Source organism: Gasterosteus aculeatus, chromosome 1 (assembly GCF_964276395.1).
Source record: "Gasterosteus aculeatus chromosome 1, fGasAcu3.hap1.1, whole genome shotgun sequence".
In the NCBI taxonomy this organism is placed as follows: domain Eukaryota; kingdom Metazoa; phylum Chordata; class Actinopteri; order Perciformes; family Gasterosteidae; genus Gasterosteus; species Gasterosteus aculeatus.
In genome coordinates, this window is record NC_135688.1 from 8,124,315 (window position 1) to 8,244,653 (window position 120,339).

The window sequence follows — 120,339 nt, forward strand, 5'->3', positions numbered from 1 at the left end:
CTAACTAACTGAAAACAAAGGACTGTGAAAAGAAACGAGAAACTGTCATATGGCCATCAGTGAAAAGAAGCAGAGTCAACTAACACCTCAGAGAGGAGAGTCAGACGGGCTGTGCAGACACCAATCATAGCCTAAACATACATTAATTGGAACGACATTTTTTCTTCTTCTTTTTCTTTCGTAAATATTGCTCATTAATGAGCAAAAGGTTTTCTTTTTCCTTTATTCAAAAATAGAAGGAATAATGCTTATCATTCGCGTTGCCCTAATTAAAACCATCAAGCTCATTGGGGTTAGATTTGTGGCCTAAAAAGATACATGTGGAGAAGACTCAAAGTGTGTCAAATAAAAACGGGGCAATAAGGTCAGCCATGTCATACATGTTCATACTTGTCGTATCAAAACTTCAAAACAAAACCAGGCAAAAACAGCTCACATTTGTAGATGTTTTTACATTTTACGTCCTTCAAAAGTGCTTCACACCTTAATATTGCATGAATTTATATGAATCAAATCAGGTCGGCCATTCTCGACCTGAGTAGACAAGAGTCCTCAAAGGCATAGCACACCCGGGTGTAGCAGTGGTTTCTCCGGAGTGGTTTATGAGGAGGAGACGTAAAACACTCGCAAATGAGATCCGGCTACTCGTGCTGAGTTTACAACAGTCTCAGGGTGTTAATCGTGTGTCTTCGAGCACTCGTCTTTCTATTTTCTTTCCACTGAGACTACAGCAGGAGGAGACTTCACAATCTTCAAGAAGAAACCGTTGTTTTTTGTATTGCTATGACTGGAAATTGAAATCCAGTTTAGAAATAAATCATTTAGTCGAGAAGCAGTCGGACAAGTACATGGCACAAAGAGCACATTTTGAAGAAGTCATGCATGTTATTTGAGCTCAACCTCTGAGGAGAAACTTCAGCAGTTTTCAAAAACGACATTCTTTTTCGAGGCTTTTGTGTTGTACAGATTAGCTTTTCTGTTTGAATGTGTACATGTGTTAAAGCATCTGACTGTGTCACGAGGTTGTGGGAGTTTTCAAGGCTTCTCATTCAAGGCTACCAGTTTCAAATAAGAGAAGTTGGCCATTCTCATCAATCCAATCAGGCGTGAGTTCTATGGCCTCGGTTAATTTTCCAACCAATTAAAAAGAATAAGTACTATTCTGCAGATTGAAATATCCGTTCCATATTTCTCAGTAAGGACAGCGAAAGACCCTGACATGGTCTTTCGCTGATGGTGCTGTGGTGACGTTGGAGGAGGCATTTCCCTTTTTCCACTCCTTTTATGTGTTATTGTAAAAACATCTAAAGAGAAAAGGAAAGGGAAAGGAAATAGAGTTAACAGGTGGTGATGAAAGTAAAGGGGAAAGAGAAGACAGAACTGGTGGAATGGAGATCCGGGGAGCCGGATGGAGTTGTGTAGAGCAGAATGGGTATTAAAGAGGGGAAACAGCACTAGAGGAATAAGGGAATTGGTTGGTAGGAAGGAGATCGAGGGGTAAAGACGAGGGAAGGAGGGAAATGACAGGTGTGGATGAGAGGAGAGCAGGTTAGGAAGCCGGCATATTTAGGTAATTTTCACAGGAAGCATTATCAAATAGGATGCTGCAAAGCGCTACTGCTTAACTTAAACAGAGCTTTACATGGTAGCTGTATTGATTTTCCACCTAGAACGTCATAGGCAAAGGTTTAGTGACTGATGCATTGATCCAGTCAAGTGCATGAAGGCTTTATGTTGATGTTTCAGTCAGGAAAACATCTGTCATCAGTAGTAAATCGATGATCCAAGTCATTATGTCACTGAGCCTTAGTGACACGTCACCTTTTTTGTACCTTGCATCTTTTACATGTATTTTTTCATATTTAGATTCATGTTAAATTTAACATTGAATGTGAACTACACACCATTTATTTAAAGTTATATTTCTGTCTACCAATAATATCTCTTCTCTAAACAGATTATAACAGCTGTTACTAAGCATGACAGTGATTTACTCTCCTAATTATTTCATGCTGAGATAAATAAGGTATATTTAATATTTCCATAGCTAAATTAAAAATGTAAAAAAGTAGAATACTATTTAAATATAACAGATTGGTAATTGTTTCACTTTCACAGTTATTTTTTAAACCTTTACCATTTTTTGTACTAGTAGTTATTTTGGGTGCCTGCCAGTACATGGTACTAATATGAGTACTTTATAATTACAATTCCAACAATGAATTTCAAAAAACATCTTTCATTTAGAAATACATCCGGAGTTTTTACACAGACTGGTTTGCGGCAGCGTTGCTTGTAATTGACCTTTTAACTATGCTATCAGTCAGAAATATGAAAAATGCTGACCGAAAGTCACAGGTTCGTCCCCGGAAGGACGTCTGGTCCAGCTTAAAGGTCAGCCCACCGTGCACCTGAGCTATCGCTTACTACGTTCACTTGACACGTTGTCATGAAGTGGTTTGGATGTGTGAGCAGAGAATGAAGTGCTTCTCCCTGTGTGTGTGTTTGTGTGTGTGTGTGTGGGTGTGTTTCTATCCACATTGTCTGTGTCTCTTGTTGACTTAGCCCGGTTGGCCGTTGTGCACCCGCCCTTCAGTTCCCCCTCAGGTAAATACTGTTTGCACTGTTAGCACCATTAGCAGCAATCCGCCTGCTCAGCTCTCGCCATATTTAAAGCTGTGATTCATAGCTACTAGATATGCTGTGCATCTCAAATTGAGTACATTTTGGTCTTAATTTATTCATACGAATAAACTACAGGAACAATGAACACATTTCAAATTGGAAACTCAGTCTCATTCAACAAATGTGTGGAACATTTTCTTTACACAATTACTCATCGTCCTTTCAAATTACAGTGTCAATGTTTATCTCACCGGCTCTGAACATTGCTTTAGACTTACTGCCAAACAACATATGTTGATTATACAATTTATACACAGCAGTTACAGCTGGAAATATTTTTTTTTCCTTTCAAAAAAGAAGATTCAGTCTAGAACGAAGCGGTCCATTTTTGTTTGTTTATTAAAAAAATTCCACACACCATAAAAATTACATGTACAAAACTATAAGATTTCAAATCGCTGTATGTACACATACAAAATATAAAGCCCAAAAGAAGTGAAGGGAGCATGGAGGGAGGAAAGTGAAGACACATTTTTTGTATTTCTTCTGAGATGGGTCAAACGGTTATTTGCTCTTCTACCAACGTTAGTAATCAATCTTAGTAAGAAACCGTAACATTCAAGACAACCGTCATGACCCCGGGGGGATGGCGCAAGCTCAATTAAGTGCACACACACACACACCCCACACACACACAGAAACACACATATGGAAAAGCACATATCTAAGATGACACTTGTGTGCCACAAATCCCATTTACAATAACCGGCTTGAAGTGAGAGTCAAAGCATGGAAATTATGAGAGAGATGCCGGTATTATAGCACCTGTATCACTCTGATGGTTAACATGAAGGAATATCTGTCAGATACATGGAGAATTCTTTTCACCGAAAACATGAAGTGAGATTTGTCCTGATGTCTATCACGCTGTGTGCACGTTGACCCACTCCATAGTGATGTGAGAACGCTATAATGAAGATGTGCAGAGGGCAGTGCAGGCTACAACCATGATGTGTACAAGTTGGGGGAGTGTAGGGGGGCGGCAGTCATATACAGTCTTCCAACATTATTATTTATTCTTTAAAATAAAGTATTTTGATTTTCAAAGTTGAACTCCGTAAACGTATTAATGTCAACGTTGATGATTTGATGAAGATGAAGGCTGATCGGCTTAAATTTGGCTTACTGACACCCTGCTACTTGATTTTTTTTTAACCCCTCCATCTGTTTTCTTGTTCATTGGATTCCTGGCTCTGAAAAGGAAAGGAACAAAAGACAGCAAAATAAATTAGTATGCATATTGCTGTTGCCAACAGTCAGAAACATCTGAAATGCCGTGTTTTGTCATGACACATGCGATGATTTAATCTTTTAATGCACATTAACACCAACAATTTTCATGTTTTTGCTAACAAGTTGTTAGCTGTCAGCTGAAAAAGATGTTATTTAGAAGTGATGTGCCATTTGTCTGGATAACAATTGTGCTTTGTTTCTTCAAAATATGGCTACGAAGCTTTTCTTCTGACTCTTTTAACTGATGGATCAGACCAGGATTTAATAGTAGTAGTAGTAGCCAATTACGGTTCAATTTCCAAAGAGCTCCACCTCAAGTGGCAGATGGATGGCTGTGACAGGCGGCTAGCTGCTTTGAACTAGAAACATCTACATCCCACATTTTTTACGCTCGCTCTCTCTTCCCTCTACTCTCTTTATTTGAAAATTATAATGAAGATCAACGCAGTGATTGACCAACGTGATCTCCAAAACCTGTTCGTAAAAATGTATACGAAAATCTTGAACATACAAATTCGTAACAATACATATGAACTGGCGGTGGTTAACCACGTCCCTTGAGTGAACAACATGGCGGACCATGTCGGATTCTTGAGTGAACGTCTCTCTGCCATGTTGGATTTTTTTAGGGGGTCAGGGTTAGTATTCTATTCTTACAAGTTAACATTGATTTCTCGTTAAAAATGCAATCATAACACGTTTATTTTACATCGTTAGACTTCACAAAGTGTGTTTACGGGGTGCAGGTCTCCATTCACTCTGAATAGGGTGACGTCATCAGTTGCAGTCCGTATTTATTTCGTATGTATCACTACGAATTTGTATGTTCAAGATTTTCGTATACATTTTTACGAAAAGGTTTTGGAGATCAGGCTGGATCGACAGGCAACTTAAGGGCGGATTCCGGGATTCTCCTTCTCACTGTTTACTATACTGAACCCAACTGGGTTTGAAATCTAATGCAATCAAGTCTTTGACAAAGACGACGCTCATCTTGTTAAATATCTCGCACCGCACTTTCAAATGTACAAATAGCAGGGTCTCTGAAAGCATGGCATCCATGACTGAAGAAAAAATATTAAAGCTACATGAGATTGGCTGTCGATTTCCCTTGTTAGAGCAATTTACTGAAAAGCATTTTAAGTGACGACAGATTTATGGGACAACATGTGACGGAAAGCAATTGGCCAGCCCACCCATCTTCATGTTAAACTTGAACAAACCTCCCACTGATGGCCTCATTAGTAGTGTAAATGATTCTTGGGGGAACACTGGTGTTATTTTCACTTTGAGTGGTTGGCAGAAAGAATATGATTCAATGTTGATAATAATAACTGGACAAAACAAATCAGCCCTACTTGACCGACTAGCACTGACATTCCCGTTCACTGGGAGGCTAAGAATACCACTAAATGTTTGACCAATTGAATAAACCACTGCCCGTGGTGAGGATTTCTTTGGCATTTCAATTATTTTTTAGTAGTCTTGTGTTTAGTCATTGGTGCAAGCGGCACCATAGACAGAAAAACAAATCCTAGCTTGCAGGACAAATACCGATTAATCCCCTAAAAACGTATCTTGATTTTTAATACGTTTCCCCATGACATTATTTGCGTTACACTTTAAATCTGCCAGTAAGGTAATAGAGCAATACAGAACATCTTATGTTTATAACACATAGAGGACTGCAATGTCAAAATTCACAACTGTCAAATCTCACCATGAGCTTGTTCTCCTCCCAAAAACAAATAAACTACATGAGCTTTTTTGTTGTAAATCGGGCTATATAACAGCCATAAAGCTGTTCCACGGCTAAAACCTGCACAATATTTGAATCTAACAACAGTTGCATTCATCAATAGTCCATTTTTCTCTGCTGTCTGCAGAAGGAAATTGTTTTCCGCCAAGAGAGATAAATGGCAAAGTGCTAACTCAAAGTCCCTGTAGTCCATAGATGTGTGAATTTTATCAACACTTTTCACTACGTGTCAAGAATTATAATAGATGGAAAGCACATTGATACTATAATTGAATTATTAAAATGACAAACTGTCTAGTTTACATTAACATGGTTTATATTTTTGACATGTAAGGGTAGATGCTTTTTAAACTTTATTAATTCATATCATTCTGCCCCCAAAGGATTTTACTCTAAATGTACATAATGCACTGCAGCAATGCCTCTAACTGTACTAAAGTTTATATTACTACATATTCTAATAGTTTTAAGCATCTGCTTTAAATTACTCAACACACACACAACATTGACTTACATTAATTGCCTTAATAAGTCCCCTCACAATTACAACTACTGGCATAATCCTTGGTACACAGAGGTCTATTCTTCTTCCAAAGATCGAGTAAACTCATCCCTGTATATTTTTAGCTTTGAAATTGAAATTATGAAATGTATTTCGCTCTAGACTTTTATTGAATTCATAGATTGACCACAGTGCTTTTAAACTCTTGCTGACCTTCAAAAGCTGACGCCGAAACACTAAGAGCAAGATCTTTTTCAGAACCAGTCCCAGTGGTGCTCACATTTTAGTGCTGAACACTGCCCGGAAAGCCTTTTTTCAGAACATCAGAATATTTTAGTATTCACAGCTCTTCAGATGCTTTTTCTGGATGGCCAACTGGCAAAAATACATATTTTTTTAGTGTGACTGACACATGAATCCTTCCACTAAATAATTCAGGCACTCACTCGTTCCTGGCGAAGAATAAACACTTGCTTGGTAAGTTAATATTGTCCTCACAAACCTACGTGCATCATTACATGCAATGGCACCGGAACTTTCCACGGTCATTTCTTTTAACTCACAGAGTAGATGTTCATGTGTTGACATATGTATTTAGATGAGGGAATCATCTGCCCTGCTGATCTTTTCAATTTTAGAAGGGGATAAGGAGTCACACAATAAGCACTTATAAAAGTAAATATGCAGTGTGCGGATGTGTTATTTATTATTTATACTACTGTGTTTTCTTTCTGAGGAACCAAAGACACCTCACTGCAAAATACAGCTGCAGCTCAATATATACTTGAATAATCTTCCACACATCCCACTCGCTGTTCTCCATATGGTTTCCTCTCTCATCCTTTTCTACCTCTCCTTCTTAACTCTTGCACAATTGCATTCAAATGTCATATTCTCCTCTGAAATTGTAGGCACCCTCTTTCCCTTATTTTATTCTGCACCCGGTACAGTACCACACAATAAGCGGCATTGGCAGGATGCGATTTCAGCTGGAACATGTGAACATACCTGAAGCTCATGTTAATCTACTCTGAACAAGCATGTATATGCACATTTTGAATGGTCTCATACATCCCAGATCCTCTTATGTTTCTCTTCCTTGTAAAATCATTTTTTCCCTGCCCTATTGTTTCTCATTTCCTCCCTTTCCCTCACACACAGTACTTCTGAACCTGTCCCTGGTCGAACCATAGACTGCACCAAACATGGACACTGTCTCTGGGACAACACCCTCAGGTCTTTGCAGAGCAATTGTGAAGCTTGTGATGATCGGACTTGAGATCTTGGCAGTGACAACTCCGCTCAACTCCCAAATGATTGGGCAGGAGAGGTTGTTGGAGCAACGCAGGCCTGGGCGGTATTCGGGTTGAAACAGTGTTTGGAGGGGTTTTCGGTTTTGGAAGATCCGACGTAAGTTAGTTAGATCAGAAAACGATTGATTATTTATTGCAAAGTCTGTCAAGCCGCTGGTATTGCCTCTGGTGGCATCTCTGGCAGCCACAACAAGCTAACACACTAACGAGCTAACACGCTAACGAGCAAACAAGTTGTGAGCGAATTGGGCAGTGAGCGGCCCTTTTCAGGGTCAATGAATCAATGTGTTTACTTGAAAAACCGTCACATACCCTTCTAAATACCGTGATATGGATTTTTGGCCGTACCGCCCAGCTCTAAAGCTACGGCTGGTTTATTTGACACAGCCATGGAGACCATGGCAGCACTCACCTTTCACTTAAACCGGCTTCAACCTCAAATATGGCCGCTGCTTGAGGCCTCAACATAATTGACCTTTGGCTTATCAGAGGGGCAGGCTGCGCAAACCACCTTGGTGGATACAGCGGGATCCACCGTTGCGAGCCAAAGTGGTCAGGTGATGCTGCGAGGAAGGGGGGCAGTGTGGCAAAACGGAATCATGGGAATTTTCTAGTCTCCTTTTACACTGTTTTGCTTTACAAAAGCATTGTTCACCTTGCAATACTGTTGTCTGTGTCTCCTCTCTACATACAGTATCTACAGTATACAGTTTGACTCTTTCCTTGGCACCACAAAGGAAGCATTCACCAACCAAGCAAGATGGCGATGAGAAAATCGCTAAACTCAAGGCTTCAAAACTGCAGTCAACAAACCAATGGGCAAGGTCACGGTGTTTGCTTCCACGTCTACAGTCTAAAGGGCTGAATGTGTGATCTCCCATTTTCTTCTTTTGTATGCTTCTTACCCAAACAGCAGCACTGTCACGTGTAATGAGTGCATGATGTGTCAAAAGAACCCAGGGTCATTTTTTGATATATCCGAGTGTACGTGCGTGTGTGAGAGAAGTCAGATTGTCCTACATGAATGCAGTAATGTATGCATCGCCACATCTAGCTACGTCGCCACTACATCAGCTACCAGATGTGACATGCTGCTTTACTTGAAGCCATAGAAGAACAGCTTACACAGAGGGAGCACACAGCACATCACCTCTACAATACATTTGTAATAACAAATGCAGTGCTTCTGTCTCTCTGTGCCGTTTTAGCCTCCAATGAAATTCTGTGAATGGTTGCTGGGAGGGATTCATAGATGCCGCCGCAAACGACCACAGATGGTGGCTGTCGCATCGAATGAAAGAAACACCATATTGCGGTTCTGAGAAGATACAGTAGTGTAACAGAAAAGATGTGGACATTAAACAAGTCTGTACATTCTCCGTTAAGGAAATACCAGTTCTACCGTTGTGGAAAGGAAAGATGGAGGATAGTTATTACACCTTGCTTTTAGTTTGTGGATTTTTTTTTTGTGTTATCTCTCTCTGGTGTATGTGCGTGTGTAAGAAACAGGCAGGATGGCTCAAACAACAACCAGCATCAAGGGAGAGGGACATTGTTTGTTGTGCGCAAACATCTTCTGATGTCGGACATGTTTTCTCATACTGCTCATGCTGTCTTAAGAGGGGATGCCCATAGGTGACCACTTGTGTCTGTGTGCCAGGTCCGCAAAGGCTGACGGAGGGATTCAGTGATCGTATCACTGAACAAACAATGAACCGTGTTCCTGTCTCTTTCTTATATTCATGAAATTAACGCTGGAGATAGTTGTCCTTGCTGTCCCTCCAACACTGTGTAATCATAACCTATGGGGGAAAATGTTGTATGGCTGCCTTGTCAAAGGATAAAAAACACAAATCCTGTATTATCTGATTGCTTTATCTTGCCTTTTCAATATAAAATAGTGTATAGTATCCTTATGACAGACAAAGCATTATAGGCTACATACTCATCTCTCTTATTTGCCATTCGACTTATTTCTCAGGCCAAATAAATATTAGATTTACTTTATATTGAAAAATACTGAAAACCTGTTAAATATGTACTTAGTTATTTAGCACCAACAATGATCTTACACCTAAGTGCGGTTAGAGTAAATCATGGTCTGTTCATAATTAAGGGAAACACATCCATGCATGATGAGATGTATTAGTGAAACAACATGGCAAGGTTTGTTTCAAGTATAACTGGCACTATTGAACTATTGGTGCTGATTTTGTTTAAAAATACATTCAGTACGATTTTTACTAAGGAATATACTATTGACTACCAATAAATATCTATCTTCATCTGTGAAGAGTGAACAGTGACAACCTCTCCAGCCAAGAGACTATATATAAGTTCAGTTCTCCTGCACCCCCCGGGGCCCCCCCGTCCTTTGTACAAGTCAATTCCCTCAGGCTGTGGTGTTAACTTGTAACCATGTCCTCCCAGACAGCATATTACATCCTCCAACAATATTTGATCACTGCCTAAGGCAAGCAGGAAAAGAACAAGAGACGTCCGATTGAGAGGGTAAGAGAGGCGCATGAGATAACGAGGGACCCGGATGCATTTCCGGTGGCCGGTTGTGATTTTGTCTGTGGAGAGTTGTAACGAGGCCAATCGTTAGCCAGTGTGGCTTTCTAATTCTCTTGCTGACAGCAATTAGGCGGCACTTGTTAAAGCGTTGCCCTTATTAGGTTACAAAGCACTTAAAGCAGGAGGAAACAGTGCAAAGTGTAAATTTGGCTTAAACCATGTGGCAGGACCCCAAACTATTGGACACAAAGGTGACTGCCGGTGGGTCACTATTTTTCACACTAATTAGTGAGAGAACTCTCCATTTGGCTGCTTGCTCGCTGAGGTTAATGGGCTAATCAGCAGATCACTCACCTGCGTACGTGGGCCTGAAGAGATGTTAGAGGCTGTTAAAGGTCGACAAGGTCCTCTCCAGTCCCATCCATTGGAAAACAGACCAATTGATAACGGGCCTGTCTGGTCCACTTTAGTCCAGTTTAGTCTGCATCGCATCACTGCACAGTCTGAATCTTTTACCAGTCTGCAATTCCAGTTGAGGCTCCAGTTAATGTTTTACACTGTGCTTTTCAGACTTGTGATCGAGAGATAGCAGGGTCCAGTCGAGGTCGAGATCCAGATCCAGATCCAGATCCAGATCCAGCTCAGCTCAGTTCAGTTCAAATAAGCAGAATTGGCTCAGTCCATGTGGATGAATGGAGTGGTGCTACGTGCAGCCGGACATGTTGAGAGTCCATTATGTTCAGTTGAGAAAGAGTGAGCCATTATCATCCAAGTGGTTAACACATCTTTGTATCATAAGCCGAAGATTTTTTTGTGTAATGTTATCAGCTTTGTGTTTGGGCAGTCTGTCATATTGTAGATCCGGGGTTAAGTGTGATTATCTGTGTATTGAAATTGTGCTGTCTGTCTGTTAATGCTATCCACTCAAAGTCCTTATTTGGATGCCGCTCCACATGATGAGAAGTCCATTTATATTTTCTGCCAAACTATATTTTTTTACAAACCCACACATTTCTTCATGATTTATTTTTAAGTTACCTACCATTTTATCCTCTTCTGCTGTTGTACGTGTCAAAGCAGTAAATCCAGAATTTATTGTGTGCCGATCCATGAAAATGGTGATTTGAGGCGATCACACTAAAACTGGCCAATCGACAGCCAATGAAACACCGGCCTGGACACATCCAAGTCCGACATGACAACTAAGATTGGCAGTAATAGTTCACCAGACAGTATAGGTCTTTTACCCAATGATATTCATGGAAACAAAGTGATGTGCACGGTAAATGGGAAAGGATCTGTAGGGCTGTTTTTCTTCAGTTTTCCCCAGGTCGTCCCTGGTGGTGATGACGTATTCCACATCTGCCACTCAGAACAACAACGTCAGGGTTCTAAAGAACAGAAGAGTGAGGAAACAGAGAAAGTATAATATTAAAATGACTGCATTAGGCTAGTAGAATGACATTATTGTAAGTACTCAGCAGTTTTAAAAAGGACTATTTGGGTCAAGGGGGTAAAATAATTAATAAAAACATCAGGGGTGTAGAGTGGGACTTCAGGTCTTGACAAAAGGATAGAAAATGTAAGTTCTTGGAACAAAATATTTAAAATACAGGTCTGGAAGACACCGTTTGGAACCTGTGGGGTCAAGAATATGCCAATTCTAATCAACAAAGACCATGAATGATACAACTGAACTCAAGATGTCTTAGTGTGGCACAATTTAACTTTAAGTGACATTAACTTCTGTTGTTGTGCGTCCTGATTGAACTGCACTCATCCGACCCACTAGTCAGACTTAAACATTCTGTGAGGCTGCTGTTTCATTTGTTTCCATAACGTCTGCATTGATTTAAAAAAAGGCTCTAGTTCAAACTTGTGGTGGGTACACTTCAAAAAAACTGAAACTGCAAACTGAACGAAATGAAACAAATCTAAAATTGGAGGAAGGGACGGTTCAATTGATCCTGATTCGGAATTAAGGACATGACTAATAATTCAGAATAAATTTAACGCTGTTGTTGTTCTTTTTTAAATGAGATTACTGACATAATGTCCATTGACTTCCTACCAAAGCAAAATGGTTTACATTTGTCCCTTAGGACACTCTTCTTTCAACAAGTTAGAATCTTTGTGTTGTGTCTAGGCAAGATATACAACAAAGGCCTGTATAAATAACATCTGCTGCCAATTGGAAGCAGAGCAGTAAAATAGCTTGGAGATTAATGAAGCTGTACTTGTTGGGGCAGAATATCGCCACAGCTGTTATTTGTAATTTGTGTTTTTCTGAGGAGAGAGTTTCTGCTCCATATTTGTCAGGAGGAATATTTGTTAACTGCGCTTATATACAGACAGTGCTTATAGTGTCAGATTAAGAATGAAGCAGTCTTCTGTGTGCATCCATCACAACCACAACACATCAACACTGTTATCCTCCATCCTACTCCACTTCCCTCTCCTCTTCTCCTCCATCAGCCTATGCACCATAGAGATGGATATTAAAAATGTCCAAATTTGTTACCAGAGTAACAAACAAATTCTTAGACAGACTTATGTGTTGTTTATTGAAAACGGACAGGGGGAGAAGAGGTAAGTAACGATTCAAAATAAAGAAGAATTTGATAAAAGGGAGTTGCAAGGAGAATGGTATCAAAGAGAGGCATGAGGGACCAAGTATTAGAAATGAATACACTTGATGAATAAAGGTAAGATAAACGGGGAAATGCTAGATGAAGTCAGAAATACAGATATAATGAATAGAGATATAACTTTGATCAAGAGGAAAGAAGAGAACATTTCGAGGACACAAAGACAGAACAAAGGCTCAGTTCACCCACCAGGAAAGGAAGTCACCTCCTCTGATTTTATTTAGCCATGCAGGTTTGTTTTACAAATATCAAAATGTCCTGTACTGTATATATACCGTGTATATATATATACTGTATGTTGTTATATTACATACAAGAAAGGTTCGGATGGTTGTGACAGGGTGAGGGAAAAGGGAGAAACTAGTGGTAGATTTAGGAGGGGGGGGTGCAGGGAGTGCTCAAGTTTTAAATGCCAGTCATTACTCTTTGCTTGTAGTGTTGGCACGCCCTCTTTGTGAGGCCAAGAGACCCTCAGATCTTAAAGTCTCTTCTTTCGACACTATGAGGTCGCTTGTCGTCTGCTGCTGGAGGCGCCAGAAAGAGGGAGAGAGACGTTGAGAACCAGAGCCAGAAAAGGCCAAACGAGAGAGAGAGAGAGAGAGAGAGAGACAAAAAGACAGTGAGAATCAGAAAGAAACAGTGATTCAGATGCAGCACAACAGCAGACAAAATTGGGCACAGAAACAAAGCAAAAACATCAGGATAGTGAAATGGCCGGTTGAGAAGAAAGACCAGAGTGAGAGAGCTTGAGAAACACTGTGTGACGGGGTGAAAGAGAGAGAGCGGCATTATTAGGAGAGATGAATTCAGGGAGACAGATGGCAGTGAAAAATGAGGCCAGGCACACGGGATGACACTGGAAGGACTGGAGATGGATTAGAATGCACGGAGGATGGACAGGCTACAGGGTCATGGACGGGCCATGGGGAGAACACAGTCTTGCACTTTGCACAGAGTCACACACGTCCCTGTGTTGTCCTCGCCTCTTTCTCTATCTGGCCTTACCCCGTGGGAACATTTACACTGGCTCCAGGCGGTTAAACCTTGTCCCTAACACACAAATGCATGCACACACCGGAAGGGATTTGGTAGCCAGGCTCACCCCCCCCCCCCCCACACACACCCACACCCACACACACAACCACACACACTGTTTTCATGGCTGTGAGGACATTCTACTGACTTACACTTATGTTCATGTTAAGTAGGGCAAGCCTTCAGGAATGCAAGTCCTTTAAAACAAGCAATTTAAAATCGCATGTCGTTATGGCATTACACAAATACATACACACACCCCCCGCACCCAATCGCAGCGTGGTTGCTGGTTCTAAAAACTAATAGCACTTTGCCTGAAATAATCATAAAGTGATTCTTTGAAGCATATCATTACAGATCACTTTTATAGGCAAGGCAAGTCAAGGCTAATGTATTTGTATAGCACATTTTAACTACAGGGAAATTCAAAGTGCACAATGGGATATCACTCATAGGATATTTGTCAATCAGCATTCAGGATAAAGATGCCAATTCCACATGTAGCCGCGTGTCGCTCCAAGGAGAATCATTCACTGTTACTTTCTGTGCACTGTATTTCTTCATCAATGTATTTTTCTAACAAAGGGACAGACTCTGATTTTTCAAGCCTATGTAATGTAAGGGGCCGAGGGGCTGGTACAACTCTACTCTAAAGTGCGAGGGACGAAAAATCCTCAGTCTTTTGGTGCAAGAAAATTAATTTAATGGCTGCGCATAAAATACAGTATGTAGGCCACATGAAGTGAGCACCCCACAAGTTTGGGATTCGGTGAAAGTAGTAAAACAAAACAGTATTTTGGACTTATAAGACTTACGCCACTAATAATTTGTTTTTAAATTAAGTTAAAAAAAATTTAAATGCATCTTTGCAGAGTGAGAAATATTCATTTGTCTTCAGTTTTGTATTATTAGTTTAGAAAATAATTTCTACCACAAGTACATTAAATTATACAGTAAATAACAAAGAAATCATTATTATGATGTTATCATCTTGTCATGTATCCAGTTTTTAAAAACAGCAAAAAATATCCTAAAAACAAGTAAGCAAAATCCAAAAACAGGTCCAAAATCATGTATCCAGTTCCCTTGTGAATATGAACAAAACGCTCAAAGCAAAGAACCAAAAGGAGAACTATCACCCACAATGTGCCTATTTCCTTCATGTCGGGTAACATATCTGACAACCGTGGGCCTTTAATGGGGACTCGCTGTGTATCTGTCAGCTGCTCTGATCCTCAGGCGCTCTGACTCACTGCGGTTCTTTCCCTGATCAGATCAATGTTGCCTTTCCCTGCAATGCAGCATCCAGTGCAACACATCAGGACACAGCTACACCTCAAGGAGGCCCAACAGCCTCCTTACATACACATGAGCATTATCCCTCCTCGTGGGTTGCCCTCAAAGTGCCAGTGATCCTGGAATCAAAGACAGGAGAAAAAGAACACTAAAGGCCAGTGTCAAAATGAAAACTTTGCATTGCGTCGTTTGTGTGTCTTGTTAAAAGTCTGGGATGAACTTTGTGAACTCCTTTGAGTGACACACTTCAGTCAGTGAAGGTTGTTGTTAACACTGTTAATTAGGCCCATTGGGGAAATGGTAGAGTTTGCATATGTGGCGACGGCTCGTTGCCACAGCAAGGTGGGATCCACGCTAATTCCTTGATGTCAGTTTGCTAAATTCTATCCTGTAACAGCCCAAATGAGCAATCTGCGACAACAAACTGTTTTAGGAAAAACAACTCGCTTTATCGGGATGTGTAACCAGCAGACTGTAAGTGAAAAAACGTCTCTTGACACCATCAGAAACTACAATCGTATCAGCATTATAGACCACGATGTGCTCATTTAATGCTTCAACAATCCAACTAACTAAGAGCTCTATCAGAGTTCACAAAGGTGGAAACTTTCCCTGATCTTGGTCGCTAAGCCGGCGAGTAGATCTCTCGTCTCTCTGCCGCTCTCAGCGTGGACTCGATGTCACCTCATTTCAACCCATTCAGAGGGGCCAATTGAATGGACGCATCAGCCGCTGATAAAGAATTTCAACTCAGCTGTTTGAGCCACTCATGTGAAATGGTATCTCCATTTATTCAATCTAATGACACTCCCATTTCCTGAGTGGATTAGTGTTAAAGGGGAAGAGAAGTGAAGTGGGTTTAGCTCATGAAATCCACCAAAGGAGAACATTTTCAAGCTTTTGTGGATCATTATTATTATAACTCTAGCTTTATTGAGCATTTCAACCAATCTCTGTGATAATGTGCCACTTTAAAAGCTTGTATCAAGAGACTCGGGGCCTGATTACAAAATAAGATGTATCTGATAGCCTTTGCTGCCAAATAAACAAGTTATTTAAAAACGAGCATGCAGAATCGAGCATGTTAAGGAAACAAACTTTCTGCCAAACGAAGTCGACCTACGGGCAGGCATGAGGGCAAGACATCAAAGGCCAGTTAAGAATAGCCTGCAGCTGAAGTAGCACGAGTAGTTTTTAAGCTGGAAAATTAGAAAAATATAAAAAAGCTATTTTTGCTTTTATTTCTACTGCTTATTTTAGCATTCCTTAACGAAAGGAGAACACACTAGGGGGCAAAATCTGAACAATGAGTTTTTGCAGCGTTCCAAACATACACATACTTTAGTAAATGCTGCCAGAATGAGTGCCAGAAAAGCTCATAAAAGTTGCGTATTCCATTTATCAGGTTCCGCATGATTAAAAATAAATATTCACCCTTAGGAGTGCAAATAAGCCTAAAGCCTCAAAACATTTCAAATGCTTCCTCATGATGCCATTTTGTATGAAGGACAATTAGGGTCTGCATCGAACTTCAGGCATTCTTCAATAGCTTTTTCTTCGCAATGAAGTTACATTCTTTTTTCACCCTCAAGAGCTTCTAATGCAAACAAGGTGCTAAATGTATTACCTAAATTGTAGCACCTTCAGAGGGGACAAGTGGGGAAGAACGACTAATCGTAACACTGTTACCTGGGGTGCGATGGGTAATCCCACATTACCAAATCTACCCTCTCCTCTCCAAAACCACAAAGGCTTTTAAAACATGTTGCATGAGAAAAGTCCCAAAAGTGCAGTTTATTGCTCAAACAAAATAAACTCTTCTAAAAACGACTTAACAGTTTTGGATTATTCATCCTACTGATCCTGTAACGTACCCTCCATTGTCCAGAGACTATAAGCTTGGTAATGACAAAAGCAGAAAACTAAATTCAATGACCGTGGAGGAATGTTTCAGGTTAATTCTACTACACTTTATGGGGGAACATTTTTGTCCAATTAAAAAAAAATCAATAAACAATGAGCGATGTGTTAACAACCGTACAGATTTTACTATGACTTCAGATGCTACTCAAGCTGTACAAAAAATAAGTGCTCCCTCCTCCGCCTATTACTTTTTTTTTCTCCCAGTGAACCAGCATGGCATCTTCATTATCTCCTTCACACTCACTCAGTTTCTCTCTGTTCCACACACTGATATCATCTTACTCAATTTCACACCCCCAATTACGCATTGCCTATTTCTCATCTCTTTTTGTTGGACTGTATTTTTTTTTGGCTCTCCCTTCTTCCCAGTTCTTTCTTTAACAATTTCCTACTGTTAAGTCTTTCCACCCCTGTGAAATGCCTCTTTGCTCTACTGCTTTCCTCATCTACGTTTATCTCCCTGTCTGTCGCTCTATTACCTGCCAGTTCCTTGGGCGATGTGGGCTCTTTGGCGACAGATGGTGGTCTGCTCTTCATCTCAATGGCGACCCTGGAGGAGAAGCGCGCCCTGGTGGGAGAGAGCAACTCCTCATTGGCCAAGGAGTCAGTCCTTGTCATTACGCTGTATCCGCCGCTCGCCTCCTCCACCAATGCCACAGTGTCTCTCGTAGTGTTGCTAGGCGACGTGGCCCTTGACGGTGCAAGCGCTTGGTCCTCCTGACTGTCGGGCATTTTTGAGGCAGAGTGAGGGAAGACTTGGACCTGTCCGCCTCCTCCTTGCCCGTTGCTCTGTGGTCTTGGCGCTGTTGCCGCCATGGCTCCTTTTCCCTGGCCCGTCCCTTGTTGGCTGTAAACTTTGTATCGTATCATCAAGATGATAATAAAAACCAACACAGAGGCGACAATAATCCCTCCAATGATAATAATCATGGTGCCTCCCAGGAAGTGGCTGTGCAATGCCTGGCACTGGCTGAACTCTGTGTCCGTGGTGAACGACAGACAGCCCAAAGGACGAGTTGCTGTCAGTGAGGTGATGACATCATCAAACACGGCCAGGACACAGAGATCGTAGTTGCGTCCAGTGGCGAGATCCCGAACCAGGAAGTCATTGCTGCTGGATGGAATCATCCTGCCAAAAACAAAAGACACAGAGAAAACATGTCAAGCAAATTAAAAACTTTAAACAAAGCAATCCCGGATTTTTAAACTTCTGAGGAAAATCACACTTAGATAGAATGAAGCATTACTGGTTCTGGTGCAACGTATCATATCATTTTGGATCATGGCGAGCATCCATTAAGGATTGGATCACAAAATGAATTGGCAGATAAGAAAGAAGCAAATATAACTCATTGATCCCTGGAGACGTTTTTTTTTTTCCACCTTTACTATTCCACCGCTCTGAAGTCAGTCAACCGTCAAAAATCTAAGTTTGTTATATCGATCTATTGCGTTTTATCAATAAAACACAGAATTATGATTACGAATTATGATGTAAAAAAAAATAATGGACTTATTGATCCAAACAAATCTCGTCAAGAATTGCTGCTTTGAGCTTGTGTAACCACTTGTGTAACCATTTTTTTATTCATAAAAATAAAACTTTATTTTACAGTGTGATGAATAACATCAAACTGTGTAATTCATCCCCAGTTCACATGCCTTCCAATCAATGTGGGTCGGTGGTCCGTTACACTGCTAATTACCAGGTGTATAATATATCAGTTCTTGATCTACCATAGATTAGACAAAGGATTGTAACGCAAGTTACCTGCTTCACAAATGTATCAACATACAGCTATATATAAATATACACTTTTTTGGTTTATATATGTGTCTGTGTGTGTGGGTCCTGGAGTTTACTGCAGCTAAAATGTTAAAGTTAATGTTTGAGGTTAGCAAAGACCTCAAACAAGGGTTTGTTGCGTCACTCCTCACAGGCTTCTAAATTGTGTTAAAATCAAAGAGAAGGTGTAAAGGTTGGTTTCGCATGTACATTTGGGACTTTTCTGTTATATCTTGTGACAACGACATTGCACGGAGAAGCTGCTTTCATAGAAGCCAGAAGGACTACATACTGGCATCAGAAAGACTACATAGATGCCCATAACAAACCTGCTCCATCCAACTTCATTCACCAACACACTTTACCACCAAACAAGCAACGCAGGGTAATCCCTCCTCGCCGAAAATAACTCATGATTACATCTGCCTGTATTGCTCCCTTGTATTCTGGTGTGTGCTATTGTATGAAAGCTGCAGCAGTGACACATGAACTATCATCATATATCTCGTAGAACAACAGCCACCTCATCATTCTTATTTCCCCACGGAGTTAGGATTCATAAGCCTGCCACCTGAGGAACACTGGTACGGATCCAGCCCACACAGCCACGGAGATCATCGGGCTCTGATTAAACACAATCCAGATTCTTACCGTTGTCAACTTCTATCCTGGTTTTTTCTTCCAGGCATGTTACTTTCCAGGGGGACATTCAAGGGAGCACAGTCTCCCCAGTAAATGAGAGTTTTAAAGTCTCTTCTCCTCTCTACTTTCTTTTGGGTTCTTCAGTATAACTACTTTACTTGTCAAGTACCCATTTGACGTGGCTACAATTCATCTAAATCATTTGTCTCTTCTGCCCGTGTCCATCCCTCCCCTATTGCAGTATTTCCACCACTGCATGGAGACGGACAGGTTTCCAATATAGTCTGAGTGAAATGGAGCTGCTGGGGGGGGGCTAGTATGTGTGTGTTTGTAAACTGGCCTAGCCTCAGCTAATAGATGCTTTGAACACCCACCAGGAAGTGTATCCCAGCAGATAGCTCCATGTCTTTCTGTGCAGGAGTGTGAAGGACTGTGAAGTCTGGTCCCTGTAAGCAATTCAAAAGGGGTTTCGGAAATACTGCATTCATAGAAAACAGCGCTTCTGTCCAAGTTATTAAACTTGCAGACTGGGGAAACCAACTAAATCATAGCTTATCAGGCGGAGAACCGTCAGGGAGATGAGTAGAAGACCTGGGCGTACGCCTGCCTGTGTTCAACTTCCTTTTATGAATCCACTCGTTACACACACAGATCAGACTCACCCTGCCCTCTGCACACCAAGATTCAAACATATACAGGCCATGTAAAATACCTCGTGAAAGTTTATACTTAGAAATGGGTCAGCTGATTAATAATTATTTTGTTAATTACAGCCACAACCGATTGTAATCAGAAATCAAGGTGCTCGTCGGTGAGGTGGTGCGTAAACATCCACACCTCTTAATTCTTCCATTCCCATAGTCCTCGCCGGCCAGTGCATCCAGCGTGCAACATTATGTATCAGTGTCAAAGCTGTATTTATATTCTTTTAGCAATCAGACTGATTGCTTCCACAGTGGTATCATCCACACTACGATATCATTTATTTATTCATTTAAGACTTGTTATTGTGAACCTTTCCTGCTAATTAGGAGGAGATGGAGTGTAGTGATTGTTACCAGGTCAGTGGCTTTATTCCCTGACTTTTATAATTCACATTATGGATATTTGAAGGCAATGAAGGGGCAGTGAGGTGCCTGGAGAAGACAGCGTGTGTTTGTGACAGTCACCCCCTGTGTATCAGTATCAAATATACCATGAATTATTAAATAAATCTATGTTCACTGCAGCTATTGCACTTGGTAATAATCTAATTTATAGATTAATGCAGATGTTTGATTTGGAGCTCCATTTTAGAATTCCTTAATGCAATTTGATTGTAAACTTTCAACCAATGATAATTGTAAACTTTCAACCAATGATCAGAGCTGAATATTGAGCGAAATCCTATTTGATATTTGAGTTGGTGAACACTATTCACAATTGAAAGGTGCTTATGGAAAATAGTAGAAATAACAATGCTGGTTTGAATTTTTATAATGTAATGAAGTGAATCTAAAAGTAACTGTGCTGTGAAGTCAAATTAAATGGAGATAAATCATTAAACCAACACGCACATTTATTTTTCTTTTATTATAATTTAGGGTTTGTCAAAGGTCCATTAAGTGGTCTGCAATCTTTAAATACCCAACATCCATGTTATCAGTGAAGCATCTCGGATCAATATTCTCATAACCAAAAATGGTAAACCTGAATCATTGAACCCTTTCACGCTACCTAGATGATCTTTGCACACCATCAGTGTTTCCTGCAAGCGCAATCACGACTGTCACGATGGTGGAAATCGGCCTGGAAAATCCCTGCGTGCGTCCCCTCATCTTGTAAGTGCTTTGTTCTTGTAGGAATCAAACCAGGAAACCTGCGATGCCCTGAGGCTTTGTTAAGACGCGACTGCAGATAAACCGAGAAGTGCGTGGGTGTGATGAGGTGGGGGGAATGTAATACCACCACCACCTGCCTCGTTTAGCTCGATGGATTAAATGTTTTGGACAGAACATGATACTTTAAATCCGACTCTAACGTTTGTGTGCATGCCGTTCTTAACAGATATTTTGCTTGGAGCAATGAAAGATTCAATGTATTGTCAAAGGAAAGAGTTTTTGTTGAAACAGGACAATAAACATTGAGGATGCTTTTCTCATTCGCCCACCTACACTGTTACCAGAATTATATCCAGGAAAATCAACATATAGTATATGTCGATTTTTTCACTGGTCAACATCTGTTTTTGATTTGTAGATGCAAAGTCATATAAATGTGAAGTTTGAAGCAAGAGTTCCAACCAGGGCTGTAGTGGTGGTTTACAGACCTCTGGGATTTGAGAAAAGGCGTTTACGCGCCTTTTATTCTTCCGTTGGGATAATCCGAAATAGATTTGGTGTCATTTTTAAAACACCTAAGGCTACGTTTCATATTGTTGAACATATAAACGCTGCATTCTGATCATTTTCATCTGCGCTGTTGGGTCTGTGACCCTCCAATCAGCGCTTTGCGGCTGCAGCGGCTCCACCAATTAGGATGTAAACACACACACACGTTGTGGATCAGTCCGCCTCTTCGGAATAGATTCATTAGTTACGTTAACTTTTGGAGCTTTCTCTTAATGGTTAAGGAGCAGGGGAAGTGTTAACATGCAGGATGGCTTTTTTCATATTACACGGCTCGGCCTGTTTCCGGAGGCCTTCCCTTTTTTTTAAGTTTCTAATAGAGGTCCTATCTTTTGTCTCCCCCTCCACCCCCTCCATTTTTTTTAGGCCTACACAGTCGCAACGCTTTGTGTTGCGTTGCATCGCGTCGAGGTCTGATCACAAAATTCATAGTTTGCCCACCTCTAATTTTACCACTACAGGCACTGGTTCCAACCAATAAATAATTAAATGAGTTTTGGGTCTTTTGCAAGTGTGTCGTGTCTTAAGAAGAAAAAGAGAAAGAGATGAGGACTGCTGAGCAAAGGAAAACGGTTCAGTCAGCCCATTTGACACCGCAATCATGCTGGATGATTTATTCAGTTAATGGGTTCAACCATGGAGACTCGCACACACAGAGGGAGTTGAATCAGTTTCCCTTTCCTTTACAATTCAGATTCAAAGACACAAAGGTCTACCGAGCTAAACTAAAACAAATGTTGTACAAATCTGCTGCTCTCTCTTACCAACACTCAAATAGATCAAGTTTCAAGTGACAGTACATGATTGTGCGCCTGCACACATCTAAAAGACTGCAAGACTCATTCCGACCTACTATTCCTAACTGAAATCTGACTCTTTGAATTGAAGATTGGTACACCTCGTGTGATTGTGTTCCGTGTACACATGCTGACTACACTGCTGACAAAAACCTGATAATTTTTTTAAATTCTTTAACAAGGCTGTTAACACATGATCCTGAGCCGCATGACAAAAGCTTTGCATTAGGATGAACGATTGTTTTTCTTACCGTGAGGGCAATCACACCGAACCGTGGGGCGCTGTAGCTGTGGACATAACACAGCACTCCGATTTTACAGCTGCTGCAAATTATTTAAACTTGAGCTCCAGTAACTGCCGACGTTTTGTAACAATATGTCTGATCAGACAATGCTGACCGATATGCAAAGACACCGCGATCAAGTTTACAGCTATAAATCTGCTCCGTGCGATTAATGGATGCCAAAACATAACAAACTTGAGTAAGAGAACATCTCAACGGGTGACAAAACAGTGCTGGCATGGACTAAACAAGTAACGCAACAAATTAAAATGTCTTTTAATAATGGAAATATGTGTTATAGATTGCACACAAGCAAGCGGAAACACCTCTATTTACAGGGGGATCTACAGGGGGAAAAAGCAACAGTCCTTAGAACAATTGTAGGAGTTTAATGAAATGAACCTCATCCAAGAATGCTCCAGTATTCTTGTCCTGACATACTCTTAATTAATTATCTACCACGCCTGATTTGCGCTTCAAACACATAATTATATTGTCATCTTCTCAATGTCAATATCAATATCTAAATTAGCAAGATTATCCCACACAATTACTGAAAGATCACTGACATTTACCTAATTCCACATCCTCTCAGCAGTTTACCCTTTGAATTATGGTTCTAACGATGCCTCTTCATGCAAATTGCACCCAAATATCAACTATTACAATGTCAACCGCCAGTGAGATTGCGATAATGACATTACACAGTAAACGGATGGAAATGGGGAACAGGGCATCTTCCTCCTGTGCTGTGACAGAAAGCAATCTGTCACAGCACATCTGTCATCCTTTATACTGAATAGATCCAGTAATATTTCCATCTCTGCACAATTGTCTGTGATTAAAAAAAAAACATTTTGTTCCTGTATGATCCGTCACATTTTCTCATGTATCTTAACAGCCAAACAGAAAAATACAGCACGCACTTACATACTCTCGATTACTAGTTTTTCATCTGTGCTTCCAACACCACTGCAAACAAAGAGGAGAGATTACTGTAGATCGCTGTCAATTCCCTGGTTATTCCTCGCCTGTTAAACTAACTATTAGATGATTGCAATGGAAGGCAATGAGAGGCAAAGTGAATGTACAGACCTCTCCATGACCAATATAGGCATACATAGGTAAGTAGATAGATACCATTTCAACTATCAGCTATTGTTACAGCTAGCTTCTAAAATAGGTCTAAATTTGTATTCTTTTATCTAAATCCAAAAGTAATTAAATCTACTAGACAGTTGATATTGACGAATACATTTAACTGCAGTACCTTAAACATATAGACTTGCATACCAAGTATCATTGTATCCATGTATGTGCTTAACCATGCAGGCTTTGTCTGCAGTTACCGCACAACTGCAACTGCTGTTGGAAATCACCTGTATATATTTACCTCACGCCCAAGGTTTGGATTTTTGAAACTAATGCGTACATAAAAATGTTGCTGATGTGACTGTGTTTTTTTCAAACATGTTGTTCTTTTTAAACATAAGTATCTAAGTATATACAATTTATTTCAACCCGGCATTTAACTCTAGAATTTTATAGGGATGAAATAAAATTGTGTCCCTCCGAGGTTGATGAAGGCCTTGGTGTCCGCGGCCAAATGCCTTTTAATAGATGCTAATAGACCCGCTGTTCTTCGCACAGCACTAGCTCCGTCTCAGGCGGGAACAGTGGAAGTTTGGTTAGAGGCGCTTGTAACAACCGCAGACGGGCGGGAGGCCTGCTGAGACCTGTCCGCGCCCGTGTGCTCGTGAGTGAGTGTGCGGCTGACGTTTCCGTGGCCGCTGCGGACACGTAAACCCACGCGCACATCCCTGACAGCGCCTGAGCTGATATTTTAGTGCTGTCTGCACTCAACTTCAAGTTGACTGACGGGAGAGCGCTTTGTTTCTAGATACTGTCCATCAATCAGCCCTCGGGCACTCAAAATGCACACACATATCGGCACACACACACACATATCAGCACCTGCGCGCGCATGAAATGTCACAAAGTCACATCCGGGAGCCCTGGGATCCGACTGTTGATCTAAGCAAAACGTCACGTGAATATTTATTATAATGTGCCCCGGCTGTTATAAATAATGTAATATGCCAATTATTCCTTCAGTGCAGGCGGCACAGAGTGGGAGAGGGCAAAGGGTTGACAGCAAAGTCCCAGCAGCATGCACGGCCTGTCCCTCCAGCCAGACACACTGCAAGAAATGACACAAGACGTGTCACTGAACTGGACATGGAGGGAAGGATGGATGGATGTGGGCACTAACGTTGAACTTCAATCACAAAAACAGGATTTTCTAAAAAAAAAGCACAGGCGTCTGACACTGCAGATTTCGAAATACAGTATCATTGCAATCATGAACATTTAACAAAATCCTTTTTAGAGCCATGTTTTGCAGTAGCCATTAGGTATTCTCAGGACACAGGGGACAAAATGTGCTGTAACAAGCTGTAATTATGAAAAATAAGTGGCACATAATTAACCATTCTGTGTTGACTTCCCCTCTGGGACCTCGAGAGCTGAGGTCCTGGTCTCTTCGTGCCCTCCTAAGAGGTGAGCTGTCGCCCTTCATCTTCCCCTGGAGAACTGAGTCAGTATTTTTAAGGTTCCCCTGAGGTCTGCTAGATTTCCATTTTAACAGCGTTTTCTATTATTGTTGTAATTATTATCACAGCCACTCTCTCTCTTTCCATACAACCTTCATAGAATCTTTCCTTCCTCCATCATCATCTTCAGTCTAACTGTTTTTCCAATTTTAAGCCTGAATTTCCTGATGAAGCACATTCTCAGATGGATCAGCTTTCTAGAGCTGTGAGAACACTAAGAACATTTGCATTTAAATCATGTTTCTTTATGTTGCATATGTAACTCTTTTTAATCCGCCACAACAACAGGCACAACACATTAAATAACAACAGTGACAGTTAGATGGGCTGCTGTCTCCTTTCCTTTCACAGATGTTTTTAGAATACCACTGCTTATTTTTTCAGTGTTATCGTCAAAACGTGCTTTTTTTTTAACACTTAACTCATTACAAACTACTTTCCACTCAGTTAGTCATTTGAGACATTTAATTTCTCAGTTGCAGGTGAAAATATTTATTCTCCTAAAACTAGATTTGTGATTTTTTTATCTTAATTATCAGCAAATGAAAAACACACACTAATTACTGCAACAATAAATGAAGCATAGATGAAGTTTGGAAATCTATGTCTGATATTTCCAGATACAGTAGGTGTCACCAGGACCACAACTTCCCATGATGACACTTGCAAGGAGAAAAGCACACAAGCATCGATGCCACCTCATGAGAAATGAAAGTCGTTAGAGACTTTCTTCAGTAGTGGTGATACTGTGGTTCATAGTGTGCAATGTTACCCCTTTACCTGGGTCATTTCATCATTACTCATCGTCCATCATCTGCGTGTGGCACCTCCTCCCTCCTCAAACACTGCTCTGTCCGTTTTTAACTATTCTCCATAATACTGCCTCTGCTGTGCCTCACTTCCTCTTATAAGAATCTTTTGGCGGGTTGGCAAGTTTTACAGGTGCGCTCCCGAAAGGTAAAGTGCTGACCTCAAGGATTAATTCTTGATTTTGTCCTTTTTTTTGTGCATGGTCACAGGGTAACTGCCAAACAAAACAACTCAATTTCAGTACAGTGTAGTTATAACGGAAGTGGTTGCACTAATGAGTGTGAACTCCAGCAGTCCCGAGGACGGAACCCATAGATCGCAAGCCAATATAAAGCTGGATCAATGATGAAGAGCAGAGAGCAAAATTATAAATCCATGCAGCAGAATATGCTTGACTATTTATTTTGCACTCCACATGCCATTTTTAAACCCACTTAGTGTTTCCTTCATGTTTATTGGAGAGGATTATTATTGATTAAGTCCGGGTTGATGGAAAGTAGTTCAATATTATTCATCCTCCTTCGCAAATGATTTTGTGCCGAGTGGGGACTTGGCATTATACAATGAGTTTTGGAAATAAATCCAACATACTCTGGCTTGCAGGGCGGCACGGCGGTGTGGCGGTTAGCACCGTTGCCTCACACCGGAGAGACACCTCGGTGTGATTCTGCCCAGTGTTTTTTTTCCCGTGTGGAGTTTGCATGTTCTCCCCGTGTCTGCATGGGTACAGTCCAAAGGCGTGCTCTGGGAATCAGGTTCATGTGTGTGGATGTGATTGTGAATGGTTGTGTGTCTCTGTATCAGCCCCGTGATCGGCTGGCGAACAATCCAAGGCGTACCCCGTCTCTCGCCCCATGTTGGCTGGGATTGAAACCAGCCCCTCGCATCGGTTTATGGAAGAAAAACATTTCTGAGAATTGCGGTAAGGTAAGGTAATAAATCAAACTTCTTTTTGACCTTCACACATGGTCACACAGTTCTAAAAGTGTTGAGGTGGCACATGCTGAATGTAAAACTAGCAGGACATCTTTCTTTCAACAGGCATACTCCATCAACCAGGCACGGAGACAGGCCACTGCAAACAGCTGCATCACAGCTGGGATCATGCAGATGTAGTTATGCTCATTGAAGTGAGATACCAAAGAACAATCTATCTCTCTTAATACTTTTGATAAAACGCCATGGAAACTGCGGACCTCTCCACTACACGAGCCAAAATTACATTTGTTCACACATGACTGCAGTAGAGGGCTTAAAGAAAACAGAAAGGGTCAGTTTCTTGATTACATACTCTTTGAAAATAGCTACAAAAATCCTGGCTGCTAATCATGCTTATTTGTTCCCTCTTTTGATTCATGGGTGCATTATGGATTCAACACAAGCAGCCGGAAACCATAATAGGATGATTTCTGATTCTGCTCGCTAACGAACGAGTTGAAGGGACTGCAGCATGCCGGGGGCTTCGACGACGTGGCATCGCAGACTATGTGGAGAGACATTTGGTATTTGTTTCGCAAAGGAACACGGATAAAGAGTGGAATCTCAGTTGAAGTCTGGGAGTGTCCAGTTGTATGACATTATGATGGCATTTCTGTTCACAAACGACATACTCCCTTTGCTTAACACACTGTGTGCAGCAGAGCACTTTCGCTCTCAGACAGTATCAGCTCTTTTCCACAGAAAAGGGTCAACTGCCAGTTAGATAAAGTGGCTGCATAAATTCGGCGCTAACAGTAAACCCGCGGCGGCAGAGAGTGCGGCCGCGATGCATAAATCTTTATTTACCGATCAGTTTGAGTTGTGACCTTCACCTTCGCCCGAGAGCGTTGGGTAGTGACCAAAGGAAGGGGACTATGGATTGAAGTACGCGTGACACAGTCAGAAGCCACGCCGAATTGAAGCTCCCGCTCCTCTGCACTTATTAGGGCCAGTTGTTTGGCACCAGGTAGGGATGCCGACTCCCCATGTGTGTCCCTTTCTTTAATGTATACAACCACGGTTGATTTAGACGACAGCTGAGGGGCGGCTGGTTAGGCTTTCTGAATGGGTTTCCACCCGGCATCACAGCTCACACGGAAGAAAACTTACAGAAGAAAAAAATACATTTACAATGACCAGTGAGAATAATTTCTCTACAAAAAAAAGCGATGCCAAGGAAAGCTGATTAGTTATTATTTTCCATTGTGCTGCGCTGCTGGATGGTACAAACGATTTTGGTTGATGCTTCCAGTTAAATCTATCAGAGCTAAGATGCTACACATGTGAGCAGTGTATGAGCAGTGCTTCCTTTTCATACAATACCAATGTGAACATTTCTGCCAAAACTAGCTTTCCTTTCTGTCTCTTGATAACAAAAACGCATCATACCACTAATACAGAAGATTACTGTTTTTATTTCACGGGAAAGATCAGAGTGGCCTTATTTTACTGCTGAGAAAATTGCAGGTAGAACACCAAAATAATTATACACAAAATAATAGGTACTCGATAATAACAGTAAATGACTTAATAATAAAACAGTTCAGAGACAGTTGTATCTTCCCCTCTTCCCTTTGCACATAGGTAGGCCTGGAGTAAGTTTTAAATAACGTATGATTGCAACATGGAAATGACATCCCTTTGTGGTGACATCTTGCTGCTCAATATGGAACAGACCTTAGGGGGCAGGTTGCTGGTGGCATGCGCGATGCAAGATGAATGAGGCAGGAAAGGTAAGCGGTTGCGTAAGTGCGCACTGGAACTGTCTTTCTTGTGGCAGGCGGAGTTGGCTGACGTGCATTTCACAAGCCCGGTGGAAGCACAGGCGCAGGGACGGGTTTGCGAGCGGCACTTCTGAGTGCTGCTTGTAAGTAGGTCAGTTATATTTCGTGCCGCTCGCCACCTGAAGTTACATTAAATCTCCAAACGCCCGCGACGCGCTCTAACACACGACTGCGATGCACAAAGGTGCTATCGTGGCGTTTTCTGCCGAAACGAAGCTCATCTTCACTACAAAGACGGACCTGGAAGATAAAATGAATCAACATTTGTACCTGTTAGACATACGATTTAACACTAAGGGAAGCTTGAACTTTACTCTGATTGAGAAGAATGCAGAAGGTACCCTGAGTAAGATGAAGTCATCGGTTATCCTCAGTATTAAATACAGGCAGAGACCTAACATTCAGCTTAAACACTTCGTAGATTTTCAAACCGCAGCCCTTTGATGGTGTCAGCCCGGGTGGAAGATAGGAAGCAGGCGCAGGGTTCTCAGGTAGGAAAGGAGATCTTTATTTATGCAGCGAAGGTCCTCCAGACAGAGTCTAAAGCGGGCTATGAAATTATCCTAGGTCACACTTCTTCCGATAAAATAAACCAGGAAGAAGTGTGGCTATAAAACTATCAAAAAACAAAATCACTCCGCTCTAGGAGGAAAACAAAAGGCTTTTAAATTTATCAAAGTAACCAACGCACTCTATTGACGGAGGCAACGTCTCAAAACAAAATCACTCCTTATAGGAGGAAAAACAAAGAACTATGAAAGATTAATGTTGCATCTAACCTAGGAATACAAAACTTAAGCAAAACCAAAAAACAACCTGCGTGGAGGTGAAGGCACTGGGCCGACCGAAGATCCTGAATAACAACAAAAAGGAACCTGTGACGTGGCAGAACGAGGTAGAACACATGGGTAATGACGACACACTGGCACAGGACAAAGGGAGACGCAGACTATTAATACACATGGAGGGGAATGGGGAACAGGTGGACACAATCAGGAATCAGGGAAGACAATCAGACTGGTGACACATGAGGAAGGGTAAGTGACCTGAAACGAGAGGAGTTATTATTTCAAAATAAAACCGTAAATGACAAGACAAAATGCCCCACAGAGTAAAACAACAGACAATTTCACCGCGGTGTGACAGATGGCAGATATTCTATATGTGATATTAAGTAATCCGTTACAATAATAGAGAAATAAAGGATTTACTTAGGGCTTAACCCAGTGATTGAATAGAAACAATATCCTTTAATAGAAAACAAAAGTAATTTACTGAGTTAATTCGCCGGAATGATCTTCGGAATTATGTTATGACACAAGACATGTAAGTAAAACTCCATGTGGATGGACTGCGATTAAATACTGCTTTTCTTTGTTCATAATATAAGATTTACTTCCGGTAAACAATTATATGTGTTTTGAGACCTATTTCATCCATCTGTTGCCTTGTGGTTTTAATCCAGACTGCTTTCCTGTGCAGGTTCACCCTACATTGTGTCTTTTAAACGACCCAATATGCTCCTCTATAGCTGTTGCATTCTACAAATATTTTATTGATCTTTGTAGGGAAATTGCCTCTCCACATACATAAAGAGATCAGAGTTCATTGACAGCTTTTATCTTGGCAGAAAGTGTCAGTATCCATGCTGCTGCCAGAGAGAAGGACATTTAAATAGAAGCTGACAGAACCGTTTTATTTATTTTTATTTTTACCCAATATTGTATCTTCTACTAAGTTTGATTTGTATTACATTAATGAATAACATGTAATAACAAGATTAGAGATAAATAATACAAAATGGACACAAAATGAACAGAAAAGTTTAAGTCAGTGAATTACACTATTCAATTTTATACATTTTTTTCACCTCTGGTGTGACCTGCATTATCTTTTTCTCAATATGCAAATCAAAATTGATGGGACGGTGCTACATGACCTATCTGAGCCAATGACGAGTTTGGAAGGATCCATAATCGTTTTAAAGGTGAAATTGAATGAGACCACATCCCCAAAGGAAAATTAAAAGTACTTGAATTACCTGAGGATTAAATTACACTCCCCGTTTCTCCATGTCCATCTACAATTGACCCATTTATTTATCAAATTATTTGAATATCTTTCTCATTAGTTTTTTGTTCATGTTTATTTTTTTTATATCCATCTGATATGTGACTGTTGTGTCACATATCAGGATTCAAATCAGAAGTACATGTAATATATTATTAAAGATTATGATGCCCAGTAAAAAGAGAAGCAAAAGCTTAACACCAGCCACCTCAGCGTGGCGGCTGGGACTTTAATAAAATAGTTCTAGAGCTCTAGATAACACTGTTCAAACACACCCAAACTGCTTTTCAGATACAATGACTCAGTAAATGCAGCATATCAAGTTATAATGCTTTCTCTAATAACAGGATGTAGCATTTTTCTAAAATTGTCACCGTGAAGCAACACAATGAGCCATTCTGAGGACGTCTTCAACAAAGTTAAATGCCCATAAAACTGTTGAAGCTGCCGTTGTTTCATAAGACGTGTTTTTTATGTTCTGGGGAAGTTATTGACCCCATAACTCTAATCTCTGTCTTTTCCTCTCTCCCTCTGCGCCGCCTCCCATTCCAACAGGAAGAGATAATCTGGGCAGAGATTATTGTGAGATTAGTTATGTCTACTCTATGTTGTGTGTGTGTGTACTCTTTATGGCTGGATTATTGCAGGGGACGGACTGAAGAAGAGCGGAGGGAGAGGTGGGGCGTATGTGGAGTCAAACACAGATATGTGGTCAGCCTGAAAGAGACGGAAGGAAATATACTGACAGGACGGAAGGAAAGCGGCAATATGTGATGCTCATTGACCAAATATCAATTTTCTATAGAAAGCACAATCCATACAGAACATATGTTGCATATTTTCCAAAGATTTCTATTTCACTGTAACAAGAATCAGTGTAGAGTGCTGAGCCAATGTCAGGAGCCCAATATAAAGCCCCTTGTAAGTAGTGAAGGCCAAGCAGTAGAAATTTGAGAGGAACTTTAAATGCTATCCGAACAAATATAGACCTCATTGAGCCAAAAAAGTCAGGGACAAATCCACATTAAATGCAGTTTCTTTCAGCAAAGCGAGATTTAGTATCGGGGAAAGAAAAAGTCGGATCCATGATACTTCAGAGATGAAGCATCTCTATCTCTGAGATGCAGGTTTGGCTTGAATTATCAAGGTGCTTGGTTGAAAAGAAGTCAATTTTTAAGTAATCGCCTTCACCAAAAATCTTTGGAAAACTCTGAACGAGATGAATTCCAACGAAAATCTTTTGTTCTCATTTCCAACTCGCATATTAGTCAAACGTTGTGTTTGTGTATCTTTGAGTGTTGTGCAGGCCGGTGCGTGTGAGTTTCTCTACACTGCAAATTCCACATTGTCTGAAAGGGCAGAGAAGAGGGCCCCGAGTGTCTGGCCTGGAGTGAATGCAATATAGTAAATCCTAAGTAAATCCTTTATTTCTCTTCAGACTGCTGAAGTGTAGCGAAATAAAAATGTAGGTGTCGTTGACACCTCCGTAAAATGCTCCCCTGGCCATGAGGATAGACAGCCACATGAGAGTTAAATAAAGAGAAAATACAATATGTTTTTAGAGGCAGAACAGAATTTTAGGGTTACTGGAAAATGTCCCACTTTCAGAAAATCCAAAACATGTGATTGACACTGCAAAGCAATTCATCAGGCGTATATTACATTTTTCATTTTTAGGGCAATGCATATGTGATCAGCATTTGTTCATGAATTGCTAATTGTTGCTCTGTGAATGAGCATTGATAATACGTGATGAAGTACACACTTGAGCAGTGTAGCATTGGGCCATATGTACACATACAAACCCGTAAAGTGGAAGGAGAAACGCATACACACACACACACACACACACACACACAGTGACATAACCAAGCAGGGGGAAATGTCACTCTCTTTGTCAGGCAGAAGAGCCTGACAGAATCAATTAGCAGGCAGGGGGAATAGAGAATACTGGATTCAATTAAACTGACAGCTTCCCCCAAAGGCGCACCGCTCACTGGGCCATTATTCAACCAATCTGTGAGGTTGTGTCGGCGAAAAAGAGAGAGAACGAGGGAAAGGAAGACTGAGATGAAGCGTGTGTGTTGGTGAGAGTGTGTCTTTGTGTGAGTTTATCTCGAGAATGAACTCGTTTCTATCCATCTGACCCGAGGTCAGGTTGCTCTGTTAGGGATTTAGACCCACGCAGACACTGTCAAAACTTCACCCCTCCTTCAGCCGTCCCCAGCAAGCCTCGCAGAGTCCTTTGTCACCGAGCTGCTCTGGCATCAATGGAGTGGATCCATAGGCCACACAAGTAAGAAAACAGCTTTCCAAAGCTGGTCTCCGAGAGACCTTGTTTTGTCCTCAGTCTTAATTAAAGCCACATGTAGAGCGACAAGGAGGGCTGTTTGTTAAGGTCTGAGAGCAGCATTTACAGAACTATAGTAACGGAGCCTAGGGGCACCCAACCTAGGAGGAAGAATATATAACATCTCAAAATCAATAAAGTGAAGGCATCTGCCAACATACTTAATGTGTACATAAAAATAAGGCATAATAGTTTAGTCTAGGTGGGTGTATGTGGAGGTTGCACTTTAATTCTGGTGTTATTATTGTACCCTGAACACTTTGTTCTATCAGTAATGTGGGGCGCCTTGGCAAGTATGCTATTTTGTTATTTTACAGTAATGCTAAAGTGTTGTCGTTGCTGTTTATGCAGGTTTTTGTCCGTCAATTTCCGTAAGCACTGAATTTATTTCTGACAAGACACTGGAGTAAATTATCAGCAGTCCGAACAGACCTGTAGGGGATTATAGAGTGCGGTTCGGCTTATCGGTCACTCTACCTGCAGTGAATAATGAACAGAGCCTTTACTGTTATCTGTCCTCATCTCTGTCCTTGGATAAACACAGGAAAATAATTTATAAAACGTCTTGGTACACTGAATGAACTCTTTTTTACTATTTTATCAATTTATGAGTGACTAATATTATGTTGACTGCAGTAAAACAAAACATTGTTTAAAATCATTTCAGCTTGAATGAACAAAAACCATTTGAAAGCAAATAACACCCACTGCTGTAAACACAGGACACAGTAATATGCAATAAATAAACCTGAAAATATGTTTACGAAATGTAATACAATTATTATTAATTGGAAAAAAAAACTTTTTAGAGTTGATATACATTACGATTCAATTAATTCCAAAACAAAGAAGGAACAACCGTATTATTCATTTATTTTTGGGAGGGGTCTTACGATGTCACTATATTCTCAAAGGGGGCCCTGGCAGAAAAAGTTTGGAAACCGCTGCTCTGACAAATGCTGAAAGAGACAAAAGATATATATTTAGTAAAATCATAACCTGGGCTATAATATGCAAAAGCAATTCAAGTTTACTTAGAGGATGGGAACAGATGATGTTCTTCTTGAAAAGATTGCATAAACACAGCAATGAGACGCACGGCAATTCAGCACTTCTCAATAGCTCTGTCCATGGTGCTGAAGAGGGTGATGAATATCATTTATTTATGGTGTTTTATCCAACTTTTCACTAAAATATAGAAACTGGATACAATTAATCGATATCATGAATTGTTATGAGAACCATGTTCTTAAAATATTGCCCACGAGAAACCAATTTTCTACAAAACACTGCAACATCTTGCTGAAAATTAGTGTTTTGCTAAACACTATGATCCCTGTTGTCATAGTATCTTTTTCTCTTTGATTTAATCAAATTTTCTCAGTAGAGACTTCGAATCGCAAAAGCTACAGCCAGTAAATAAGATTGATCTAGAGAAATACATTAAAAGCTGTCCCTCTACGCTCCCCTTTGATCCTCCAGTGAGTCACCAGTTACAATAGAAATACTGTTTAACCTTTTGGTGGACCGTCATGTTCTTTAGATTAGAAATTGGATGTAGTGGTATTCATTTTTTCACTGATTATGTACGTTTGTACTGCGAGGTGCTCATAACCAGTTCCTGTGAGGGCCTAAAATGTGCTTGGCAATCATAGGTCAAACACAGTCAGTAAAATGCTAAATTTAAGAACTAAATCACAGACAGTTCTATTAATCATTACATTGGAATTGTTTAAGAAAGAAAGACAGGTATGGTTGAATGCAGAGCACTTATGTCCAGTAATGTATTGAAATATATGTGAAACAGGTGCTACCTCCATATGGCAAGATATTTTGTGACCTTCTTTCCACGCAGGTTAATTTCGAAACAAAGTAAACTTTCTGGCACATTGAGCCATTTCTCCGGCCACATTTTATGCTTCTTTTGGCTCGAAGTGATAAAAATGCTAGTCCGGAGGAGCTTTATATTTATATTGTATCATCCTGTGTTTTATCCGCAGTCATACAGGAAAAAGGAAACAATACGAGTGATTCCCATCCAAAGGATGTAAAACACCACCGATGTAACATGTATATTGCATCCACAGTTATTGCCACAATTTGAACCGGCATTGAGGCAATCTTTATTTTTTTCATCTAAGTTGCTCTACCTCTATCCCTGCCTCTCTCTGCATGTCCAATTCCCTTTGCAGGCACTTTTTTCCTCACTGTCAGAGGCAGAAGTAGAATGCGTTTCTATTTTTGTGACCTTGAAATGCAAAGGATTGAAGAACAGAAGAAGACTTGCATGGAAATAAGTCAGCCCGCTGCAAGGTGGAAGTATTTTTTTTTGTGAAGAAATACAAGGACCATGTCTCTCATCTTATATAATTTAGGGATTTTTCTTGCTGCCATGAAAGGCGTGCATGCTAGAAATGTGTAACAGCGATACATTAATGCTGAATAATGTGAATAAACATGAGTGATAACAGTAATCTAAATAAAATAATCAACTAAGCTCTGTATACTCATGACAGTAACAACAGGGTATTGGTATTCACTGTGAATATATATCTGCATGTCTCCCTCAACCAGTTCACAGTTAAACCCGCTAAACCAAGTCCTACCAAGTCCCCTTCTCCTCCTGTTTGTCAGAGACAGAGAGAGAAATAAACAAAAGGGTGCAAAAGAGAGAAACAAACACAAAGGCAGCGAGAGAGAGAGAGAGAGAGAGAGAGGGGATTAAATTAATTTTAAGTGCAGTGTTGACAGTGGAAAACGTACAGAATGTAGCACATATATTATAGATTCGATACAGAAAGGAAGAGAAGGAATGAGGGAAATAGAAGAGAAGGCGTTTAGATGGGGAAATGAGTAACATAAATGTAGAAGACAGAGAGAGAGGGAAAAGAAAATGAAATATTATGGAATGAACGCTGTTGACACTAGGGAGCTTGTATTCAGTTCAGCTAGCGGATTAAAGCCTAATTTTACATCCATCTAAGTGGGCCATAGGGAAAGAGAGAGGGGCCGAGGCCGATACTTCTTAATGGCTTAAGAGTCTTGTAAGGCCTGGGATAGACTTTGAGTTCAATGACAAGTTGTACTTGTTAGACACTGAAGGTTTTAGGGGCTCAAGAAAAACAGGTTTTCAGTTTAATGCTGCCAAGCAGAACATCCAAGCCGGCTAAATCCTTCAGGTGTAATGAGATGCTGGTGCTTAATAAAAACCAAATGATTATTCATTTTTATCATGTTTTGCTTTCTCGCTTTAATTGAATGCAAAATGCTGAACTGAAGGCCACTGAAAATACACACACTCTATTTAGACCTTCATACTGTAAAGTTAATTTAATGTTAATGTTTAATGTTTTTTTTTTGTATATATTGGTATACATGAGCTAGCATTTATATTCTACAGATGGTGGGACAGTCACTCAAATTAGGAGCTTTTCAGTATCTGTATATAGTTTTGTTTTTGCAAACTTTCTATAGAAACCTGGGAAATTAGGTTCTTATTTGAGTAATCCATCCCTGCTTGTATCTGTAATGCAAAAAAACGACTCAATCACGTTATATAACACTAACTGGTCATTTAGTGTTAGTTATTTGCAGGGGTCAGGAGCTCATTTCCTTCTTGGCCTGTATATTTATGATATTTAAAAAAAGGTAGTATCAATGCTGCAAATCAAGTGCATAGAGAGACTAGACAAGGAGTTAAAGAGAAGAAACTAAGAGCATGGAGTGTAAATGAAAAGAGAGAAAATGGTAAAAAAAATGTGCTCCCTTGCGCTGAGGAGCGCTGGCTTGGTTACATGTAACACCCTCACACTACTACATATTAAACCAAACCATCGAGCTCTCTGTACCCACATGGCAAGAACCACACACGCTCACCTGCCTTCACATAATTAATACATATTTCACTCGACATGCACTCGGATACATAAAAGAGGCACTCCTGCATTCATGTCGCCGAACCATGAGGTAGATCAGCATCATTAGGCTGAAAAAACGGTCAGTCCGAGTCCAAGTGTGTGTGCAGCCCAAGCTGACGTAGACATGAATAAACACACATTCACGAATGCAGATAATGAGCAGAGGGATTTCTGTCAGGAGGTAGTTGGTCATGATTATTGTCTCCTGCAGAATGTCTGTATTTTAAGATCTTACGACTACTGGTGTGCGATTAATCTTTAAGCGCAGGTCGCTACTGTAGCTCTGTGCTAACAAGAAACAGACATAAGGCAGTGATGAGAGCGGAGGTAGACAGAATTAAAGACAAAATAAAAGAGTGAAGCAAATGAAGGAGGAAGAACAAAAGGACCGCCATGAAGGTAGATGGGAGAAAGCTTCAGAACTTAATGATAGATGCGACTCTTGAACGTCTCACACAAACGCATTCACTACGCGTCGCAGCGGAGCGTAGCGCACTCAAATGGGCTGATTAAAAGAGGCCGCTGCTGAGGCATCGGCCTATTGGAAGTGACTGGACGGTGTTTTCAACAATTAACAGTGATTGTTCAGTGCCCACGTGGAGCCATTACCTCAGGACGGCGGACATCCATGCGATGCTCAGACTGGAATAAACACAATCAAAATGTACTTGCTGCTGACATTAAGATTTCCCGACCTTTAAGCGCTCCATGCCCACTTTCCTCAGCAGCAATTTGCAAAGATCTACATTATAGCAGAGAGGCCACAAATGACAAGAGGCCTCTTATTTATCAACCGCTGTGAAGCCCATTGAGGTCGTAAAATACAGGTGATGCCCTGAAGAGGTAACTTATTTGAATAAAATAAAGTTTAATGTACAATCAAAGTCTTAACCAATTAAGACACGTGTTACTGTGTTTAATGAACGACCCCGGCGCCAACACAGCCATGTCTTTTTTTTTCTTCACCATACTGAGACACAGCGGTGGCAATATTGAACGAGTTGATACCTGAATAAGGGCACCGATTGAAACAACACTGTGGGCCATGTTTTCCAAACAGACCCCGATTTCCAATTGATTTTGAGTCTTTATTAAGTCGTCAGACCAAATATCTGTTCAACTATTGGTCTCCTCCTCTCCCAGTGTGCTACTGCATTTGAATGGATCCAGAACAAATCCACCTTTGTGCCGCCCCACCAAGGAAAGAAGAAGGTGGTTTCACACGTTACATTTTGGTTAGAATCAAATCAAAAAGTCTGCATTTTTTTGAGTACACAATAGTGTGTGTGGTAGGATCTTATGGGCACCAGTCATGCACTTTGAGCTAAATGCTAACGATAGCATGCTAATATGCTCGTGAAGTACAGCTTGGGATGATGAGAGGGAAAAAAAACAATATTGTAACCTTGTACAAATGCAGCAGGCCTTGATATATTTGCTAATGAACTCAACTGCCAGTATGTAGCTAATTGCATGTAGTTTTATTTGGTCAATCTCTGACTGAATAATTGGAAATAAAAGATGAACATCCTTTTTTTCCCCCCATCTTCATTATCCGTGGCTGGCTTTTCCGTAATTGAGACAGCAAGCTCTGATCGCGACTCGCTATTACACTCTCTCAGAAATCAAAGGAACACAATACAAACATAGTTCCAGGCCCAAAAGAGTTGTGCGAGCACCAGGCTGCCCAGTGTGTCTGGGCATCTTTCCAAACTCAGCAAGCCAGTTCTGTGATGCTGGTCACCACAAGTGCATCTCTGCCCCTTTGTTTACAAACACACAGAAGGCTTCTCAAACCCAAATTGATTTTTACATTACGGACTCTATGAAGACGTGAACACTTTTTATATATTATAACACTAATAATATATTTTATTTGTATAACGCTTAGTACCCAAAGACACTTATTAAAATAAGCAAATATGAAAAAGAATGCTTTCGATTATTTCTACCTGGCAGCAATCTGTCCAGTCCAATATAACTGAATGTATGTGTGTGTATGTGCAGAGCCTGTCCCGTGTTACTGTGAGCTGTTCCACCTGCACCTCTCAGTCTCAAGGAATAGAATCGGTGTCTGGGGGTCGAGGAGGATGCTGATTCAGTTTTTTCTCGGATGCGGTATCTCAAAGCTGTTTCTCTCTGTAGAGTTAATCTACACAGCAGGTCCTCCTAATGAGGCATCGTTTCCTCTTCCATCCGCCGACCTTATCTCCTTTGCTCCTTCATTTCATCTCTCTTTTATCTTCCCTTCTCCTTCCACCCTTTGTCCCGTCCCGACCCCCGGTCCCCATGCTCTCCCCCCTTTTTTTTTATCTCAATCTTTGCCCTTCCACAGTCCTTCAATGTTTTTTTCCTTTTTTCTGTTTTGTCACTCTTCTCCTCTCCTCACCTCCTCACCTTCTCCTCTTTTCTCTTTCATCCGTCCTTACGTCTGACCTGTAATTCCTGCCATTTACATAAAGGCTCTCTCCACGTAATTTCGCCATGCTCATATTTACCGTATTTGCCTTGCATCTCAATAAAATGAGAGTTAATAAACAAAAGAGAGGTGAAAATAACTTCTTTGAAGTGAGACCGGATCAGAGCATCAGGCGAATGCCTCGAACATGTTTATGCAAACGGGGATCAAAGGACACCGCACTTGAAGCTATATTTGTCTGCTTGATGTCCTTTGGAATGAAAAGAGTTGCCGCTCTGGGAAATACAGCCCATGAATGACATGTACGTGGCAGGACGACGTCGTGAGCAAGACTATGAATATTCTTGGTTATCAGCATTGCATGAATGGAAAAGTTAAACAAAAGCAAAATGGAAATGCAACCCGAGTTGATGAGATTTGTCTGGTCTTTACGTCTGAAAACTCCCATGTGGGTTGCAAAGCTATTATAATAAACATGTTTTATGGAAGGATTACATTTGTAATGCAATGAATAACATAACAGCATATTTAACAAATTAACACGGTTATGATTTATATTTATGGCCATGGACGATCCAAAACTTCTCATGATTAGTTGAAAATAAAATATGAAGCACAACAACACAATTACTCGGTGCAGTTGCTCTTAATTACTTTTACACAATGACATATGAGCTTATATCATTCACATATGAATACAGGTGCCTAATATTTTTGTGTAGGTTTGTATCAAAGACGTGTTGCAGAATTTTCTAAGAATAGACACATTTTAGTATATAGCCTCCTCTTCAATTTATCAATTTACTACACCAACCTCCAATTTACTACACCAACCTCCATCTCCATCCACAGGTTTAGGCAGATGCTTTACTACCTATTTGGTGTTTTGTGACACTGCAGAGTAATTATTCAGCAATACTAATAAATTATTCACATAATGGTTGCTACAGCTTGTGGTTAGTTAAATACTTATAGTCCGAAACCACATAGGTGAATTAAATACTGGGAATATAATACAAGAGAAGATGGCAATATTATTTAAAGTAATTCATTGTGTAAAAATGTTTTTCTTCCAAGTGTTTTGATAATAAAATAAAATATTTTTGGAAACCTTTTTAAAAACTGAGTGGAGGCATTTGTCTGTATATTTATAGAATGAATGGTTGATTAGAAGGTAGAAATGAATAATATAAGACACCTGAGAAAGGAGTAAGAGCACACAGGGTATGAATAATGGAGTGATCAAGTAAGAACAGAAAGAAAGAGGGAAAAGGAGGAGAGACAATCCCAGTTGTATGTTTCAAGTCTATAATAAATAAGATATAAAAAACATTTTTTAGGCAACGCCTCACAAATGGCACACCCATGATAGAAAGGGAAAATATGTCTACTTTGTCTTTCTGGAAAATGTTTCCTGTCAGGATAAAGGGGAACACTTGTGGGTGTGTTCTGATGTGTAAATATCAGTATATATGTATGTATATATAAGAAATAAATGAAGGTGGCACACAGAAAAAAACAAAAAAAATCCAGAGTCGTCTGAAAGAAAATCACTTCCAGGTATCCATCCCTATAAAACATGGAGACGGTATTTGTGGAAGGTTTTACTTTGATAAAGTGATGCAGTCAACATATCTAGAGAGGCTTTAGTTCAGGCCTCCCGTCATGTGGTGAAATATCGATCTTTGTTAGCAGTCAGGCTGTTGCCTATTTGCATGTTCTCGTCAAAACGAGTAGACGAGAAATGACGCTCATCTAATGTACAAACAGCTTTGATATCCTTGTAGCTCAAGCTGTTTCAGAGATATGTGGCATTATGTTATGGTATTTTTTAGAACTATCGGGTTTGATCCACCACGGTCTTTTTACTAACAGGTTAGAAGAAATAAATCGTGATTGAATATTACAGTATTCTTGGGCAAGCGGATAGAAACTCAATCATTAATAAATCATTTATTTACTCATATTTCAATGAGTGTTTCGAGATGCAATCTATCCACCGTCTCTCGGCTCTTATCCCTACTTAACATCTAAATCCCCTTTTTCCTCCTTTCCCCTCATCCTCTCATGTTTCCCTTTGCTTTGCTCCTCCCCCCTCTTGCCGCGGTCTCCTTTAACCCACTGTGTTCCTCTCTTTGCTGTGTCCTTCAATCATTTCCTCCCCTCACTCCTTCTCTCATTGTCTTTTTTTTTAATCAAGCCTTTTCACCCATGAAGAGCTGAAGGCTGTGTGTGCCGGGGCTTGAGAGGAATGTGAGTATTGGACCAATGATTAGGAGAAAACAACCTAGGGAGTAGGTGGGAGGAGGTGGGAGGAGGGTGGAGGAGAGGGGGTGCAGAAGATAATTAAACATTGATTTGGGACTATGATGAGAACGGCAACAAGCCGCCAAACAAGGGGATTATAGGTCAGGCAGCCGACAGCGTTCTGCTGAGCTCTGCAAGTCACCGACACAGAAGAGAAAAGGGAGGCCGAGTTCGGAAGCAATAAGTGAAGAACAAGCAGGGCACGGTTACACCTCCAAGAATAGAAAGAGGGGGAAGAATGGAAATAAGAACAAGATGAATGCAGGAAAGCAAAGGGACATAAAATGAGAGCAGCAGAATTGGGGAAGGACTGAAACAAATTTTGAATAAGGCAGCACGAAAACAGGGGTAGAGCACAATGACTTATAGGAAAGTGATATAGAATGGAGGGTGGAAAAATGAAAGGAAAAGGGCGCATAACAAATTAGAAAATAATTAGAAGATAGAGCGAATAAAAACTTAAGAGAAGCATTAATGAAGAAAGAGAACAAGAATAGATGACTTAATAGATATTAAAAAAGGTCTTCAGTCTCTGAATTTAACCTCTCTGATCTGACTCATTGCTTCTACTCCTCAATGCAGGAGGTACCTGTGATGCATTTGTGTGCATGTTTGTGCACGTGCATGTTTGCCTTTGCTGGAAATAATTTGTCATTAGGTCATTAGTTCATATGACGGACAGCAAACTGGCTCCCTATTGCCACCATTAGTGTTGTGTACACGAGCGTGCATGATTGTGTGTGTGTGTGTGTGTGTGTGTGTGTGTGTGTGTGCGTGTGTGTGTGCGTGTGTGTGTGCTGCATGATTGGTCAGATATAAAAATGAACCATCGGAAGTTTAAACCTACTGTGTCAAGGGAAACTAGAATTAAATATATGGCTGAAAGCCATGTGTTTTATGAGCCATGTGATGTATTATTTCTCTCTTCAAGGCCAAACACATGTATGCAGGGCTCACTCATTACATGTCATTTAGTGTGTAACCAAGCTAATTCCTTATTCATATCACCCAATTTACCACAGAGGGTTTGTATTCTTGTTTTTTTTAACCTGCATTTAAAATAATTACAGATACAGTACAATATGGCCAATATTAGTAAAGGGGGTCCTTACTGAACTGCGTAAGCATCAATGGAGAGCCGTTGTTTCAAATGAAGCGTCCATGTCATTGTCTTTTTCACACCGCAACGCGGGAAGACCTTCATTCTCACACACCAACACAACCGTGCTGTGACTTTGTTTTACTGAACAGAGAGTTCGAAATTGTGACTGTGTAACTGGCTTTCTTTCACTTTAAACAGAATTGAGCTTTTTAAGACGCGGTAAAACAACCTCTGATATACACGCCTGTCCCGCCCGCCTCTTGTGCAAGCCCCTAAACAACAGCCTTGTTGAACAGTTAAAAGCTTCCCAAGAGTTTTGAGCACTGAAGGACAATCTAATATCACATTATCGCTAAATATGTGAAATGGTAACTTTTTAGCAACCATATATTTCATTTGGGGCAATGAAGTATAACCATCACACCGTATTTATATGAAACCTCTTATAGGACAGATGGATGCACATCACAGAAGACCATGCTTGCTTGTGATTTAAATAGTGTACTTGTGAAAATATACATGAGTAGGCTGCATGCACCCACCATCTCAAACACACACACACACACACACACTCTCTCTCGTTTCCCCATCCTGCCCGTCACCTCAGTTCACATCACCAGCTTCAATGCTATTAACCTCCAAACACCCTTTAACCACTCGCCAACCCACACATACACACTTCAGTTAAAACTACTTGTGCTGTGACATCAGTTTAGTCACATTTCAGTTTAATAATCCTTGACAATTGACTATTAATACCATAATAAGTGCTCAAAATGGATTTCAGCCATCTATACTTCATCTATTCATTCAGAAGGGAACGGATAGTATCCTCGGCCATTTTAAAATAGACAATGATCATCTGTTAACCATTTTTTCCCCTGGGAGTGGGAAGAAATTCTTCAATTAATGCATTAACAGGTCTGATCAGTGAGTCTAACAAATGATGAGAAATGAGTGTTTTGAACCAGAGAAAAGTTGAATTTGCTTTTGCTAACGTGACATAATGTGCACAGGAGCACGTATGTAATACTAGTGATGAGAGTGTTACTATAGCATGTTTCCAGTCATCTTGACTCTTGACTGGGGAGATTTGATGCGTCTGACCTTTTATCCAAAGAACTACAAGCAACGGACAATGCATAAAATTAGGAGAGACAGTTAACAGGCAGCGTTCTGCCATCTGCGTGGGTTTTTGTGGGTGTGTATTTGTTTCCTTTGATTGAAACACAATGACATCTCTCTGCTCGTGCGTGGTGAAGAAAAACCAAACATTCACACGCTCAGAAATTGTATCCCACATACACTCGAGGAGGTGCTCACTTACAAGTCATACGAATGGACAATGGGGCGTGAATCTTTGAGAGAAATCCAATACGTGGTGTGAAAAGAAAGTTCTAAGATTGTAAGATTGTTTAACTTGTTTTAATGCAAATAAACATGTCTAACCGCTTCACTTTTCAACCGTTCCTGTTGCACACATTCAAGAGTCATAAGAAGGTAGTCACACCTCTGACTGAAATTTAAGAATCAATTCAAAAGTAGTGCATTGCTCACTTAAGTTTTGTTTTTGGTTTTGACGGATTGTCCTTAAGTGACAGCAACTTGGAATTGTTACACAATAGCATTGGGTTTAAAGATATAATGCATGGAACTTGTTATTTGAGTTGTCCTGTAAGTAACAGAAACATTTAGTTGCACCTTCTTTGGTCTCTTATAAGCATCACCATGGTTACAGGCATCACTCATAGCAATGGCAAGGCAGCTGCGGGGGATTGACTCCATTTCGGTGTGCTCATCTCATTCTCTCTTGTGAAATATGTAAAGCACGTATAAAGACTCACTCCGGATGCAATGCACACCACTTATTGACTAAATGTCAACACCTAGCATTGCATCACCTCACATCGTTCTCACAGGAACGCCTGCATCACATTGCAATGAAAAGTGTAATTTTAAGCAGATAAAGCTCTGAATTGGCTGCTGGGCCATATAGTGCAAGCCGAGTGAATGCCAGGACTATTTGGTTAGATAATGTGCAATCCCTGGTGAGGCCTGCGGTGGAATCTAGGCCATTGATCCTTTTTGACCTCTCGTTTGTCCCAAAAGCTCTAAAGCAGCATGAATCTACACACACACACACAGACACACACATTTTCAAATGCCAGTGGGTTGAACTGCAACCTGTTGTTCTTAACAAGTTTAAAGGCATCAAATTGAGAAGACGTCATTAATTCATTTCATTCATCCAGATATTGACATTTTAAAGGTAAAAATGGAATCATCCAGAGGAACAAAAAGTAGAACATTACCTGTAGAGAGTAGAAATCACAAAAATATTGGTTGGTTAGGGAAATTTTAAAGTAATACAAAATATGATGTTCTTCCTGTCACTTTTACTATTTCTATATTTAAAAAAGGGCACTGGGAACTTTTGTTGAGTCTCCTTCTAGATCTCTTTTTGTCATCTATGAATAATCCCAATCAAATAAACACAGAAAACGGCAACAAAAAAAATTGTTAAAGTTGAACAACAAAATGATTTTAGGAGTCATCCCTGCAGAGCACCAACCAATATGTTTGAACAATACAATGTTAAAATCCATTCATTATTGCCTTGTTAATGTTTTATTCTTTACATAGTTGCGTTGAGGGAACAAATTTGACATGAAGGTCACTGTGCGCAGATCCAGTCTCACTTCAAATAACACACAAAGAAGGACCCTCGCAGTGAGAGGCGTCAGAACAAGAGACAGTTAGAGAAGCCTCCTACAGAGGTCTGTTGCCATCGATGGCACTAAAAGTGTGTTTTCAGACACATAAACACACATCACACAAGAACACATTTGCACACTTGAAAAGGCATTGACCGTATTAGTCAGGGGGTGTTGAAGAGCATGTCTCAGACACAAGGTTATATTATACACTGCCGATCAATACACTGCCGACCAAGTCGGAACACTCCTATGTGCACGCAGACCCGCGCATACACTCTGTGCTGTAATGGCATTGATCGTAAGTGGTCAGGGGGTTTGCAGACTGCGTCAAAGAGTCATTTTTATCCTCTGAGCCTCTCTGAAAGTCTGGACTAGTGGTGGTATTTTTTTAAACAAAAATGCTAATTATACTGCCTTTGTGGAAGGAGAATGTTTCTTATTGGCCAACATATACTCATGTTGGGATAAATCTATATAAATATATCCCTGTACATGAGTTACTCTTCTACAGAGAGAAGGGAGACAGGTTGCCCATAGACAGATACTGTGCCAACTAGGCAAGGTTGCAAAGATATAGAGACAGGAGAGTCATCGCGACACTGGGGATGGCAAAAGCTTTAAGACGAGATAGTGTAGAGACACTAGCTGTGGGACAACGGTCTTGTGTGTGTGTATGAACAGGAGGGTCAGCCGACCAGACTGAGCCATCACCACACCCGATAGAAGGGGGCAGGTGAAGGACAAGGAGAATAACAGGAGGCGAGTTACGCAGTTATGATTGAAGGGGAGGGCTTCACTGAAAGAAATGTATAAACTAATGCGTTGCATCATCACCTCGTGGGTGTCTTTCCGGAAAGAGCTCGGTTTATTTGAGTGTTGTTGCTTCAATAAATCTCCGGATCCAGATCTCCAGTGTGTTCTATGGGTGTGTGTTACTGAGTCCCTGGTCTGTGAGGATGTGTGGGTCCTCATCTCGAGGCAGATAAAGATAGATAGATAGATACTTTATTGATCCCTCAAGAAGGAAATTTTGGAAAGTCAGTTAGAGAATTATTAGAAAAAAGTTAAAATACACTGATCCACAACACCTTGGATAGTTGGAAAGTTAAATAGAGAAGATACTGAAGGAAATGTATAGAGAACGAGATGTAGAATTTTTTATGCAATGGGTCTAAAAACTGGATAATTACTAAAAATCTATTCTGATTTCATCGAGATACTATGTTACAAAGACAGATGATGTTAAAAAAGAACAATATTATGTAACACGCTGGAGGTCATAGTCTCTTGTGGCACAAAACAGTCTTATTATAAGGAAAAAACACACTTAGATGTTTCCATCCATTTGAATAGGCAACATTGGTGAAACATCAGAACGTGCAACACTAAAGATGCTGTTTTTATATAACGGAGAAAAGCTCAATACATTAGTGAAGCGCCGATATATTGTTTTCCTGCTCCCTCCGCCACACCAGCCTCTTTTCTCTCCATGTCTCTGCGGCTGACCCCTCTTAATGGACATTGAACAAAGAAAAGACAGAAGAGAGAGACTCTAAACACCCACGGACACACTCAGGGCTGTTTTTTTTTTTTACTCTAAGCCGGCCCGGTGCAATGATCATACATGACGGTATCACACTCATGATTCATTGATGTTCTTATGCGTGGTTTGGTTAATATGGCTCCGACACTGATGTTGATAGATGTTTAAGAATAAACTACAGCGTAGCTTAAGCCTGTGTTATCTGTACCTTATTGTATATTTATCTGTTAAGAGATCTCATTTTTCATTTAACAGTGGCTGGGTTACCCTGCACTGAATTTGTAGAATTTCTGATAAGATCTCGTCAAAGCTGTAATTCTTAGGATTTGAGTCCTGATTGATTTGGCGGTACTTTTGGTCACCATGTCAGCAGCGCGTGCGGTTTGATACCGCAGGCCGTGTTTGCACTACCACGACCGCATGTTGTAGGGAGGGTGACTGTCTCCAGAAACAGGTTCTTTTAATAAACAAATGAAATATTCTCATGTTATTTATCTCACGCAACGGCATGTCATGTCTCTACGCACAATTCTCCACTGCTCTCTCTACCGCGCACGGTGAAGTTCCGCCCTGATGCAGACACGTGCACAGACACGCGCGTGGGCACACAGGTGAGCACACTCACACTAGCGGACAGAGAGCGTCGGGAAAAAAACGTCGGTGTCCATCCGGTCTTCCCCCCTTTTTGTCCATTACTCGACTAATCAGTTGTTTTGGTCAGCACCACCAAGAGTTAAGCAAACATGTTGTTTCTGTGTTGTTCTTACAGTTACAGATCCATCGATTCTTCTCAAAAGCGTTGTTTGGTAAATTATGTGGTTGACGAAACCCTTAAAAAATTGTAGATTTCCAGCGAAATCACATCTTGTTTTGGAAGGCAATGTGAATGGAGCGATCCTTTAACCCTGACACAGCACTCCGCCACCGCCAAGAAAAATCACAAAGAGAGCATTATTCTGTGTAAACGAATGGCCGCTGAACGGTTATTGCAGGAAGGATTTCTGTTGTCTAATTTTTTTATTTCAGCAAAGTTTTTCATATGAAATATATTAACATAATGATACGTGGCAATATGTGAAAGTTAAATAACGCTGTATATAAGGACACATAGAGACACATATATATTGTCTCATTGTATGTGTGTATGACTGTAAATGTAAAGAGTTACAATATTATATACTGCATACCAATTAGAGTTGTGCTTTGTCTTGTTTTTTGATCCGTGGGCCTCAGATGCGGTTCCCTTTAAGGTCTGACTTATGCAGTTAAATAATTATTGTAAACATCCAGACAACGCAATAATGTGAGGCCGATGTGATTAACAGATACCACACAAAGACATATACCCGCCAACATTGACCTGTAATGAGGGTTATTCGTACCCACGGGGCTGCAGTGCCGACTAACTGCATCCATCCTTTAACGTGGAGGCGCAGATGGGAGTTTGCTATGCAGGGAGTGCGTAGACATGCTAAGAATTGTAAGAGGCGGCTTGTCTCCCACAGTTAACTTAGCTGTCGGAATATATATACAAGTGTCCTCCAGCTTGGAAATAATATGATGATCACTTCTCAAAAGTCCCCTCGAGAGACATTCTTGCTGTTGATAAAGAGTAAAAAGGCCAAGCAGAGCTAAATTGGTTGTCAGATAATCCTGCGGGGCAGTGAAGACGTTTTTTTGTTTACTTCTGTAGTCACAGAAGACGGAGTGATGGTTCTTCATTTGACAATATTATTTGCACCTTTTGAAACAATGACTGCTCCATGATAGTATTAACCTGTTAAACACCAGCCTTGTGGAGGAGGCTGGGAGAAGACTCGTCAAATAACTGCCTTAAGGAATTCACTAATCACAAAGTTATCTTTGATGTCACGTGTCATATTAAACAGCAGGACCTGGGCTACCAGTTGATGTAAGACATTTTTACATGCTCCAAACACAACTCAATCAATTACCACTAGATGTCAACTTTTCTATAGCGCTCCCTAGTCATCCCACTCTGGCTGTAACTTTACGACACATCATGCTGTAAAGACTCAACATCAACAAGTATGTATTGTATGTATGTATATGTAAATACGTAAGTATTTGTAATTCAAATAGACCTTGTGGTTGCATAGTTATACTCTTTTAAATATACTTTTTTCTGCAAATTTGGAGCAGAGGCCTAAAAAATGGGCGGGTTAGCAACCTGTCACTCATAACCAGATGCTATGACAACTCCAAAACATATGAAAACTCCTGAGAACCCAAAATAAAGATTTGTCTGCTTTAGCATTAAGTGAGGTCTAATTTTAAAGATAACATATTGTGTGTCTTCTATCACACCACTATCGAGAAGCGTTTAAATACTTTTTTGATCCATTGAAATTGGATGTGTGTTCCTTCTAATCCTTTTTGGACAAGGTAAACCTTCCCTGACAATAGGATCAGCTCAAATTCCCCTTCCTTCCTAATTGAAACTTTTACATATTACCAAATACTGTAGCCTTTTGGTAGTCACCAGTTTGAGGGGTACCAGTCAGCATCTGACCAAAGTAAGGAATGTAACAACATATGTAGAAAATATCATATTACTTGAGCGACAATATGTATTGGAGAAATTAATCTTGAAGCAAGAAGATCAGCACATCAACACGGCACTGAAGCAAGTCGATGGACGAGCCACAATCACATTTGGCCTTGGCCCAGCAGACCCAGTGGTGGCTCTGTTCCTCTACAGATGTCTTTTCAGATGTCTTATCATTTCAGCTCATTAAACGCATATGACTGGATGACTGGCTAAGCTCCACTTGTATCATCTATCAGCCGCTCTCGTCCTCATAGCAGCGGCTGATGCCTCCTTATTAAAGCACACGCAGCTGCGACTAATACAAACAGGCACAGAAATGCTTTTTACTATTACTCCTCAGAGTCCATAGCAGTCATGAGGACAGCAGATGGAAACTCATTGACAGACGGGTCATAAAGTGAAAGTGTGGAGAAACAGACCTGTACACCAGTGTGTCATCCCCTGAGCTGTTGTACTGGACCTGGAACATCCTGACTCCAGTCGAAGAAGTCTGACTGCTCCATCTAATGAGGGCAGAGTTCCCTGTCAATTCCACCAACGAGACCCTCCGGTCGGCCGCTCTGGACTCGTTGTTAGGCAGCGACACCTTGGAAGAGGTCAGGATGTCGGAAGGGGCGGGTTCAGAGGCTGGGTCTCGGCTGCGGCTTGTGCTGTTCGCCAAATGGGGCATCGCCGTGACAACTAGCTCCACCCTCCCGGTTGATTCACCTGCTGCGTTGGAGGCAATGCAGGTGAAGTTACCTGAATCCTTCAGGGATGTTACATTGATCTCCAGGCTTCCATTAGGGAAAACCAAAGTTCTGAAACAGATTAAGAGTTTTTATGAAGTGACATATAGTGCGTACATTTAAAAAACAGAGAAGTTTAAGTTTACTTTTACGGAACAAGACATCTAAAGAAGCAAAAACTAATATCAATTTGAAAAAGTGCCTACAAAGGATATAACGTTCAAACGTTTATTGCTAATGTTTTATAGGCATAGCTATGAGAAGAAAGCCAAGGTGTGACAGCTACCTCCTAATCCTCATTCATAGTATAACTAACGCCAAGGGTAACATCATGTGAGACAACACTGTCTGACTTTTTAACTTGAATACACACCGTGCTGAAGTTTACCAGTAAAAGGGGGATTATTCAAATCACTGCTTTTCTTGCACCTGTCAATCGGGTTGTCTGGTTTTAGAGGTTTTGAGTCACATGACCTAAATTAACACCAGTTTTTTCCTTTAAATTAGAAAATGTACAATCAAAAATGGGGAAAAGACATTCATTGTAAATGATACAAGAATATAACATAATCTTAATACCTTGAGCCATTAGATATAAGTCGCCCCTCAGGGCTGATCCAGTGGACTTCGGGCTCGGGGTCTCCGTTGGCCTTGCACTTCAGGCTCGCAGGCTGGCCTTCCATGGCCACCGTATGAGGTGACTTACGGGTCAGAACTGGTGGATCACAAATAAACTCCTAACGGGCAAAAAGGGATAAGGAATAAAGATGTCATTATTTAAATGTTACGGTTTCAAGGTTATGCAATATTTACGTAAAGAGCTTAAAATTACCTCCTCAGGGATTGTCCAGAAGTACTTGGCACTGAGCTCGGAGGGAGAGGCACATGTCTCGAGGTCGTCCTCTCTGGTCAGTCTTCTCAACCACAGAAGCTCACAGTTACAGTGAAGTGGGTTCCCACCAAAGCTCAACACCAGGGAGGTGAGGGGCGAGCCTTTGGACTTGGCGTACACTGGGATTCTGAGGAACAACGGGTCTGGCGGGATTTTCTTCAGCTTGTTGGACGTCATGTCGAGCCTGTTAATGGATGGGGCGAGGAGAAAGATGAGGGATGGATTAAGGGAGAATGGAACAGTATATCATCTGTTCATCAAGTTGATCATTAAACCGGCTTTACATTTTCTTTTCTGACAAAATGTCATCATCTCTCAATATACCTGGCCAACTTGTGCAGGTTGGTGAATACGCCTTGGGGAACATTTTCTATCAGATTATGATCCATATTTAAGGTATTGACGTTGGTCAGGCGTCCGATCGTGTCCCAAGGCGCCTGGGCAAGGTTGTTGTAGCTGAGGTCCAGATCCTCCAGTGTGGTTAGGAAGTCATCAAAGGCATGTGGAGATATGGAGTGGAGCTGGTTGTTGGCAAGGATCAAGTGACGGAGGTTGGTCAGGCCATTAAAATGGTCATCCTGGTGAAAGTGTTGAGAGAATAACAATAATATAATGATACCGTTGTTTTATTTTCATTTCTGTCGTTGCAGCTCGATGGTTCAATGTATGTATTACCCACCAACCTATAATTGTCTGTTGATCACTCAATAATATATGTGAATATACAATCACATTTGCCATCATTAAACTAATCTACGAGCCTCACCTTTATCACAGTTAATCTATTAGAATCTAGATGGAGTGATCTCAGCCGCCGCAGGTCACAGAAGGCTGAAGGGAGAATCTGACTGATGGTGTTTCTGGAAAGGGTCAGATGCAGCAGGCTGGTCATGTTGGCAAAGTCCTTTCTTCGGACAGCTGCAATTGAGCAGAAGGAACAAAAAGAGGTGCTCCATCAACCTCCTAAGTGGCAGATATATGCATCAAATGGGCTGTAACGTAATTAATAACGTGTGATTGATGCAGAAAGATAACTAAATAGATTCTAAATAATCTTCAGATGTTTATAAAATATGTCTCTGAGATGGATAGGAAAAAAAAGTATAAATCAAAGCATTGAAATTGAAAGAGGCTGTTACTTTACATACTTTTCTGGTGAACTTGCTACCATAATCCTTTTTGGCCACGTGCAAACCATGTTGTTTTATATTTAGAAAAGCCGATCCATGGCTAATAAGTCTCTCGGAGTCTAGACCCTGAGGATGTTCAAACCCTTTAAAATGTACTTTTTGCCAATGTACCCTAAGAAGCTCATTTCCCAAAATGGAATATTAAATATTAAATTTAGCACAGAATAGTGCTTCATGAAGAATGTAACATGAATCAATATATTTGTGTATTATTGTTAGTGGTGCATCAAATTATCTTACTGGAACGTGTGCATTTTGTTTTAGTGATGGGAAATAGTTTATTTTAAATTGGGTCTGGGTAGATTAGCTAGCTGCTTTGGGATGGAGCAAAAGGGAGACCAGACTAGAATAAAAAGATAAAGCAACCCTTTGGTTCTTAAAAATAAATATATTTCAAACTATCAGCGATAGCCCTTTGATCATGAATAAGTATTGCTTGACTGAACAACAGCAAAAAAAAGTTTCAAAGTATCAGTAGTCGTTTCCCAACTCGGAGAAGCTTCGACTGCTCAATATTCCAGCATGTCCCCTCTTCAGGAAATCATTGTAGATGATTGTTGATGAGGAAGAACTGTCTGGACCGTACAAAATGCCTCAATTCACGGCCTTGATTCAAGTTTAAGAAGTGTAAGACAAGACAGGCTGGCAGGCATCTTACCTGTAATGAAGTTTTCTTGGAGCCGAAGCTCCACGGTGCGCCGCTCAATGGTCCCGGGGACAAACAGCAAGCCCGTCTTGGAGCAGAGAATGGCGAGCGATGGAGAAAGGCTCTGGCACATGCAGCGTTTCGGACACGGCTGTCCTCTGCATGCCGCTGCCAGCAACAGCAAAGAGAACCACAACTGTTCCATTATCCTGCACAGGGAACCGGGCAACTGGAAGACAGGAGGAAAAAGAGCAATGACTTTGAGTGGGTCCAAATGGACCATTAAAAACCTAGTTAAAGATACATTGTTAAAGATAGTAGATTCAAGAATATACATGCAAATGGACAAAATGTTGCCATTGGAATTGCTATTATGGATCAAATTCTAGCTGTCAGTTCAACACAAGGCAGGAAAAATGTGAAACCACTTTCACTTTTAACACAGCAGACGGGACTCAAAACCCATGCTGGGATATGTGTGTGTACCAGTAGACAGAAGCATATTAGCAAGCTCAGTTTGACTCCCAGGCTAATCAATAGCATTGGACTTGTACTTAGCTGGTGTAAAAAACGACACCTTCATTCTGATTCTCCTATGGTATTAGCATCACAATATAAGCAAATAACCAGAGTTGCGATGGTTGATGTTTGTCACCAATAAAGCAAATCTGTCAAATATAAACAAACAATAAGCTAAAAATGAATCCGCTATCAATTCATACCAGATGTTCTCCATCCTTTCACAGTGTGAAACATAAAGCAGTTTCCTTCGTGCACCACATGAATCACCTGTTGTTTCCTCAATCCATTCCCCCTCTTTTTACTTGTATCACTCCATCATCCTTATTGTCTCCTTCTCTAAATACATCACGTTATGAAAAACGTATTAAATCATTTGCTTGCAATTCCCCCTTATATGACATTTATGTCCCTTGACCCTCCTTCACGCTGTGTGATAATCCCGAGCAGTCCCTCATTCTCTGTAATTGATGCATTTTCTTTCTTTCATATCAGACATGCGTCTTTCTTCCATCATCCTCCTAGCTGCCTCTTTTCCCTCCTTCTCTTAAGAAGGTTCCCTCTTCTCTTGTGATCATCTTTCCTGCAGGCTTCCTCTTCAATCTTTGTCGGGATCCCTCTACTGCCCCCCCCCCAGCCACCATCATCCTTTTATTGCAGTCTCACTACATTTTGTGATAGCTTTATTGTAATGTATCTGTGTTTATGCACACATTCCTTAGTTTGTTCACCCACTCATCTCATGGCGTGCATGTGCACAGCTTAACTCAACAGCATTTGCTGATTGTCAGTGAATAGATATGTGCCTTGAATAAGCTCTCACTCACTTGTTACCCAGAAAAAAAAATCCTACCAATTCTAAAATGTTGCCCTCCAAATTTCTAAGATTTTACAATTGTTTCTGCATTATTTCTGTTTGTAGTTGGAGGTAAACGACAAACAGCATACAGCAGAATTTTGCAATAATTACACAGAGGAGCTCTCCCTTGATAGTCATTTTCAACCAATGGCTCTGTAAGCTATCAAAACATCGGGGATGTCTCCAGCAGTAACACATGTTTTTTCATTGTAGTTTTTACAAAGTGAGGCACAAACACACTGGCGGCCTCTTTGTTTTGTTTGACACTATGATCTGCGCTTTGCACTTCGCCAATCAGCTCTTCCCAGGCAGAGGATTTTTCAACGTGTTTACGGCTGATATTTTACCAGACTGGGATGCTGTTTGTGTTGAAAATGCTGGGATTTTAATGTATTGGTCATTGATGACGGTCGCTTTTGGTTGTGCAAATGTTGTAAGAGATACACAAAGCACTTCATGCACAGCTATAGGTTAGTTAAGTTGAGGGCCAGACTAAAACTCAAAGAAAAAAAGGAGTTACCCAGCGCTGAAGAAGCCTGGGGCCCCCACATGCAGCCTGGCCCCGGTGGGGGGGGCTCATGGACGGGATATCGAAGCGTAGTCGGGCGGAGGATGGTTTATAGTTCAGGGAGCTGCTGGGTCTAGTTAGTTGGTGACATTTTCTTGGGATAAGGTGTCTGCTTTACCCTTTTGTACTTTTTCCCTCCACCATTTTTGTTGAACCTTGCCAGTCTTTGCTTTGCAATATTCAAACTGTGACTTCTACATCCGTCTCCCGAGTCATGCACTTGAGCTCTCCAGTTGCTATACTTCTCATTACTCTACTACACTATACTGTCAATCTTTTTTGGGGACTTACATTTGATGGTGGGATCTGTCACCACCAACATGTGGCTTTATTGGTATTTTTAGCACCGTCACATTACGAAAAATAATTACTTTTGCACAAGTAGGATTTTCAGACCGAACGGTGGCAAGCCCATAGGGCTGTTATTGCTTTTTTAACCAGCAGCATAAATCAAATGTGGTGGCCACAAACAAAGATGTAGTGCAGTGATTGGTCATCTATTACCTGTACTATTACCTGCTGTATCACCATCATCATCACCATCATCATCCATGATTCTGTGCCCCATCATTCATTAAAGTATAATTGGTAATAACCTACTGATGTGGTCTTTGCACTCACTACCCATAAATAATCCACATCTGAGTGCGTGTGCTTTAGTGTGTTATATATTTGTGCAGACTATGTGTGGCCATTTTCGTTTGTATGTGTGTGTGTGTGTGTGTGTGTACGTGTGTGCATCTGGCCCCTCGCTCATTCTGTGTCCAGAGTATAATACAGCTCACAAAGCAGATGGATCACCCTGTCAGCTTTCTCGCAAAACCGCCGCAGAGTGACTTCTGTGTGTAATGCACTGTGTCTGTAAAAGAGCATTAAAGCTGTTCATGTGCGCTTTTCCATACAGTTTTTTCCTGTCTTTTCTTTAACTATGCTCATGCAGCTGAGTTCATGTCTGCATGTGTGTGTACATGTCTGTGCGGTATGCGTGGCTGGACGCGTGAGTGTGCTTTTAAGGGCCCGCTTTCTTTTGCACATTAGTACTTGCTCATGTGTCCATGTTTGTGTGCACATGAGAATAGACGTGTGTGCTCCATCCATCAAACGTTTTGAGTCAGTGAGTGGATCCTTGTGCGTGCTCATCTGTACTCATGAGTAGAAAGCTGTGCATTGTGCTGCTGCGGTAATTAATGGTGAAACAAACACATCAACATTTTGTCAACTGTTACTGAAGCAAAACTACCCAATTGACTGTCTGTGTTGTTCACTTCCTCAATAATTATACCTCGTTATGTTGTTTTGCTCAAATGGGGGGAGGGGAAGAACGGGTAGGATGAGGTATCTGTACACACCCGTGGTGAAGGCGAGAATCCTATTGGCCACGACAAAACTTGGTGGGGGCTTGTAACTTAGCAACAGCCAATGACACATGGATGTTAACAGAGAGAGAGAGAGAGAGAGAGAGAACTTTTGTTGCAGTAACAGCGTATCAAGGAGAAACATTTCTTATCGGATCATTATACATACTTCTAATGTAACAAAAACAAACTTTAATTATAACTTTTGTCGTAAGATGGGAAACCCCGAAAGAGCATCCCAGCCGGAGTCCATCAGCTGATGGGTGGATTCAGCTTCTGCTGTCTTATCCCGCCCAAACTCTGAATGTGATTAAAGTAAAATTAATCACGCACCTTGATGAAGGTATGTGGCAGCAGCCAAGCCTCAATCTCCTAATGGTGTATTTTCCGCTTCACAGAATAGAAAGTAAAGAGAAATTACTTTTTCAGCATAACATAATTACTAATCATGAAGTGATTACTTAATGTGTCTTCAATCTAACGACGATATCTCCATCTTGCCATCTCCAAGATGAATGTTGCATGCACAACGCTAGTTGTATCTCACAATATGAAAAATATTTCGGATGAGTCCAATTTCTTGTCGCTCCTTGCGTAACCCACAATAAATCTTTGACTTGACTCTTTTAACGTTGGCATTGGACATTCTCTTCTAAGCACAGGCACACCACAGAGCGAGGCCAGTTTTCAGCTATAGGCGGACAAGGGTACAAACCACCGTGCCAAGTGGTGTCCTCAAACATGAAACTAAATCCCTCTTGGCTCCAGTGGTGCTGTTCCGCTGCTGACCCTGACCTTCCCGTGGAGGGGATGAGAGAGCAGACACCTCCCTCTGCAGGGATCAGTTTTGTTAAAGCCGTAAGATGTGCTGTTCACCTTTTTGAAGTCATTGGGAAAAGTATGTACTAGATATTTTTCAGGGCAGCAGCTGCCTCGGTTGTAACTTGCAAAAGAGTGTCGTTCTGTTCTGCTCTGTCGTAACCAGGATTCGGGAGGACGCATTCTACCAACGCCGAATTTTGTTACAAATACAAAATAAAAAGCCAAACACTCAGCCAAACAAGTGTTCAGCCTTATGAAAGCATAATGTTCACTGGGGTCAAAAAAACAAAGAGGCAAACAACCACTTGTATTAACAGGATAATCTGGCAGCATTTTAACACCACCATGAAAGTACTTTATTTAAGCACAATAATCACATATGGCAAGAACAACGTGCACTTTACTACGCGGGTGATAGCACTTTCTGTTTTCTATACCGAATAATTAACAAATATAAGCTTAAATCTGTTGTTTGTATATTAAATACAAAGGTCATCTAAAAGTAATGGCAAGTAACATGTTCATGTTCATTTTATATTAAGATACTGAGGTTGTGTCACTTATTCTATTTTTAAAGTGGCTGATTACATTTTTATCTCTTCAACTCTCTGATTTACATTCATTACGAGTACATACAAGGCTTTATATACTATTAAAAATGTATTGAACCTAACTTGACCTGATTAAACCATCTCTATCACGTGTAATTAGCTTTTGTGTTGTAAAAAGATAAGATAATAATTATTGCCCAGAAAGTAAAAATGCAAAGAAATCATTTTCACTACTTTTTTTCTCCTCCTTCAATATTTTCTTCTTCTTTCTTTGATCTTTAAAAAGCTACTTTCAATGTATTGTACAACTTCAGTAACTTTGGGGCAATTAAACTTCAAGTAACCCTAACTATCAAGACTACGCAAATGTCACGTTTTCTCTTAAAAGTGAGGACAGAAGAGTTAGTGCTGCTTTTAAACTCTTGACGTATCAAACTGACACAAGCACAACGACTTACGAGCCTTGCGACGTTTCAGATGGCTTTTAATTGGTCAGCAGGCATTACGCAATCTTAGTTTTAGTATGGGTTGAATAAAGTTGACTCGCTTCTCTGGTTTGCAATGAAAGGTTGAATGTGTGAACGCTATAGCGTTTCGTTACTACATCGTTTGTTTGGCAGATTATGAACTGGAAGTGAGCTGCAGCCCATTAACCGACGCCTTCTGCATTGAATTAAACATATTCAGGTATGTGATACACATACCAGAGCAAGCTGATCACTTTAAGCCTCAAACAGAACATTAAGAAAAAAGACTCCCAAGGAACAAATCATTTCCGTGTGACTAAAAAGCACTCAAACCTGGCTTAGAAATGTTGATGATTCCACAGCCATGTGCACCCCTCTCCAATTAAATGTAATGGAAGACACTTGTTTTTCCATTCCAACAAATTCAGTTTTACTAAAATGATACTAAAAAATACTGACTTTGTTGTATTTGTGACTATGGGTCAAGGTATTGGCATATTGGCACAGATTCAAATAAAAGTGAATGTTATTACGCCGCTGATTGGATTGTCCCAATTTTTGTCCTTTCGGTTAGACGACCAAAGCCGGCTGTTCCATAAATAGACCCTTCCACATGTACACAGGTTCTGATACACACAGTTGTCCAGACGAACCCTTATCTCCAATATGGAACTGCTACACAGCAGGGAACTAAGCCACACAAAACACACACATATGCGTTCTATCTGAGTTGGGGGGGAGAAACGGACCTTTTCAAACGGCTCTTTTGTCACATTGTTCCCTCACTCTCCTTTCCTTACAATCTATTAATCTCGCTCCTTTGTGTTGTTGTCATCCTGTTTTTTCTTTCCTCTTGTTCTGTCTCTCGGTATCTTCTTCCATCCGCTCTGCCCCGACCCTGTCAGCGCGGTACGGTAGATGATGAGGCGATGCGGCCGAGTGCATGAATCCTCCTCGCACACATTCCATTGTAATACTAACCGCGACCTCTGTTTCACTGTAACGCTAACCACACGCGGTCACCACGGTCATCTCCGTCGCTTCCTCCTTGTCTTGTTTTTGTCCAACATGATATTGAATACAGGACTCTGTCAGTCCATCTTTCGACCCCGCTGCATTAGAAACTCTCGCTAATCGTCCTTGTGACTAATTGGGGATATCTATTACATCATTCCCGTTTTTCTGCTCCAATAGAGGGATACAGTAACTACAAGTGACGTCCTCTGTTTTTCAATAGCCTTCCGTCACCCTCAGCAGTGCTACATGATATAATTGTCAGCTCTGAACATCAATAATTCTATTTGTGTACCCGTGTAACATAAAGCTCTGCCTGTTGCAGTGTAGTTCCAGCCCTGTGTTTGGTTTCTGTCTTTAAAATCACTATTGTAACAATATTTTATATTTTGGCTCTAAAAATGCTGCTTTTATTTCATACATTTAGGATTTAGGTTGATACGTTTCCATTAGGTTGTTCACAATTTAGGTAACATTTGCATGGGGGGTGACAGAACGTGTGTCACCCTTCTTATCCATCTCTATCCTATGGTGTTTTTTGGACGATGTGGTTATGTAGAAAAGACTTTGCTCTTTTGTTCTTCTGTATGAATCTAAACCATTATTTATTTCTGCTCTTTATTCCCAAGATATATATATATATATAAAACCTATTAATCTCACAGCTTTTCCTCCCACGTGTCCACCTTTACTAATAAAATCTGAAAATATGTATTCGTCGTTTGTACTCCCTATTCTACTTGTTCAGAATCCACGGATAATTAGCCAGGAGGTGAGCATCATCTAGAGAAACTGGTAAAAAAGGCAAAACAGTTTGAACCCGACTGCTGTGTGAGAGCATTCAAGGCAGTCAGGGGAATGTAAAGACCTAGAAGCTGTTTGATCATCAACTGTTTGATCTGCTGGAATAAGCAATAAGGAAAACGATAAACTAAGAAGAGCTGACATTAGCAGAAAGACATAGAAATGGGGGAAGGCAACGAATACAACCCAGTCATCCAACGGGGAGATTTCCTCTACAGTTCATGTGTATGTCTGTTTTTGATGTTTGAATCCGCCGCGATCAGGTTCCTGATCTTGTGGCCTCGAGGCTCCAAGGCCAAGGGGGCCATGGAGCACACAATACATGGTCTTCTCTCTTGCTTCCTTCCTTCTATCCATTCATATATATATATATATATATATATATATATATATATATATATATATATATATATATCCATTATACACAAAGACACACACACACACACACACGTACATTGTGTCTATACAGCAACATTTGTCATAATACTCACCACTGTAGCTAATGGGGTTCTAACATCAAACACTTCACTATCTGAACAACTGCCAAATATAGACCCTTTCTTTTCATCGGGTCTACATACATCCGCACTCTGCTATTCCTTAATGGTTTCTGTGTGTGTGTGTTTTCTTCCTAACATATTGTTTAATCTTTTTTTTTCTCCCTGCCTTCCATTCCCTTTTTCTTCTACTGTCATTTAAGGTTTTTAGATGTTTAGTCTGCGTAGAGTAGAGGCCATTGGGAACATGTGGAAACAGGCAGCAGACTACAGTAGGGAAATAAAAGGAAAGAAAAGTATAAAGTAAGAGCAGCAGCAGGAGAAAAGAGGTTGAAGGAACGTTTGCACCACTTGGTAGTCATCACAGAGAAACTCTCTCATTCAGGAACTTGCCGTGCAGCTGTCGCTTCAAGGAATGGATCACACACACCCAGTTCCAGATACATCACACGCATACACGCCACATCTTTCTTTCTCCCTGTCTCACACCGACACCCACACATGCTGCTTTGGGGTGTGCTTTGAACTGATCCCTGCCACTGGAGAGGCACACACGGTAAGCTAGCTGATAATAATATTATCCTATGGCCTTCATATGGTAATATGGTTTTATTGCTATGAAGGAATATGAATATCATGCTTTCAAAGACAGCTTAGGGAATTACACGGCTGCCATGGCTATCAGCTTCAATAGAACATTTAGATTCCCTATTTATCTAGGGTCTAGGGTGGCAAATCTATTAAGTTATTTACCTTTGCTATGATGCGAACTGGCGTGTTGTTTTTTACAACCTGTGACAATGTAAAAAGACACACATTGATGTGTCAATGAGGTCCCACCTCAATGGGGGCACACATGAATAAACAGTATATTCTAACTTTCAAAATAAAGCTTTCCTTTAGTTTCCCTAAACTATTCGATTTTTGTCTAATATAATCTTCCATTTTTCTTGATTTACTTTGTTCAGTTATCTTAATGATTTGGCTAACCTGACAATACCACGCCCCTTCTGCAGTTTGTACAGCCTTAATACAGTGATACCCGAATTTTTGTCCATTTACCCTGGGAGAATATGGGAGCATTTTTATGGATGCAGACAAATATTGGAAATACATTTTTGTCAGTAGTCAGAAATGACACCTGTAGTGTGTTTTTTGCACTTGGGCCCACTTAAGGTGTATTACACCAATTTAATGTCTCCGTCGCCTCCACCTCATGGAATTAGTAGAAGTATCCATGAATGTCTGAAGGAGGATATCCCTTCTTAAAGACATTTCCCTTCGAACCATCTGAAATCATGAGTGTGCAGCTGTAGATGCAGTCATGCTTAGGGGAATTAACGTTCTATTAAAATGTTTGCAAACATTCTTCTTAAAATGGTACCAATGCATTAAATACAGTATTTAGAGAATCTTTGATAAATACTGTATTTACCGACAGTTATATATCTCTGCACTTACACCAACAAACGGTTGCCCAACCTATAATAATATCTTGCGTTTATAGAATGTTTATATCTTTGGCAGTTCTGGGATCAACAGAAAAGTACGTGGATAGGTTTTGAATAACAGGGTGACATAAGAAGTGTCATTCAAATGGCACTAACAATAACAACATACGCATGTTTACTCCTGCATAAATTAATGTTTTACTGACTATCGTGGTATTTAATTGTGGTGGGGAAAACACCATGATTAGACTCTGATTGTGCATTCTTTTTTTTTCAAAGAGGATTTCTGTGGTGTGGTTATTAATCAGACTATTCCACAGAATATGTAGCAAATTAGATAACTCTTACTTGAATTTCATCCTATATTTTTCCCATGTTGATAAAATTATGGTCCCAAAAACATGATACATCCAAAGGACGCATTATTATTAGTCTCAATGTTGCCATGGTGTGTGTGTGTTTTTGAGGTAGGGTTCCATTACGCACTTATCGGTCTGTTACCTACTCTGAGTGGCGGTTCGCAGGCCCCATGTCTTCCAAATCAGTATTTTCCAATTGGGAACTGAACTGATAGTTAAACCTATCTTTCCCTGGAGGATTTTTCCAAAATGTGACCATGTATTGTGGGCTCCAATGTCCAGTACCCGTATCACCTATTACCAATCAATAATTAGAGCAGGATGCTAAATTGAGCTCTTGGTTTGTGAACTTGGACATCAGCTCTAAAGATGTAAACTTCAAATATCAGAATCTCTCGCTTAAATCCTCTTCAATTTCAGAGATAACTAATCGTAGATAAGCTGAAACTTCACTGATACAGTGTTGCATACTTGATTCAATTCAGATATGTAATCTATGAAGATTTCCAGAGGAGATACAGTAATGCAAATAGACGGCGTAGATTAAAAAAATATATAGTTCAAAGGAGGGATGTAGAACAATCTATGAAAGTATTGGACATATAAGAAGTTAATTGTCTGGTAATATCTCCTTGGAAACTCCTGAAAATGTATTTTAATGTCAGAAAAGCCTCACTTATCAGTGTTGGATAAGTACCAATTTTCTTCTGCTAGATTAAAAAAAATGAAATGTAAAATACTGTGGTTATTTTTTGCTGTTTACTTCAATTCAATAAACTGCTCATGGCATATGTTTCTCCTGGGTGCTGGCAGAAAATAAGATCTTTTAGACTGCAAGTAAGAGGAAAACAGGATACTGGTACAGATTGTTCTGCTCCCTCAGAAATTAAATCTTTTTTCAAACCCCTTCTGAAATGGTGTGTAAGCCAGTTAATACGATGTAATAGGTTGACTGGTGAGAGCTTCTGCAGCAAAATTACACTTCATAGGACCTGACTTTATATTGTATTTCAGCATCCATGCATCTTGAAGTTGGCACGTTTTTTAACTCAGTGCACTGTGGACATTTAGTGGAAACAGTGATGAACAATGTCACAGTTATGACCAAAAGAACCATCAAATGGATGTTGGCTACACAGAAAATGCACATTGAGGACTTGTGCGGTGAATAAACAGATCTTATTCATGGTACAAAATCCCAGTTAGATTACTGTGCAAAACAAAGGCATGTTTCCTAAAGGGTAATAAAGGGCACATCTTTCCTTCTTAAAGATATACTGTTTTGACAGTCCGTTTGAACTTGTTCTATGTCCACAACATCCCGTATGTGCGTAGCTACAATATTAAACAAATCATTAGAAAAGTGGGAAAATGCAATGCATACACACGAGAAAATGTTTAGAGAAGTGTAACTGAATTGTCTTCATGACTGCTTTTTGGGTAGCTGCCAGTTGTCAAAGATTAATGACACTTTTAACAGAGTGAAAGCCCATGAAATATATTTTATTAGTTTCTGTACTCCTAAATTAAATCTAAAAAAGTAGAGATTGAAGAGGTAACGGGGGTTAAGGGTTTTCCCTTTTCTGTAGTAGCAATTATAGATATTACAGCACAGCACTTGTGAATGAAAATACAGTGTACAACCTGACAAAGGGCAGTTGTGGAGGAGATAATTCAAATTGTGATGAATGAATGCACAGTGAGAAATAGTGAGGAAACAGTTTTTCATGATAGCTATTGACATTGAATGAGAGCTCATGTTGGTTGAAGAACCTGTAATGTTTGGTTGTTTTTTCATCTTTGCTTGGCCTCGTCTACAGGTTTAAGATCTGTGTGGCCTCTTTGCTCTCACAGCCCTGCTAATGGTGTCGGCCTGTAACAAGAGGCAGCCCACATTGGACCGCTGCACTGCTCTCATCAGACGTACGCACACAGCCACCCTGAGAAACAGCGCGCTTAAACAAAGGGAACACATTTACATGCACATGTTAAAAATGACACTCGCCTGCTATCACGGTAGATTAGGTAGGTGGTTACATGCATACATTTTGACCCACTCACTGTCACACATACACAGGTGCACATTTATGTAACACTCGTGCACGTCTTAGCACGTGTTTGTAGTTGTTTAATGTGATAAAACATTTTATCGAACAGAAATGTCAATAAAAAGATGCAATATAAAAGAAACACTGCCAACCCCATATCCCAATCAGCAGGATCATTTTTGAATCCATCAGTCAGTCAGTATATTTAAATATTGCAAGAAAATGTGAATCATTGCCTACCTCTATGTGGTGTTCCTCGATGATTTAAGAGTCAACATGAAGATACATTGTCACGACGGGTAGATAACTGATCAGAGAAATTATGGCCTTGGGAGATCTGAGAAAAGAAAACACAGAAACAGGACATAGGTTAGTACATGATTTTTTTATATGAATATTCCTGCTTATATTGACTGCCTGAATAAACCATCTTAGTTCATCATTTTAGCAAAATAATATTTGTTTTTTTCATCAGCTCATCATCATCAGCTCATTATGTTTTTAAATAACCTGTGTTGGTTTCAACACATTATTGGCTAGCAGAAACCTGCATAAACTCATTTAAATGTTGGATGCCGGGGCTAAAAATACGTTGGGGCACCTGAAATGTAGGTGCTGATGCAAAAGTTCTATCCGGTTATTTTTTTAATAAAGTTCAAAGTTGAAACTGACAGCCTGTACTTTTGTGTTTTAGTAAAGAGTGCATAGCGACAATAACATCGGAGGCCCGACCTCATCTCATCAGAAAGACATAAAGCAGCAATGTGACACAACAGACCAGAAAACCAAACACTCTAATAGACAACGTCGTGAGATCTTTGTCGAATGCTCATCATTTTGTTTTACGGTGCTAAAAATGTATTCAACTGTGGATTCAATCAAGTTCCAACATCCACTGACATAATTTCACTGGCATTAAATTGCTAAATGGGTTCGGAGACATTCCTAAATCTGTCTTATAAAACAGATTTTTAAACCGTATTGCTTTGTGTTAACCATCATACTGCTCATCTGCATTATATTATCTTGAAAGTCATTGGTATTCTCCTCATAGAATACATCTTCCTCCATATTTAGCACCTCTTCTCTCTACTCAGCTATTTTAAATTGTAGTGGAAGGACTTGTGAGTAGGCTGGGTGTGTGCGTAAATGTGGGTGTGCATGAATGTGAAAGAGAGAGAAAAAGGAAAGTGTGAACAAAAAGCAGAAACCAGGGCATCCGTTAGGTGTTTATGTAAGGTTGTTGTTGAAGTTAATTGTAAATTATTACACGAGGAGCCACTTAATTAACGTCAAACACCAGCCGGTTTGAATTTAATTTTAATATGCTGTAATCAATGCTGTCACTAATACTGACTTCCATTAAATGGGTTACTTTGTTCAACCTGAACAGTCCTATACTCGATAACATTGTTGGAAAATCGCTGCTTTGGGAGAGAAAGAGCATTTCGTATTTCCTCAACAAAGTGTTGGGGTTACAATGGACTCGTGTCACTGGTATAGTGTCGCATTTTATTTGTTTGCAAAACAAACCTTTTCGTAAGTAGGAAAGCAGAATATATACTTAAGTTTCAGTAACAGAAAATAATATTTTTTTTCTTCAACAAAATTAGGACAAAATGAAGTTTTCATGTGTGTTATAAATTAATTGTGTGTATTTGTGTGCTTCTTGTATGCTTGAAGCAGCAGCATAAATACGTACATTTTAAGTGTATTACCTATAGAACATAATATGCCATCATAAAAATAATGTTTTTAATAATACGTAACTTTAAGTATGACCTAAAAGGGCCTTCAACCTACTGTGTACATATTTAAGTATTGCTCTAATCCCATCTTCTCTGCTGCTCTTCTCTTCCAATTTCTCATGACGCACTGAATCCTGCTCTTCTTAACCCCCTTTTGTGTACATGCACTCTTTCTGTCAACCATTGGACTCATTTTAATCAACCACACGACTGCTGCCCTTGTCACGCCCTTCAAAGGCAGAATAATTATCTGGTGATCATGATCAGAATTATTCTGTTTCCTACAAACGCCTTCTGCTCTACTTTGCAATCCAAACGAGCGAAACAACATTAACGCAGAATCACACGGATACTGGTGCACAGGCGTGTCTCGTTCCCAGTCTGCGTCATTTTACTGTGTCATCGCTGGAGTCACATGGGACACCGGAGACACCGATGCTACTGGTGTGTGGTGATTATTCTGAAAGTGACTAATCTACAGAGATCAATCAAGGGATGAAAAAACACTCTCTTTTTCTGTGGTCTCGTTATGAGGTAAAATATTATGCTGTTGTTGTATCAATTGTCATTCGGTTTTAACTATCTCATTTAATGGTGAACCAAGGCTTTTTGAGATGAACCCTTGGACACCTAATAATCAGAATAAGTATAATGGAATAGCAACAAACATCAAACCATACCAAGTCTGCAATCACAAGTGTGTTTTCAGTTTTTCCAACCCCCTCATATTAAGATGCCTTGATATGACAGCTCTGCTATTATAGTGGAATATCTAGGAGGTAAAGTTTGAGTGTGCTAAAGCCAAATCTCCCAGTAGCGTGACAAAAATAGTGTTAGTGTCGACTGCAGTTCTCATGGAAAGAGACGGTGATGGATAATTCCTGTGAGACCTCCACTTAAAGGACAAAGGTAGAATACAATGCACGAAGAGAAACTGTTACCATGGTTACCCCTAGTTTGTGAATCATGGGGTCCATTTAATCAACGAATTATCCAAGCAGCTTTTTTGCTCAAGAAATGAATGTCAACATTCAAAATGACCTCATTAAACTTTACATCGCACGCCTCTTTGGACTAGATTTGATTAGAAATGTTAATCTCCTTGCTGAGATCATTTGAATGTTAGTAAGGTACGTCAACTATTGTTGTTTTTTCCTTCTTTTTTAAAATAAAGGGTAGCCTAGGGAGCGAGGAAGTGGTAGGAAAAGGGACATCACCATACGACTCTAAAACATGCTTTAGAAATGCAGAGCATGATGAGACGTACAGAAGGGAAGATAAAAGCACCGGAAATAAAGCATGAAATCCGGAAAAATTATTTAAGTGGAGTAATTTGTCAAAGCAATGAGTCTGCCAAATGCAAAAACATTTATTCTAATTCTAATAAAGTGGAAATTACCCGGTTTATTAGTTTAGTGCAAAGATGTCTATCAAAAAAGCATTTTGTATGATTAAATGTTAATGTGATGACCTCTAAAAGCTCCCGTCTCTCCCAGCAAGCCTCTTAGCACTATACGCATTGCCTCGCGGCGTCACACAGTGAGTGCCTACAGTATGTTTATGAAAGTATGTGCAAAACTGTACAGAAGGGCACACAGGAGGCAGGGGGGGGGGGGGGGGGTATACCCAACTCTGATGTTGTGTGTTGTGTCATAGGCCACGCTCATATATATGTGCGCCGTGCACTTAAGATCACTTACGCATGTAGCTAGAAGCGCACAGAGGCGCAAACCCTGCAAACTCTTGTGAATATGGAAGCACTATCGGGCACTTTGAATGTACAGCTGCACTCCGTTGACGGATAACCAAGGACATAGATGCAGTATAGAGGTAAATCATTTATTACCATGTAATGGAAATGTATTGTATTGGAATGTGTTTTTGATATAAACATGTGAACAACTAAGTTTTGTTTTTTAAAACATATGTACAATGTTTTCAAATTATGAGACCCTAACCAATAGACAATAGATTGCTTCAAAAAAGAATGTTTGTTAACAAACATTCTTTTTTGAAGCAATCTATTGATTCTTGTTTATTGATTGTCTGATACAAAATACACGTTGGCAACTGCATGTTTAATAACAGCCTATCGTCTGAAATCCTCTCTTCCAAAAACATGGTGTTTGGGCTGATTTTCCTTGTTTTTTTCAGTCATACGAACCAGTTCAGGTCAAAGAGGAGGAAGTGCACAGTGGCTTGGAGAATTGACAAACCTCTTTGCTTTTGCAATTCGGGCCCCCGTTTTAAGATTAAGCCAATGGACAACACATTAAAGAAACATTGGATTGATAGCACAAGGATTTAGAATTGTATCCCTTAATCAAATAAAAATATTTTCTATTGGCTAAGGGTTGGAAATAATGTTTGATTTAAAACTAATTATAAAGCACATTTGACAAAAAAAAAACTTGTGGAAACAACCAGTTGACTAAATGAGTATTTCACTGTTCTGTGGACACACACACGCACACACACACACACACAAGCAGAGGATCACAGGCAGACACACATAACCACATGCAAACACACATGCATCTGAACCCATACACAGAGTGCCTAAACTGTGCTAGGGATTAGAGATTATAGAGAGAAAGAGGATGAATCTATCTGAACACAACAGTCCATAACGTTACCACACGTCTCCATCTCCAAACATTCATCCCGGTGATAATCAACTGTTTGGCAGATACTGGACCTCCGTTCAGATATCCGTTGCTTAAAGGGGTCATACTATGAAAATTCCACCTTGATAGTGCTTCTTCACGTTGATGTGTCTGTCTAGCATGTTTATCTAAACGCTGGAAAAAGAAAAAAAAAAAACTTGCTTGTTTTTTCTATGATTCCTGTAATGAATGAATAGTAATTACAGTAATACAGCTCGTTTGGATGTTCATCATCGTCATCAGACCAGGGGGGGATTCTCTCTTACATGGCCTTGGTCCTCCCCCCCACCACATCCCCCCAGCACTCCGAAGCACGCAACTTCGTTCTTGGTGGGCAAAAACGGAACATTTGAGACAGAAGGTGAATACAGGGATATTCACACAGACAATACGAGAAAAATGCTTTTTTTAACATCAAAGCATGTGGGCGTGTTAAGGCGGAAATCATGGTAGTAAAACGAGCATGATGTCTCCTTTGAATGTAACTACTCTGCAACGCAGTAAGATTGTATAATATGTTATTTTTTTACATTTAGTCCTTCATTTTTAAATGTGAGACACACACCAAAGTTATACTTTTACAACCTAATTGTCTCCTATAACTAATGATGTACCTGAGCTTAACGGTGCACACAGAGATCTAGGACTGTTAAATATGTTTTATTTCAAACACATGCCCTGACATTTTAAAGGTAGTTGATCATTTATTTGACACGATGCAGTTTGAATGACAAACTTGGAGCCCTGGCCGTGACCGTGACAAGATTGACAACACAAGCAAAGTCCAGGCCGGGTGTTGACTCAACACAAAGTGTTACCATACCATTTATCTCAAAAAGGACTCTGTCTCCCCACCAGCTTCACAAAAGCTCCTGTGTGCCAAATTACACGCAGACACACACACACACACACACACACACACACACACACACACACACACGTACGTATGATTTTCTCATCTGAAACCATGTATCCCGCCCCACTCTCCCCTCTCCGTCTGCCAACCACTTACAGCATCACTATTTCTCTCTATTTAGCCTGTCCACACCACCGGGGAGGCAGTGTGCTGTGTGTGTATGGGGGTGACAGAGTGTGTATGTTCCACTCCACCACAGTGTGTTGATAGGTTGTGATAGGTCTCGGGGAGACGGCCAGGGTGCCGCGGTTAACATCTCATCCCCCCCCCCCCCCCCCCCCGCCTCCCACGCAACACCACCAACACCTGTCTCTCTCTCTTTCTTAAATACGCTTCCACGTTCTGTGTGGAAATTCTCTTCGTCAGTTCTCGTTATTGTTGACTATTGTCTAGGATGGAACATCATTGTACATGCAGCAGTTTGACCATGAGATTTTAAGTCTGCACTCTCCAAACTGTGCCTTTCATCACCCGCACTCACCCAAACCTCCCAATCCCTCTATGTAATATCCTAAAACTCTCTCTCTTTGGTTATATCTTCATCCATCTGTTTCCCCGCCTCTATATTCGTCAACATCTCACTCTGTTTCCCTCATCTAATCACTGGCTCTTCAAATTGCTTTGCTGTCCATCCCTCCCTTTTCTATCCATTACCTCCTCATTTATTCATTCAACACGCATTCCTCTTATCTATCTTCAGTCATCCTCCAATTACTGTCTAAATTTAACTTAATATTAATATGCTCCATTCTCTCTTTCTCAATCTTCAATCATCGGATATTCTTTATATCTTTGTTGTTTGGAGTTTCTCTATTGTTTCTCCCTGCCGGCGACAACTCTGCCTTCCTCCCACCCTCTTATCAGTTTTCTCACTTTCCGCCCCCAAACCAGCTCCTCATTGCCTTTTTTTGCACTGTGCACTGGTCAATTATTTCTCTGTTTGTAATGAGCCATTTACAGACATGTCAAATATTCAGTGAATTAATATCAAGTTATTACGCTGCACTGAGCCATGGTCACTGTGACACGCATATATTCTGTGGTCCTTTCCACGACGCTTAGTTTCCCCGTGACCTCATCACTGCGGATTTGGTCACATGGTGTTTCTGTCTCTTCACACCCTTTCCTATTTCTCCATGTCATTTCAGCTTGTTTCTCTCTATCCTCGTTTTGTCTAAACCCTCTGTGCTTTTTAGACTTAAAGATGATGTGCGATACTCGATCGGTGCTTGTTGGGGGTCTCGACAAACCAGGCGCAATTGTTTGTCACTTGCAATTGTCGCTTAAAGGCATTTGGGAATTTAAATATTTCAAAATGAAATTGCTGCCGGCTGTTTGACAGGTTATTTGCAACGATGCCTTTGAATGAAATCAGATTTGTGTAAACCTCTAGCGATGAACTGTAGCTCTTAATCTGGCAGATGCTACTTGCTTGTTCTTATTTTGCTTTCGGACTAATGCAACTCTTAGCAGAATGTCGCTATCTCTATTTCTCTGTCACTCTCTTAATCTATGGCCTTTTTAACTTATAATTAATTTACTGAATACTTCCTGAAAATACAGATCCCCATATTTTGGCCAAAGTGAAGTGCATTCAATAAGGCTCGCATTCAGGGTTGAGATAAGCACACATAATAGGGATTTTATCTGCCAAATTGTTTCCTCAGAATTCAGACATAAGCACTTTTGAGACACCTCAGAAGCTGCTACATGTGCTAGATAGAGATTCTCAATAGAATGCAATTTTCCTGAAAAATATCCTGTATTTATTACCATCATCGTTTGAAGAGACAAATGTCCCTAGGACACTGGCCACTGTGCATTTTCTATTAGATTCCTATTCAACACTCACCATTGAGACAACGATCTGATTCAATTTATCCCAACTGATATTGTATTCAGCAGAGGCAACATCCTGAAGCTCAAGCCATTTTAAAATTAGAGCAGTGGATAATGTCATGGAGTAAAAAGAACACACTATATTCCAGGGCTAATGGACAACACGATGATGATGAATCCATTATACAGACAGACAAAATGCACTGTGTTTTAGGCCTATTTGATGCATCTCTTTATAACAGAACCAAACAAAAAGGCTGAAAACAAAGCGCTTTTAAAAATTGTGATGCACAGTATAGAAATGGCCTAATCCATACATTATATATATATATAAAAAGGGAATACCTTCTCTCATGAAGTTTTCATCTTGGCAGAAGTCCATGAGCTCTCAACTCACAATGACCAACTTTGAATTGAAGCCAAACAATTATAATAATTGGGCTTATCGAAGCATATAAGTACTATCGTGCGTGGTACTGAAACTATACAAGGATGATGTTCAAAAATGATTATTGGAAAAGGTGGAAGGTTATGTATTGTATTTTGGCTTATTTTGACCAAATACCCCACAGGGTAAAATATTTTTCATCTATTTAAAACCGGGAGAATGACAAAATGGACAACGTTAATGTAATTAGTGTTTATTTTTCATTCAATCCAGTCATCCTATAATAATTTGAATTGCACAATATAACAGCCTATATGCACTGAATGTACAGTGCAATGGATCCATGCAGCATAGAAAAGCCTGCTTAAAATAGTTCGTATTTGGTCTTCGGCTCTAGTGGAGGTAAAAAAAAAAAAGAACAAATGCTGTAAATGAAATTTAAAAAAAAGTTTTATTCAGTTGATCCCGGCTCATTCATACCAAAGTATAACATCAATCATTCACGGAATTTCTGCTCTTTATTTTACCTTCTGAAGAAAGGGCCTGAAGTACGGTGGACGCAGTGCGCTCTATTTGCGGGCCCCTGGAGTCTCGGCGGAGAATCCAGGAAGGACGTTTGAATTGCTTTAAATCCGAGTACAGTCTGCCTTTGAGACACAGACTGAGTGGACAGAAATCCAACTGTAGGGAGCAGTGATTCATGACGAAGGATGGAAAAAAAAGAGTTTGAGAAGTGGCTCTTTAATTTGCAGCCGTCTAAAGCTATTATCATATCTATATATGCTTGTATCCTCGCTGGAATGAGTTTGCAGCTCAGTGTCCCATTTTGCAAAGTGAACTCCTGTTGGAATGCCTAATAGTCACTTGCCGCGTTGGAAGATTTGTTGCGCTCAGGTGTAGACCAGATATTTAGTTTTGTTTAGTGAGTGGTGCCCTGACAACTGTGCAAGGGTGTTATTTTACCGCAGGTGATGAGTGGTTGTATTGAGCCATTCACAAAGAATTGGCATTTTTTTCTCTTATTATGTTTTGTGCAACTCTGGTTTCGCCAGCTCTTTCTATTAATTGTGACAGCTGAATAGGAAACTCATTTTTCAATTAGAAACGCAGTTAGTTTTTTTCATTTGAATTCATTTGAGTTTGGATTTTTGCCGGAAAAGCTTATATATAGATTCATATTTTTTACTTAGTGTGGTTTGGGGACTTTCAGCAGGGACAAAGGCAGTGTCTCTGATAAAGCAGTTTTGTCTCAATCCCAACAACTCTATCGGTGTTGCACTTTTTGAACCTGGGCCAAGTTACAGTAGATATAATTCACTTCAACCGTAATGTCTTTGGTGTGAAAATAATCCGGCAGCATACCGCACAGTAACATGATCCATAATGTATTAACACAATCCTCCTCAGATTCCCATCTTAGAGTAGCACACTAAACTAATCATGTTTTATTTGGTGTCTTGGTTTATGTCTCTGCTGCTGTTTTTAAGCCCCTTGTCTGGCAAATAAAAGGTTGATCATGTGGACGATGGAGATATAATTACATTTGAAAAAATGCCTTGGAACACGGACTTCTCTCTTCAGCATCACCACACACAACTGTAATTGTTTGTTTTGGCAAATACGTTTGGTAAAGCACAGCTGTTACCTTACGGTTTTTGGTAGTCTAGTTTTGTTATCTGCATGTTTGTTGCTATTAGGAAGCCGCTTCCTTTCTGTTTGACATTGAAAAAAAAAAGACTTCATTGGTCTACCAAAGATATTTGATTTTCTTGCTTGGTTGGTGAAGTATGATCTCGCTGATTGAGATGTGAGGTTAGACTTGGCAGCATTTAGAGCAATGACCACGTTCAGCAATAATAGTTTGAGCGTATGAGTGATAACAATTTGATTGGTTAATGGGTGGAAAGGTAACTAGTGAAGATCGGTGCAACAAACATACAAGAGAACCACCCACACATTTTAACCTTGGGGCAAATGAGGTGGAGAACACCACCAGCAGAACAAAAGGCAAAGAATTATAATGAAGAAGGCGATGGAGTAATGAACAAAAATAGTCTGTATCAAAGTATGGTTTTAATAAAGGGAGAGGAGGAGACGTACAAATAAGGACCAAAATAAAAGAAGACAGGCCTGCCCCACTTAAGGCCCTTTAGTGTCATCCTCAGGCTTCTCTGAGGGGTAGACACACACACACACACACACACACACACACCTACACACCTACACACACACACACACAAACACACACACACACACACACACACACACACACAGAACCACTATGTCTGTTCTGCAATTCATTTATATTTCCTTTGTCACACTGACAGCTTATACCTCATTAACCTTAATTTCTCATACTGCCTTCAATTCTCGTATCTTCAATGCTCACAGTGCATTATATTCATGACACAATTATAGGGACGTGTTTTTTCATTTTTTTTCGTCCACTTTACACTCAATCTTTGTGACAGTTTAATCCTGTAACCATTGGTACACAGTTTTGGCAGCCTCAAGAAAGTGTGAGAGAGAGAAAGATTGTGTTGTGTGTGAGTTAGTGTGCGTGTGTGTGTGTGTGTGTTGACTGGATGCCAGTTGGCCTGTGGTGCAGCAAGCTGTCCTAATGAAGTGATACTATGTGCCCGGCAAAACTTGTCCAAATTGATCTAAAAATGGCGAGCACAGACAAGCTATGTACCGTACATTACAAGAGTGATTATGAGTTTCCGGAGACGGTCCAAATTAATTCAACAGACTTCTTCAGAGGATCATTTCACAAAGATTAGAGTTGAAACACGGTGAGAAATTGCCCAGATCCGTCATTAAAAATAAAGACACTATGGAGCAATGGATTATACTAATAAATTCAAATAATAAAAGCAATGCATTCATTTTTATTACTTATTTCATGTTGTGTTTGTGGATGATTTTCCATCTATTGGAATGCATCTGCGCTACTATTCTCTCATAGCTCTCTTCTTACAGGATTGTAGCTCAAGTTTCATCAATTGAAGGTTGCACATACGCATTGAGCAAGCGTCTCAACAAAATTAATTCTGATGCTTATCGACACACTTAAACGCATTTTCTTAAGACAAGGTTATCTTTCACTATTATCAGGAGTAATTGAATGAGCAACAATCACAAGATACCTGCAGCATCAGTCAAATCGAATCCGATAATAGTTCATCCGACCCTTTGTCTAATTAACGGACCTAAGGACAAACAACCAGAGGATCAATAGCCATACTTAGAAAGACATGTTTAGTGAATTGCATTATTGGAAACAGATCGCACTCATGCCAACTGCCCTGGGTTTGCCTAAACCTTCCATATAATAAAGGCCTTGCCCTTTGCTTTGTCTATGGGGCTCATCCCTAAGTCAGCGAATAACGGCTGTCACCAGAAAATAGGGAAACTGTCTAAACAAACACAACGCTACTGTACTAAAAGTGCCAAAGTACTTTTCTCAAACAGAAGCTTAACCATGGTGATAAAAGGCAACATGACAGCTGCAACGTTTATCAACCGCTGGGACAGAGTGTCCTCAGCCCGGCTGCTGGAAGTAGCAAAGAGCCTTTTGCTATTTCATCATCAGGCCGCTGAACATCCCCGGGGACTTTATGTTTCGTCGATTTTCAGTCCCCACACTGGTTCCGACGTTTAGGGAAAGGTGGATATTCTCCGGCTGTGGTCAATTGTGTTGCACTTGTTCCTCTGATTCAGTGCGTTTCAGGGAGAGAATATAATGCCAAATCCACGACCCTCCTTAGAGGGATGAACGCGTCAAATTTTCCGCAGCGGTATCCTGGACTTCTCCATTGGCTGCAGGCCGCTCTGGCTCCATCTAAGCCAGCTGAGGAAATGTTGGTTCAAATTTAGATCAGAACTAGATCAGAGTCATGTCCTATTGTAGGTTTCCTTAAGTGGAGACTACTGGATGTAGCTGTGTGTGAGTGCTGTTCGGACATGAAGTGAGTCAACTATCCTCTGGCTTATAGATGTGTCCCTGGTCACTCTTAAATGCTTTCAAACAGGAACATATGACAGATTTTGCTTGGAGGAGCTCTTTTCCACAGCAACAATTTGACTGTTATGTGTGGTTCAGCTTACATTTCAAAATCACCATAATCACAACAAAGCTGTGATAAGAAAGACTAATGATGCCTAGGAACCTTCCTGGAAATAAATTATATATCACTATATTTTTAAGACGGAATTTAGTGTGTGTTACTTTGGCTGTCAACCTGACAACCATCATGAATGCTTGTTAACATGATATTTTCTATTGAAAAACATTCATAGTATTTTTCCTTGTTTATTTAATGTATTTTAAATTTCTTTTTGTATAGGACAGGATTTAAAATCACGGATTGTTGTCAATGGGACCTATTTTCCTAAAAAACAAATGATGCACTCATAATATAGTGTTGCGGATAATTAATCTACCCATTATTTTTAACCCTATTCAGGGTTCACAGGGGCGGGGTTTGAAGCCAATCAAAGCTTATTCACAGACCATCACAGTGCATTGTGGGGATAACAATGTATTTAATTGTGTTGGTTAAACAGTTACAGTGTGCTTTCAATCTAGTGGAATGTGGATTGCTCACCACAGGTGCACAGATACACACAGATATTCACAGATGTTCACAGGTTTAGTCGCCCGCGATATACTCAGTGGTCGGGTTTGGAAGGGGCATGTAAACAGCTTAACAGGATCAGCTTTGACCTAAGTGCGGCAAACAGCTGATTTATCCCGAGCAGCATTGTAGGCGCAGGCCACACCTGGCTGAGACACGGAGGGTAGAAAGCGGGAGGAAAATCATTAATCAGACGGTTCGGCTGAGAGCCCTCCTGCTGAGCCTCCACGGTTACTTGTCATGTGTGTGTCCTTCATTCTGTTAAGAAAACACACACTAACGCTACGCTACTCGAATAATAGATGGGATTTTGCATTGCATGATATATTCCCAACCTCCCCCACCCACACACACACACACACTGACACAGTAATATACAGCCTTGCCTATCATAGGTCTAATATGCATATATACAGCCTCCTTCGTTTTGGAGAATTCATTCAGATAATGCGCCCTGTGTGTATTGAACTTGTATTGCACGAACACTTCCTCCGCTCACAAGCTACGGGCTAAGCTTCCCCTTTTTGGATTTGCACTTTTGAAGTGTATTTCAAGTTATTGCTTTGGTGCCAAAAAAGGATCTGACAATAGTAGGGAAGCCTCTGTAACAAGTTGATGCCAAAATGTTTGTATTTTTGACATCTTGGGCGAGTGTATCAATTACCGTATCTATGCGTTTGACGCGTTTATCCTGAGCCTCAGAGTAGACTGTGATTACCAAGCTCCTCCTCTCCTTTGTTTCCCCTTGCCTCTGCTCCATACCCCCCACATCTCCTCCAACCTATCCCATCTATTCAAGAAGACCAAAATAAAGCTATATAATAATTAAAAAGAACATTACTTTTGGACAAGCACTTCTTCTCTTATTACTCTACGATTATTTGAATCTTGAGTCACCACCGGTACGACTCTTCCAGGCAGCAGTGAATTATCCTTCATGATTTCTACTTCAATATTTCCTGTGTGCCACCTGGCTCTATGCTCCTTTTCCCTGGCACTGAACTTGCCATGAGAAAAGTGAAAAATATGCAGGCAAAGCTATCTGACTGTTGAAAAAAGCTGCTATGAAAAGGCTTGAAAGTAAACACTTTTGACAACGTATTTCATCAAAGAAGGTGCTGCTGGAAGTATTTGCTGCAAGCGATATTGTCTCTGCCCCCAAGCTCAACACACTTCAGTATAGCAGATGTTACATCGCAGAGACAGCAAAAAAAAAGGGGTGTGTTGATGTGATGATTGATGCTAGTGAGCCATGACAAGTACTTTTAAGAAGGTGACAACAAGGGTAAAAACAATGACTAGGGACATCGTGTGTGAGTAATGCAGGGGTGTGACATGGGAAAAGTAAGATTGCCCACAATGGTTTGATATATAGAATAGGTTCATCTGTTTTAAGCAAGAGACCCACTTAGTTGTATCAATTCAGACTATTGAAGCCCTGTTTTAGCAATGAAGCTGCCAAAACAAACAAGTATCTGTTTCCAACCTATTTTATTAACGTACAACAGATTCCACGTTGCAAAGAGATATTACAAAATGTTAAGACGACTCCAGTTTTAAGATCAAGAATTTAAAAAACGCTCGGCCCACTTTGTAGACACGTTTGGACTTCGATATAGTCTTTCAAAACACAGAGCAAAACATTCTCACAAGAAAGTAGGAACATGGACCCTTTTTCTTCTGTGCTATATATCGAGTAGGTCAAACCTCAAATGAATTATGAATGAATATGTATAAACTGTGTTTTTAATCTTGGTTTTCAGCAACCCACAGGACCAAAGAAAAAAAGAGGGAATGAATAAAACAAAACATGAATAAAAAAACGATCATCTAAGTGTTTTTTATGCTCCGACATTCGGTTCATCTTGGAACTGTGCAGGAACCAAAGTAATATATTTTGTTTGTCAGATGATCTACAAATAACTCATGACATCGCACAATTGGCAGAGGGTGTCTTATGCGGCAAAACACACATGCACATAACAAGCACCTCTCACACATTTCTCATAAACCTACTCAGTATGCAACATGAGTAACTTCCACGGTTGAAGAAAAGAATCTGGAGCATTTGTCTATTTCGTCTGGTTCAAAAACATATTTAATATACCAGTCTTAGTTGCACTGTAGTACGATTTGTCATTTATTATCCTGCAAATCATGTGCAAAAGGCCAGTTTCAGGGTTAATGCTAGAGTGTCCAAATGAGAGATTTACAGCGCCTGTTTGAACAGATTGTCCAATATACAAAGCGGCATTCACCACGGTGGTTTATTGTACAAATATATGCATTATGGAAATGCTTCATTCTAATGGTATAGCCTTTGAAGGATGTACTCCATTTTTCTCTTTTGAGCTTAGTCTAGAATATATGCCGGCGCGGTGCTAATGGAGGATAGGTAGACTGGGGACTTAATGGCTACCCCTGCACATCCACTTTGACACAAGCTGTTTAAAAGCATCCATTAAGGACATGAGTATACTTTTACATCGGAACACTGTGCAAATGTATTTTGAAGCTAAGCATGCAGTCTTCACATAATATCATCCTATTTTGTGTCTATTTGAAAATATATACTTATATCTGAAATATTTGTGGAAGGGTTTGTGACGCATTAAATATTTGTCCACAGATTTGTACCTGCTTGTATGTTCACGTGTGTTACACTGCCGTATCTATATGCCTCTCAGGTTTAGTGGCAGTAGTTAGAGGAGTAACAGAGTGCCAAGACAAAAACACACAGAACATTTTCACCCACTTTTACCGTTTACCCGCCAATGCAATAAGCGTAGCTTTTTAGTGTTAGCCACATGAGAGCTAGAACTATCACACACTAATCACAGGTTGGAGGAAAAATGAAGGAAGCCGAGATGGAGGCTAGCAAAGGGAGAAACTGCAATAAGATGAACTGGACAAGGTCTGAATTAAATGGAACTATAATGGCTAAGATAAAAAAAAGTCTGCTGTGAAGCGTCCACCTCAGCATCACTGCCTCCTCCAGCTTTCTGTCCGTCCACCTCCTCATTTATATTCCTCGTGATTTCTCATTCATGTTCTTGCTGATCAGTTTCGGCTGGGCATCGATTAGGGTCATAACTGCACAATGCGCATCGCATGTGGATTCACAATTCATATTTTACACCTCACACTTCACATCTCATTCTGTTTCTAGCTTTGCTCACTTTACTCGGCTTTCTCCTCTTTTTTTTCCCCTCATTCAGTTTAGATTTCTGAGTCGCCCTCTTCATGCATCTCATAAAAAAATAACCACGGACTGTAATCCCTCCGTAGATTGTGTTAGACTGGATTTGATTTCTAATCCCCCCCCCCGTGCCGTCCTCGGGGACACACGTCCAGCGCTGGACATGAGCAATATATATATTTTATTACCTAGTAACCAGTTTTATCATCATGAGGTGCTGAGGAGGAAAACTATGAGCCAATCTCTGTTTAGAAATGTGTTTGCACACTCGTGTTTAATGCTTTTTGTAGTGTCACTGGGATTTGTGGTGGCATTGTTAAGACTACGCGGGCTCCAGAAGCCTTGTGTAAGCTCTTACAACAGACAGGTCACTAAAGCAGCTGCAGGAGTGCTGCAACAGTAAGAGCTTTTAAGCAGGGAGCCCTTGTATATACCATATATATGAAGTTTCTTATATAGGCGTATAATTATTTTTCCTCTCTCTAAGTGGGGACCCTCCATTGGTCCGATGTCCACTCATACCCTTGATGTTCTGTTTATCTACTGAGTGAGTTGACTTGCCCGTCCATCACAGGGAGAATCGTCCACACTGTGCTGCTTTTATCCTGCGGCTGGTTCCTTCTCAATTCTTTTGTTTTTTCAATTCAACCTTGTTTCAAAAGCGTAGAGGTGTACCTACTCACAAGCAATGCATGACACACACTGCATTTAAAAAAAAGAGTGAAAGGCAGAGGGCAGGAGCCTCTGGACAAGGACCCTGTTGGTCAAGCAGCTTTACTGTCATGACTGACTGAGGAAAGTCGCATTTTCAATATGTGGGAGGGGGAGAGAAAGAAAAGGACAGTCTGTGTTTGTGGCAGTATCTGTCATACTAGTGACTCGAAATCGTCCAATTGCACCAGCTCTGAATCTGAACACACACACTATATCCGTCACAAGAACACTAACAAGCCCATGTTGTGTTCGTTCGACCATGCATTTGAATCAAGGGGATAACACTCTCTCTCACACACACACACACACACACACACTCATTCAGTTCCCTGATCTCCTTCAACATCTTCCACACGTTCCAGAGAACGAGCAACATTAAAATGACACCTGGAACGCATGTAACATGACACAGCACAGCAGAAAAGTCAAATAACTTTGCAAAGATTTGTATATTTTGTTTAGCCAATTATTTCTCTACATACTCAAGCACCATTTTGTTTACGAGGGAAGTGTTTTCAAGATGAGCCAACTGAGTGTGTGATATGGTGGGGGGTGGGGGTACTAATGAAAGAGCAACAGTGAGATAGTATGAGTAAGCATAGGTCAGGTACTGGACAAGTTTTACAGGCATTTTACGTCAATGCACACTGCAGGAACAACTGACCCGAAGCAGTCGCACAGCACGCTGAATGGTGCACCTTCCTCAGGATGATGAGTATGATTTTTCTTGCTGGTCTGTGGAGTTGAAGCAGACAACTTGCAGTTCAAAAGTATGCCCCTTTCATCTCTAAATCACTCCCGCCTTAATATCGTTGTGTAATTTCAACCCTTTTTCCCCCCTCGGCTTCCACCGAGCAATTGAGATATTGTGGAAATGCAGCAGGGCGGTTCAGCCGCTCCTGTTCACATGGTCCTCTGGGATTCCAAAAGGAACCTCTTCCAAAAGAAGATTCAGTCAGCCTCCCTGAAGCAGGCGGGGAGATTGGGCTGGCGAGGTGTTTGCCGTGGGCACACAAAACATCCCTGCACCTGGGTCCACTCCTCTGCAGCCTGAAGCTGGAACTAAGCCTTGCAGGCTGCTGACAAGGGATCAGTTTGTACTCTGAATATTGAAAGAGATCAACTAGAATAAGATACTTATCCAATATCAGTGCAGAGCTTTATAACCTATGGGGAAAATATGTGCGTGCATGTAAATCACACTATCTCGACCAGCCTTGACATCCTCCAGCCACATATTCCACCTACACTCCCCGAGCTGGTTACGCCATTCAGTCCTTCCATCACAAGAAGCACCAGGGCCCTATTTTGCCCAAAATGTGCACAGAATACCGATGAAGGCATCGACCGGGAGGCGTTCCCTGGTGAGTAATGTCGACAAAAAAAATATTGTACAGCTGCTCTTCTTGTGGCCTCTTTGTTTTTCGAAGGTACCTGACAAAGCATGCTTACTACCGCTGCCTTACGTGTGGTTTTATCCTTTCAGTCGCCACTCAAAGCACATCGCCATGAGAGTGGATTGGATCCTGCAGATTGATTAAGAGAGTGAGAGCTTCAGAGCAACCTCAGCTCCCCTTCCATCACAGAAAGCTCCCACATAAAAGCATTTGATGTCGTAAATCACTTAACAAGCGAAGTGAAGAAAGAAGTGTTGTCATCTGCAATAGGATAATGGAACTGGACAAACTTTAGTCCTCTTCTTCACTCTGATTCTGATAACCAATATTTGTATTTTCTGTAAGAAAGGGGAGTTTAAGAGTTGGCTTTACTTCAAATAAACAGTTCACTGCTTGTCTTACAAATGCACCAAAATGTGGATGTCATTTAAACAACAGCAGCATTGGTGGCACACATTTGTGAGTGAACTAGAATGAACTGAATCATCTAATTAATGTAATAGATGCCATGCCATGATAGAATTCATTTTATTACCTTGCAAAGATATTGTTGAGCTGTGTGTGTGTGTGTGTGTGTGTCTATTGAACACAGTTAACAGATGAGTTAACAGATGAGGGATAAGAAATAAAAGGCTATGCCACAGGCATTTGCTGGAGGAATTAGTGTCTTGTTATTGTACAATCCATTAAATAATTCAAATTTAAATCAGCACTTCCGTGTTCGCTAAGACAAAAAATGAGAACTCGTGTAGTTACGATGGCAGGGAAGTTGAAATGCGTTTCCATTTCTTTATAAATGATGGTGGCGACGTTGCCAAGACAAATCGCCGACTTTTTGCCGTGGTGGATAACATCAATATAAGTCATGCAGATTATTTAGGTGGGCTCCCAGCGAGTGTTATTTTTTAGGAAGAAGCAGGTGTAATACAATTAACAACTTGAGTCTTTTGAAAGAAAGAAAACTATTCATTATCTTCTCTGGTGTAATTACAAAAGCTTGCTGTTCTTCACATTAGAAGAATAGACAGCTTTTCTTACTGTGAACACATTTTCTTTGGGGAAAATAATGATTAATATTGGCATCACCCCAGAAATAAAAAACACTTGAGCAACAGATGCATTTTCTTTAAAGCCAGGACGCAGATCACAATCTACACGGTGGCCAAATTTTCTTAAAAAGAATCAGTCATTTATTAAGCTTTCTGCATTTGTTTCTCAATTATGCTCGAGCTGAACCTCACGTAAAGTATACTGTCATCCTCTCTTGTCTCTCTTTTTTTATCTGTCTCCTATTTTTCTCTTGTCGCATTTCTTGTGTTGAAACACAATCTTATCAAGAAAAGCTGAACACGTGATTTTGATGCAGATCCTTTTTTTCTCCACTATTGAGGCCACTAAAAAGTCCAGGAATGAACTTGAAAGAGTCACTGAAAAAAATCGAATTCCCTCCAAAGTCTGTTGTATTTTACTGTCCCTGAGGTCATACAATATATTAAAGAGATTTACTTTGGTCTTCGATTTGTGAATAGTGATACCAGTAACAAAAAAAATGAAAAAATCCTATCTGATCCTTTTATTTTACCCTTGCAGCGCCACTCACTTTGTGGAATCATAAAAAGCAGTGTGTTTGTGTCTTGCAGCTCTGTAGAAGATCAAAACTCCATTGAAGATCCCGTCCCTCCAACATGCTGTGACAGGTGCGTCGTTCTGGCCACTTGGATCTCACAACTCAGAGGTTTGATCATCTTCATCAGAAATGATCTAACGCTGACCAACCGCCACCTGTGTAGAAGTAAAATACCGGCTGAGCGTGAAAAAGCTGTTTTGACAGAGCATTCCCCTGGGCACAAAGGAGTGTCATATTTTTCTGCTCGACTGTAATTGGAAATATGGACATAATTAATACAAACTGCAGTCTTATTTAGCTTCAGAAATAAATTCATTTAGCTGGATTACTGTGGGCGACACTCAATGATAGTACATCAAATAAACAAGATGCTGGCTGTTGAACTCACCTTTACTCACTTACATTTAAAGGCAGCTGCAGCGACCACATACTGTAACACACAGCATGCACAACTAAATGCAAACTAAGCCAAAAGCCATTCAGACCCCTAAACTCAGAATCAACAAAAACGGTATTTTGAACGTATTCTTAACTACAAATAAATCACTGGATTTTTGATCCTCTTTCCCCCGGTGGTAAGTTCCCCCTATCAGTCTCCTTGCATCCTCATCCCTTCCTTAACATCTTCTGCAGTCCCTTGATGTCTGCGGGTATCTCTGAGATGCATGTTGCCGATCTCTAGCGAAACCGTTAATGAACCAAACAAACGCGCACACACACTACAATTTTGTCCCATTCGACTACACAAGAAATAGTGGGCTGCTTAAACACGTGTATACGGGCGGATACACCAACACACTGGGCTACAGCTGCTTATCTATCAGAGGGGACCAGACCATGCCAGTCCAGTTAGCACTGGAGCAAAGACACAATGTGACACCTTGGACATAAGCTGCGAGCTCAGTTTGCCTGAGCTCCTACTGCAGAAGGTCACGGTGGAATTAATGGGCAGCTCATTTATGTTTTAGTCTTGATATGTCAGTAAAGTATGTTAAGTGCATACTTGGACTCAACTGTACACAATGTTTTCAAAAAAGAAAATCGAGCAGAAGGAAGATATAAAACTCAAAAGCCATCGTGGAAAACGTAGCGTATTTTATCCTAAATATTAAGGGGAGGCCATACCACATAAAAAATATACTTTAGGTAAAGTAATGAAATGTCAGGCTAAACGAATGACATTTAGGGTATTTTTTTACTAAAACCGGTGAAATTTGCCCTGAATACAATGTAAGGGTTAAAGGAATACTTCACTTAAAGAAGTAGAATTTGAATCAATTACTCAAACCAAGATACCGGGAATTCTTTTAGAACCCTTTGTTTGTCTCGCATTGTGTGTCAAAAAAGGAGAAAAATCGTGATGAATTTAATATAAGGGCGGCCTTAACAGTCTGTCATTTACTTGTGGCGAGACTAGGAGGATATGGACTATGGAGGCTCCCCATGAAGCATAGTGTGTGTTTTAATTTAACACTAAACAGCGACACTGACTGCCAAGCCACACATTTATCTGCTGCATAACATCTCTGACAATTACATGCTGACAAGCATCTTCGGGCTCATTCATAATGACTTTGAGTCTAGACAGGCTTGCAGTCTCACTTCTTATCTTCCTACTTAAGACTATAGAAATAAGAAATACGGGTTTGTACACTACAGCTGTTAACAAAGCCATGGTTGGTAAAAAAGTCTCTTTCCCCTGCATAGATTAAGAGGTATTTATAAGTCTTGATGCAACAGCTGTCGTTCAAGAAACTTTCAGACCCTTGAATGTCTGTTGTGAGGCTTTCAGGGAGAAACTAGGGGACAGGAGTCCTCTCTTCCCCTCTCTGTCCCCTCCCCAGAATCCGTCCGCTCGCTGCTGCAGGAAAAAATAAACCTGCAGGACGGGAAAGAAGTGGAAAGGAAAAGTAGAAAGATGGGCAACGGAAGTGAAAGTGAGAGAGAGCGAGACAGAGAAAGGTCAGGTGAGGAGAGAGTGAGGGGTAGTGAGTGAGGAGCAGAGTAGCATCGGGATCTGCTCACAGCTCCAGCCTGTCATCACAAACCGGGGGATTTTAGTTTGTACGTGCGAGGTGCAATATTTGAATATGCACTGCGAGCCGTCACATTTTCCCTCCCTCTCTCTCTCTCTCTCTCTCACTCCCCAGACAGCCTGCTCAGTGCACAGCATTTCAGAGCAAGAAATGTCATTGCTGCCTAGCAACCACGTGATAGCCTCTGGGGCTATGGCAATATGACATTTGTGTCTTTGCCAAATTTCACACTTCCCCTTCAAATGCATGGTCGAACCAATACGACGGGAGCCTGCGAGTGGTCTTGTGACAGATTAACAGTTTGTGTCTGTGTGCGTGTGTGTGTGTGTTTGTATTTGTCTTTGTACAGGCGCAGGGCCAAGCTTTTTGATCAGCTACGAACGTGCCAAGATAAATGTTAACGATAGCTACTGCCCGGTATGGCTTTGTCTCCGTTGTGTGTGAGTGTGTGTGTATTATAATAACGTGTGGTTGAATGCGTGAAACTAATTTCCACTGAGATTAGGCTGAGGCTTGTTTGTGTGCATACACTCAGAATTTACTGTATGTGGAATACCCACATAAGATTCAAAGACATATCCAGAATGGTTTGTGCATTCAAACATTTACAATTGGATATTTTAAAAATTAAACAAAGGATATCAGCTGAGACAAATATCGTCAAATCAAACATTGACGAAATAAAAATGAATTATTTAGCGTCAGCGGTTAAGTTCCTGCCATCTACCTAGAGCTGACATGACAATGTATAAATGAATTCTCCCCTTAAGATGTTTAATACTTACAGTGATATATTTCCATCATTATTTTAGGTCAGATGTGAGGTGAATTGTTTCCGTCTAAAGGCTTATCCATCTGCACCGTGGCGAGCACACACACACACAAACACACACACACACACACACACACACACTCAGCTCTGTATGTACGGTATTAAGATTCACCCTACATTCATGCCAATGCGTAGCTTCTCCAAACAATGACTCACATGTATGTAAATAAAACATACTGTAAGTACAGAGCATGCGCAATAAGACACCAGGCTCAACTACTGTTGAACTAAATAGTACATTGTGCATGTTTGGGTTTTTGATGCCAGATTAATTAATTCTGGGATGTGCACACGTTAGTGGGTGAAATCGGCATATTTGTCTTTAAAAAAGCAAATTTAACTGCATTTCAAGGACAAAACTGTTAATTACATAATGCTTGTCTCAAAAAGCACAACACGCCCAATTCAAAAGTGATCCAAACTTGTCGAAGGAGTATATTTGTTCTATGTATTTTACATAGAACAATATTTGTTCTATGTATTTTTTTTTTGTTCAATATATATTATATAGTTTGAAAATACTTATATCTCATACCTGCTGAATGAAAGGCAAATGATGGACTAATTGAAGGATAATGTTATTGTACATATAATAAGGTCAGTGAGCGGTCTAACCAGGCACAAATACAATTACATTACAATGACTGACAGGCCAACATCAGCATTCTTTGCGTTTCATTTTTCCATCTCTGTAATTGGGACTTTTCCTTTAGCCTCTCCGGTTGTAGTCTTCAATTGCTCTGCCATTTTTTTGTATAGTTACAGTGTACTTGGTACTACGCCCTTAAAGATAAAGAAATAGGCACTGAGAAGATAGAACAAACCTTTTCAAACAAGTTCCACCCTGCTGCCATGGATGACTTTAAATTTAGATCTGACAAATTAGAGAGAACTGCTTATATTTTTCATACAATTTTTTCCCCCCAAAACTGAATCTACTGTGTTTTGGAAAATTGTCTCTTAAATGAGGCTTCCAAAAACGTATTGTGTCACAGTATTCGGAAAGAAATCATTAAAGCATGTGACTTGTGTCGTCAAATTGGGAACCACAGGAGACAGGTTCATGTCCCATTTGGAGTACTAACCCTAAGTGGTGAAAAAAACAAACAGTGTATGTGTTTTTGTTTGTTCTTCCCAGCAGGGCTCTCAGGAAAACACAAAAAGCACCACAGAGATTCTGAGAAGTAGAGCATAACTTCTCACCGTAGCAGGCTCCTTCCTTGAGAGCTATGGCGGCAATACACTGTCAAAATTGAGCGTAAATCAGGTTGATGCGCGCGTGTAAATCAAACATCCGTCCGAGATAAAACCTTGTCAAAAAACAAACGCCCCTCTTCGGTAATCGTAGTGGACCGTAGATGACAACCAGCTACAACCATCATTTACCATCATTACCGGCACATTAAGAGCAATCCGTCCAGCTCGCAAGTTTTATCTCATAATTTCGACTTTCTATCACCTTACATTAGTAAAATGGGCTTCTATAGTTGTGTGAATGCATCACTCCAGCCAATCCACAGACGGGGTTTGTAACCAAGTAGATGTGGATACCATGGTGACTGGCTCCGCCCCCTTACTGTCAAAAAGACAGCGAGCGCGTAGAAAACACCTTCGTGCACGAGCAGAGACTGACCTCGCGAGCGTTTCTCGAGGGAGCAAATATCTCGCGCGAGATGGAGATTTACGCGCTTGCATCAACCTGATTTGCGCTCTCGAATTTTGACAGTGATTTGCCGCCATAGAGAGCACACATGCTGGGAAGTACAGAGACTAATGCAAATCAAATGAACGGTTGATGGACAGACGGGCGCGTTAAGTGTGTCGGCTTGATTGGCATTTTTTGGTGACCTAAATTACTTCCGTGCAACTTTCCGTATACTGCAAATGTAATCCTGTCTCTGTAAATGTTGTTTTTGAGCGTACGACAGCATGGCGAGACAGCAGATCATGCTGGAGTAACAGCTGGCTGCCGACCACCTTCTTTTCTCTCTCTGTCTCACTGCCCTCCTTTTCTTTATCTCAGGCTATCTTACTGCCTCTCTTCGCATCCTCCTGCCCACGGCCACGCTGGTTCCCTTTTCGCTTTCTTTAAACACAGTTGGTGGTGTGAAGGAGGGACAGCAAGATACTCTGTGAATAAATACATCTCCCATGTGCTTTTCATCTTTTATTAGCCATTTTAAACACACTCTTATGATGCAGATCATTTTCAAACCATTGCAGGCAAGAGGAAACATTTTGTTTCTATTATTAAATTATTAGGAGATTAAGCCGCATGGTTTGATGAGCTGCATACTTGGAAAATAAATGGTTGAATGTATGGATCAATAGAGGTCCTGATTGTTACAGCTTTAATCCTGATGCACAATCTCTCCATCTATTTTGCCCAGTTCATCCCTCCTTCCCGTCCACCTGTCATGGCATTAATCTTGTGTCCATCACATATTCTGACCCACTAACCGTTGTCCTTGTTAAGTACTAATCTTTCTCATTCAATGGCAGTATGAACATGATAGATAACATAGAGGGAATTCCACAATCAATGTTTAACACAGGGATGACCGGATGTACTGTTAAGAGTGCTTTTTTCATTACAAAAGGTATACAGAGGGATATTGATTTAATATTGAAAATTTGAAAAGGAGCTTTATTTTTACAACATAATCATTTCAGGCATTACCAATGTCAAAAGTTTTTTTTTGCTGTAGGTAGACTATTTCTGTAAATGGAGCAAAGACAACTTTATTTACAGAAAGAGTTGTCAGCTAATTAGAAAAATGCACAATGAACATTTCAAGGTTGCTGCTGGCAACCTGCGTGAGGCCTGAACAGAAGACCAGCGGTTGGGTTTGAACGCCCGGCAGTCTGGTTGAATCAGGTTATCCTGAATCTATTATTGGTGCAACCAGCCAACGGGTTTAACACTATGCCGACTTCACAGATGCCACAGTAATACAGTGTATGAGACAACATACTGACATAGTTCACAGCAGTCACGCTGGTAAATAGATGCAGCAATAGAGAGCAGCCTTTGTCGAGCCAGATGGTGACAAAGAGCGGCTATTTGCAGCATCTCAAAGAAAAAAAGTGTAGAGAAAAGGAGGAAGTACATAATAAGAGTTGAATCTCATGGCAAGTGGCATCGATATCCGCGTCTAAGATGCAGATCCATCTGCAATGTTGACTCACAAATAGTTAGTTTGAAACCTGTGGGAGGACAGAAGGGTTCATATCCTACGATGTCTGTCCTTTTCAGACCAAGTAACTGCAGTCAAATAGTTATCACTTGTTCTGACCACGCTCATTTCCTGCAAATTTAGTATGTCAAAAAAATGTTAATGTCGCCTAAATAATCCCAATATATGTGTTCTTTGCATTTAAGCAGCGTTGGATTACTTTACTTATTTTTATTAAAAGCTAAAGATTCTCTGAATCTGAAAACCTTTGAGGGAACAAATGTCAGTTTATCATATTTTCTTTGTATGCCTGTTCTACTCCCTTCTATGTACTAAAATGATTAGATTGCTTTAGATTAAAAAAAAATAAGTGTCTGTGTTCCAAATGCTAGTTAAACGCGTACATTCTGCCCAAGATAACTGCATTAAACAATTTGGCAAGATATCACCACACTGGGGAACAACATTTGTCAGGAAAAACATTTCCTTTAAGAGAAAAATGCTCTGAGAAACAGTAATCTGCTGCATGGGTAAATTGGCTGGACGCATAGGGCAGATTGTGGAGGCCACTTATTACATATCAAGGCCATTAATTCTCTTCTGATTATTTATCTGAATTAAAAGTGATGTTCAGTTTGTTTTGCCGACCACAGCGATGATGAGAAGCGGTGTCAAGTGGTAACGTGTATCTAACGAGTTCTGCTCAGAGACACATGTCAGCGTCACCGGCGCCTTTTCTTCTTCAGACTCACTACACTCACCATTTACTCCATGTAAATGTTGTGTAAAAGTAGACACCATAGCTTTAGAATCTGTGAGTTAAGTGTTGGATGAACATCCTGTTCTGAGATGAAAACTGCAGCTCAGCCTTTTATTGATTTTCATAGGCACATCCAGACGATGTACTTTTTTTTAATTTGAGACACTCCGGGATGTTGCCTGCGGCAATTCAAGTTCAACAAGACGTATCTCTAACCGCACAAAAAGCATGAAAGCCCTTTAAATCCACTACATAGTTGATCCCCCTGAGACAGATCGGATTTGGAACCGAGCAATAGACGATGGTCGATCTATAAAAGGTGTTTTATATGCAGTTTGTGTTGTTTTGAAAGGACTACAGAAAGGCATGCTTAGTCCACGCCCATCCTGCCAATAATAGGCCAACTGTGGTGAATAGTGGGCTGCTGAGCAACTTGTCTCTGAGACGTTGGCTTAGTCACATGTCAAGACAACCATCTGGTGTTTCACGTAGAAATTGTTGATGAGCAACCACACTGTCCAATCTGTAGAGCAGTTCTACAGCGGCTTGCCACAGAGTGTGGAGACACCAGCATCAATTACATTTGGGAGACTTTTTTTTAATGGTCTAAATCGGGGGTCTCCAACCTTTTTTGCCTCACGGACCGTTTTCGTGTTCGACAACATTTCGCAGACCGGTCACAGGACAAAATAACTGTCCGGCGGGGGGGTCGTCACTTGCCTGCATGTAATTGGGAGAGAATCTGGTGATTTTTCTAAACAAATTATCTTTTTCTTTCTCTATGGCCCAGTACCAAGTGGCCCGGTTGGGGACCCCTAGTCTAAATTACCCTTAGACCGAGAAGTGCCACGTCCTACTCAACTTGCCAATGTGATGAAAGTCCTCCATCAGTTGTCCTCACACTCTGCAGGAGATCACGAGCTGTTCTCCACTATGCTGCACTGTTGGTAGTTCCTTACCAGGTAAAGTTACATCTCTGCCCCTGGTATTCTACTTGAAAACCCGGCAAGTGGACTTAATGAATCAGATGTTAAAGTGGGTTGGAGCACTTAATAGTCATTTTGCTTTAACCCCCTCATAGCAGTGCAAGAGTGTATAATAAAATATAACTTCTTGCAGAACCCTTCAAACCTGTTATACACAGCCAAATTACTACCGACAAGGGAAGACAAAAAAAAAAGGAAGACAAGGTCAAAAGTAACAAGGCGGAAAGCAAAGGACATGAAGGAAATATTCCAAGAAGAAAGAAGGAGAGTGACGAGTTGTTTATGAGCTGCTCCAGGGGAGGTCAGCCGTGGCCAAGACCCACTCGTTAATCTGTCATTACACTCATCAGGCCTCTGGCATCGCCACGCCGGCAACGCGCTTGCGTGCGCGCCTGTGTGTGAGGGCAGCGAGTCTGATTGGGATTCAGCTCGTTGGCCTGGGAAAGCTGAGTCACCATGGCGACCTGGAACCATGCGGGAAAGCTGAGGGAGAGGAGTTCAGGATGAAGAAGAGATGGCGGGATGAGGAGATGGGAGGGAAAAGAAAAAAGAGGGAGCGAGGGAGGAGAGGAGTGTGCAGAGCAGTGCAGCTTTAGTGCTCAGGGTATTTTTTCTCTTTTTGCCTACCCTGAGAATAAATCCTACAAAAGTGTCCTCATAAGAAAAGAGGATGATTCATAATAAGGCAAGTCTATTTTTCTAACACTCTATGCGGTGGTGTCTGCATATTCTTCCACCTCCACACATTTCTGGTCTCTTAAGACAATTATACTAAATCTTTTCACTCATCTTTATCTCTTTTACTTTTCGGCCCCATTTTCTGTCAGCATTATTTAACGCAGGAAGATCAAATGGGCTTCAAAACACAAACGATTTGTTTTCTATTCAATCTGTCTGAATAAATAGTAACAGCGAAATTGATCTTTTAAAGCTTTTTGCATAACATGCATTTTCCGGAATTGGCTTTTCTTTTCTCCCTCACTCTTACTCTCTTTTCTTGGGCATGAATTAAGTCCGAGAGAGAGCACAAATTCGTTTAAATGAAGGTAGGGCTGCATGTTAATAACATTCTATAGATTTTCCAGAAACAGAAACAAAAACAAATTGTCTATTTTCAGTTTATATTATGGCCAATATCCTATATTTACAACGCTTCATATAAAACAGTCCATGTACCAATAGCATGTGAGGCTTCATAACGTTTGCATGATATTGTCTGATAATGCAACAATTGAGGATTGAGTCGTGTTGACAACAGTGCTCTCTCTAGTGCCTTGTAGCCAGAATTACCAACGATAGCCATTATTTTGTCGGCGTGAGATACACAAGCACCAGGAGAGAACTTCTTGAATATTTTTTCAGCAACTTAGGAATTGTCCTGTTAACTTAAAAAAACGGCAGCATATTCAGCATGAAGATGTTTAGGTCATGTTGTAGCGATTAAACCTAATACCCTTAGTTGTCCTGTTTGGATTGTTAGGCCTGATCCTCAGTAGTATTACAGCAGGAGATTCAATAGGATCTCAGCTGTACTGCTCAACCTTACATTGCATTTAACTGGTTAAAATTGCTTGTGGGATGACCTGTCTCAGTCGGTAGTTTGGACTGAAATATTACAACCACTATTATACAAAATGTTCTAGTTCCATTCAAAGTACCCAGAAAAATGACACCTACTGACTTAGGTGACTCCCTGAACAAAGTTCTCCAGAGAAATACCGTACTCTCTATTGGTTGGATTTGCACAACATTTGGTAAAGTCAATAGAGGATTACTTTTCTTCACAATCATGTCTACACAACTATTGGCTGGATGTCTCCCCTGAAAGTAGCCACTGACCCGAGCATGACAGGGGATTTAAAAAAAATGCATACCTATTAAACACCTGAGACACTTGATCATAGAAGGAGATAGACACCCTCACAAAGCTCAGGACAACTGCGAACATCTCACTGCTTCAGAGACTGACACCCCACTCGCTGGCTATAATTGATTTTCTTTTAAGGTGTAAAAAAAGGTTTGAAAGCCCAGTATTGATGTAACCTCTCTCCAACAAGTGTGTAAATGTGAAGGTGTTCATGAGACAGACTTCGACAGTGAGTGAAGACGAGTGGCTCTGAGAGAAGCGGACAGTCAAGTACAATAATGGGAGCTGATGGGGATCAATTGTTAAATTACATGCCTCACTGATTATCAATCTATAAAGTGGCTGCTCTTGTGCACAGCTGAAAAGAAGGAGGTCACACCGACTGGATCGGTATTTGCAGGAGATCTGATGCATTCCACAAATAAGTTCCTGTGCGTTTAAGTCTCTGAACAATATTTTACAGGAACAAACACACACACTCACACAATAAGGACAGTGTCAAATGAGTCTCATCGTATTGTGCTGTTAGCTACAGCAAATTACAAGACAACCAGACCGTTTCACACTGTAACACAGTACCTGAATGAGAAATACGTATTCTACATTTCCCCACTTATTCATCAACACACTTGAGTAGTTCCTGAGGCATATTGCATCCATTTCCCACAGTAGTTCTTTTAATGCTATTTTCATATTATACTATATTCATTCATTGTATTTATTTTTCGTTGAACGTTTTTAGCTTTTCCAAATATGGCACATTTTGTGACAATGACTATTGATTCATGCACATTTTACAGCAAAAGCAGTTGAGAATGTTTCACTTATAATTAATTCATACAAGAAAGATTATTACTAACTTTTTGTTGTTATTACTAACAACTTTATCAATAATGGACAATTAAACTTTTAGGATTTTACAACTTGGCAAATTAATAATACATGTGATGATAAGAGACGGGATTGGAAAATATTGCTTTTGGTTGGCAGTTACAGCGGTAGACACATCCAGTTCCAGTGTGTGTGCCCGTGCAGACATAGCATGCTTACTGTAATTTATCTTTCAACCACAACTAAATAATTATCACCAGGTAAAAAGATGAACCTCTTCGCTTTTACTCAACTCACATATTCTCTGTTCATTCTTCCTGTGTCCCACCTGAAGCAAAGCTTTGGAGCATGTATTGATTTCAAAACAAACAAATAAAGAGATGAGAAAGAAATACTTAATGCAGCTCAAACCAAAACCAAATCAGACACCTAGAAAGTAAGATATGTGCCGTATGTGTTTATGAAGATGTATACATAATCGCAGACCATCACCTAACTAGGATTGAAATCCTTTGTTTTTTCCTTAAAAGACAGAGAGTTAGACATGTAAGCTGCTGGCAAATCTATGATTGGACTCGGCACTGATTCAGAAAAACACCGCTTCTGGTGCTCAACTACAGGTATTAAAACCACTTGGGACCAACTCAGTGTCCTCTCTCTCTCGCTTTCTCTATTCGTCCCTTGTTTAAGTTACTAATCTTCAACTTTTTGTTTCATTCATTAAAACATTTCATTCTGTCAAAGCTAAAAATCCTCAGAGATGCCTGATTTTGATTATGATTAGGAAATACAAAAATCCATTTCCAGTGGGAGAACATTGTATGTTGCTGAATCACATTTTTGATTTATTCCCAGTTGAATTAATTGCTAAAAAAAATGACAAACATAGGTAAAAAAAAAGGATTTACTGTGTGTATTGATGCAAGTTACCCAAATGTATGCGTATTTTAGTTCAAAGTAACAATAAGACCCAGCGATGATTCAACGCCTTTGGGAACAGCGCCAGATAAAAGATTCCACATACACACAACGTCTTTGATCTTAAGTATTGCAGTTATGACAGTGAGCAATATTCCCCAAAGCTCTAACACACAGCAGCCAATGTGGACCGTCAGACAGAGTTTCTATTATGTAAAAGTATTAAAACTTAACTGATACATTAGCCCCTTATCAAACTTCTCAGCAATTAATTCAATATTTCTACTTCCTTAAGACGGTTTCAGTCATAATCTTTGAGATTCGATTCAACAAATTTCCAATTTGTAAATCATCTTCTTATGTGTAATGTCAGACTTTTCTGTGTGTGGATCCTTTAAATTTATCTGAGATGACTATGAAGTTTTAGGACACGCCGTTTTGACAAAGATGATTGAAAGTCAGACGTGGTCAGGCGGTCCTCTCAAGTTGACTAAAACATCTGTATTGATTAGGTTGTCTCTTTTTTGACAATGACGATTGAGAACAAACTCCGAAGATGAACCTCTTTCATGTTTCTCCACGTCAGAATCCAAGGACTTACTCAGTGATGTAATAATGTACGATTGTATAGTTTGTTTTTTTTCCACCACATTTATGACTGGCCTCGTCAGAAATAGCCATTGAACCGATTAGCATTCAAATTAAATACCCGTAGTAGGTTTAATTCAAATTGCGTGGCAGATTTGAAGGAAACACACAGCAGATAAACTAGACATGCTTTGGAAAATAAATGTCGGTTCACTTTTGCATCTAATGAGTTTTACTTTCTCGGACAACGTTATTGATGTTCCTTCTTAGACATCAAGTGAGTGACTTCAATTTGCTGAATCCCCTGATCCCATGGTTTTTCTTAGGATTTTCTTAAAAGGCAGAGCGGATGTTAAATAGATCATTTATGCTGACTTTCTTGGAATTTGCTTAACACACAAATAATGGCAAAGGATTGAATTGGCAATATCTGCATTTTACTTAAACAAATGCAAATTGGTCTGTATTTATATCTTCCTTCTAACCCAGATCAAACTGACTTGGTCGCTATGGAGGAAAAGTCAGTAAAAGACTAAATAAGTTGTCACTAGGTTCTAATTCCAAAGACAATCATTTTCCACATCATAACTCCTCACACATCTTCAAATGAGTTTCATTTGTGGGTTGATAAGGCATCAGAGTAAAATACCAGTGTTCAGAATAAGGGAAGAACACCAATAAGGGAAAACCACTTCCTGTCAGTTTATGTGTTCTAAAAAACAGTTTTAAAGAAGAAATACTGAGAACGAAAGAAAAGGTGACTTGGTTTTCAAGGTACAAGCTTGTGTGTCTCAAACTTGGTTTGGTCCCTGCATAGTGGAGTCTCGTTGAAAATACCACTTTTCCCAGCAGCAATTTGTCCCATTGTGACCTTTTTACTTGTTACATAATGGGTTCAGTTCATTACACATTATCCTTGGGGATGCAGCCAATTAAATCATTATTTGCAAGAAAACCATTATCATTACGAAGACTTGTTATCGCTGTTGTTGTTACCCACGACAACCAACAAAACAGACCTTTAACCCAGAAAGCAATTCTAAATGTCAGCAACCAGAATGAGTGATCCAAATGGCTCCAGATCTTCCCCGGATTATTACATGATGGCAGAGAGACCACACGCTACTAATTTATTGTACCAGCCCAATGACCTGGCAGCAACGCACAACAGCTGGACTTCCACAGCTTAAACACACACGGCCACACACATATGAATACAAACACACACGGTGAAAAGCGAGTAAATGCTTGACACCATTAAACTGAAGCTATAAATGTCCTGTGGGCGCCTGTAATACTAAGAATATTTAAACCCACTCCAAACCGTAGCACTAAAGTGAGGAAATACACACAAATCAGACCCAACCGGCTTTGTTTAGACACTGCGGTCTTCGATGGGTGCCATCTTCGTTTTCTCAATCCTTCCCTATGGCTGATTCTGAGTAATCTGTGCTTCATTGTAACCTGATTACTGGAGTGCTTGACACATTAGCTCCCAGTTCTAGAGGAGGCATCTGTGAAGCTCTATCTGAAGAAAGAGAGAAGGCTGAATGAGACGTCCCAGCCAGATGTCTGACCCCACCTAACTGCTGGTCCAGTAAACCAGTCGACGATCATAAAATCTATTTCATGCATACCGGAACACTTAATGTGTTCCTCTGAAGGACAGGTGGTGCTAAACAACATAAGCAAGCAACAGCACCAGTTGTGGAACAATCTGAACATTAGCTAGTGGTCGTGGTTGGGTGCATATCTGACAGCTGTGAATGCAGTTTTCATTCTTTTTTTTTATCTCTGTATCATGGTCTTCATCCTCTAGATGTCCCACTACGTTCAGCCGGTAGTGTCTGGCTTTACCTGACTGTGGTTTGGTGCTCAGCAGGTCTTGTGCAGTGAGTTTAGCGATGCTACGGGAGCAGTGTTTTCTGACGGCGCCACAGGCTGTCCACATCTAGCTGCTGCTACTGGTTCTCCACACTGTATTCACTCAACCCTTTGTCACAGTGGTGGTCGCAGACACACCTGGTGTATGCGCAGAGGAAAATCAGTAATTAAACTAGTTGTTTTCTATTTAAATGACTGCTGCATTATCCTGATAAAGCGCCATCGGCGGAACATTTTTTAGAGGTGTGTGTTTTTAACTTTGTGTTTACACATCAAAGCAAGCACTTTCCGACTTCTGAGAGTTCGAAATGCAATTTATAAACTGATATAAAACTACTGATAAGCTTTTCAGAAAGCTGCTATACTAGAGATGCTTCCCCCACTTTCTCCTGGTAGCACAATGATACAATGACAGTTTATCTGGTATTGTATTTAATATTGTAGCCAGCACTACCATGTCCAGTGACAGAGCTCAAGTGTTATATAGATAGTTCAGAAGAAAATAAAAGCCGTGTAAATGGATAAATTAAAGCTATGTACAGTGGTCCAATTAGAGTCAAAGCTAAGCTGTAAACACTGCGCCTTCTGGTTCCACACCGTCAACACAAACGGTAACAATCGCTGATCTTTAAGAAGCGGGCTGCTGGGTCCTGATGAGTGCCTTTATGAACAGCAGATTGCCCTCCCAAGTCTAATTATTTCCCCCCACTATCTCGCAGGCTATCAGGCTCATGGTGCGTCAAGTGGACCATTTCCACCCCGCAGGGTCTGTCCTGTAAGCCTGTGTTAATAAACGCTAATAATTTTGTGAACTGCTGAGAGGGCTACATCGGGGCGGAGGGTTCGACCGTCCCTTCAGCAGCTGACAAAACATGACAAGGTTGGAGTTTATTACTTATAATTCTGAGAAGGTGCAGATACAAATGCGTTCAGGGAGACTTACTCCCATGTATTTCCATTAGTGCATCAGACAGCATTCAAAAGGAGCGTGCAACCCATCATGTTTAATGTTAAACGTTCCATGACGGAAGGGCTCAGGAAGTCCTCTATAAGAGACGGGCTCTGTGCATTCATTAATGTGTGTGTTCACTTGTAATGCTGTTTGCAGTGGGCACTGATTAGGGGAATAATGTCGACATTGTGAAAGCAACTCAGAGCTCCACGAGCCCTGTGAGCATTTGTGTATTGAGCTGTGTGATAGAAGTGCATTCACACACCTGGGCAGTACTGCAGTGCTTATAGAACTATTTCTGTCTAAAAGCAAAAATTGAATTTTATATGTGTTCTACTCATACTATAAATTACAAAATATATAAAAAAATGTGAATCAGCAGCATGATTGGGGCTGATGAACACTGTAAAATGCTGCTTAATGCTCTTGATAAGCTGTGGCGACTGATTTGAAATCACTTTAGAACTTGGGAAAAAGACAAATTCAGCAAAACCAACGTGAATGTCTTTTTGTTCAGCCACAATGAAAATTGATTTCAAACATATTATTTAAAATAGACTAAATTGGCAATTGCCACAGGGTACTTTCAGCCAACACTGTTCACAAATATCAGTGTACTTATACACTTCAGAAAGAGTGAGGATGAGGTATTCCAACTGAAAGGTTAATGCATTTCTGTCAGACTTTCTTCTTTTTATCAGCAAATTCAATTCATTTCACCAATGAAACGTGTGGAAATGTCTACCATGGCTACTGTTTATTTTCATCCTGCAACACAGACTTTTTTTCAATTTGTTTGCTACAGGGGATTGCCAGTAATACTGTGGGCTGCCGCCGGCACTCTGGCAAACATCAACCATCACGAAGGTCATGTATCGAGCCAATTTGCAGGATTGATAGAAAAAGAAGAGATTTAATCGCGAAACAGGTATTACACGCTGATCTACTTTACGGTAATTTATTTAACCAATCATTCATTGCATTCCAGGATGGCAGGTGTTAAAAGTGGGGGAGAAATTGTTGCAGCGGACACTGAAATTTACTCTAAAGTAAATTAAGGTTGCAAGTAAGCGACGTACAGGATGGTTTGAATTAAATAGCAGACAGAAAATATATATTAACATATTTGCTGGAATCTACAAATGCTGTCAGCAGATGAACTTAAGTATTTTTGCTGAAGTTGTGATCCCATCCATGCTTTGTTGGCCCCTGCCATGAGATTTAAAGACTCGGGCTCAATCGTCCTTGGATATTATACATATTAATATATGTTCGGGGACTCTCAACAAATATGAATTGGTTTGGTTAACCCTGGACTCTTTTATATTTGATTGGTAAAGGTATGTTGTGTCCCTCCAGTGCACTTGACAAAAACAACAGGGAGTTCCACAAGTTAGACCAAATAAGAATAAAACAATGTCTTGAGTGCATCAAGTGAAATTACTCACACACACACTTACAAACACAAACCACCGGTACAAGGTATTCAAGTACACCCAGTCTTGCACAGCTCAGCAATAAAGCCCTTCCTGAGAAACAACAGAAGAATGAAAGATAATTGTTAAAAGAATATGAAGACAAATTACAAAAAAATGAAGGGAGCAACGAGAAGGAAGATGAAGAGAAGCGATTGGTAGTCAAAATTGCGTGTGAAAGCTCAACTGAGGTAAAGGAGTGGATGGAGAGAGACATCCATCCGTCACACAATGGTGCTTATGTCAAGATTAATAGATGTGGAGAGAGAGAGCAGAGAACAGACACTCCTCTTCAATATATCTCCACGCACTATCTGGGTGTTGTCAGGTCTGCTCTGTCACCCCGGACCAAGACAATTACAGCGCGGACAGGTCGATTAGACGTAAACACATGAATACAAACAGAAAATTCACTCAGAAACGGAACAGCTGCTGAAGTATTAACTGCACACTGATGTATCACTCAATAAAATAAGAGCCCTATACTCATCACTAGTTACTAATTAACTCCCAGTAGCTGTGCGGATACTTAAAGAAACACTACTTAACAGTGCTGCAGCGTTAATACAACATAGACATTCAGTACTCAAACTACCGCGGTCAATGGTGGATTTTTGGTGGAGATTTCGAAAGTTGTAACTGCAAAATTTTATTTTTGATTTTGTTTTTAAATACCAGTAATGGCAGACATACAAAATTTATTTTCATGTCACAGAATACAAAAAATAAATTGTGTTCATAACAGACTGAAAACAAATTTTTGTACATTCCATTTTATCTAACTCAGAAAAGTTTACTCACCGTTATTTCAAGTGGTTGTGTCTACCGTCTCACATTGAGTTTGTTTTACATGTTGTCACAAGTGCTATCCATGATCATGATCCACACATGTCTGGTTGACTTACACTCAAGCACTTTTTTCATCTCGTTGACAGATTTGAAAAATGATGTTTCCCCCCCAAAAAAATATCACACCCATCTGGCCCATCTTGAATCTTGTGTTATTGAAGTTAAATTGACAACAATGACTGACTGCTAAATTGCGGGCTAGCTTACTTCTGTCATCAACGGCAACACATTACAGCCTCACTGTTTTCCTTCTTACCTTTCACAATAAAAGTCTTAGTCATATAAACAATGATCCTGTTTACTAAAGCTGGGCTGGTTTTCAAACCAAACACAATATTCTTGCCATGGCTCGTTCATAAATTGTGCACCACCTGTCAGACGCTTGTGGTTCTGTAAGTCTGTTTAAACACAAACTCATTATGTTCATCACAATGGAAATTGTCACTAATACACTACAATGTTGTTTTTTCAGGGCTGTTATACCGCCGTCGCAGGTTGATGATTATTTTTTAAACAAATAAATGAGTATATTATGCAATATTAAAAACCAAACTACTGCAATGCCATTTGCATGCAATCAATGCACAGGAAACATTGTAAAAGTGGCACTCAGTAAAAAAATCTTTATGCATAAAATAATTGATTATGGCTTTCTTTATAAAGCAACTGCACAAGTTCTTCTAAAAAGTAAACTAGGTAACTGGTGTTAGTCACTCATTTCTACATTTAGAGGTTTCTATTAGTCATTGCTTCGAACTGCAAGAACAAACATTATCATATACACCTATGCAGTAAATATGCATTAACGGTAGAATGACCTTTTAAAGCCGTAACACAAATTATATTGTAATTAAGTACAAGTGGGCAACTATGGTCATAAAATATTCTCATTTAATACCGTGATCATGATGTCAAATGCAATACTTTTATTCACATGCCTGAATTACAATATAAGTGCTGATGTAGTTTCAGCACTTAAATTCCTCCCTCATGCCACACTTTTAAGGCTATTAAAATTGAGGTATCTATACTCGATGAGGCATATGTATATGTTCCTCATCCTACAAAACTTGGGAACACAAGTTACTGGAATGGCTTCTGTAACCCGGTTGTGGATCATTCTAACCTCCATTATGCATTACATTACATGTAATTTAGCTGATGCTTTTATCCAAAGTGACTTACAATACGTAAGTGCAATTTTATCAAAGAATATTAGAAATCGTGAAAGAAAGAAAAGAAAATTGATCTTGAGACATTGGAGACTTCTTTATCGACTGGTTGTAACTAAAATGTACAGTAAATTATTGGTTAACATTTAAAACAGTGTACTTTCCTTGAATTAGTCTAAATAAATCTGTAAAACCTGCTCTGGGCTTAGTCTACACTCAGCAAAATGTGCTACTGGGTAAAGGAAAAGGAACAAAATAATTCCCCGGGGATGGAGTTTGGAATCTTACATGATGCTGTGGTTAAGCTGACTGGTGCTATATTCCTCCATCTGCCTGCTCAACACCCCCCCGCCCCACCACACCATCCCCCCTTCCACCATTCTAATACTATGCTGCTTGGCATTCAGCATGCCGCGTGCCCCTCTCGTTCTCCTGGCTGCAGCCTCCCCTCCTTCCCTTCACCTCTCGCTCCCCCCTTCCGTCTTACAGCAGCATCTCTTAGCCGCTCTTCCCTGTCGAGGTGGGATTGCGCCACTGAAACAGAAGCTGTTGCAACGCAAATGCACACCAACACACACAAAGACACACTAAATGTGTAGACAATTGAGCCTCTACCTTAGTGGACACAGCGTGTTGCAGCGATGAGTACATCATGACGACATATTTTGGACATTTAAGCTATAAAACAGCGAGTTACCACATCAAAGTCATAACACCTAGCGCTTCTATATGAAGTATTCTCTTGTTATTTTTCTCTCATTTCTGATTCCTTCCTCCTTTCCTTTCCAGTGAAATAGTCCCTCATAAAATGTCATGTCCTTGTCTTTTCCTTCTTCTCCTCTTTGTCCTCCCGCTCTGCTCCATGCATTTCCTCTTCTCAACTTCCCAACACAAAAAACAATGTCTACAAATAAATAGTGACAGTCAGAAACACCCCAGTGTGTGCCTCACTTTTATATGCAGACATCCATACATCATTTCCCCACAAATATGAAACCGACACATCAATCAGTTAGACCTAAACCCCTTCCATATTTACACTTCTGCTAAACTTCATTATTCAATCTGATTATGACAGAATGAAAGGTATTTTAGATGCAGCCAAAAAAAGGTTTTATTGATGCTAGGTGCAAGGATGTTGTTTCTCACACTAGGAGGAGGAATCATCTTGGCCATTGAGGAGTTAGAACCACATGAATATCACAGCCCATTCCACTCAGGGTTTAAAATTATTACTCATCATACAACTTGACTAATAAAGGCGGTGTTGTATTGTTTTGGATAAATGTTCTTGTGTAATTTCAGGTTTTTTCTGGGGCTGTCAATAGATTTACAAAAAATTAACTTATTAATCGCACATTTTGAAATTCATTGATCTTGATTAATGGCGATTAATGAATGTTGTTGTTGTTGCAATGTTGTTTTTAATGTTTGTTTTTCTTCTTCCTGAAGACTAAATCTTATATGTAATGAGTAATCACTTTAGAAAACGTGTATTTGAGACACTGTTCTTTAATTGTTACTGTTATTTTAAAAACAAAACTACACACATTTGATCTTGGAGGCAGAATTTCACGGAGTGGAATAGCAACTCTTCCAGCTAGCTTAGCCTAGCAGCTAGTTTAGCATAGCGGTGCTTTAAGTGGTCCGTTTCCCACTCATCCCCTTCTGTTTGACACATGGGGGAATTCCTCTGCACAGTTCTCCGCTGTTTTACTTCCAAAGCAAAAAGCTCCATCTTTCTTGAGCTACCGTCAGTTTTCTTTCTCCGATGTAACTGACTAGCGGCCGTTTTGTTTTCACGGTCAACTTCCGATTTACTTACAGAAGTAAACATTAATGTTGCATCAATCTTGACCATTAATCGCATAGAATTTTGTTGACAGCCCACGTGTTTTCACAAACTAAATAGCCTTCTTCCCCCCAGAATCAAGCCTTCCTCTTTTCTTCTTTTACCCAACACAACTTCATTGGGGGGGGGGGGGGGGTAAGGAGTCGTAGTTGTCGGGCGAACAGATTGGCTCAAAACTTTTTTTTTTCAGCTTTTGCAAAAGTACGAGTTTTGCTAAAGGAGTTTTTAACCCACAAAATAATATTTTTTTGCTCATTCTGAGTGACCGTGTATTCTTGAAGAGTTATTTCTTGCATGCCCCCCACAGCAAAACAATGATTCAGAAAACTGAGAAATGTCTTGATGAATTGAAGTAAACGTGGGCAGCATTCAACAAAAACCAAAACGTATCAAAAGAAAGAAAACAGCACTCTCACAGACTAAGGTGACTGTTGCAGAAGTGCATGAGTAAGTTTGGTAACTAGGAGGTAGTGAGCATATCACTGAATAAATGACACTTTGAGAGCAGCATAAGAGTCTACAAACTGATGTTGTATAGTTTTGCTGATTGGTGAACAAATAGTAGTGGAGTATTCCTTTAAAGGAGACTCTTCCTTTCCAATTTTCACGTTATCTCCCATCAACCGGCTACCTCTGCTGCACTCACTGAGGCAGTCAGGGCCACTTAAGCATGCTAAGCCTACTGTAAATACACTACGTATAGTAATGTATTATAAATATTCTTACCATTAGCTCGTTTTCTCATCGCACATCTCCTGTCTTCCTCTGTAGCTCTGCTCTCAGCCTGCAGCACTGCTTACAGTGCAGCTTGTTTTAAAGAGAGCTTTTATTCAACCCGACTCAGCCCCTTCTGTCTCTATGCAGGAGAGGCCTGGGGCTCTCTAGGTATGCTTTGCAGATTATAGTATAATCTGATCCATATAGAAGTATACGGAGACGATATTGTAGATCGTCATGGTCTTCATCCAATCAGATCTTGAGTTTGACATGTTGGCTGTATTCTTTGACGTACCAGTGGCACCTAGGGGGCTTCATTCGTAAAGGTACCGCGCAGCATTAACGTGTCCCCTGATTGGTCATTGGGCCAGTGTGACTTTTGTAAACAGAATGCTAGCTGGCAGATCTTTGTATATAGAGTTCAGGTTGCATTTTGTCTGTAAACAGTGAGCAGCATTTGGCAAGTGAACTGCTTGTGTGTTTTAACATCTGCAGTAGCATGTTAATTTGTCTATCGTGTGGTTTTTATTATGTGGTTAATATCGTTGCCTCGGATGTGAAGGCCCGTGCTCTTTAGTGCCGCAGTTGTGATGGATTGTTTTGTCATGCTTTGTTGTAAATAAACGCGACTGTTTTTTTGCTCTCGTCATTGAGGTAATTACATTTATTTGACGGAGTGCATTAACCATTAATTATGCAGCAACCCGCCATTCTCGTATTCATGTCTGATAGTACATTTGTAGGTGTTAACATCATGTAATAAAATGTTACATGATGCTAATGTGAATACAAGGCGTTTACACAAAACAAACGTGGCGTCATAATGAGGTTATTGGGTTATTCAATGCTTGTGAGACGGTACAGAAGACCCAGGTAGAAAATGCAGGGCCCTGCCACTGGTACTGTGTGATTGCAGTGTTGAAAGAATTTTTCTCCCTCACTTTGTGGCCCTTCTTATTCCATTTATATATATCTTCTTTAACCTTCAGTCTAAAACTTAATAAGCCAGATCAATCATGAAGTGCCACTTTCACAAAAGTTTGTTTTTACCTACAGTATATTGATCTGTCACATTTTAATACCTGATATTTTGTAGGTATGGTAATTGGCTGACTTAAGATGGGGAACTATGTTACCTTTTAAGCTGAATCCTGTCTGTATGCTTAGTTTAGCTAACCTGCTGCTGGCAGCAGCTTCATATTTATCATGTAGACCAGCGGTTCCCAAAGTCAAGAATGCCGCGGCCCAATTTGAAATCTGAAAATCTTTCGCGGCCCACCCAAACCTTTAATCACAACTCTGATCAAAACCTAATGATTAAATGACCTTAAGAATTTAACCAAAACCAAACATCCGCGAGCAACAGTCCGTCTCCGCGAGCAACAGTCCGTCTCCGCGAGCAACAGTCCGTCTCCGCGAGCAAAAGTCAGTCTCCGCGAGGTATTTGCTCGCTTGCGAAACGTGAACTTCATTGCTCGCGAGGAGAATCTCTGCTTCGCGCTCGCTGTTCTTTTTGACAGTAAGGTGGAGACGGTGCTTTCAGGGTCCGATCGATGCCGCGAGGTGCGTCCGCTCCCGACGTCCCCTCGCCGTCCACGCCTTAAATCTTCGGCTGCTTTTAGAATAACTTATTTTCCCTGTTAAGATGGTTCAGCTACTGTAGAGAAAAGGGCGCCGTCTCTCGTTCTTTAATCTCATGAAGTGCTCGGTGAGAACGACAGCTTTGTTTCTCCGACGCGCCCTGAAACAAGCTCCTTATCTCACACGCTTGAGCGCCGCTCATCATCTCGCCGTCGTAGACGAGCTTTGGCATGTTTGGCAGAGCGCCTTGAGCGCCGCGTACAAGCAGTATGGATCAACCGATTAACCAATTGATCCATATATATATATAAGGCGCTCCGGATTATAAGGCACTGTCGTTTTTTGAGAAAATTAAAGGCTTTTAAGTGCGCCTTGGAGTGCGGAAAATGCGGCATATTTACTTTAATACTAGAAGTGGGCGCCCCATTTGTTGAACAACGACAGGCGGAAAAGAGCAGCCGTTTCGAGCGAGAGCCTTATTGTTTTATTAATATGTCCGTTTAAATTGTTTGTGGTTCATCAACTAATGTTTCACATGACTAATGTGCCGCATCATGAATAATTTTATATTAATTTCAAACTTAAAAATTGAAAATTAGCCCACCTGCAGTACCTTCGCAGCCCACACTTTGGGAATCGCTGATGTAGACAATAAAATAGCGTCTTCAATCTTTGCATTTTTCAGCGGAAAAGCCAAATGAGTATATTTTGAAAGTGACAATATTTCCAAGCGGTCTGGCAGACCTTGACTAGTCATCACATTTGAACTATATATGTAGTATGTAATATGTAACTGACATGCTTATCAAATTGTAACACACAGTAATGACAAACAAGATTAATACGTGAATGTAAATCCATGAATTCTATTTAAATTCATTTAGATGTAGTCCTCTGTTTACTATGATATGAGCAAGCAAACAAGGGGGATTACATACAAGATAAGAGACATAGAATATTTTTTTTCAAATAAAAGTCAAATAGCTTTGTTTACGCATGAATGTATATTTCATTCAATGTTTTCATTGATTCAGCGACTTCACAAGTGTGGCCACTTACATCATTACACATTGTATGTTCAATCTTAAATCTCCCTTTGCTACAACATGATGTTCAGAAATGCTTTTGAAAACATGCTAATAAACTGCTGTTTATTAGCGTTTGCTTGCAGGGTTTATTTTAGGGAATATTTAAGATTATACAATGGGAAAATAAATTTAAAAAATGTATCCCAGAGGCACTTCAAACATTTTATTTCTATTTTTTTTTTAATGCCAGTGTAAAGTCTGTTTCCATGGCAGTGTGGAAGTTTTCTTTTTTTCATGTATAGTGGTATTCATGAGTGGGATTCTGTAAAGATGCATGAGCAGTGCCTCTCAAAGAAGACCTTGAGCAGAATATCAGCTATAACCTGGAATACCGTGCATGTCGGCACACTGACTGAAAGAAATGTCAGTAACCAAGATGATGTAGAGAATCAAGTCGGAAACCATTACAATCCAATCTACCATTATTACTAATTACACATGAGCCTTATTTGAATGTATTTCTGTGTCTGTTTGAAGAAAGGTCAGCCTGCGATCTCCTTTGGATGTGTCTGCTAGTTTGAGGCTCTAAAATCTTATGTCAGTGTTCACAGTTTTACTGTGGATATCTTGTAGAAAATGGCAACGGATCAAATGAGGTCATGATTAAAGAAATCTGAAATCCATTTAAAACGTAATCTTTCTCTCCAAATTTTGTAAGCCGTGTAAAAACCTATTACGTCCAGACAGAATGAGAATGAATATACAATAGGAAAGAACCATTTAATATTGATCCATCCCCTGATCCATTGGTAAACAAATGTAGGGACCTGGCAGGACAAATTGAGTGCACAACCGAATTGAAACTCCAATGTATTTACATGTGTTTTACGGGCGTTAAAGCCACTGCAGAACCCCATCAAAATGTGACAATATCCACCAGTTAAAGTGGACCTTGTGAGCTGACGGGGAAAACAAAATTGTTGGTTGTGTGCAGCTTTCTGTGTCTCTCCTTCTGTTTCCGTGGTGCAGCAAGGACCATTACGCAGCGGTCCGTTGGATAATATCATGCAGTTGCTACAGCGTAGCACTTCCAGGGTATTCTACACTTGGCCTCCAGCATACTGCTGTTCCTGTCTTAAGGGATCGTTTTAATACCAGCTGCAACACCTGCACTTTTTCAAAATCCTCGCCAACGTCTTGGTGGTCGTTTCCCAGAGCGACTGTCTGTCTATTCCATGCCGTTACCTTGTCTTGTCCTCCTATTTTATTTACTCACCACTCTGACAGTCATCCATCTCACCTGTCTTGCCCCCACCACACCCCTCCTCCTCCTCCTAAACACCTCACCTATCACCCGGCCTATCTCCTTTCCTCTCTGCTCCTTCTGCGTTCCATATCAGCCCCCTCTCCTCTGCCCTCTCCCACTACCAGCCTCTTATAATCCCCTGCTGTCTCCCTCCTCTCCCATCTGTGCTCTCCCCAATGCTCCACTAGCCCGTCTGCTTTCTCCCAAATGTAATAGGTCGCAACAATCTCCTCCCCCCGGCTTTTTCCTCCACACACCCCCCCCTCCGCATCACCGCTTCGCCTCTAAACTCTCACACTCATCTTTGTCCCATCTCCTCCTGTGATATTTAATCCCATTTCTGCTCATCTCGGTTCCGTTTCAGACCCATTTCTTCACAGTTACCGTGCTTTACACCCCCCCTACCTCTCAGCGTCTCCCCAGTTCTTCCATCTTTTGTAGAGAAGACATATCTCTCTTGGATGGGGTGATAACACCAGCGCCATTATCTCCCCATCTGCCTTGCCTCCCCATTCCCTCTCTCCCCTGCTATGTGTAGTCAATCGGCTTTTTGTTTTTCAAAATTGCAAAGGAACCTCGCACTAATGTTGCGGCACAAACAAGCGAGAGGACACACACAGAGCAGACGGTGACAGCGGGAGGAAAAATGGGAAAAGTAGTTAAAGAGACTGGCATACCTGCGCGCATCCCTCTCCTCCTCAGCGTTTAGGTAGAAGCGGTTTCTCCTCCAGGGACCCCTCTTAATGTGAAGCCAGGGGAACAACTCCACTCCAGACACAAAATTAAATAATCTACGTTAAATAATCCTCTTCGCAGTCAGACAATTTTCAAACCAAACAAGAAATCATATCCACTTTCTGAACGTGTGGTCCGGCACCGGGAAACGCCGGTCGCGCTGCGGGGCTCCTGGAGCGGCGGCGGCGGCGGGGCAAGCGATGCGTCTCAGTTAGTTCCAGTTGAGTTTGCATTAAAAGCCCATTTGCGGGTAGGCCTGTGCGTCTTGTGGCAGCCGACAAAACCCCAACAGAAATCCGGTGCACGCCGCCAATCTACTGGAACAGAAGTGTGAGCGTGGATGGAAACGCCGTTAAATCGGCGCGCCGCCGCGTTGTGCGTCCAATTGGTCTCCACATGAGATCCAGCCTTGTCCTCAAGACTCCGGTGATCGGATATTTTAAGGAAATACCCTAAGCGTTTGGGAGTAACAAAAAAAATCTCTAGTAATCGGTGTCCGGAGAGAGTGAGGACAAGGGTCTGTGAAGCACCGGGCGCAGTCGTCCTTTTTGGTGCTACTCTGCCGGTCTCCACGCAAACTCCCCTTTACACGCTATTTGCTCTGCCATCCAGCAGCTGTCATTCCTGCACCAGCTTCCCGTCTCACTTACTCACAGCTGTTTGCATTCGATCTGCACTTTGTTATTGGATAGTAAGCATTCTCGTTGGAGGGCTACTTGATAATCCGCCTTCAAGGTAAGAAGTGAAATACATATGTGCACAATCGGAAAGCCGCGTCCACCCCCTGCAGAATCAATGGGTCGTCCACCCCCCGCTCTCTCTCTCTCTCCCCCCGCTTAATTGAACCACAGAAGTGACTTTGTCTTGACCTCTCTCGTCTCGCCGCGTCGATGTGCCCGAGGCTGGACACGGCGTGCTGCCCGGTGGGTGGTAGCCTACGGATGGAGGCGTTATAGGTCACAACAAAGATGATTAATCCAGAAACCAGCCTCGAATTATTCCTGCCTTTCCGCCCTCCATTCTCTCTCTAGTCCGCCACGGCAAACCTTCGTCCCCTCCTGCAGTTTACTTTCACACGGTGCGCCTTGGTGTCCTGCCCCGAGCGTGTGCGTGTCCTTCCTTGTGAATCCGTGCGTTGCTCCGCCCGGTGAAGAGTCGCTGCTCCGGGATTAGCTGGTAATAACGGGTGGAGCCGTTATGACGGCTGTGCGTAATGCTACCCCGCGCGCATTTGCCTTGGAGAAGCACCCGGTAGGGCGGCACGGTGGCGTGGTGGTTAGCACTGTCGCCTCACAGCAAGAAGGTCCTGGGTTCGATTCCGCCCAGTGGCCTTTCTGTGTGGAGTCTGCATGTTCTCCCCGTGTCTGCGTGGGTTCTCTCCGGGTTCTCCGGCTTCCTCCCACAGTCCAAAGACATGCTCTGGGGATCAGGTTGATTGGGGACTCTAAATTGCCCGTAGATGTGTGAATGTGAATGTGAGTGTGAATGGTTGTATGTCTCTGTGTTGCCCTGCGATTGGCTGGCGACCAATCCAGGTTGTACCCTGTCTATCGCCCGAAGTTGGCTGGGATGGACTCCAGCCCCCCCGCAACCCTGTGTGCAGGATAAGCGGTTTGACAATGGATGGAAGCACCCGGTATTCAGACACCACCGGATGCTTTCAAAGTGAGGGGAGGGGACCTCAAAAGGGCCGCGGAGATGCGAGTGGCATCTAGAACACAAAAAGTGTGGATGAGGTTGGGTGTGGTCCGAAAGCAGGGCAACGGAAGTTGCAGGGTGGTTGGCCCCCACCCACGGCTCAAACACGTTTTTTAATTTTTCCTCAAAATTCTCATTTATTATTAAAATCTGTATTTTCCGGGATCCAACACGACAAATGTTTTTACATGACAGAAAATAGAAATGATACAAATTACAGTTCATTCTTTTGGTTGTTGATGTTGAGTTTTAATCCCCTTTAATTTGTATTCCTTGTTGCCAATTGAGGCAGAATTGGTTGCTACTTTACCCAATAGTTTGACGTTTTGCAAGTTAACGCTTATGCTTTGAGTTGTTGCTTTAATTGTCACAGCGGGGTGGCAGAAGTAGGACTCAAACGCTAACTTGAGCACAAAATTACTTTAATCACCGAAATCAAAAATGCCTAGGGGCAAAATGCAGACCAGGAACATGAACTTACCAACATGGGAAATACATGCAATGGACTGATAGGAGATAAGAGACACACATGGTTTAAATACAGGGAAGGTGCAGGTGATTGAACACAGGTGGAAACAATCAGGGACGGGAGACAATCAGAGGGGATAACACTACAGGGCAGAAAGTGAAGCTAACCCAGGTACAACAAGGCAGGGAAGTACAAAATAAAACACAAACCAACACCGTGACATTTAGCAGATTTAATAATCAATGAATTAATATAAAGTGATGAAACTATTATTATTTTTGTATTATTAATCTCAGGGTTACTACAGAGTTCTTCTCAAGTGTACAGGGACCTATACTTTCATATACACACAAGTTTCATTATGAATCAAATACCTATTGGACTTACTTCATAACTAAACAAATAATCAGAAAATAGATGAATTCATGCTAAAATGAAGTGAATTGATACCATTTAGGACATACAATCAACAACAATAAACCACAAATAAATGTATGGGTGGCATGAAATTAGTGATTGCTGTCCATCAGCTGAATTCTTTGTTTGACTATTATACTTAAATTTAATTCCAAAAATGTAGAGCGGAGAGTTTGAAAACCAACAGGGATTAGATTGAATTTACATGTAATTGAGATCTTCAGATATAAAACATTTTTTATCTAAGATTGTTTTATTATGTGACTTAAATGTAATTGGCCTAGGAACATGAGACCCACCTCCGGCTGAAAATATTATTGTCTCACCTGACGGCTCCTGGTCCTCTTTGGACATCTTTATCTGGTTGCATAACTGCTGCTTGTTAAATCCCACTCTTCCATCTCTTGCTGGTTTTGGCTTTCTTTGATATCTTTGGGAACCTGGTTGTTGCATTTCTTAAGTGTTCTTCATGACGCAGTAAGGTGGAGATCATTCCTCAGTATCAAGTCCTAACTCAACATTCCACCTGTTAGTTTTTCTTCTTGAGAAAGGAGGTGCAGTTTTGTGGTTGGAACAGCAAGACCAGCTTGGGAGCATTTTGCAAGTTATTCTGGGGTGCAACATGATAAGAAAGATGATAGGAATCTAGGCGAAGTGTGCTTTTATTTTGTCTTTTGTTATTTTGTCTTTTGTGCAAGTAAGTGAGAACAGAAAAGTCTGCGTTTTATTTTTTTTCCATTAACCAGAGTGTCTTTCTTTCTGACCGTTAGCAGGCTTAGGCCTATGACGCAGCTCTGCCTTGGCAGGTGTATTGCTCAGAACTCAAGGAAAGGGCACTATCGAGTGTTGAAGTTGTTTGTGTGAGCAGTTCAGGAGAAATGAATTATATGGTGCACTGCGGGTAGAACAAAAAGTAGTTCAGGATTGCAGTTGTTATTGGTGGTTAGGCTGGGAGGGCAGGGGGTAATAAAAAAGCAGAGAAAATAACAGAGAAAGGCAGAAATAACTAGACAAACAGTTAAAGAGAATGGGCAGAGATCAGAGTGGGGCAAGGAAAATGAAAACTTTGACGTTTCCCTTCATTTTCTCTAACTCTGAGCTAAACGGAGAGACCTCTGGGCTACATAGACAAGAAGTCAGTCTCTTAACAGATAAAATAATGTCTGTGCATGTGGGAGAGAGATAGACAGATTGGAGGTATTAGAAGATTATTTGGGGAAACAACATGCAAAAACGTCACTTCTCCTGGAAGATGTAATGAGATGGCATTTAAGTAGCCTGCAGCAGCATTTCTTTAACTATTAGTGTAAACAAGGATCAGAGTCTTGTTTCTGAGGAATCAGCGATATTATAATAGATTTTGTTACCCTTAGGAGCAACTTGATTTGCTCATTTTGGTATCCTGAAATGACAAATAATTGCCAGCCCAAGAGTCCCGCTGAGTGGTTTTGTACAAGCTGTATTAATATTAGTCAATGAAAAATACATATGGTCAATGTTAAGCTATCACATTGAGTTCATGAGGAACGCTAAACAGAAATGAGTGGAAGCAAGATGGGAAAGATGAGAAGAGAAACCCAGGGTTGATTGTAAATTACGAAAATCTTTACTGCCCTCAGAAATCCCTTCGAGGTTCAGCATGTTCAGCATATTTGTTCAATATCTTCTAATAACAATTATTTAGAAAACTGCACCTTTCATTGTCACCATGGTGCAGAGCCCATAGAGGGGTTTTAATCAGTCAGTGTCATTATTGTTGAATAATCAAACTATGCCATATAACATATTTCCAAACCAAACTAGAAAGAAAGGTATTCCGAGAGAAGAACACGATACTTACGCAAGCCAGAAAAGCATTCCTCCCTAAATAGACAGTAGGCCTACATGGTGGTAAAAGTACCACAACAGTGTGACTAATAACACCTGGAGGAAAATGTTGAAAAAATAATACGTGAACAATGAAAAAGAAGAAGAAAGGAAAGGTGAGCAGAGAACTTTATTTGCTATGTTTTGCATTTTGCCACTGCAGTTTAATGTCTCTTTAGCCTGTAATTAATTTGTTGATCAAAGTCGGCAATACTGACATTCTATCCTCATAAGCTTCCCTCCAAAGATGGTCCTTGCAAATGACCATGGTAATAAATAATCAAAGATAAAAATGTTTGTTTCTCAAAGCATTTGATTTATTAATGTAGACTTTTGTCCGTATGTCCTTACTCCCTTGAAACATTAGACTGAAGAGTTCACAAGAGCCATTAGGAGTTCCTTGTGAAATTATTATGTAAACACGTTATGGATGGGCATTTGAAAAAATGAGCAGTGTCGTTTTTTATACAGAAAGGAATTTTTCTCCTTTTGAATGATTTAGCCCTTCATAGGAAAACAATTCCAATGCAATCCACTACAAAAAAACTAAAACAAAACATCATCACGTAATGTTTTCATTATATGTTTTCTGATTGACAATCTGTCATATGTTCCATAGCGTATTCAATTTATAGATGTTCATGCCTTGCGGTCTTTGACTGTCATTCCAAGAAAATAAAGTGTGGTCATTGCCGTGGCAACATGCTGTGCTTCATAACCATAAAGCGTCTGTTAAGTTGAGTGGGAGAGACAATGAGACGGCACAAGAGCTAAAGACAGAGGAGGAGAGAAAATGTAAGAGAGGGAAGGAGGGAGGGAGATGAAGAGAGACGGAACACCCTCCAGCCGATTCAGCATCATGGACGCTGCTGCACCAAGACTCAGCAGCACAAGGCCGGAACAAGCTTTATCCTCAGAGAAAAGCCAAAAGCTCTTCTCAACAAGCTCTGATCTGTCTCTCCCTCTCTCTCTGTCTCTCTCTCTCCGTCTCTCTGTCTCGCTCTCCCTCTATCTCTCTGTCTCTCTGCCTCTTGGTTGTCTTTCCCCTGCCTCCCACCCTCTCGAACATCCCACAGTTTGGTTTCCCATCATTTATCTGCGTGACTGCTCTCTTTGTGGATCAGCATAAAAAAGTAGCTGGTTATAAGTCTGGCATGTATGTGTGTGTGTGTGCGTTTGTCACTGAGCATGGTAAGTTGTGTTTTGGGGATGTCCACATTTTGGGTAGAGCAGGAATTGAAGACATTTTTAAACAGGACTTTTCCGCCTGGTCCGAGGAGAGAGCAGTACAAGGAATGGACGGGGAGAAAAGGTGAAAGGAAAAGAAATCTGTGAAATTGAGATTGTAAGAAGATTTTGTCTTAAAAAATAGCTCAAACAAATTTACACGAATATCATCAGTAAAATTCAGATGACTTAGCTAATAGATTTATTTTGTTTGTCAATTAATAGTTCATTTAAAGTGACATTTTATGATTCATGTCTTGTTTGACAAATTAAAACTCAAAGGCTCTCTGTACACTCTGAGCCGAATCCAAATATTCCGATGTTCATGTTTTGTTGCCGGAACCTAACTTACTCAAGATGCTATGCATGTCACAAGTGTACATTGACACGCTGTCATAGGTGCCACTGACCAAGTTGCTTTATGTGGAGCATTGATATGAGAATGTCACAGCGGTGCTCATTGCTCAGTCAACTTGTGTCCCGACAGGTTGCAGAACACCCTGGAGACGTGCAGATCTATTAATAGATATTCTAAGTCGCTGTGCCGCTATTTTTAACAGCAGGAAGATGCAGCAAAGCTCCTGTTGCCTGGCCACTACATATAATCTGCATTTCACAGCCAACCCTGGTATGGAGTTATTAGTTACTGTGATAATCTGTTAACGATCCTTTTTATTTACACTTTAATATTTTAAATTAAATATGTAATACAAAGAAAGCATGATTGAAGAAGCACTGGGAATCTGTGAAAGCAAAAATGTATATCTGAGTGCAAGTATAGAGTTCAAGCAGAATCAGACAAGCAGTAGATTTAGGAGTTTGAAGAAACTGTTTGCAAAGAGCATTACAAAACGTGAAATCAGTGATACGTGATTGTGATTAAAAACAAGAAGAAAACTGCATGCAAAGGACTTTGCAATAGTTCCTCAGTGGCTTATAAGACCAGATTGTAACACCCAGACTGGGGATTTTGGCCACAAAGTGATTCCTGTGTATCTTCTGTCAATCACCCTTCTCTCTCTCGTTTCAGACACCGCCTACCTGTATGCCGCCGCCCCCGTGATTACAAAGCCCCACCCTTATTGATTACACCTGTGTCTCATTCCCCTGTGTATTTAGCCCTTGCCGACACATGGCTCTGTGCCAGTTTGTCTCTTGTCTCCCATGAGCTTACCAGCGATATCCTCCAGTGTGCCTTCCCGTGTTTTGAACCTTTTCTGTCCACCCGTAACCCTTTGCCTGCCGACTTGGATTTATCTGCCTCCTCTGCCTGATTACCCGTGTACCGAACCTCCGCCTGGATTAAAGACAAGAATTGCTTCTAACTACCTCGTGTCAAGTCTGCTTTTGATTCCAGGTCCTTGTGGCCCTAGCCTCCCTGACAGTACAAACTGGCCAACATGGAATCAGCGGACCCAGATTCCCTCCGTCAGGCTGTCGCCTCACAGGGTACCCTCGTGGGGCACCACGACCAACTTCTCCGAGGGATGATGGAGTCTCTTCGAGCTCTTTCTGCGGAGGTGAACCAGCTGGGACAGCAGCTTCGTCAAGCCGCCCCGCAGCCACCCCCCCCAGCCCCAGAGGCGGCTACTCCTCCTTTGCAATCTGCCCGACCCACCTTTTGCTCCCAGGAGCCCAATGTGCCTGCACCGGAGCGCTACGCCGGAGACCTGGGAACATGCAAGTCTTTTTTGATGCAGTGCTCATTAATCTTTGACCAACAGCCTTCGAGATATGTCACTGATAGAGCTAAGGTTGCCTTCATGATGGGCTCCATGACTGGGAGGGCGTTGGCCTGGGCTACCAGCATATGGGAGAGCCAGTCTCCTATACTCTCTTCATATCAGTGCTTCTCAGATGAAATGCGTAGAGTTTTTGATCACCCAGTTAGAGGCAAAGACGTTGCTTCACGCCTACTCTCTCTAAGACAGGGGTCCCGCAGCGTGGCAGAGTTCGCAATCGACTTCAGAACCATAGCGCAAGGGTCCGGGTGGTCCGATGCGTCACTCCAGGGGGTTTTTCTCAGAGGACTTAACAACCCAGTGAGGGAGGAGTTAGCATTGAGGGATGATTCCGAGAGTCTTGAGGCCTTAACCGCCCTTGCTGTAAGGTTAGAGAGCCGCCTAGGTGAGTTCAAGAGAGAGAGACCTAGCCGCCTGTTTAACTCACCAGCCTCCCGCTCACCCCCTCCCCCACCCCCTAGGAGACATGGCACAGGTCTCAACTGGAACTCGCTCCACAGCGATCCCACTACTGGCTCACATGCTCGACACCAGACTTCTCCCGATCGCCCCGCACTCCACCACCCAGCCGAGGAACCCATGCAACTCGGGAGGACCAGGTTGACCCCCGAGGAGCGGCAGCGTCGCCTGCGGGACGGTAGATGCATCTACTGTGGCCAGAGGGGCCACCTCATCGCCTCCTGTCCACTAAAAGATCAGGCTCACCAGTGAGGAGGACGTCACTGGTGAGCCGTACCACACTGTCCGTAGGTCCGCCTCGGGTTCTTCCCAGAGTTTCCATCTCCTCTCAAACGGCCTTTCTCAGTCAGAGAGTGCTGGTGGATTCAGGTTCGGACGCCAACCTGATGGACAGCGGATTGGTGCGCAGACTGGGATTAGAGAGGCATCCTCTCCCGAAGCCCCTGGAAGCTAGTGCCCTCGATGGGCGCCTACTCTGTAGGGTCACTCACCACACATCCCCTGTGCAGTTAACCTTCCCGGACCACCACACAGAGACTATTTGCTTCCACGTGTTCCAGTCCTCGCAACACCCCCTCATTCTGGGCTTTCCCTGGCTGTCCCAACACAACCCCCATATGGACTGGTCTTCGGGGACAGTGATTGCATGGAGGAGGGAGTGTTCGACGCGATGCTTTTCCACGACACCGTCTCAAACCACCCCACTATCTGCGCCGCAACAGCTGCCGCCATTGGACTCAGACTACCCGGACCTTTCCAGGGTACCGGCATGTTACCACGACCTTAAGGAGGTATTTAATAAGGCCCGAGCCACTTCTCTGCCTCCACATCGGGAGTATGATTGCGCCATTGATCTGCTCCCAGGATCATCTCCTCCTAGAGGGAGAATTTATTCCCTGTCTGCACCTGAGACACAGGCTATGAAGGATTACGTAACCTCCTCGTTGGCGGCGGGCTTAATCAGACCTTCATCATCCCCAGCGGGTGCAGGGTTTTTTTTTGTCAGCAAGAAGGACAAGACACTGCGCCCCTGTATCGATTACAGGGGATTAAACAACATCACAGTCAAGAACAGGTACCCTCTGCCCCTTATTTCGTCAGCATTCGATTTGCTACAAGGGGCCAAGATCTTTACTAAGCTCGACTTGAGAAATGCCTATCATTTGGTCAGGATTAGGGAGGGAGACGAATGGAAGACTGCTTTCAACACTCCCAGGGGGCATTACGAGTATCTGGTGATGCCTTTCGGACTAACTAATGCTCCAGCTGTTTTTCAGGCTCTGGCGAATGACGTCCTCCGAGACCTGCTCAACATTTCTGTGTTCGTATATCTGGATGACATTCTGATCTTCTCCCCCGACGAAGAGACCCACCGGATGCATGTTAGGCAGGTTCTCCAGCGGCTCCTTGACCATCAGCTATTTGTGAAGGCGGAGAAATGTGAGTTTCACGTATCTACCGTTTCGTTCCTGGGGTTCATTGTGTCGGAGGGCAAAGTGCAGATGGAGCCAGGGAAGGTGGCAGCAGTCACAGGCTGGCCCACTCCCAGCGATCGCAAGGCGGTCCAACGATTTTTGGGTTTCGCCAATTTTTATAGGAGGTTCATTAGGAACTTTAGTTCAGTAGCTGCCCCGCTGCATGCACTAACATCTTCTGTGGTCAAGTTCCAGTGGAACCCTGACGCCGACGCTGCCTTCAAACACCTCAAGAAGGCATTCACCTCGGCCCCGATACTTATCCTCCCCAACCCTAATCAGCAGTTTGTGGTGGAGGTTGACGCCTCAGATGTGGGAGTGGGAGCAATACTTTCCCAAAGATCAGAGAAGGATGACAAGCTGCATCCTTGCGCCTTCCTCTCCCGGAGCCTTTCTCCTGCTGAGAGGAACTACGACATTGGGGACCGGGAACTGCTAGCAGTCAAGGTAGCCCTGGAGGAGTGGCGGCACTGGCTGGAGGGCGCTGACCACCCATTCCTGGTCTGGACAGACCATAAAAACCTGGAGTATCTGAGGACGGCCAAAAGACTAAACCCTCGTCAAGCCAGGTGGGCGCTTTTCTTTAATAGGTTCAACTTTTCCCTGTCTTATCGCCCAGGCTCAAAGAACGCGAAGCCAGACTCTCTTTCCCGGCTTTTTGACCCTGTCTCCCCACCCAACCCACCCTCCTGCATTCTGCCCTCGTCTTGCCTAGTTGGCGCCGTCACCTGGGACATTGAGGAGAAGGTGAGACAGGCTGTCGCAAGCATCTCTGTTCCTAACGGTTGTCCCCCCAGCAGGCTGTTTGTTCCCCCTTCTCTCCGCTCGCAGGTCATCCATTGGGCCCACTGCGCCCGAATCTCCTGCCATCCCGGAGTTCGGAGGACAATGTTTGTTATAAGACAGCGGTTCTGGTGGCCCGCGATGGAGAGGGAGGTAGGAGAGTACGTGTCGGCTTGCCAGGTGTGTGCAAGCTGTAAGGTCCCTCGACGCTCCCCGGTCGGGCTCCTTCGCCCCCTGCCGGTTCCACATCGCCCCTGGTCCAACATCTCGCTGGATTTCGTCACAGGGCTTCCCCGGTCCGAGGGCAACACCACCGTCCTCACGGTGGTCGACCGGTTCTCTAAGATGGTCCATTTCATTCCCCTGCCTAAGCTGCCCTCCGCCAAGGGAACCGCGGAGGCGGTGCTCTCTCACGTTTTTCGTCTCCATGGTTTCCCTGCAGATGTGGTGTCTGATCGGGGCCCCCAGTTCGTGTCCAAGTTTTGGAAAGAGTTCTGCAGCCTCTTAGGAGCAACGGTCAGTCTATCTTCTGGCTATCACCCGGAATCCAATGGGCAGACTGAGCGTCTGAACCAGGAGCTGGAGACGGGCCTTCGCTGTTTGGTTTCCAAAGACCCAACCTCCTGGTGCAAGAACCTCATCTGGATTGAGTATGCGCACAACACACTCCCTTCTTCGTCTTCGGGCCTCTCCCCGTTCCAGTGTGCCTATGGCTATCAGCCACCCCTGTTTCCTGCCCTAGAGAGGGAGTCCAGGGTGCCCTCGG

The 120,339-nt window shown here is 41.1% G+C and overlaps 1 protein-coding gene across 5 annotated transcripts; it reads right to left on the reverse strand.

The window, feature by feature from the left end:
• Positions 1-3,006: 3,006 nt before the first annotated feature.
• On the reverse strand, positions 3,007-110,675 carry LOC120821460 (leucine-rich repeat and fibronectin type III domain-containing protein 1-like protein). 5 transcript variants are annotated; one of them, XM_078105033.1, is made up of 13 exons: positions 109,380-109,991; positions 100,183-100,251; positions 64,999-65,095; positions 53,457-53,673; positions 52,375-52,526; positions 51,933-52,186; positions 51,549-51,792; positions 51,296-51,453; positions 50,408-50,788; positions 17,391-18,040; positions 13,081-13,181; positions 10,364-11,400; positions 3,007-3,878 (listed from the first exon to the last, which is right to left on the reverse strand). In XM_078105033.1, exons 4-11 carry the CDS (start codon positions 53,647-53,649, stop codon positions 13,129-13,131), a joined length of 2,085 nt encoding a protein of 694 aa, XP_077961159.1. In that variant the 5' UTR covers positions 53,650-53,673; positions 64,999-65,095; positions 100,183-100,251; positions 109,380-109,991; the 3' UTR covers positions 3,007-3,878; positions 10,364-11,400; positions 13,081-13,128. The 5 variants fall into 5 exon arrangements, with proteins under 5 accessions (XP_077961159.1, XP_040035965.1, XP_040035938.1 ...); XM_040180031.2 differs by lacking the exon at positions 100,183-100,251 and having other exon boundaries at positions 13,081-13,178; positions 109,380-110,675; XM_040180004.2 differs by lacking the exon at positions 100,183-100,251 and having other exon boundaries at positions 109,380-110,675.
• Positions 110,676-120,339: the final 9,664 nt, after the last annotated feature.

What these genes read in the sequence shown, in the direction of transcription:
- LOC120821460 (XM_040180004.2), bottom strand. Translation starts at nt 53,649, where the DNA reads ATGGAACAGTTGTGGTTCTCTTTGCTGTTGCTGGCAGCGGCATGCAGA. An exon ending in ATAGATTAACTGTGATAAAG is followed by an intron (nt 52,187 to 52,374) that starts GTGAGGCTCGTA and finishes CACTTTCACCAG; the next exon opens with GATGACCATTTTAATGGCCT. An exon ending in ATCGCCCAAGGAACTGGCAG is followed by an intron (nt 13,182 to 17,390) that starts GTAATAGAGCGA and finishes TGGCGCCTCCAG; the next exon opens with CAGCAGACGACAAGCGACCT.